This window comes from Tasmannia lanceolata, unplaced genomic scaffold (genome assembly GCF_043159265.1).
Source record: "Tasmannia lanceolata isolate RefF3 unplaced genomic scaffold, GAP_Taslan_0.1 ptg000016l, whole genome shotgun sequence".
NCBI lineage: Eukaryota > Viridiplantae > Streptophyta > Magnoliopsida > Canellales > Winteraceae > Tasmannia > Tasmannia lanceolata.
The window spans coordinates 7,684,592-7,826,616 of record NW_027518693.1 but is presented as its reverse complement, the minus strand read 5'-3'; the positions used below and the strand labels follow the sequence as shown (position 1 = coordinate 7,826,616).

Below are 142,025 nucleotides of genomic sequence, written 5' to 3'. Positions count from 1 at the left end.
GAAAAGAGAAAAAGGGGGGACAATGATGATGGGTTTTTATTTTATATTATATATATATATATATATATATATATATATATATATATAAAGAAACCGACGATTCGCTTCTCTCTCTCTCTAAAAAAAACGGATTTTTTATTTTTTTTATTTTATAAAAACAGGGTGGTGATATTGGCACTACCAATATTGATGGGCGCACTATTGGCGGAAAAATTGATGGGCGCACCATCCAATCGTGTCTTATTCGAAATCTGCTCTGCACCGTTCCAGGATAATTCACCCCCCTTTTCTGGTTTACACTACGGTCCTTTCTCTGCTCGTTCGCTAGGCGAACGTACTCGGATTTTGACGAAATTTTGCGGGGACCTAGCTGGGACCCAAAGCTAGCCTAGGGTTAAGTTTGGGACCCTAGATCATTGATCTGATGGGGTTTTGCACAAAATTGGAAGGTTTAGGGCACGGTCAAAATGGGGTGTCTACAGATGCCCCTCTTTGGCAGAGCGTGCTTGTCGCGCGAATGTCAAAGCTGAACAGACAACACATTTTGACTGGCCCAAAATCAGAGGTTTTTTTTTTTTTTTTTGATTTTTGAAAATGATACTCACAAAGATAACATGGTGAAATAGCCTTTCACCGGACTCTGACTCTACAAACGCTGGTGAGATAGCCTCTCTTGAACTCGTAACTCAATAATGGATGTATGGATGAGATAGCCTCTCTTGCAGAACCTTAAAAGATTGATTTGGCTGCGAGAGAGCCGGGAAAGATATTGGCATGGTTGCGATTGAACCAGAAGCCTAGAATTGACTTGATTGCGAATGAGTCGGAAGGTCAAAAATTTGCTTGGTTGCGAGCGAACCGAGAAGCGAAGGGTTGACTTGACTGCAAAGGAGCAAAAATCAGGGATACTGGCCGAGTTGCGAATGAACTATGAGACCGAATAATTGACTTGGTTGCGAATGAACCAGAAAGTCAGGGATTGACTCGACTGCGAATGAGTCAGAGTTAGGGAGATTAGCTTGATTGCGAATGAGTCAAAGGAACGGGAACTGGCTTGGTTGCGAACGAACTGAAGCGAACGAACCGAAAAGCAAAGGGTTTGACTTGACTGCGAGGGAGCCAGAGTCAAGGATACTGGCCGAGTTGCGAATGAACTAGAAAGTGAGGGATTGACTCGACTGCGAACGAGTCAGAGTCAGGGAGATTAGCTTGATTGCGAATGAATCAAGAAATCAGCAAGAAACTTGGCAGCGAATGAGCCGAAGAGTCTAAGATTTTAGCTTGGTTGCGAATGAACCAAAAGGATGGAATTTGATTTGAGCTGTGAATGAGTTAAGAATTGAAAGATTGACTCGACTGCGAAGGAGTCGAAGTCAGGGAGATTATCTTGATTGCGCATGAATCAAGAAATCAGCGAGAACTTGGCAGCGAATGTGCCGAAGAGTCCGAGATTTTGACCCGGTTGCGAATGAACCAAAAGGCCGGAATGATGACTTGGTTGCGAACGAACTGAAGTCAAAGAGATTAATTTGACTGCGAACGAGTCAAGAGTTTAGAAAACAGGCCTGACTGCGAATGAGTCGGAAACCTAAGATTTTGACCCTGTTGCGAATGAACCAAAAGGTCGAGGATACGAGCTAGACTGCGAATGAGCCAAAACTCAAAGGATTGACCTGGTTGCGAATGAACCGAAAGGTCGAAGATATGCAAACCTGAATTGGGATCTGAGAAGATAGCATCTTGGCAGATGAACAGGGCGGAATGATTAGACAGTTATCATGATCAAACCTATGACCTGGTTGCGAATGAACCGAAAGGTCGAGGATATGAGCGAGACTGCGAATGAGTCAAAACTCAAAGGATTGACCTGGTTGGGAATGAACCGAAAGGTCGAAGATATGCAAGCCTGAATTTGGATCTGAGAAGATAGCATCTTGGCAGATGATCAGGGCGGAATGATTAGACAGTTATCATGATCAAACCTATGACCTGGTTGCGAATGAACCGAAAGGCCGAGGATATGAGCGAGACTGCGAATGAGTCAAAACTCAAGGATTGACCTGGTTGCGAATGAACCGAAAGGTCGAAGATATGCAAACCTGAATTTGGATCTGAGAAGATAGCATCTTGGCAGATGATCAGGGCGGAATGATTAGACAGTTGTCATGATCAAACCTATGACCTGGTTGCGAATGAACCGAAAGGTCGAGAATATGAGCGAGACTGCGAATGAGTCAAAACTCAAGGATTGACCTGGTTGCGAATGAACCGAAAGGTCGAAGATATGCAAACCTGAATTTGGATCTGAGAAGATAGCATCTTGGCAGATGATCAGGGCGGAATGATTAGACAGCTATCATGATCAAACCTAAATTGGGATCTGGGAAGATAGCATCTTGACAGATCAACATGGTGGAATGATTAGACAGCTATCATGATCAAACCTAAATTGGGATCTGGGAAGATAGCATCTTGACAGATCACCATGGCGGAATGATTAGACAGCTATCATGATCAAACCTAAATTGGGATCTGGGAAGATAGCATCTTGACAGATCAACACGGCGGAATGATTAGACAGCTATCATGATCAAACCTAAATTGGGATCTGAGAAGATAGCATCTTGACAGATCAACATGGTGGAATGATTAGACAGCTATCATGATCAAACCTAAATTGGGATCTGGGAAGATAGCATCTTGACAGATCAACACGGCGGAATGATTAGACAGCTATCATGATCAAACCTAAATTGGGATCTGGGAAGATAGCATCTTGACAGATCAATACGGCGGAATGATTAGACAGCTATCATGATCAAACCGAAATTGGGATCTGGGAAGATAGCATCTTGACAGATCACCATGGCGGAATGATTAGACAGCTATCATGATCAAACCTAAATTGGGATCTGGGAAGATAGCATCTTGACAGATCAACATGGCGGAATGATTAGACAGCTATCATGATCAAACCTAAATTGGGATCTGGGAAGATAGCATCTTGACAGATCAACATGGCGGAATGATTAGACAGCTATCATGATCAAACCACTCTAAGAATCAAGAACACGAAACTCAAGGAGGAACAATTTTGATTCAAGAAATCGAGATTTCGATCGATTCCATTACATGATTGATTGTCTCTTGCCGAGAACGTTAGGAGTGTGCGATCTCTGCTGAGAACCAGACACAGGTAACTTGCTGAGGTTTTGAGTATTGACCATTTTTCTAATTTTGCCAGGGATTGAAGGCTGCGCGAGCAAATTCTAGACTCTGCTTGGGAAACTGATTTTCTGGGGAAGTTGACCTTTCAGAGAGTGCACTCGTCTGAGAAGTTTGAAGTTTGGCTCGAGATATACTCGTACATCTCTTATCTCAACTTACTGAAAACATTGGCACTGATTGCCTTTTGTGCTTGATATCTTTTATGACGCAAGTCATAAAAGATGCCCCTAGTATATTGTGTTTCCATGACAGGAGTTTTAAGGAGGCAGGGCAATGATGGTTGAAGAAAATATGCTTCGTTTCATGAAGGCTCGAGGATGCAAAGTTCTTTTGTATGGAGAGAATAGGACAATAACCATGATGGCTGAGTCTGGAAATCTCTTCTTTCGCATGGCTCACTTTTGGAGGCTTAAGGTCTCGGGTAGGTTTGAACAAGATGTCTCCCGCCCCTTCTGATACCTAAACCAGGATTTACTCTGAATTTTCTTCGCAATTTGGAGGACACGCTCCCATTCTTCTAGCACCCGACAGTTTGGACTTTGCAAGGAAAGGGAACACAAATATGAAGGAGGAATAGATTTCCAAGGACTCGGTCAAAGAAGATTCTTGTTGTTCGGAGGACTCGACTCGCTTTCGACTCACTCTTGGATCTGATGTGTTATTTTTCAAGGGTATGGCTTAGCCACTCTTAGAGTATTTCGAAGACCGTGTCAAGAGGCACTATTCTCCTTTTTCGGTGTTTATGTCATGATTATTATCCCTTTCGGATTGCTCGGTTTCAATGCCCCTAGTTTAGATGAATGTTAAAGTAAGCTTGCTGGCACTACTTGGACTCCAAGATTTTACCCTGGTTGAAGACTGTTTCTCCACCTCAATGATTCGCTTTTTCGTTGGAAGTCATTGCCATTGACCAGATTGCCTTGTCAGGTTTTCAATCTGGCGGACCGCTTGCCCTAACTTTTGCCTGGTTCGCCCTTTCGGGTTTTCAATCCAGCGGGCTCGATACCCTAACTTTTGCCTAAGCTGAATTTTCAGTTGTCAACTTAGCGGGTGAATGACCCTAAATTTTGCCTAGACCGCCCTCCTGGGTTTTTAGCCTAGCGGGTCTTCAGACTCCATTGTTTTTTTTTCTTGACTTTGAACCTCTGCTTGTTCACCAGAAGGACTTTCTAGGCGGGCTTGGGTTCAAAAGGGTTAGATATCGGAAGTTCAAACGATTTGGATCGAATCTGGTCTTGCCAGACTACCTACGTACCCCAAAAATGGAGGATCAGATCCGCGTAGTTCGCTTTGGGTTTAACAAAGAATGGTTTAGCTTTTTAGCTTCAAAAGTTTGAAAAGGGGATGATTTAGCTTTTATCCCCAAGGATTTGACCGAACCTGAATTGATCAAGTTGCCTACGTACCCCCGAAGAGTTGGGGATCAGGTCCGCGTAGTTCGGGTCGAAATGCCCCTGGTTTGCGGGTGTTTGAAAAGAATGTTTGATTTTGTTGAGGCTCGAAGGTGTTCGCAAAAGGATTTTTTTAAACTTGGGATTTGTGGCGTTTAAGGCTCTGGCGTCCAAGGATGGCCTTCTGATGTTTTGGCATACAAGCTTCTTGAATGGCTAAGGTTCAATGGCTTTGAACTTTTTTTCTTTCTCTTTTTTTTTGAGGAGTCTGGCGGCATTTCCTTGCAAGACTTCATCTGCACTGTGCAAGCTAGACTGATTGAATTCCCACTTTTTCTTTGGGATCTCGCACTGATATTCGGGATTCTACGGCTCTGGGTCTTCTATGAATGCTGAAGATGATTTTGAAATTTTCAATCCATTTATCGACTCTGCTTCCTGCGATTCTGACGTTCTTGAGGAGTTGACGTGGGGCATGCTCCCTTCTCCTTTCTTCTCTGGATTCTATCTTATTTTTCTTTGTTCATTCTGATTTTTATTTTTTTGCTTGGATGTGGGGAATGCCCCTACACCTGGAATGTTTTAACTGGAAATTCCATCACAATTTATAGCCCAAGCATTCTTCTTGGGGTTCATGTTTTATGCTCATGACTTTGTTGTCTGAAAGTCTTCTCTCAATTTTTCATTCACTTCACTTGATATCTGGTATTCTTCGTTTGAAATTTTTGCTTTTCCACCCGATGTCTGAAGCTGAGGGTGACTTACGTTGAACAGTGCCAAGGCACGCTTCTGATTTATCCTCATAGGACCAAGCAACACTTCCTTGAACCCTCTAAATAGGTTTATCGACTCTTTGCACTCTTCGGGAGATTTTGCCAATCCTTATTTCCCGAGTTTCGGATTTCGATACCACTATCCACGGTATCAATTTCATCTTCAAGTGGCTTTGCTCGACGCTCTTCCTCTCGTTTGATTATCTTTCAAATCTCGAGGAGAATTTCATCGGCATCCTCATTCGAGGAGGGTGTCTTAATTTGTTTATTAACATTAGATCCAAGAGTGAACATATACAAGAATATTGACGACACTGGAATCAAATGTTCTTTTCATTGAATGTTTGAAGTACATACAATGATTTTTGATGTGCCACGATAGGCTCTCCATCAAATTCAGCAAAAGATTGGACATTGGCTCACAATGAGAGAGACCGGTAAACACAACATACTTAGAATTGATACTGACATGGTTAGACTTACCAACTTTGACAGGAGGGTTGGTATACACACTTCAAAACAAATTTCAAAGATGAGACACTTTATCGGAGGCAACGGATTGGCGCTGAAAGTTCAAGGACAACTTGCCTTCATTAATGGCGATAATGATTGGAAAGAGTAATCCTAGAGTTAGAATCTCAGAAGGGAGGGCCTCTTCGGTTTCTGTTGACCCAGCTCAAATTGTTCTTTGGCACCTGACAATGGCAAGGCTTTCTCTGGTATGATGTTTTCAAGGAGTTCAAGCTCTGATATTTTTCTTTTCTCTTCCCAATCATTTTCCAGCCCAGAGGTGGTACAGGTAAAGGTGGTAAGATATATGAAGGGTTGAATGGGTGAAATGGTTCCCATGGTGGGTGTAGGAGGTGCAACACGGTTAGGTGCAGGGTTCTCAGAAGCATTTGAGTTCAAGAAGAATGAGGGGATCCCTGTCTATCAGGTCATGGATGTCATCACCATCTCTCTTATTTCTCTCAAGACGAGACTTTCAGCATACTTAGCCATCTGGGCAATGTGAGAGGAAAAAGGTATAGTGGGCTAGACCAAGCGAGTTTAGAGATGAAAGCTTTTTTGGGGTTGATGGTAGACGAGTGACTAAGACTCCTGTCATGGACACCATAAACACTAGGCTCAATGAGAATTAATCGCATGACAATGTAATGCGCAAGTTGAGACAAAAGGTAGCGCCAACACATCCTTCCCTTGGATCAAAATCCGACAGCTTAATGGTTGTACATGAAGATGTGGTACGACAAGTACATGGTTTGTCAACAAGCCTAAAAGGATGATGACCACACTCAAGGTATTTAGAGAAAATTCGGCAGCATAACGGCTATACCAGGAGATGTGGTAAGGTAAGCACATGGTTTGTCAATGAACCCAAAAGGATAATGATTACGCTCAAGGGTTCTAAAAAAAAATTGGCAGCATGACGGCTATACTAGGAGGGTCTCAGCAACTAAACATGAAGAGTATGCCGTCATGGTCAAGATAAAGCAGGGTTCTCAGCAAGAACACACACTCCGATAATGATAATGGCAAGATAGACTCACAATCGACATGTGGAACACGGTCTGATCAGGATCAATCAAAGGATCAGACTCATGGGAGATAGATCATGGCTAAGAGAGCCAAGCATCTGATGATAATCCACAGAATGGATAAAGAAGAATAATTGATTAGATTATGAAGGAAAACTTAACTAGGAAGTAAACCCTAATCTAATAACAAATATGTATACATATATATACATCCTAACCAGGGGCACCGGCCCTAACCTGATCTAGCGGAGCCAAAGAGGTCTCGACTCGTGACAGACTGATGAGTGTACTAGGACCGCGTTGTAGCCACACAAGGTGAGCTACCCTAGTCTACAAATCGGACAAGGCTCCTAACTCTAGGCTTCACATGTGTAAGCAACATATGTTCGTCCTATATGAGTACATATATATAGTGTCCTAGCAAGGGTTCCCTAATTTTGGTTCTAAAGGGAGCAACTAATATATATATATAATATAATGAAATAAAAGTAGGGCCCGGGCATTTCTGCAGGGTACTATGCTTATGACCATACCCTTGATGTATAACGCCAGCACACCCAGCATTATACAAAGTATGTTCATTGCTCATCGGCTGCTGTAGAACACCAGCACACCCAGTGTCTACGGCTGCAGCTCCGGCGCATAGCTCGGAAATAGATACAACGGTTCCCATCTGGTACGCGTCATATCTATTCCCTGAGGCCAATAATGAAAATGATGAAAGAAATAAAGAATATGACAATGTATGATGTGCGATGTGTGAATCCCTTGTTTTATTTACGCGTCTACTTGGTGCCCCTGGATTTCTAACGATAAAGTTCCCATTTAACTCGATTTTGGCCCAAATTTCCTCAAAATTAGTAACAATGGCATTTTTACAGAGTTAGGCAATGTTTCAAGAATTCCCCAGCAGAGTCGCCAGTCTGTGGAACCAGATCCGGGACGGGGCGGAGGGGACGGGCCCCCGCGCGAGTCTCTCTAGATCGTCCACGTGAAGGAGAGCCCCACCAAGGAACTCTCGAAAGAGTGCCCCTCACAGCATGAGCGGCGATGTAAAGTGAGATACCTCTCGATTCGGGGACTAGCCCAGATTCGAGGCGTACCTTAAACAAAGAAGAGTCGCCATCCAAGGAAGTGGGCCCTGGATCCCATGCTGTGCTCTGTTGCAACGGATAACCAGAGATATAAAATAGGGTTCGTGCCTGATGACGAATGGGGAAGGGATTAGGCGCCCCCAATTCGCCCAAGTGCTAGCACCTGGTCTCTTATGCCATTTATTATTAATTTTGAAGAGTTTTGGGCGAAAATCATGCGAAATGGGAACGAATATCTCCGAGATAACGTCTAGCTAATCATGCATGTCTCGGAGATGAATAAGAAGCACACACAAAAGAAATGAAAGATATGTCGCCTAAGAATAGCTAGGTTATGAGTGCCATGCCTAATTGGTGTCTAAGTTCTGGTGGACAAGCACATACATGTTACAGCTAAAGGTATAGGATCTGTACATAAAAATAAGAAAACACAGCATAACACACAACACAACACGACTCGACACACGACCCGACACGACAAACCCTAGACTCTAATGCAATACTTGACTCGGACCAGGATGGCCATTCATCCTAGCTGCACTACGTATCCCGGCCTCGGGAAGAATCAGAGCCAACGTAGTTCGGTGTCCTATGCTAAACCACAATGCCTAAACCTCTAGGACCGCTATCCTAGACTCGATCAACTAGACTCGACTAGTTTTTAAAGCTTTTTGTGCGATTGCTTAAATTCAAGTGGATTGTAATTTTTAGGACTCTCTATATGTCCTAACTAATGCAAGTTGATTAGCCTTAAGCTAATGCAGGTGGGCCCTACATCCTATGTGTATCTAGGCTGTGCATTCTAAGGAAAACCATGGGTTGACTATATGCTTCCTAGTCTAGCCATCAGTTCGACTAAATGTCTAACCGATCGACTTGAGGCCTCCTAACTCTAGGGACACTCACACGACAGGACACACCATATCAATACAAATCAGGACCGACTCCTAACTCTAAAACACCCTAAATATCTAGGACAGACTCCTAACTCTAGGGGAAGATCTTTTTTTGAAAAGATTTTGAAGTTTTTTGTATTTTTTTTTGGAATTTTTTTGAAGTTGTGAAAATTGTGAAAGTTGTGAGAAATATTTACAAAAAGGTGTCTAAAAATGGTGACTGAACTCAGGGTGCCAGCAGCACGCCTGAGCTGCCTACGTACCCCTCAGCTAGGGATCAAGCCATCCGTAGTTCGGACCGAATTCCTAACTACTCTGCACATGACTCAAGATTTTTTGAGATTTTTGATTTTGATTATGTTTTTGGATTTTGAATTGTTTTTGAGATGTTTTTGAATTTTCAAGTGTTTTTTGGAATGTTTTTGTTGTTTTCAAGTATTTTTGAAATGTTTTTATTGTTTTTTTGACACCAGAGAATAAAATCCTATCATCATACGGGTAGGGAGACTTCTGGAATCCCGCAAAGGTTGGATAGCATCCTATGCTTTGCGGGGGAACGAACAGGAAAATAACTCGGCAAGGGTTGGACAGCATCCTATACCTTGCAGGAGCGGGTAAAGATCACGACTTGATGAGAGGATGGACAGAATCCTAACCCCTATGATGATAGGAAAAACTCCTGGACTGACTGAAGGACTGACTCCTGTGCTGAAGACTGTTATAATTACTATTTATAATTACTATACAAGATTACTATTCAAAAATACTATTCATAATTACTATTTATAGGTACTATTCAAAACTACTATTCATAATTACTATTTATAAGTACTATTCAAAACTACTATTCATAATTACTATTTATAAGTACTATTCAAAACTACTATTCATAGTAGGACTCGTTGATGTGGGACCCGCTGTTGTGGGACCCGCTGTTGTGGGACCCGCTGCGGGACCCGTTGTGGGACCCGCTGTGGGACCCGCTGATGTGGGACCCGCGGATGTGGGACCCTCTGTGGGACCCGCTTTGGGACCCGTTGTGGGACCCGTTGTGGGACCCGCTGATGTGGGACCCGCTGTGGGACCCACGGATGTGGGACCCGCTGTGGGACCCGTTGATGTGGGACCCGCTGTGGGACCCACGGATGTGGGACCCTCTGTGGGACCCGCTTTGGGACCCGCTGTGGGACCCGTTGATGTGGGACCCGCTGTTGTGGGACCCGCTGTTGTGGGACCCGCTGCGGGACCCGCTGTTGTGGGACCCGCTGTTGTGGGACCCGTTGATGTGGGACCCGCTGATGTGGGACCCGCTAATGTGGGACCCACTGCTGTGGGACCCACTGTTGTGGGACCCGTTGTGGGACCCGCTGTTGTGGGACCCGCTGTGGGACCTACTGATGTGGGACCCGCTGTAGGACCCGTTGTGGGACCCACTGTGGGACCCATGTAGTGCAAAGAATGAATAATTAAAAAATAAAAAATAAAAAAAATGAACTTACGCCACAAGAGATCCAGGAAGGTGTTGACAGAGTCGTGCTTGTGTGGGGCCCGCTGATGTGGGACCCGCTGATGTGGGACCCGCTGGAGGTGGGGTGGAGGAGATGTGGATGCCGGTGGAGCTCCGGTGGTTGGTTGGGAGGATGTCGGAGAAGGTGGTGGTGATCGGTGGATGGCCGGTCGGAAATGGGTTTGGCCTCGCCGGATTCCGGCTGGGTTGCCGGAGGAGAAGACTCTCTCTCTCTCTCTCTCTACAGATCTCTCCTCTCTCTCTCCCCTCTGCAGATCTCCCTCTCTCTCCCTCTCCCCTCTGGTTTTTTCTTCTTTTTTTTTTTTTCTCTTCCCTCTGGTTTTTTTCTTCTCTCCCTCCTCTCTTTTCTCCCCTGGTTTTTTCTTCTTTTTTTTTTTTTTTCTCTTCCCTCTGGTTTTTTTTCTTCTCTCTCTCTTCCCCTCTCTCTACCCTGGTCTTTTGGTTTTTTCTCGCGAGAGAGAAAACAATCATGAGTCATCATGATTTTTTTTTTTCTTTTTTTTTTTTTTTCGTCAAATGGGAGGTGTGGGCCCAAGAAAAGAGAAAAAGGGGGGACAATGATGATGGGTTTTTATTTTATATTATATATATATATATATATATATATATATATATATATATATAAAAGAAACCGACGATTCGCTTCTCTCTCTCTCTAAAAAAAACGGATTTTTTATTTTTTTTATTTTATAAAAACAGGGTGGTGATATTGGCACTACCAATATTGATGGGCGCACTATTGGCGGAAAAATTGATGGGCGCACCATCCAATCGTGTCTTATTCGAAATCTGCTCTGCACCGTTCCAGGATAATTCACCCCCCTTTTCTGGTTTACACTACGGTCCTTTCTCTGCTCGTTCGCTAGGCGAACGTACTCGGATTTTGACGAAATTTTGCGGGGACCTAGCTGGGACCCAAAGCTAGCCTAGGGTTAAGTTTGGGACCCTAGATCATTGATCTGATGGGGTTTTGCACAAAATTGGAAGGTTTAGGGCACGGTCAAAATGGGGTGTCTACACCAGACTGCGAACCCTTCCCAGGTACTTGATCATCCGTTCTTCACGGGCTTCATATACCCCCTGGATCTGACAGACGACCAGCTGTGAATCGCAGTACGCCTTCAACCTCTGAGCACGGGTCTGCACAGCGAGATTCATTCCGGCTATGAGCGCTTCATATTCTGCTTCATTGTTGGACGCACGGAAACCAAACCTCAGGGCATAATTCAGGACGAAGTCCTCTGGTCCAGTGAGAACTAGTCCTGCACCACACCCTGTCTTGTTCGATGACCCGTCCACATACACTTCCCAGAGCGGCTCCTCCAAATCCGGATGCGCGCTGACGGACTCAGTCCCGGGGGGCGGTGCTGCTCTGGAAACGATTCGCGGCTCGGGTACAGCCAGCTCTGCTTCTGGAGAAGGAACTGCTACCAACCCGGGGTCTGGATCTGGAACTGTACACTCAGCTATGAAGTCTGCGAGAATCTGAGCTTTGATTGCCGGTCTGGGCAGATACTTGATATCAAACTCGCTGAGCTCCACGGCCCACTTGACAAGTCGGCCCGAAGTGTCTGGCCGGTGGAGGATCTGTCTGAGGGGCTGTCCTGTCAAGACCCTGATCGTGTGCGCCTGGAAGTACGGCCATAGCTTCCTGGCCGCCATAATGAGGGCGTACACGAGCTTCTCTACTCGCTGATATCTGGTCTCTGCATCGTGGAGGACCTTGCTGACATAGTAGATCGGCTTTTGCTGGTTAGACTCTTCTCTGATCAGTACTGCTGCAACTGCCAAGGGTCCCGCTGAGAGATACAGAATCAGCTCTTCTCCTGGCTCTGGCATGGACAACAAAGGGGGAGAGGATAAGTACTGCTTCAGCTCCTCGAACGCTGCTTGACATTCCGGAGTCCAGGGCGCGATTTTTATACCTTTGACCGCGTTGAAGAACGGGAGGCATCTTTCGGCGGACTTGGAAATAAACCGCCCCAGGGCTGCCACCAGCCCGGTCAGCCGCTGCACTTATCTCATAGTATTGGGAGGAGTCAGCTCCATTACTGCCTTGATCTTCTCTGGATTTGCCTCTATTCCTCTCTGGCTTACCATGAAGCCCAGGAATTTGCCTGCCTCGACGCCAAACGTACACTTAGTCGGATTAAGCTTCATGTTGTGTTCCCTCAAGACTTGGAAGGCCTCTTTGAGGTCCGTGACGTGGTCGGAAGCACTTCTGCTCTTCACTAGCATATCATCAACGTAGACCTCCATATTCCGGCCGATCTGATTTCTGAACAGCTTGTTGACGAGCCGCTGGTAAGTGGCTCCTGCATTCTTCAGTCCGAAAGGCATCACCCGATAGCAATAGGTCCCCTGGTCAGTCACAAACGATGTCTTCGGGATGTCTGACTCGTACATTCTGATCTGATTGTATCCTGAGAAAGCATCCATGAAACTGAGCAGCTCGTGACCTGCAGTAGCGTCATTGAGCTGATCTATTTTTGGGAGTGGGTAGCTGTCCTTTGGGCAGGCCTTATTCAGGTCTGTGAAGTCTATACAGGTCCTCCACTTCCCATTGGACTTTTTTACCATCACCACATTCGCGAGCCAGTCCGGGTACTGGATCTCGCGGACGAAATCGGCCTTCAAAAGCCTCTCCACCTCTTCTCTGATGGCTCTCCGCCTCTCTGGTGCAAAGTGCCTCCGCTTCTGCTTCACGGGCTTGCAGGTCTGATCGACACCGAGCTCATGCGTGCTAATTGATGGGTCGATGCCGGGCATGTCTGAAGGAGTCCAGGCAAAGACATCTGCATTGGCTCTGAGGAACTGAGCAAGATCCTGCTGCGCGGCCTCTGGCAGGGCAGAGCCGATCTGGACAACCCTCTGTTCGTCATCGGTGTTCAATTGGATAGAAATGAGGTCCTCGGCCGGCTCTTTGACTGTGATCTGCGCTTCATCTCTCAGATCATACAGCTCGATTGGCAAAGACTCAGACGCATTCTTCCCTCTCAGTGCCGCCGCATAGCACCGTCTTGATTGGGGCTGATCCCCTCTGACTTCACCTACGCCTCCTGGCGTAATGAACTTCATCTTCTGATGATGAGCGGAGGGAATAGCTCGGAGGAGGTTCTGGCCAGGGCGTCCTAGAATGGCATTATAGGCCGACTTGGCCTTCACCACCAGGAAGGTCACCATGGCGAAGGACTGGCAGGGCGGCTCCCCGATAAGAACTGGAAGCTCAATCTGCCCTTCAACCTTGACAACTTCTCCTGAGAACCCGAACAGATCAGAGTTGGCCGGCTTCAGACGGTCAGTTCCGATCAGCATCTGCTCGAAGGCGTGGTAGTAGAGGATGTCTGCGGAGCTCCCGTTGTCGACCAAGATCTTCTTCATTTCCCAGTTCGCCACTAGCATGGTGACGACCAGGGCATCATCATGCGGGAGGATCAGGCCGTCAAGATCTGCTTCTGAAAAGGATATCTCGTTCTCTGGCTTGGCCTTCTTGCTGCAGGCATGGACGGCGTTGACCTGCCGGGCATAAGTCCTGCGGGCCGATGAAGAGGTCCCTCCCGCGGTCGGCCCTCCTGAAATGGTACCAATAACACCATGAGGTTGAGGTTGAGGTTGAGGTACCTGAGGAGGGGGGATGGCCGGGGCAGGAGCTTGGATGCGGTCGCCCAGAGGTTGGGCGTCTCGGGGGCTTCTATCTCTGGGCCTCGGGTTGTCCTGGCGCTCCCTTCTGTTGTCATTATTTTTTAAGTACCTTCCGAGGTACCCTCTGCTTATCAGCTGCTCGATCTCCTCCTTCAGATGGATGCATGCATTGGTGTCATGGCCGTGACTCTTATGGAACCGGCAATACCTGGACATATCTCGCGTGCCCTCATCTGATGTCTGCTTCTTCGGCCATCGGATAAAGTCTTCCTTCCGAATGGCTGCCAAGATTTGGGCCCTGGATGCTGTGAGCGGGGTGTAGCGCTCCCTCGGCGGGGGGCTCCTCTCCTTCCGAAGCCGGGGGGAGCTCCTCTCCTTCCGGGACGGGCTGCTCTCCTTCCTCTGAGGTCTGTCGTCCCTACGTTGCTTGGCAGGGTTCTTCTCCTCGGGTCTTCTCTTGCTGACAGAGTCCAGGGCGGCGAGAGTTTCCTCGACGGAGATGTACTCTTCCGCCCCGGTCATCAGATCTGCCAGGGACTGCGGATTGCGCTGGGCAACTGCTCGTCTGAAGTCAGTGGAACGGGCTCCGGCCAGAAGGGCATTCGTTGCCGCGGAGGGATCCAGGTTGGGTACCTGCAGAGCCTCCCTGTTGAACCGGCCAACGAACGCTTTCAAGGCCTCACCGTCTTCCTGTCTCAGGGCCATCAGTGAAGCTGTTGTCTTTCGAGGTCTTCTGCTGCTCATGAAATGTCGGGCCAGGTCATCCCCGAAGTCGTCGAAATTGTCCACAGACTTGGGCTTCAGCCGCGAGTACCAGTCTCTCGCGGCTCCAGTTAATGTGGTGGGGAGTGCCCTGCAAAGGAATCCATCCGACGCCCCGTGGAGAAGCATTGTAGTTCTGAAAGTCTGCAGATGATCCACGGGGTCGGTGGTCCCATCGTATTGCGGGATCTGCGGCATCTTGAAGCTCACGGGGACTGCCGCACCGAGCAGAAGGAGAGTAAAAGATGAAAAGTGAATAATGAAGAGTAAACTTCGGTATATATAGAGAGGCTGGGAAGAGCGGGAAAAATCCCGCCCTTTTCCCGCCAGCCGGGGTGCGCCACGTCACCTGCCGCATTAAATGCGCTGTTCGCATTAAATGCGCCGACCGCATTAAATACGAGGCACAGGTTCCAAAGCGCTAGAAGACAAAAGACCTGCCCGGCTGGCCGTCCACAGCCTTAGCCGGACAGGATATGGCGCAATCGCTAGACGACAAAGCGCTAGAAGACAAAAGACCTGCCCGGCTGGCCGTCCACAGCCTTAGCCGGACAGGATATGGCGCAATCGCTAGACGACAAAGCGCTAGAAGACAAAAGACCTGCCCGGCTGGCCGTCCACAGCCTTAGCCGGACAGGATATGGCGCAAGCGCTAGAAGACAAAAGACCTGCCCGGCTGGCCGTCCACAGCCTTAGCCGGACAGGATATAGCGCAATCGCTAGACGACAAAGCGCTAGAAGACAAAAGACCTGCCCGGCTGGCCGTCCACAGCCTTAGCCGGACAGGATATAGCGCAATCGCTAGACGACAAAGCGCTAGAAGACAAAAGACCTGCCCGGCTGGCCGTCCACAGCCTTAGCCGGACAGGATATGGCGCAATCGCCACACGACAAAAGACCTGCCCGGCTGGCCGTCCACAGCCTTAGCCGGACAGGATATGGCGCAATCGCCACACGACAAAAGACCTGCCCGGCTGGCCGTCCACAGCCTTAGCCGGACAGGATATGGCGCAATCGCTAGACGACAAAGCGCTAGAAAACAAAAGACCTGCCCGGCTGGCCGTCCATAGCCTTAGCCGGACAGGATATGGCGCAATCGCCACACGACAAAAGACCTGCCCGGCTGGCCGTCCACAGCCTTAGCCGGACAGGATATGGCGCAATCGCCACACGACAAAAGACCTGCCCGGCTGGCCGTCCACAGCCTTAGCCGGACAGGATATGGCGCAATCGCTAGACGACAAAGCGCTAGACGACAAAAGGTCTGTCCAGCGCCATTGCCGGACAGGATCGCATGAACCGCATGAACCAATTACGCCCGGCTATGACGCTCAGGAAGCCTGGCCGGCCAGACTTCTGGTCCAAAATTTGGCCGTACTGGATAACCGAGAGCCTTCTGCCCAGCCGTGCTCCTTCAGGCAAAACTTCAAGGCCAGACCAGGGCGCCCGGAGGCTCCTGTCCGGCCACGATTCCTTCTAGCTGAATCTGAGTCCGGCCTGAGCTGCCCAGAGGCCTTAAGGCCGGTCAGATGCTGTTTTTACCTTCTCTTTGCTTCTTCTAGCCACTCTCATGGCTCGAAGAACCAGGGGGCAACTGATGGGGTCCGGACTCAGCACTGATGGAATCCAGACTCAGCACTGATGGGTCCGAACTCAGCATCCAATTGGCTGCTGGCACGTGGCCCTCACAAGGACCGTTGGAAGGCCAACACCTGTCCCTACTAGGTATGACACCTGGACCAATCAGGGACTTCCACCTGCCCTCCTTAGGTATGAGACCTGGTCCATACAGAGGCCACCACCTGTCTTGGACAGGTGGCTCAGAACTACCACCTGTCCTAGACAGGTGGCTCAGAATCACTATAAATAGCCTTCACTTGTGCTAAGGTGAGGGATCTGAGAATCAAAACTCTAAGCTTTTGCTCTGACATTGCTCTGCACTCCTGCTCATACTGACTTGAGTGTTGAAGCGCCCGTCCGGAGTATCACTCCGGGTTGGTCCTCTGACCTTTTTCTTTCTTGTCTGTACCCTTGTGCAGTGCAGGACTCCACCAGCCCTTCAGTCGTGACTTGTTAGCTCGGACCATCCAGCCCTACCATAACCTGTTACCAATTTTAGACCTAACAGATTTGGCGCCATCCGGGCTAACAAGTCACGACTGAAGGGCTGGTGGAGTCCTGCGCTGCACAAGGGTACAGACAAGAAATAAAAAGGTCAGAGGACCAACCCGGAGTGATACTCCGGACGGGCGCTTCGACACTCAAGTCAGTATGAACAGGAGTGCAGAGCAATGTCAGAGCAAAAGCTTAGAGTTTTGATTCTCAGATCCCTCACCTTAGCACAAGTGAAGGCTATTTATAGTGATTCTGAGCCACCTGTCTAGGACAGGTGGTAGTTCTGAGCCACCTGTCCAAGACAGGTGGTGGCCTCTGTATGGACCAGGTCTCATACCTAAGGAGGGCAGGTGGAAGTCCCTGATTGGTCCAGGTGTCATACCTAGTAGGGACAGGTGTTGGCCTTCCAACGGTCCTTGTGAGGGCCACGTGCCAGCAGCCAATTGGATGCTGAGTTCGGACCCATCAGTGCTGAGTCCGGATTCCATCAGTGCTGAGTCCGGACCCCATCACCATGCTTATTCAGTCCATGTTTGTCAACCATGAAAATTTATTCCATGGAATATTCGTGGTCCAACTGTGTCAGAAGGGCTGAGAAGGAAGGAGATGGAGAGAATTGAGCAGGCAGGAGTAGATATGGTATCAAAAAATCCCTAAAAACTTGTGAAAAGAAAATGCCTATTTAAGAATGATTTTTTTTCTCCTGGTTTTAGGAGCTTTCCAGTATCATATTTTGTTATTGACACATTTGGTTTTATGCTTTTTAATGGCTTTTCATGGCTGTTGATGCTGTCAACAGTTAATAAGAAAAGAGAAACAATGTGACTATTGCATTATCAAAATATCTTACAGATCACTTCCTGGGATCTGTTTGGATTGGAGGAATTTCCTGGAAAAAGTTCGGAAAAGAATAAAATTTTCAGAGTTTCCTTTTTTTTAAGGAAAATAGTGTGAAAAAAAAACTTGACCAACCTTGGGCCTGTTTGTATTGCGAGAAAAAATTCTAATGGAATTTTCTTAGAATTTTTTTTTCTTGGAACAATTTAGAGAGAGATTATGAGATGATATTATTATGGTTAATTTAGAGAGCCTGTTTCACCAACTTCACTAAATGGGTTGCTGAGAAACCAGCCTTTCACATTATTGTGAACCACATGTTTCTTAATCTCTTAGCGCATCACAAGAAATTGAAAGGCTGATTTCTGGGCTATATGTTAGGTATCTTACGAATACTTCGAAAGCTCCAGAGCGGATGGAACACGTTAGGCAAGGCCCTTTAAACCTGCCCCCATACTAGGTTGGGTCCCCCCCATACTAGGTTGGGTCTCACCCAATCCCATACCTAGGCGGGCCCCCACTCAGGACCATAACATACCACCACGCTTTCCAATCCGCCGTGCTCGACGGCTCACTCTATGATGGCTTTCTCACTAGCTTTTTTTCTGGGTGCCCTTTCCACAGGATGCCCCTTCTGTGATTTGAACACGGGACGTAGTGGCTGCTCTGATACCAAATGTTAGGTACCTTACCAATACGCCAAAAGCTCCAGAGCTGATGGAACGGCTTTAAGTAAAGGCCCTTTAAACCTGTATCATACCAGGCTGGGTCCCACCCAGTCTCATACCTAGGCGGGCCCCACTCAGGACCGTAACATGATACTGCACTTAGCCATGGCGGAGTGAAACAACCTCTAATTTAGGTTGATAAATTGACGGTCTCTCTAAATAAAAATTGAATAGGTTTGTGTGCATTTGTAGGGATTAGTCCTGCCCTAAATGGCGTGGGGTCCATTAAGAGGGTGGGTTAAAGTTATGTTTTTTTCATGTGTAAAAAAAGTAGGAAATTTTACTGAGTATTTTTCCTTTCCAATCTTTTCCCGAATTATCCTGCAATCCAAACAAGTCTAAATGAAGTCGTAAATTTTAGAAATATTTTTCCTTCTAAAAATTCTTGCAATCCAAACATGGTCATTTAGTACAAATTTTATGTACAGGGACCCTCGATTTATAAATATATTCCTCTAAATAAGCCATAACATGTCATTTGTATGTAAATTGTGAGAACAAAAGCTTGTCTGGTGAGAAAAACATTCCTTGTTTTCCACAAGGAAAGTTTTCCGTGCAGATGCAATGGTTAATCTAACGATATAAGCTGTGTTTATCACTTACCCACTATCCAAAGAAAGGAACAAAAAATAAAAATAAAAAACGAGATTCTAGTTGGACTATAAAAGTGGGTTGATGATAAATTCGCACCCACTGTGGGATAATTCACACCACTTTAAACGTCAAAAAAGCGTTAAAGTCCGCTACATAATTCACGTCCAAGTGGTGCGAATTATCCTACAGGTGGTGCGAATTTATCATTGCCCTACAAGTGAAGGGAAAAGGGGTGCCTCTCGCAAAGAAGAGGGCGTAGGAAAGATGCATTCTGCCACATGTCTACTTCTGAACCGGTACGCGTGTAAAATTGTATACATTTTGAACTTTTGTTTTCTTCGCTCGTGTCGAAATAGACGCCTCCTCGCGTGGGACAAGGAGTTGAAAGTTTAAAGATGGGGTTATGATTATTTCGCCCCACTGTAGGATTATGCGCCCCTTTTTCACGTAATTTGACGTAAAAAAGCTTGAAAAATAGGGCGCATAATCCTACTGGTGGGGGAGCGAAAAATCATCTCCCAAGATCTTTTGTCTTTATTTCCACTTCTTAGTATCATACATAATTCCTCACGAAAATACCTTCCTGTTTACGTCTCCCCTCACCGACTCATGTGTTCTACAAAATTTCATCTGGTTCGTCTAGGGTTTCATCAAACCCTAATAAAAAGATCCCCTCGTTCAAGACCGTTACCTTCCTCAACCTCATTTTCGCCTTATGGATTCTCTTCTACTCTCAAGGTACGATTATTTGTCGATCCTAAATCATGTTTTAAACGATTTTCTATTACCTATGGGTTTGTAAGAGCTCTCATTTCTTTAGTAAATCCATTATTTTCCCTCCTCAGTACCTGTCTCTAGATCCTGTAATTAATTTTTCGTTTCATTTTAGTCTTCTGGTTCTGAAATCCGAGCACGAGGATGCAATTTTCGGTGTAGTTTGGTTCAGATCTCAGCTATGGATGAGGTATTTTGCGCTTCAAGAGAAAACAAATATCATTTTATTTAGGCCCTGTTTGTTTTCGATTATGAGCCTATGACAACTGATTGTGGAGTCCCCAACCGATTATTGGACCGAAAATTGCACTAAATTCGAGTCTAATAATCGGTTGGGGATTCCACAATCGGTTGTCATAATCTTAAACAAACAGGCCCTTAGTAGCTTGAGCTTAGGGCCTATTTGGATCGGTAGAATCTTCTCCAAAAGCTTGGAAAATATTTTTTTTTTTTTCAAAATTTCTCGCTTTTACCTTGTTGATTACTGTTGGTATTTTAATACAAAAATAGCCCTTGTTGGTATTTTACAAAGTTATTTTGTTTACAAAAAGAAGCCACTTTGGTTTGTAAAATGAGTTTGCTCACTTCCTTCACAAAAGCGAATAGACTCGTATTGGAAAGTGGAGAAAAGCTTAATATATAGCTTTTCACTTTCTTAGCTTTGTGAATGAGAAGAGGAGAAAGGGGGCCTACGCGGATGAGCCACCAAATGGACCCGGTAGGCTTTTGGCTATACCACACGCGCGCGCCGCCCGGCCCGGCTTTGCTTGGCTCTGTCGGTCGCGCTTGTGAGTCAAGGTTTTTCCTTCTCCTATATTTTAATTTTTGTTACTGTCCGTATAACTTCCTTTTACCTTCGCCGTTATTGTTTAGATAAGACGGCATACCTGGGTCTGTCCGTATAACTTCCTTTTACCTTCGCCGTTATTGTTTAGATAAGACGGCATACCTGGGTCTGTCCGTATAACTTCCTTTTACCTTCGCCGTTATTGTTTAGATAAGACGGCATACCTGGGTAAGCCGGCTTACTTGAACGTCAATTAACTGGGTAAATAACGCCACCGTTATTTTTTACAAATAAATGCGCCGTTCCCATACGTTGTGGTTGTTGGAATGTGACCGTTCTTATCTGTAACTGTCTTTTGAACGGCTCTTTTCTTAAAGGGCGTCTTTACACCATTAAATGGTGTATTAAACGGATATGTTTTGGTTTATAAAAGAGGATGTTCTGTGTGGTTTTTACATACAATAACAGAACGAAAAACTATAGTTTTCTTCTTGTTTTTCCTATCTTCTGTAAACAGAGATTCCTTCCTTCTTTTATTTTACGTATTTTGTTAGGCTACTGAAGTGTTTGGGTGGTTCGAATCTCCTTGATCGTGCAGTTCTTGGAGATCGACGGTGTGTCGGGCTATTGTATCCTGGGGGTGATTGCGGCCAATAATCTGCTGCATCGGAATTAGTTTCCGCAGAGGCGCAAATTCACCTTACAGAGAGCGACATAGTGCATGCCTCATCTCGCTGCATTGGAAAAGGTTTCACTAACATCGTTTATTTGTTGTTTCTAACAGAAGTCTGGTAAGCCGTATTATTCCCTAAATCCACAACAATTACATATGAAAAAAAAGTGAATTGAACCACTTGCATTTCAAGTGTTATTTGCAGGAACTATTAATTTACAATGATATCCTTGAAATAGTGAAATTAATCATTTGCCACTGAATTGTTGAAATAAAAAATTCCCTAGGAAATTTTTTTATCAATAAATGATTTTCCTACAATCCAAACAGGGCCTTAATGAAGATTTTAGTATAAAATTTTGTTGCGTTTTTTTAAAAATTAGAGATAATCTTGATAGCTTATTGAAGATATATTTCGTGCTTATATCTTGTTATAGGATTTTGTGGGTATTTCTTCATTTGATGACTGGGATGATGGTGTGGAGATTTCTGGAGGGGATTCTAACGTATTATTTTCGAGTGGTGGTGAAGAGAGTGATACAAAGTTTGTAGTAATTCCTTCCACCGATGTTGATTTGCCTCGCAACATTGATGATTTTGACTGATCCGCTGTTGATTTGGGGGCGACTACTCATCGTCTTAGAATCTTTTAAAAAAGACGCAGGAAATTCAGGTAAGGAGGGCCTCTTTTGCGATTTAAACAATACAGGTACGTAGAACTGTTATGATTTAGACTTTTAACTCCACATAATTCCCAAAGTTCTTCTAGAAGCTTTGATGATTGGAGTCACTTTAAGTTCTTTCAACTGCATTAAAAAATAAGTTCATTTCTTTTTTTGTATACCTATCAGCCTATTACTATTTCTTACATACATTTTTGAAAACATTGTTGTTGTCTGAATGGGTTCTCACGTTCTAGATTTTTTTTCTTTAATATTATCTTAAAACTCTGGTACAACTCTAAGTTTCCATTTTGTTTTAACTGCATTTTGTCCATCTGCCTAGTTTTCGGATGAATTGGGTTTTAGAGAGAGAATCAAATTTCAAGGCTTGGCTTTATTATCCAACCTGATTTACAAATGCTAAAAGACATTGAAACTGGAGTTGGGTTGTCCACCAATGCTAAACAGCATATCAACGAATATGGAGGTGATCTTGCTTTCCAAAGTGTTGCATGGTCTATAGATCCTTTTTTTTTTTTTGAAAAGAGATACCATTTATTAAAAGAGAGGATTGCAAGTGCCCATCAAGGGCTAAAGAATGCCCCAAAAGAAAGAATTGCTTGTGGTTCCGTATTTGGTTAGACGATCAGCCTAATCCTTGGCACTTCTAAGAATAAGCGCGAAAGAAATAACCCTGCTCACATATGTCTCTAATCTCATCAATGAAGTTAGAAAGTCTCCACAGGCCATCGCTAATCCCTTTAGTCCACAACAAGGTGCTAGACGAGTCACTTTCCATTTCCAAACTGCACTCCATCTAACTAAGGAACTGCTCAAATCCTGATGGAGAGCCTGGATTTCAGCTTCAGTGGTGGACCGCACTCAACTCAACTCAACAAAGCTTTTGTCCCAAACTAGTTGGGGTCAACTAAAATGAATCCTTTAGAAAAATTTCATGAAGAAGTTGAAAGGAATCTACCTAGCACTAATCCCGGCTCTCGTTGGGTTCTTCTACGTGGATCATTTTCTTTCATTCTATCCTATCCAAGGTCATGTTCTCTGTTATGTTCCTAGCTATCAAGTCTTTCCTCATTGTTTCTACCCGAGTTGTTAATAGCTCCAGTGGTGGACTAGCGAAGGAGAAAATGATGTCATCCAAAGAATTGTTAATAGCTCCACCAATACCTGCCATGCCTATGTTGCCAAGGGAGCAGCCGTCAACATTGAGTTTGATGATGTTCCTAGGAGGGAGTTTCCACCTTGCTACTATTTTTGCTTTAGAAGCTTTACCTGACATGATCGTGTCCCAATTTCTAATAATACTATCCTCCGAGTAGTCCAAGGACTTGTGTAGAAACACCTAGATACCACTGTGAATCTAATTTTCCGCACCAACCAAATTGGGGCGGATCCTCTATCATTGAAAATATTTGAGTTTCTGTCCAACCAAATAATCCAGTAGATAATGAAAGGAGTATGATGCCAAAGACTTAGGCCAAGACCTGTTACTCTTCAGCTCCCAATGCATTCTTGTAGTGGATTAGGGAAAACCCAACTGAACCCATACCAATTGTGAACTTGGTCCCATATAAAGGAAGCCTCTCTACAATATATGAAAAGTATGGGAAATGGAGTCCTGTTCCGATGTGTAAATGAAACATATGTTTGCCATTTGAAAGTGTCCGTCTTTGAGCCTGTCCTGGGTGCTGATGCTTCTAAGGGTTGTTATGCAACATAAGGCTTGGACTCCCTATGGGGTTAGGGATCTGCACGCCTTCTGTCATGGGAAAGAAGTTGTCTTGGGGTGGCCCAAGAACCTAAATAGCGATTTAATTGAAAATGCCTCATTCGATTTCGGGGTACAAACCATATGATCCGGTAGATCCACATGAGCGTAAAGCTCCAATCTGCAAAGGAGGTTATTTTTGCAAAGAGATTCAGAGTTTGATATTTTCCTATACAAGTCTACCCCACAAATCACGCTTCCCCACCCTTTGGTGGCACTAAAAAACTCTTGCTTTTTTTTATTCCTCACTATCCTATAGAGGCTTGGGAATTCGTGGGATTACGAGATAATACGTAACCACCACTCAACCATTCCAAAAAAAACGTAACCACCTCTCACTCCAAAAGCCCACTCTCTTCCCATCCCTCACCCTAAATCTAATCCCCTACGGTCCATTTGGATCTTTGGATGCACCAAAAAAAGTGAACAGACACATTTTCCATTTCCTATCTTTATTTGGTTGCCATTTACTATTCACATGTTAGTCATTGTTGACTGTAAATTTTCCAATTACAAGCTGATTTGCACTGTTTGACTTTCCTCTCAAATCAAGAGAAAAAGGTAAGTAAAGAAATGGGAATTCCATATTCCTTTTCTTGTACTTCTATATTATGTGCATCGTAACGGACCCTTGGTTAAAAATTTTAGAAAGTGGAAAAATAGACTTCCACTCTTCCAAGACTTGACGGCCTCTCTATCTAGCCTACCCCCTTCCACGCTTCCCCATACTTTCCTAATAACTTCCCTCCTACTTCTTAGCAATTAATATCAGAATCTTGAAAAGGACATGTAGTATACAGGAAGATTGGTATTCCGATTATCACAGTAAAAAACATCTGTCTATACTTGATATGGGTGAACTCACGTGATACGTCCTAGGAGTGGTGATTGAGGTGAAGTTTGAATTTTTTTTATGGCGAACATTGGGATCCCTGGGAGAATGCTTCCAACTGGTGAAGCAAGAGGTCAAGCAGGTGGTAACAAACCAGGACGGGGTAGGTGCGAGGTATGTCAATGTAGAAGAGGAAAAAGGTTAGAAGCTGCTCTGAGGATGAGATAGGAGAGGCATCTGGGAGATTGGAAGTGCTTCCGATACAATTTTATCAATTTCTAAGTGTTGGCGCTGCCACACCATCTAGTTTGCAAATGATTCAAACCTATAAAATCGTACCGATGAGACCAATAGACACTCTGGAGTTGGATAGATTCGTAATGAAGAAGGTGCTCAGGTTTTGTCTTAGAAGAGGAAGCTCCAAGGATGGACGGGGTGAAGACTAGTGGACATGAAAGGGCCTTGTAGCCGAAAATAGAAATTTTATAAGAATTTTTTTGTCTGTGTGCTAGTACATGCTAGTCATTAACACCTTCAGCACAAGGGCATAAATGCACTTATTGATTCGTGGGGCAATATAGGAAATAAATACAGTACAAGAGCATAAATGTATTTTTGATTCATGGGACAAGATAGGAAATAAATCCAAGTTAAGGGTATTCTAGGGTTTTGGTCAAAAGGGGAATTGATTGGTATTTTCAAATTAATAAATGATTTAGAAGGGCATCATGGCTATTAGAATTTTTATGGGTTGGAATTGGGATATGTTGCTCCACACCTTGCTCAAAGCATACACATGGCCATCTCTTGTATATACATGCCCTACCATCCAAATGCATTGTATATCTTACATACACTTGTCTTTCCCATCCAAACACACATTTCTCTCTTGCTTACACTTGTCCCACCATCCAACCACATGACATCTCTTGCACACATATGTACTATCCATCCAAGCACATGGCATCCCTTGCATACAAATATTCTCTCCATGCACACACATGGCATACCAAGTACACACTTGTCCCTCAATGCAAAATGAGGGCTGCTAGAAGAAGGGGAATTTTCCTGGATTTTCTCAAGATTTTCTCCCCCTTTTGCCTTTAAAAATCTTAATAGGAGAAGTTAAGAGAGAACTATTTGTATGGAGGGACAAGTGTATGATTGGTATGCCATGCGTATAGATGGAGAGAATATGTGTGTGCAAGAGATGCCATGCGTTTGGATGAAGAGAACATGTGTGCAAGAGAGACATGTCTATGTATGGAGAGCAAGAGATGCCATGCATTTGGCTGTTGGGACAAGTGTAAAGCAAGATGTGTGTTTGGATGGTGGGACTAGTGTATGTAAGAGATGCCATGTGTTTGGCTGGTGAGACATGTGTGTATAAGAGATGGTCATGTGTATGCTTTGAGTAAGGTGTGGGACAACTTATTCCAATTCCAAACCATAAAAAATTTAATGACCATGATGCCTTTCTAAAATCATTTACTAACTTAGAAATGCCTATCAAGTTCTCTTTTGATCAAAACCCTATAATACCCTTAACGTGAATTTGTTTCCTATCTTGTTTCATGAATCAAATGTACATTTATGCCATTGGCTTGTATTTATTACCTATCTTGTCCCATAAATCACATAGTACATTTATGCTATTGTATTGTATTTATTTCCTACCCTTGTGTTATAGGTGCTAATGACTAGCATGTCCTAGCGCACAAAAAAAATTCTTATAAAATTTCTGATTTTTTACTATTGGTTGAGAATTTACTCTGAGATTCTACCCCACCAGTTCTACTATGAGAAAGAGGCATCTCTCACGACCTGTAACCCTCTCCTGATCGTCCACAAGACCGCGCGAACACAATCAATCGAAAGAAGGGACAAGCAGGATGATGATTCATCGATGGAAGTGACTTTTCTATGTAGAAGCTGTTATCTTGGGTTGTTAGGCCAGTATTAAATTATCTTAGATTGATAAGTGACATTGATTCTCTGATCATTTGGACTTATGAGTCATTCTTACAGTTTTTGGGCTTTGAAAAAATTGCAATATTTTATTTTTAATGGCATGTTCTCCTTGTAATGTTTGGATTAGTTGGTAATGGGCGAGGTATGCACAAAAAGAATCTTTTGGAGTATTTGTTGGATTTGTAATTTTGCTAGTGGGAAACAGAATGACTTGAATTTGTTACTTTGTTACTCTGTTGTTAATGATAACTGGTAATTGACTTGAATTTGTTGCTCTCAGGATACAACCTGGAGTTGTAATTAATATGGGATTGATAGCCTTCTTAGCCATGCTACTTTTGTTTGTCGACTGGTGTTCATGGCGGATTGTCAGACTACCTTTGCCACCCTTTTACTTGACACGCCCTTTTTCTATATCAGCAGTTTTAGTATCATGCGCAGGATATTTATATGTCCCACTAGCTGATAGTTTGAAGATTCATCAAATCCTCGGAAAGAAGGGCCTACTATGCACTCCTCTAAGAAGGGGACCCGTACGATGGGTGGATTATTTTTTGTTCCGATTGGTATTTATGTAGCAAGAGTTGTAGCTGGTTCTGGTTCCACTAGAATTTATGGAACAGCGGCTGCTACTCTTTCCTTTCCGGCAATTGGGCTACTAGATGACATTCTAAGTCTCATCAAGAATCACAACTATGGATTACCAGCGTGGATTAAGTTTTTGTTACACGTAAAGGCTTCTTTATATTGCTTCTCGCCTTCTTACAGTCTTTAATATGCTTTTCCATTGGACTTTTTAAACACTTGATTCCTTCAAACTTTGCCAACCCTTTTTGCGGTTCTATTTAACAGGTAGCAGTTGGAACAGGGTTTTCTTTCTGGTTGGGCTCTGCCAATATAACGTCACCATACTGCATGTATACCTTCTCATTACTGTTTCTAATCTTCTGTGCAGATTATCATTCGGTTCACCTCACTTCATTAAACGGTGTGAAACAACCAATTACTCCATAAGCTTAAGCTACTGGAGAAGGCGTTATTTAATCTTTTCTACTTTTAACACTCCCCCTCAGAGAAGGCGCTATTTAATCTTTTCTAATTCAACACTCCCCCTCATGTGTGACCCCTCTTTGGCCTACACGTGGCACATGTGGCCCCTCTTTTGGGTTGGCCATTACATGTGGATTTAAATATCAAGGAGTTTTGAACACAGGGGAATAGCTCCGATACCATGTGAAACAACCAATTACTACTAAAGCTTAAGCTGTTGGAGAAGGTGTTACTTAATTTTTTCTACTTTAACAAACGCAAGGCATGTATGTCTCCGGCATGCATTGTTGATAGTCATCACCGACTACACGGTGTCGGAGGGGCCAGTGCCGGGGCCGGTGCGAACAGACGTGTTGAATCCTAGTGAACTAGGAGTCCTAGTTTGGTTAGAAATTTGTACCTATTTTAGGTATTTGCTTTGCTTCAGAGTTAATTTTTGAGGAGGAAAGTGGACGGTTGGCACTTGTGTTTTAGAATTCTAGTCTGACATAGAATAGGACTTAAAGTATTCGTTTTAATAAAAAGAGACAAGTGCAGAACGTAGAGAGAAAAGAGAAAATGGGAAGGTGGTGTAAATATTTTTAATTAAAATATTCACAAAAGAGAAACATTTTTCTCTCCTTGCTTTGTGTTCTTTGGTTTTTTGCTTTGATCTCATCGTTAATAAGAATGCTTTGATCTCATATTTGAACAAGTGGTATGTGCTTTGATCTCATTTTTTAACAAGTGGTATCAGAGCCACTGGTCAGGGATTGGTGAACGGTCGTCGAAGCCATCGGTTAGGAGCTTGTGAAAGATCGTTGAAGGAAGCCACTAGTCAGGGACTAGTGGATGAAAGCCAAAGGAAAAAAAAAGATTAGACAACCAGTCAGGGACTGGTGTTCTTGTCAAATCAAAGCCGTGCAAGGACTAGTGTTCGTGTCAGATCGAAGCGGGTCAGAGACTGTTGTACTCAGCCGATCGAAGGAAGATCAAGCCTCTAGGGACGAGGTCCAAAATGTTTGCGCGTAGGGATCATATGTCAAAGTTGTAGATCCAAGATCCGACTTCAAGTTTGCCACTTGTCCAAAGATCGATCATGGAGATGGATTTCGCATATTCGATCAACGGGAATGAGAAGTTGAGTAGCACAAATTATCCATATTAGAAGTCTTGCATAGAATCGTATATCCAGGGGCAAGATTTATGGGAGATACTTAATGGTTCGGAAACCACTTTCTCCTAATGGAGGCGCCGAAACTGCAGAGGTTTTGAGGAAATGGAAGATCAAAGTCGGTAAAGTCATGTTCGTGTTGAAGGCTACCATTCAGAGGGATTTTCTCGATTATGTTTCGAATGCCAAAACTCCGAAGCAAGCCTGAAATGTCTTTGCTACTTTGTTTTAAAAAACAAACGACGTAAGACTTTATATACTCGAAAACGAGATAGGCTCCATAATTCAAGGGAATATGACGATTCTCGAGTATTTCAAAGACACGAATGTGAAGAATTATAATCAAAGAATTGAAACCCGAATATAGTGGTTTCATCGTAGCAATCCATATATGACATACTCAACCAACGTTGGTTGAATTAGAGAGTCTCTTGGAAAATCAAGAAAGTATAACCAAGCAGATGAATGGATCTACGAAAAAAGAGAATGAGGAGGTTCTCCTCATTGGTCAAGGAAAGAAGTTTTGGAATTTTAATTAAAGAAAGAATCAGAAAAGTAAGCTGAAGGCTGGACCAGATCAAAGTCAAGAAAGTTCTGATCAAGGGGGATCTTCAAGCGATCTTGGTTCTAAGAAATAAACTCGGAATTCGATACAAATATGGGTGTGCTACAATTGTGGTAAGCCAGGCTACTTGGCTAAAGATTGTTGTGTACCAAAAAAAAAGAACGAAGAAGGTACATTTCAACATCTAAAAATCTTCAAAAGGAAGATAATGATGAGGAGTCGAGTGCTTTTCCCTCCATCAAAGAAAAACATGATGATCCGCGTGAAGTATCTCTTATGATTACAGAGGTTGTGGATGTAGCTAGTTCGGTGGACACAAACATTTGTGACTGAACAGTTGATTCGAGATGTTCGAATCATGTGACAGATGTTCCGTTCAATAGTGACTCTAGTGGAGGTGGTGTTGAATTAATAAAATCTTGTGATGAGATGATGCCCAGAGAATAAAGCTCAGAAGGTCCAAAGTCTACAGAATGTATTATTGGACCTGCGTCTTTTGAAGAAGCCTAGGGTGTTCCTGAATGGAAGGAAGCAACGGAAGAGATCCTAACCTTGAAGCAAAATGAAATATGGGTTCTAGTTCCACTACCTGCTGTAGTGTCACCTATATCGTGTAAGTGGGTGTACAAGGTAAATAGCAAAGCGGATGGATCGGTAGAGAGGTTCAAGGTGAGATTTGTTGCTCTGAGATTCTCATAGAAATATGGGCAAGACTATGACTAGACATTCAGTACAATAGGCAAAGTTCTGAAGGTTCGTGTGTTCATAGCCCTTGCCGCTTTCGAATGGCTGAACTACAAGAAGTTTGCGAAGTTTAGAGAGGAGCCTGACATGACCAGTAAAGAGTCAACGTTGGGGGATTGTTAGAGTCACCGTCGACTCTACACGGCGACGAAGGGGCCGAGCTGACGCGAATGGATGTGTTGAATCCTAGTGAAACTACAAGTCCTAGTTTGATTAGAAGTTTGTAATTGTTTTAGGTAACTGGTTTGCTTTAGAGTTCATTTTTGAGGAGGAAAGTGGACGGTTGGCACTTGTTTCTTAGGATTCTAGTTTGACGTGGAATAAGACTTTAAGTATTTCTTTTTATAAAAAGAGACAAATTGCCCACATGTTTGTTAGGATTCTAGTTTGACTTGGAATAGGACTTCTAGTGTTGCTTTTTATAAAAAGAGGCAATTGCAAAACGTAAAAAGAGAAGAGAGCATTAAGGGGGGTGTAAATATTTTTTTATTAAAATATTCACAAAGGAGAAATGTTTTTCTCTCCCTACTTGTGTTCTTTGGTTTTTTGCTTCTTTTGCTTTGATCTCTTCTTTAATAAGTGGTATCAAAGCTTTGATGCTTTGATTTCGTTTTACAACAAGTGGGATCAGAGCTCTGGATGGTACAATGTTGAGCAGACAATCGATAGAAATAATCCCAGGATAAAAATAGTGCCAATGAACAAAAGTTAAAATGGATACAGGACAACCTACTGGCAACGGTGTACCCGGGACAAGGTGTTATTCAATGGAAACCTATCTTGCAATCAACCAGGCCCATATATGACAAGGTGAGTTCGGAAATATTCAAGTTTTCAAGGAAAATTGTAAGCCTATGACCCTACATTATCTTTTCTATGGAATATTATTTGATTGATCTTTTTAATAATTGTTTTCCTAGATAAAAAAATCCTTAAAAATCACTAAAACCAGGAAGAAAAAAAGAAGGTAAGAATTAGAAAAAAGAGTATTATATCCACAACTTAGTGACTTAATAGTTTCTTTTAATGAGTGGTAGTTTCTTTTAAAGCAAGGCAACTTGGTAGTTTGGCCAAAGTTGCTTACTAACTTTGGTAGCTTTTATAACACAACAAGTATAATTTTGTCATTTCCTAATACAACAGTTAACTTTTAAAGGGAAGTCATTTCCTTTTTAAAATTCAGAAAAAAACAGAAAGTGCACCACTTTTGACACTTCCAGAAGGGAACGCCATTGCCTATCTCTTTTCGCCACCCCACTCATCATTATATACACAACCTTTTCTCTCATATTTTTAATTCTCCTTCAAGCCCATGAATCTAATCCATTCCTGCACCCTTCCTCTGCCTTCTCTCTAAGCTTTCAGTCTCATCCCATAGTGAGTTTTCTCTTTCAAGGGAGTTAGGTGTGTCCTGATCCTCTCAGACATCTTCAGCCGTCATGATCTTAGGAGAGCAGGTCATCACAGCATCCGCGACCGTCAAGAAGATCTTGTCTTGGCCAATCATGTCTGTGAATTTGGACGCGTAGAGCTTGTCGATCACCACCTGCCCGGGATTGGCTAGAACAAGCTGTTGAAACATAATGAGAATTTTGAGGTACTTTTCAATCTAATAATCGTAGAAGTTAGTACATGGTTTGATTCATTAAGCTTTCTCATCCTCAGTGGAAATCGCGTAATTTATAGAAATGGTGGGCATTTTCATAATTCATGGAAAGAAAATGTATAAAATTCTGTTCCTGTTTTCATTTTTTCTTTATGGGATTATGGTGTGGTTGCTCACCTGAACGTCTCGCTTTTGGAGACTCCTGTGCAACTCTTCTAAGACGTGGATGCCGCTGGTGTCGATGTCGATAACAGCTGCAACATAAAAAAGTCGTAAAAATAAGTCTAGGCTCAACTGAATTCAACATGTTTACAAATGAAAAAGTTAAAAAAAGGAAACATAAGACTACTCAGATTTGCTTACGTGACATTTCCACAATCAAATACTCAATATGTGGTTCGTCGTTTGCTTTCAGTTCATCTTCATCACCCAACCATCTCAGGATCCTGCAAGAAAACATGTTTAAATGTTGTTAGTATGTTCTTGTGGGATTTGTAATTGCCCATGTGGGGTTAAACCTACTTAACAGCATAAGACTGATACAGAGTAGGTAGAATTGACAGTAAAATTTCCCACTTAGGTTTTGATCATATCAATCAAAAACATCAAATAGAATGATGGAATTATAGAAGGACATAGTTTTAGTAAGTCAAATAGAATGATGGAAGTATAAAAGAACATAGTTTTAGTAAGCCAAACACTGTAATTTGTTAGCTGCATCTGTTAAGATGTCACTGTTACAGAATTATCTACTGCGAGTGTGATATTCTGCTTGCTGTTTAAATTTTGGGTTCTCTGTTGAAGTCTGCTAAAAAAATGAACCACTTGAAGACCCAATTCTGTCTGATTAGATATAAATACGTAAATCATGACACCATTCCTAGCAATATATTCTTTGAACTGAAAAATCTGGAGGCACAATCAAGTCCATCAATACCTCTCCTTAACATAGTTTGAGTTGGAAAAGTAGATAGCTGAATCAACTCTCACAATCAGAATACCGGGAACTTTCTTTGCATTAGGATACTGTTCAATGTTCCTATAGATGGTTGTTCTGGGAAGGTTCCCAAGTATAGCTGTCCTTGGTCGTGTCACTTGTAGAAGGATTTTTGCAAATGATATCGCAACCTGTTTGTAAGAGATCATGAAAACATATTTTAGTAGTTAGTATCCAGCAGATCATGGTGGGCAAATGAAAGTTAGTTGAAAGGATAATCCACTTCTTACCGCAATCAAAAGGCCAATCTCAACAGATGCAAAAATTACACCAAAGAAGGCTCCCATGCAGGCAACAAAATCCAATTTATCGATTTTCCAAATCAGATGTGCTGCCTCATAGTCTATTAGGCCGATCACAGCTGAAATAATGATAGATGAAACACTGGCATTCGGAGTGTACTTGAAGAGGGGTGTGATAAATTCTAGGGTTAGGAATACTACAGCCGACATCACGATATTAGAAACAGCTGTTTTGCATCCAGCCATGTAGTTCACCGCAGAGCGAGAAAAGGAACCTGAAAAATGGAAACCAATCAATCCAAGAGTAGAAAGAAAGAAAACAGGAGCTTTGAAATAACAGATTGTTGTGGCAAACTTGTCGAAGTTTACGTACATACATACATACATATGCTCTAACTTAGCTTTTTCACCTGTTGCCACATAGCAAGAAGTCATTGAACCAGCAACATTCATCACTCCAAGGGCCACCATTTCTTTGTTTCCATCCAATTGATAGTCCTTCACGGATGCAAATGTTCTTCCAATCGCTACAGCCTCCTGATAAATCCATAGCATTTGGTTTTAGAATATAGAAATGTAATTTTAATATCTGTATGCATAGTCTTGAACTCTGGAATTGACTTACCGTTAAGGCCACCATACCAGCCACAACACCAATTCGGAAACCTTTCCCAACATATCCACCGGTGAAATAAATTTGATTCAAAGATGAGGGATTTATACCCTTCTTTATGTGGTTCACCTTTTAGACATCAGAAGCAATATTAGTACTGTACTGGTTTTATTGCGACGCAATAATTCAAGAAAACACTTCCATTAAGTTTTCAAGAAGAGTTGTGAGTTTTCATTCAATTCAAAGTTGATTACTTACAATTTGAACACCATGCCTTTCGGCATGGGTGATATATACAAAAAAGGTGGATAGAACAACAGAGATCAAAGGCGCAATCGCAGCCACCCAGAAAAGGTTCTTTCTCTTCTTCCCCTGTTACATCAAATTATGTAAGAATTAGGGAAAAACACCTTAGACGAGCATAAAGTTCAAGCTATATGGCGCAAAGAGTAACTCTTACGAGATATTTGGCTAGTAGAAGGAAAGCCAAGAATACCGTTGCTATTAGTATTGTCTGCCAGTTCCACTGTAGATGTAGTAAAGGTTAATGGTTAATAAATGCAACTGACTGCACCTATTTTATTCAACTTTCAAGAGTGATAATTCCTCACCCCATGGTGTACTGAACCCCATACCGAACGCATAACAGAAACAATATCAGTCTTCTTGGTAAATTTCTTGATGCCAAGAAAACCTTTGAGCTGCTGTAGGGCAATTGTAATGGCTGCCCCACCCATAAACCCAATAATGGCAGCATGAGATAGGAAGTCTATCAAAAATCCTAACCTGAAAATGTAACCAAAGTTTTTGATATTATAACATAGAATAGTGATAGTGGTGAACGATCGGACACAGGAGAACAGCTATCAACAATTAGGCTAAATCGCATCCCCATGGAGTGAGAAAAGCATGCAGACATTGGCTCCATAAATAATCAGAAGTTTGTGGTTATAAACAAAGCAATGTGGTACTAAGTACTAACAACACAGTGCAGAATATAATCACAAAAATGGCTTAGTATAGTATCATTTAATTTTGAGTCCAATAATGAGTTTTGGACTCACAATCAGTTCTCAAAATCCAAAACAAACAGGGCCTTAATTTTGTGGGGAGTTCTGGTTTTGTAATTTCAAAAGGAATGGGTGGTTGAAATTTATATTAGTTACCTGAGCAACCCAAGTGCGGCTTGTGTAATACCAGCAAAAAAAGTCGCGGTGAATGCAAGCCGGCGGTACTCAACTGGATTGGAGATAGGGTCAATCTCATTCTGGAGCAGAGTTCCAAGCAACAGAGACACAACCGCTACCGGACCAATGGCAATGTCTCTCGAATTCCCCATAAAGGCATAAATCAGCGGTGGAACAAAACTAGAGTCTGTTACATTCAATAAAAGACAAAATTTTCCATGAAATCAATTGGTAATAAGTCAGTATGTTATTGTTAAATAAAAATAATAAACTTAAATGGGAATGAGTAACTTACATAGCCCATATTGGGGAGCCAAATTCGCAAGCTTTGAATTTCCAATGTCCTATTTCATAGAACAAATCTCACATTAAAGAATTTATTAAGCTGGTTAGGAAATGGAGGCAACTTGGTTCTTAAAATTATCTACCTGTGGTATACTGAGACTGGCAATGGTTAGTCCCGCAATAAGATCTCCTTTGAATTTCTGTAAATTATAGTGTCTCCCCCATTCGAGGATGGGAAATATGGCCTGAAGGCCTAGGATAAACTTTTTTGACCTTGGTTGGTCTTTGAAAGGGCGGAAAGGGTCATCGGGGAATAACGTTTCCTTCATTGTAGAAGTGAATTCCGTAATGAGCTTTTGACGAGGGGGCAATCTCATCTTGTGAACAGATGGAAATTCATCCCCATTATGTGTGGAATTCAGGGTGGTGATGTCCAATTCTTTTGTTTCATGATCATTAGAGACAGAGTGACCCATCTGAGACTAAAATTAGAGGTGAATACAAGAACAAAGTATTCACCTGTACGACGTCACAAAATTCTATCAGTAAAGTCCCAAACAGTCCTTAATATGTGTTAGCAAGTGAAAGTAACAAACACTACAGCGTTACATATATACAAAGATATCTAAATCAGAAGACATCACAAATAAATTTAATAGAAATATGCTATGTCACAAATGTCGTTCTCGGGAATTTCTCGGCAAGAGAAAATCTAGGGATAGATTAATTTTTATTATTTTTTCCGGGTTTATATAGGGAAATAAACGGTAGAATTAACATTATTTAAAAAATATATAAAAATATTAAATTTAATAAAAATATATAAAATAAAATATCGTAAAAATATCAGGATAATATCGCGATATTATCGGGATATTTTATGATAAGAACAAAAATATTGCCATATTTAAGAAATCTCGGGATTAGTCCGGAATTTTTTTGTTTTATCAAACTCTCGCGATAAAAATGCTATATTTTGAAAGTATCGGAGATATTTGTGACATAGAAAATATGAAACCAAACATTCAACCAAATCTCAAATATATAACAGAATGCAGATAAATTAGAACAAGCAATCTAGTAAGTGGGACTTAGTTAAGTCAATAGAGATAATTACCCAATTAAATCAGCAGGGGTGTACTGAATCTGAGATCTTGCTAACCTATGAGAGAATGGTCATGAATAAAGGCTCTCTTGTGCTTGATTTAAGAAGGGAAGTTGGAGAATTGCATACAATATAATAAAACAGAGGGACCATAATGAAGGAATTGACAACAAGTACTCCAACACAGAGCCTTATGCCCCTCTAAAATAGAAATAGAGAAGGTCCTTATATAATCTTTAACAGAATTGCAGGTCAAACTTGTTCCCTGAGTGATAAGGCACCATAACTATGAACCTAGATCTTATAGATACCCAATACAAGATTGCTAACGCGGGTGCTTAAGAGGGAAGAAGAAGAAGAGAAATTAGAACACAAGATCACATCCAAGAGAAGAAGAGGAATATGGGAGCAATGCTCAACCCAATTGATATTCCATCAATTTAATAAGTTTATCAACATCCAAAATCCCCCTTAAAGATGGTTTCTAACCCCTTAAATAAAAGAAAACCAAAGAAAATTCGTTCAACCTTCTCCACTAGCTAACTTAGGGACTTAAATAACATTAATTGCACTGGAACTCACTAACTTTGACTGTTTTGGGAATCCACTGACACAGTCCACTAAAATTGCTATAATTTTCTAACAATTGGGCTAATTTTCGAGCACAAATACTTGTTGGAAAGATCTCAAAGAGACCTACAACTTTGTGGTTTATCATTTCCATGATTCTGCCATTTAATAGCCCAAAACATTGGTTGAAAATCGGTCAAAAGCTTTAATGCGGGAATGAACATTGAAACTCCACCAAATACACCTAGGCATGACATGGTTGCCATGTTGGCATTGCATCAATTGCTAAGTATAAAGTAATTATTATTTTTAATTATAACCTAACTGACATATTTCTTGCATATTATTGTAGTCATGAACTTAAACAGATGGTTAAGAAAGGTGTTGACTTGGCTGTTCTGATTACATCTGTGTTTTTTTTTTTTGTTTGATCGGCAAGCTGGGGTTAGGCGGACCCCTACCAGAATATTAATTTAAGAAAGATCTGATTTTCCATGGAAAGTTCAGAAAGAGAATCATGTTTGAGGAATTTTTCTGTCGTGGCTGTTAAACAATTGGTCATGAAAAGCCAAAGCCAAGTACGACTTCTACTCCCCGCCTGAGGGCATGACAACATTCATACTGCATTTTGTGTCCATTTCAATAAAATGGAAAAAGGGTCCCTGTATTTTTCATAGACAACATTCATACTGTATTTAACTGTCTTGGCTTTCTATTGTGCATAATTGTAGCTTCTCAACTGAAAATACTTAATTTGCATGTAGATAAAAAAGGAAAATTAACAAAATCCATTAAATGAAGTTCTAATGGCCATTCCAACAGATAAAGTTACAAAGTTGGACAACCCCTTAAAAAATCAGCATACACTCTTATAAATTAAAAAGACTCACAGAGAAGTAGCCAAAAGAACAAAAAGAGAAACCCATATTTCAAGGAAACCCAGTACTAGTAACATTTCTTATGCACCACCAACATGTGAGAGAGAGAGAGAGAGAGAGAGAGAGAGAGAGAGAGAGAGAGAGAGAGAGAGAGAGAGAGAGATGATTCATAAAATGATGAATTTTTTTAAAACACACAAAAAGTTCAATATCAAATTGTATTGGAAATTCAAAACAATCAGAGACCCAATTCTGGTTTTACCTAAAAAGACCACAGGAAAAAAAAATACCCATAAATTCTAATCATGCAAGTAAATCATACCTGATGGTAAAATTCAAAAGCCAGCTGAACAGATTCAAATTATTCAATCAAGCCATTAAACCAGACTCTTGGTTCTTCAGATTATTAAAAATATTCATTAAATTAATAAAACCCAATACAATTCTATGAAAAGGGTTATTTTTACATTATATATCCAAAAAGGCAAAAAAGGCTATTGACCTCTCACCTTTCCTAGGAGGGAAAAGCTTTACATGGAAACCATCGATAGTGCACCAAGAGGATGATTTCTAGAGAGAAAAAGGGTCCATAAAGAAAAAGCCAAATTGTTTCAGATTCCTCTAAACAACACCTCAAAAATTTAGAACAAAGGGAGAAAAATTGATTTATGTTCAATTGATTTAATACGTGATTGGGACCGTTGATCTAATTGATCTAATGGGTCATTAGAGACCCATTAGGCCAAGGTCTGAAGCCAAACTGAGGTCTCATTCAGAAGATGCAGAAATGTAAAAATTTATAACTTACATATTTAGGATGTCTTTTCCTCATAGTTGATGAAAGGTCGAGGTCAGACTTGGGATGACCAACAATATTCATAGACTAAACGTACCAGTGGGTCTATGTCCTGCATGGTCATTTTCTCCTTCTCTTTGAAAATAAGATGGGAGTAAAACAAAAGAAGAAGAGGGCTATATCTTAGGAGATATGTCCAAATGTTGAAGATGGCAACTAAAGAAGAAGAGGGCTTCTAGTCTAGAAAATAAAGAGGAAACCCTTGCGACAAGGAATTGAGCTCCAATCCCCAAATTGTTGGTGACTTTCACTTTCATCATTATTTTCCAAACGAAATCCCGGAGAATTTTTGGCCTCACAACTAGGGCTGCAACTCGAGCCGGGTAAAACCCGACCCGCATCGACCCGACCCGAAAATAGCCTGGGTCGGGTTCAGGTTTCATGGGTTTCGGGTCGAGCCGGGTTCAGCATTCAAAAGCCCGCATGAATCTCGGGTCGAGCCGGGTTTGAAGGGGCCCGACCCGAGTTACATAAGTTATAGTATGTACATTTTTTTCTATTGTTAGTTAAAAGTTAAAGGGATAATTACATTTACACCCCCTCTAGTTTCTGACACATCAACTTCCACCCCTATAGTTTAAAACGTGACAAATACACCCTTGTAGTTTCAATTTGTTTAAGGTAGGCCCCCTCAGCTGAAGGTTCGTCCATAGATTGAAGGGTTAGGATGATCTGATAGAGCTGATTTTTTTGGCACACCCTAACTATGTCAGGACCCATCAAATGAACGCTTTGGATCATCCAAACAATGTGGGCCCACATTATTTGGATGATTTTTTGGTAGTGTTTGGATTCGGGTAAGGGCCCACATTATTTGGATGATCCAAAGCGTTCATTTGATGGGTCCTGACATAGATATGGTGTGCCCAAAAAATCAGCTCCATCGGATCATCCTAACCCTTCAATCTATGGACGAACCTTCAGCTGAGGGGGCAAACCTTAAACAAATTGAAACTACAAGGGTGTATTTGTCACGTTTTAAACTATAGGGGTGGAAGTGGATGTGTCAGAAACTAGAGGGGGTGTAAATGTAATTATCCCAAAGTTAAAAGTGAAAACCCACACACCCACTGTTACTGTATGTGAGTGTAATTTCTGCTTCTATGAGTTGAGTTGATTCAAGTGTTTGATTCAGCATTGTTTGATTGTAATTACAACATTGTTTGATTACAGCATTGTTTGATTCAAGTGTGATGTGAGTGTAATTACATCATTGTTTGATTCAAGTGTAATGTGAGTGTAATTTCTGCTTCTATGAGTTGAGTTGCCTTGCCAAACAAGAATTTTCCTTAAAAATTTGCGTCAACGTGAAAAAACCCGACCCGAGATTTATCATGGGTAGGGCCGGGTTTGGGAATCGTGGGTTTTCCGAAAAAAAACCCGACCCGACCCGACCCGAGATATTTCTCGGGTAGGGTTGGGTTCTCCAAAACCCGACCCGCCCGACCCGAGTTGCAGCCCTACCCAAAAAACAAGCAAAACATTAATGAAGGTGATTGATAACCTTGTATGTCACATTTACATGATCGAATCGTTAACTAACCCATTGGGGAGGGTCCCACCATAGTTAGGTGATCCTGTGACTTCGATCAAATAATCCGTGTATATGAGCTTGTCAACAACGGTTAACCCATCTAGTTTCGTAAAGCCAGTCCATCTATTTTTGTCCACGTTGATCAATGGTCTTGATCACATGTATGCCATTTGGGACCCAAGGTTGATCATTAAGATTATATCTTAGCAATAAAAGCATAAATAAGTTACAAATTTTTTTAAGTTTATTTTTTTAGCGAAGTGACATATCCGCCCCTTTTAATCACTTGGGACACCCAACAGCTGTGTATCAATGACTGCAGAGGAGCTGATGGACATCACGTCAGAAGAATTCAATGTGGCTGATTGCCACGTATACTGCTCCTGGTGTTCCAAGTAACACAAAGGGGCGGATTTATCACTTCCCTATTTTAAATGGGATTTGCTAGCGTCCATAATAGAAGGCATTTCACGGATGGTCTATTGCATGTGAGAACTGCCACACATGCTCACTTTTCAGCAGATTTTGTCTTCATTCACGATGTGGCTGCTCTCACATGCAACAGACCATCCGTGAAATGCCTTCTGCGATGGACACTAGCAAATCCCATCTTTTATTGTAGTTATTTTTAGAGCTGATGGACATCTCTAGTTACAATGTCCAAAAGATGTGGTGGAATGATTGGGGGGCATATCCTCTCCCTTATATACACAAATCCTTTTTGAGAGATAATTCGCTGCACAATTTGCCCCACTTCATGTATGAGTAATACTCCGAGAGTTGAATGCCTGTAGGTTTTCATTGATAACCTCTAACAAAGGTCTCTTCTTCCAAGGGCATTTATAAGTAGATCCCTTACCGATACGCCAAAAGCTCCAGATGGAACGCGTTAGATGAGGCCCTGTAAACCTGTCCCACCCAGTCCCATACCTAGGCGGGCCCCCACTCAGGACCGTAACATGCTACCCTTTCATGCCAAAACAAGCTGAGCAGAACACATGCAGCTGGAAGAAGCCAGAGAGAGGATGTTTCAAGCTAAATACAGATGCATCCCTAGTCATGGGAGGAGCAGCAATAGGAGGCATAATAAGAGACTCTGGCGGCTATGTTCGCAACATGTTTTCCCTAAATATTGATTATACGCTCTAGAATCCGCGCCATCCACCAAGGATTATCTCTAGCGAAACAGAGAGGAGTTGAAGAAATATGGATCAAGTCTGCGTAATGAATGGAAAATACAGCTGCTCAAGGCGACTAAGGCCACTAATTGCAGCCATTAGACATGCCCTCCACTATTTCAAAACATGAAGAGTAACTCACACTTGGCAAGAACCTAATGCAGTGGTAAATTATTTGTCAAAATTGATTGTCCCTGTAAAGGAGACGATATTCCCCTGCCCATTATCCCCCTCCCCTACTTGATATTGTATTCCTAGACAGTTGAGAGGGCATCTACACTCCATTGTAAATTCATATCTTATTAATGATCTCGTAGGGGTCCGTCAAACCCCAGCTTATCTACCAAAACAAACATTGAGAGATGGATGACAAAATACTGAAAATAGGAATCGTTCGAAAAAATTGCATACTGTACTTGCCTATTTTAGTCATTTTCAATGAGATAAGGGTATTTTAATTATTTTCTATGAGACAAGGGGACTTGTGTCATTTTATCTAATAAGGCTATTTTGGTCATTTTCAATAAGATAGGGTATTTTTATCATTTCCCAAAAGGTAAGGGAATTTTTGGTTACTTCCTTTGACATAGGATGGTTAAGGATTTATTTATGCTTAAGATTTTTAAATTTTCTCTCATTTTCCACAAGATAAAGGGTATTTTGATCATTTTTATGAGATACGAACCTTTTTGTCAGTTTGCATGACATGATTTTTTTTTCTTTTTACGATCTTTTCTATTTCTTCTATTTTCTTATTTTCTACATTTGCTTGGCCAAGAGTATTTTGATCACTTTCCATGACATAGGAGTATTTTAATTTTTTTTCCTATTTCAGGAATTTTTTTTGTCAGTTTTTCTACTTTTTCCCTTTTCACATTTTTCCATATGGTATTTTGGGAATTTTGCATGAGATAAGGGCATTTTGGTAATTTTGATAAGTGGATTTTAGGATTTTTATTTTTTTATTTTTTCTTATTTTCCATGAGATAATTAAGGGTATTGTGGTTATTATGAGATGTGATCATTGTGGTCATTTTCCATGGCATATGGGTATTTTATGACTTTTATTCAATTTTTTAAAATTTTCTAATTTTTTCTAATTCTCTATGAGATAGGGTATTTTGCTCATTTCTCATGACATAAGGGTATTTTGGCCATTTTCTATGGCATAAGAGTATTTTAGAATTGTTTCTTTTGTTAGGATTTTTTCCTAATTTTTTCATGTCTTATCATTTTTCATGAGACAAGGGTATTCTGGTCATTTTTCGTGATGGGTATTTTATGTTTTATTTCCTATTTAGATTTTATGTATTTTTTCTTATTTATCTACGAGTTAAGGGTATATTAGTAATTTTTCATGAGGGCGGGGAGGGGGGAGAGTTGCCTATTAGAATTTTGAAGTTCTACCCATTTAGGAAGGATTCTCAGGTGAGCGTTTTCACAAGATCGAGAATGGGATTTTGTTGGAGCCTCTTGACTAAATCCCAAAACACCCAACTAACTCGGGTTTTCAGAGTGGAAGCTTAAAGTATGGTGGGACTAATGCGTTGCTCCTCAAGTCCCCCATAGTTCCCCATTTGGGCTACTTGGTTGCCATGTAGAATAGTTGTGAATTAGAATATTGAAGTAGTCAACATGTGTAATCACAGTGGAGTAGTCTACTCGTAGAGTAATGGAAGTAGTGTTTGGTTGTCAATTAATGTAGTTTCCTCTGAGGAGTGTTATTACCCATATAGAGAGGAGAGAGAGAGAGAGAGGGAATCAAAACCCAAGACCACTTGGCGAAAACTAGGGCTGCAACTCGGGTTGGGGGGGTCAGGTCGGGTTTTTTTCGGGAAACCCACGAGTCCCAAACCCGGCCCTACCCATGATAAATCTCGGGTCGGGTCGGGTTTTTTCACGTTGGCGCAATTTTTTAAGGAAAACTCTTGTTTGGCAAGGCAACTTCATTTCTAGAATGGGCAAGCAATCATTTTCACTGTAAGAAATTAAAAATTAAACATGAATATTTCTTATACAGGCTCACATTGAGGAAAAATCAGCAATGAGTTATGGAAAGTTGGGCAAAGATAAGAGATTAATAATGAATCTGATTCTTCAATGACACAAAGAAGATGACCACAAAAAACAAAAAAAGAACGAAATTGCAGGCCATGCAATGAAATTAAACATACTGGATGTCTTTAGTAGGCCATGTAAGGAAAGTAAACTTACTGGACGTCTTATCCAGAGGAAAACAACTCGTCACAAAACTTTTTTGTAGTAAAGGTTGCTCTACCACAACAGGTTCCAAGCTATGAAGCCCACGTTCTAGCTGTTTGATGGAAAATTAATAATATTCAGCATCTGAATTACAAGTGCTCCAAGTGAATCAAAAGGAAAGAATACACAGTTAAAAGACATTCTTTCATCATCTACATAGTTTCAGAAGAGAGCTGAGCATGCATATACAACACTATCACTGCAGTGCCACTGAAGCAAAAATTAAATAACAAAGATTTCTAACAATTCTAACAAGAAACAGTCAATTAAAATCATATAAAACTACAACAGTGATACATTTTGAGCACATTGTAATTAAACTAAAAACAAGTTTAGCACAAGGATTCCAAGGGTTTCCAATATGACAATATCATTACAAAGAATATGGATTTGATAATTAGATTCAACTAACCACTTTGCCTCACATGTCTGCTAGTATCTTTCTTGTCATGAAGGTGATTTCTGATATAAGGTCAATGAGATATTGAATGCCATATTACGAAACTTATCAAAATATAATTATCATATTAAGCACAGAGTTGCTCAAAACCACTATAATGTATTGTTCCAGCCCACTGCAAACCAAGCTGTCCCAAGAAACTAAAGAAATGTAAAACATTGAAAAAACAAAGTTACTCAAAATTAAGTGCAAAAAGACAAAATATGCCTAATAGACTTAAAAGCTAATGTAGTTGATTCCATTGTTAATGCTTCCCCAGAGGGCTTTCTGCACCAAAAAGAATTCCAATAGGTTTCTGCATAAAAAAGAAACACACGAAGTATGAGTGAATTTTTGCATTACAAAGTTGAGTATTATCCAAAGAAATTTATAGTCAGTCATTATCTAAAAGAATTTATGTATGAAGTTTACCTCATCTATGGCATAGCTCAAGATTGTTATCATATTATGGAATTGGTCGAGAATCAATAAGACCTTCAAAAAGAAAAGAAAATACATTAGAATTTTTAAAACATATTTATAATTATCTAAGCAAATGTGTAGTTACATTACCTGATTCAATGATTTCAATATCATTATCATGTTGATAAACTTCGATTTCTTCATCATTATCACCATCACATCTAACGTCTCGTAGCCAATCTTGAGTGCAAACCAATGCTTGCACAACCCCAGGACTCATTGAACTTATGTATTTGTCAAGAACTCTACCACTGGTACTGAAAGCCGACTCTGAAGCAACTGTAGATACCGGAATCGGCAAGATATCACGAGCCATTTGAGAAAGTATAGGATACTTTGAGCTGTTAATTTTCCACCAGCTCAAAATGTTGAATTTAGGATCATCTAGATGATTCTCTTCTTCCAAATATCGTTCCAGCTCTGATGTCGGCCCAACATCATTCTTCTCAGCACTCATCTTGAAAAATTATTTTTGTAAACTAGAAATCCTCCTCTCACCAAAAGGAGAAGTTCTACTGTCAACCTCTGAGAATCTTTCCACCGACTGTAAAACTCGCCTTCGCCTTGAACTATAGGCAGATACATACTCATCATAAATCTTAAAGGCCTCATACTTAACAAGTGAAACTTGTGATTCGGCTTCATCCGTATCATAGATAAGATGGTACATAAAACTCAAATATTTAAGCTTATACCTAGGATAAAGGACAACTGTAATAGCAAGCATCACATTGTACTCCCTCCAATATTTATCAAACTTACTTTGCGTCTTAGTAGCCATTTGGTTAATAGATACATCTTCGTGTATAGCCATCCCAAGCAAGTGTTCTTGAATTGTAAAAACCTCATGAAAATACAAATTTGCAGTTGTATATTTATGCCCAGAGAAAAACTTTGTAGCATCATAAAAGACTTTTAATAATCGGCAAATAACTCCAGCATTCTTCCAATCAACAACAGTAGGGGCTTCTCTTGCAAAGATGGCATCTCGTGTCTGTAAGCGAGTGAAGGTACTCTCAAACTGTAATGCAGACTCTAGCATAAGAAAGGTGGAGTTCCATCTTGTAGCCACATCTATGCATAAGCCTCTCTTACTTGAAAGCCTCTTTTGTAAAATACATTCTTCAAACAACTATTTTCTTGCTTGTGAACTCGGAACATATTTAACACTTTCTCAAATAACATCAACCGATTCTTTAATCTTATTTAGCCCATCTTGCACTATGAGATTGATGACATGTGCATCACAACGAACGTGAAAAAATCGACCTTCTTGTAGTAACATGCCTTTCCTTGAAAGAACCGGAACAAGTTTCCTAATAGCAACGGTGTTATTTGAGGCATTATCTAGGGTAATGTTACTTAACTTCCTTATATTCCAATCAATCAAGCACAATTCAATTGCATTCGCAATAACATCTCCCCCATGTGGAGCTGGAACCATACAAAAATTTAGAATCTTCTTATGTAACTTCCAATTATCATCAATGAAATGTGCTGTAAGGCATAAATAACCTAAAGTCTGATTAGATGTCCACATGTCGGCAGTTAAAGAAACCCGATGACATACACCAATTAATCTTTTCAGTTTAAGTTTCTCCTCTCCATACATATTCAACAACTCTTTCCTTATAGTCGTGCGTGATATAACTTTGAGCCGATGTTGGTTAGCCATAATAAAATCTCTAAAGGCATCCTTGTCAACTAGGTTAAATGGAAGTTCGAGCTTAATTATAAAAATAGCCAACTCTCTTCGAGCTCGATCTTGGTCAAACATCCAAGGCATAAGACCCGCCCCTTCCTCCACATCATCACCATCTCTAACGAGTTTAAAATAGCCAACTCCCTTCTGGCTCTTATCTCGTGAGGTATAAGGGATGCATGCATTATCCAAATGTAGTTTAAGACTAGTAGTGCCACTGTTACTTGGGCATGCAAATAATTACACTTAGCCCTCACATCTATCTGTGGACCCCGATCCTAGGATGATGAGGAAACGAGTCCCTCACACCCTCTAGATCTCCACAACGTGAAGGAGAGCTCTACCAATGAACTCTCGAAACTGTTGCCACCCTCACAGCATAGCATGAGTGGAGATATAAAAAGAAAGAGATACATCCTGATCCGGAGCCAGGCCTCGAAACCAAGATATATCTGAAAATAACTTAGAGTCGCCATCCATGGATACGCCATGGAACAAAAAACAAATGCTCTCTTTGCAACAGATAACAAGAGATACAGAAGGTCCATGCCTGATGACGAATGGAGAAGGTCCGAAGAGCACCCCTAATTCGCCCGAGTGCGAACACTTGGTCTCTTATGCCATTTATTATTAACCTTGAAGAGTTTTAGGCAAAAATCATGTGAAATGGGAACACGCATCTCCGAGAAAACATCTATCTAATCATGCATGTCTCGGAGATGAAAATAAGCACACACAAAAGAACCAAAATAAATGTCACCTAAGCACAGCTAGGTTATGAGTGACATGCCTAATAGGTGTCTAAGTTCTGGTGGACGAACACATGCATGCTACCGCTAAAGTATAGGATCAGTACAAGAAAGTAAGAAAACACAACGAAATATACAATAACAACACTACAAATCCTAAAACTCTAAACGATTTAGCCCGAGTCCTCGGATGGTCTGATGTTCATCTAAAGAAGCCTACGTATCCCCGCCTCCAGGAGAATCAAGGCAACGTAGCCTATTCTGAGCTATGATGCCTAAGACACCTAGACCTCTATCGTAGACTCGATCTAAAAGACCGAACTAGTTATTAAAGCTTCTTGAACGATTATTTAAATTCCAGTGAATTGTAGATTTTAGGACACCCTATATGCCCTAACTAAATGCAGATTAGCCCTAAGCTAATGCAGGTGGTTCCTACAACCTATGTATAACTAAGCTGTATTTCCTAAGGAAAACAAAGGGTTGACTAACGCATCCTATTCTAGTCATCAGTCGGCGATGTGAATCGCCCACTGACCGGACGGAGGCGCTCATATAACTCTAGGGCAAACTCCTAACTCTAAAACAAGCACACAACAAACAGACAACAAATCAAAACAAAACCTTAACTCTAAAACTCTCTATCTAAGACAAAGTCCTAACTCTAGAGGAAGATTTTTTCGAAAAAACAATGCTTTGGAAGATTTTTGGTATTTTTAAAATGGTTAAATGATTTATTTACAAAGTTTGGCTGGACCTGAGATAAGAATCTCAAGCTGCACTACGTACCTCTTAGAAGAGGATCAAGCCAACGTAGTTCGAAACGAACTCTCCTAATACGCTATAAAACTCAACACTTTAGATTTTTTTTAAAGGTTTTTTATGTTTTCAAATGTTTTTGAAGTGCTTTTATATTTTTGGCTTTTAAAAAGTGTGTTAGCACCCTTCAGCTAAAGGGGATCCGAGAGAAGAGTCTCCTTACCCACCATATCGCGGTAGAGTAATTTAGAGGAAAACGGGATCCCTAAAGCCTAAGGGGAAAGAAATCAAAATATGGGGGACTAAAATCCCAAAGAAAAGAACAATTTCAAAGAGACGAAAACAAAACTAATGAGCCCTAATCAATCTCCAAAGGAGACGATATCTAATCTGCGAGGAAAAAAACCTAAACAAACGAGAGATGAAAAGCTTCTAACCCTAAGGGTAGACTTCTAAACAAAGGGGACAGACAAAAACCCTATAAGAAGAATTACTAAACAAGTCACTTAGGAACGGTCCTAACTGACTGAACACTCTAAGATGAGAGAATCCCTTAACCTGCGAAAACTCTAAGGCAGGAAGGGAAGAGGCTGGCTCAAGAAATATTCCATCATCGCCGGAACCCAAGAGGAAAATTCCCAAAAATTGATGGAAATGCCAAATACTTGTGAAAAACTTAAGCTCTAATGAAAAATCAAGATGACAAGGGTTTGGTCAAGAAATCCCAAATAAACCCGAATATTGATACCAAAACCCGAAAGGGAAAAGATAAAAAGGAGGGGCTCCGAGTAGCCCCATCACAGTCCTCAAACCGTCAGTTAGTTGAAATCCCGTGCTTTTTATCTTATTACCTTGATAAGAACACAAAATTATGGGAGCCAAAAAACTACAGGATCAAACCCAAAAGTACGTGTAATTCAGATATTCGCATTAAGGAACCCAAACCATGATGAAAAGTTATATCAAGAAGCCGCATCTAAATTCCCTCTACACCCCTCTTTCTGACACAAACCACCGCAGTAGAACGCTCTTGGGATTAAGAAAGAATAAGGTCATTCTCTACTTTCCTATCAATCATAAAAAGCAAATGATGTGGATCATAACAAGACAGAGATGATAAATCCTGCAATTCCACTGAAAAGAAGCCGATTGCTTAAGATCTAAGAGGGGGAAAAGGTACTCGGAATGAGCTCTCAAAGGCGACCCGAGAGCTCAGTTTTGGGAAAATAAATCCAAAGGGTGAGACCTACACATCATGACCCCTCTTCACGCCACTCCAACATACAAACCCAGTCAAGACAAAATGTGAGGTTCAACACCAGGAACAAAAGCCCGAATCCAACTGTATCCAACCATTTCGATCAACATCGGCAAATAACTTCAGAATTGACAGGGCTCAAGAAAAGAATCAAACTTTTGAGGTAGCATTCCTAACAAGACAGTTGCTTAAAGATTTATTGATTTCACATTCAAAGCTTCAAATGCTCATAACCCAAAACTAACAAGAAAACGAGAGTCCTACATTTAATATCAACTAAGCCAACTCAGACACATGAAAACACGTTAAAAGCTCATGAGAACTTAAGGTTCCACTGACATGAAGGGCAAACATTCACCTCTAAATTGTTTGGAAACGTACACCAAAAATTTCAAAAACAGATCATGGAGGGATAAAACTGAGTGCTAGACTCTTAGACCATGCTACCCAATTTAAAAGGCACTCTGCACCAAGGAAGATATGACACAGAATACGATAAGCATCATTTTTTTGTTTGATTATGATATCACCATCATGAAGAACAGATACCCAACAAAACATTAGGAATGCTTTTAACACATATGCCAAAGATTCAAAATCCATTGGATATACAACAACAACAAAATGTGAAGCCTGCATGAAGGGGAGCTATATCATCCCAAAAGTGTATTTAGGCACTGCCATTCTATCAAAGAAACAAGTATTATCTTGAGTTGGCTGCTGGTTCAAACAATGATAAATCGGGAAAATCAAAATCAAATATGGACCTAGAGAACCTTTGAGAACCTAGACTATGGAGTGCTTCAAATCCCTTTAAATTTCCACAAAATCTCAACAAACAATCTGATATAGCAAACCAATTTCATCAAGTTCAGATCAGATATTAGCATTAATCACAGAACCCAAATAGTCATGGCAAGCATGATTTTCCCATTAATCATAGATAAAAGGGATAAGAAAATTACCAGAGTGGCTGAGAAAGAAGGAGATGGTGTTAACAAGAGATGGACGGATGTCTTCGAAATTTGGCCCCCAAGATGGCGGAGGAGCTTGCCGGAGTCGATCGCAGAAACCGATGGAGGCTCTTAGTCTCCTTCTTTCCAAGCTTTTTGCAGAGGACCCTAACCGACCCTCTTTTCTTTGCTCTTTTCACAACCCCAAGTAATCCCAAAGGAGAGATCTGAGATGGGATTGGGTTTCTCAATGAAAATGGAGATCGGTTGGAGATGAACGGCACATCTAAGCCGACATGGTTGAAATGGGTAGAGAAGAAGGTAGCGTGGGGCAGATCTAGAGGTGGCTGGAGAAATGGGGTTTGCCGAAAATGGTGGCTGATTTGTGGGGATTAATTGTGGGATGGGGGCTGTGAGGTCGATAAAAATGGGTTTTGTATGGAAGAGGGTTTGAATGGATAAAAATGAAGGTGGGTTTAAGAGGTTAGGATTGTGGCTGAGATATATAAGAAGAAGAAGAAGGTGGTCGGTGGAGGTGGGATGGGGAGAAGAAAATGGATTTGCAGAGATCAGAAATGGAGGTTGATGATGGTGGGTTTTGGAGGTTGATCGGAGCACGGCCAGAGTTAATGGTTGAAATGGGTTAATGGAAATGGAAAAAAGGGGGAGTGGTGGTTGATTTGGGTGGGGAGGTCGGATTCCGGCAAGCTTGTCGGAATCGATGGAGATGGCGGTGGTGTTGGCTGACGAAGATGGAGGAGAAGGTGAAGGTGGAAGGTGGAAGGAGAAGATGGGATTGAAGTAGAAGATGGTGGTGGTAGGAGAAGATTAAGAAGAAGAAGAAAATCCCCAAACCCTCTCTCTCTCTCTCTCTGTTTCTCTTCTCTGATCTCTCTTTGTTTCTAACAAAATGGGTTTCGAAATGGGTTTGATGGTATGCCGAGAGAGGGGGTTTGATAGTACGGCCGGCCGGAGTTAAAGGAGATGGAGCCAGAGAAGAGGGTTTATAGGGAAATGGGAATGGGGGTTGCAGATGGTGGGAGATGATGGTGGCTCCAATGGCTTTGCCGGATTCCGGCAAGCCCACCGGAGAAGATGGGTGGTGGCTGGGAGAGGAACGAAGAAGAAAATGGGGTTTTGATAAGGGAGGTGGCTGTTATGGTGGTGGAATTGGGTTTGGGTGCTGCAGGTAGTGGGATAGAGGTGGAGGTGGTGCGGCTGAGATGGAGCCGGAGGGGAGAAGATGGTGGGGCCGGAGGAGATGGCCGGAGTTCTCTTCCTCTCTGTTTTTTTCCAGAAAATGGGTCTCCCCTTAAAAACCTTAATTCGTTTGGGTTTTAAAGAAAAATGGGGAATGATATATGCAGACTCCCCCTTTCTTTACTTAGACAGCCCTCTCTAGGGTAATCTTTGACAACTTTTAACCTGCAGGGGTGGTCCAAGTAGAAAACAGGGGGAAGAAAATTTGTGCAAAATATCTTCTCCTCCTTTTATCTTAGCCTTTCAAACCGCCTTTATCAATGAAGGGCTGAGATTAAAAGCTCTCTAACCACCTAGGAAGCTTCCCAGGAAGCTTCCTAAGATTCTCCCCTAACTAATTTTGTTACACACTAATCCGTATACCCCCGTATCTCCCTGGACAACCCATTATGGCAAATTTGAACTGGCTTTTTAGGTTCCAACGCACCCCCTTTTTTGGCTAAATCGCTACCCTTATAAACTTGCAACACGACACTTACCTCGGCTCATTTAATAGGCAACGCGCTCGGATCTTGACGAAATTTTACAGGGACCTTGGTGGGACCCTAGCTAGCCTAAAGTGTAATTTAGGGTCCTAACACACTGATTTGAAAAAGTTAAGCACAAAACATGGAGGTGCAGGGCACGGTCAAAATGGGGTGTCTACACTATCCCATCGGGTCCTTTCTCCTTGGTAAAATGATTCCATACAATAGATTTAGTTGGATATGCCCTTTTTTTAGATGTTTGTGTCGAGGAGTCCCCAGGAGTGCTAACAGTATTAGTAGCATTTTCAAAAGAATCCAAGACCTAAACAAATATCCACAAATTACCATTTCTTAAGTTTGGTGGAAATAAAATAAAAAGTAAATCTTACAGGAAAGAAAAAATAAATCGTTATAATAAACAAATAAGAAGCAATTCTCACCGAAATATCGTAGTTCTCGTTAATATCATCCTCCATCATCATTCAATAAGGGGACTCACTTCAAAAGAGGTGTGATCACTAATCCAATGAGATTTCTTTAGGCTTTTGAACAAACCTGCAGGGGAGAATTGAAAAAAAAGCAATGAGAAATGAGGAGATTGAGAACAACAAACACTACTGAGATTGCATGTAAAAACAACAAACACTACCATTCTAACCAAAATACAAACACCTAGCTTGTCTCCAGTTGGCATTTTGGTGACAGAAATGATTAAAACCCAAGCCAAAACGTTCAGCCTTTATCCTGTTCTAACCAAAATACGAACACCTAGACTGCATGCTATGGTTTGAACAATTGCTTTTGGATTCTTCCTAATAGGGCACTAGTTTTTGTTCATATGAGGTGAGATCAAAGAGATAAATTCCAATACAACACATGAACTTCATTAATTCGGTTTTAAGGCTGAGAGTTATGAACAAATCTCAGACATTTCAATTGGCACAGGTTCAAAGTATAAACAGAACAAAAATGCAATTTCGAAAGGCTTATGAAAGATGAACACTTACCATTCACATAGGATTCCAAATTAGGCTTCAAACTAGAAGCTTATTGACCACAGTCAATCGACCCTTGTTTTGGGGGTTTTCTAAATTTTTAGGGTTTTAAGAAAATCAGAGGGAGATTAGATGAAATGGATCTAAAAAATTAAGGTTTTCAGAGAGAGTGAGAGAGAATTAGGGCTTTCACTTTTCAGCCTATGGCATATACAAACAAGCTCCTTTTTTTTCCTCCCACATTGTCACTCACATCTCAATCCACAAAACAGAAAATAGAGATATTCAATACTATTCATCAAAGAGATAAGGAAGGGGAAACCACAACCCAGATTTCTTGTATTGAAACTATTTATGTAGGAATAGAGCCCTAAAAAAATGGAGTGAGAAGAAGATAGATTTACCTATGTTAACAATGTTTTTTCCAGCCTTTTCCTCTTCTGTGAGCAAGCGTAGGAAGAAGGGAAGAGAGAGATTCAGATTTGAGAATATATCAAAGGAGAGAGGAATATAATGAAACCCTAGGCTAAAAGGGAAACGAACAGAAGAGGGGAGAGAGGACTTTACGAGAGACGCGTGCGTGCATGAGTTTTCTCAAAGCATATATATGAGTTTTAAGTTTTAAGAAAAAAAAGCTAAAGTAACTCGGGTCAGGTCGGGCCCCTTCAAAACCGGCTTGACCCGAGATTCACCCGGGTTTTTGGATCTTAAACCCGACCTGACCCGAAACCCGAGAAATCTAAACCCAACCCAAGGTATTTACAGGTCGGGTCGATGTGGGTTGGGTTTTACCCGGCTCGAGTTGCAGCCCTAGCGAAAACCAACGTTTTTTTCAAATTAGTCTCCAAGCTGAAATAAAAAATGTGCGACCTAACACCACTCTTAGATGACATGACACCCCAAAACCAGTCAAAAGGCAAAGTAAACCCTAGAAATTGTGCAACCAACCAAACTAACCCAAAAGGGGCATTTTTTAGGCTTTCTTTTCATATTTCTCATCAACAGGGTGTATGTATCGGAGTCATGTATTTTTTGTGGAAATACAGGTGGCACATGTATTCGAATGGTCATTGATCTTGGAAACCATTCTGACTGGCATTGTCTTGGTCCCATGCTATACAAACATCCCATAAGCAAGCTAAAAGGCCTATAAAAATCAACGCGCGATTAAAGCTTCTTTTTAACTGCCCATTTGATTCTATTTCTATAGAATACGGAGTTCTAGTTCCACTACGTGCTGGAGTGTCATCTATATCCTGTAAGTGGGTGTACAAGGTAAATAGCAAAGCGGATGGATAGGTTAAGAGATTCAAGGTGAGACTTGTAGTTTGGAGATTCTATTAGAAATACGGGCAAGACAATGACGAGACATTCAATCCAATAGGCAAAGTTCTGAAGGTTCATGTGTTCGTAGCCCTTGCTTATTTCGCTGAGTTACAGAAATCTGCGAAGTTTAGAAAGGAGCCTGGCATGACCAGTAAAGAGTCAACGCTAGGGGGAGTGTTTGAGTCATCGTCGACTCTACACGGCGTCGGAGGGGTTGAGCCGATGCGAATGGACATGTTGAATCCTAATGAAATTATGAGTCCTAGTTTGGTAAAAAGTTTGTAGTTGTTTTATGTATTTGGTTTGCTTTAGAGTTCATTTGTGAGGAGAAAAATGGACGGTTGGTACTTGTTTTTGTTAGGATTCTAGTTTGACTTGGAACAGGACTTCAAGTATTTCTTTTTATAAAAAGAGACAATTGCCCATTCATTTGTTAGGATTCTAGTTTGACTTGGAATAGTACTTCGAGGGTTTCTTTTTATAAAAAGAGGCAACTGCAAAACGTAAAGAGAGGAGTAAACATGAAGGGTGGTGTAAATATTTTTTTATGAAAATATTCACAAAAGGGAAATGTTTCTCTCCCTACTTCATGTTCTTATGTTTTTTGCTTCTTTTGATTTTATCTCTTCTTTAATAAGTGGTATCAAATGCTTTGATTTCTTTTTTCAACAAGTGGGATCAGAGCTTTGTGATTTGATCTCTTTTTTTAACATGCATATGCTAGTATAGACCAGTATAGTAAATTGTTAACCAAACAATGGACAAAACTAATTCCTGGATAGTACAATGTCGAGCAAACAATGGACAGAAATAATCTCAGGATAAAAATAGTGCCAATGAACAAAAGTTAAAATGGATACAGGACAACCTACTGGCAACGGTGTATCCGGGACAAGGTGTTATTCAACGGAAACCTATCTTGAAATCAACCAGGCCCATATATGACAAGGTGAGTTAGAAAATATTCAAGTTTTCAAGGAAAATTGTAAGCCTATGACCCTACTTTATCTTTTCTATGGAATATTATTTGATTTATCTTTTTAATAATGGTTTTCCTAGATAAAAAATCCTTAAAAATCACTAAAACTAAGAAGAAAAAAAGAAGGTAAGAATTAGAAAAAAGAGTACTATATCCACAACTTAGTGACTTAATAGTTTCTTTTAATGAGTTGTAGTTTCTTTTAAAGCATGGCAACTTGGTAGTTTGGCCAAAGTTGCTTACTAACTTTGGTAGCTTTTATAACACAACAAGTATAATTTAGTCATTTCCTAATACAACAGTTAACTTTTAAAGGGAAGTCATTTCCCTTTTTAAATTCATAAAAAAACAGAAAGTGCACCACTTTTGACACTTACAGAAGGGAACGTTACATAACCATAATAAACCTCCCAAAATCCAGTCCACCCACCAACTTTTTGCACGCCATTGCCTATATCTTTTTGCCACCCCACTCATCATTATATACACAACTTTTTATCTCAAATTTTTAATTCTCCTTCAAGCCCATGAATCTAATCCATTCCTGCACCTTTCCTCTGCCCTCTTTCTAAGCTTTCAGTCTCCTCCCATGGTGAGTTTTCTCTTTCAAGGGAGTTAGGTGTGTGCTGATCCTCAGAGGTCTTCAGCCGTCATCATCTTAGGAGAGCAGGTCATCACAGCATCCGCGACCGTCAAGAAGATCTTGTCTTGGCCAATCATCTCTGGGAATTTGGACGCGTAGAGCTTGTCGATCACCACCTGCCCGGGATTGGCTAGAACAAGCTGTTGAAACATTATGAGAATTTTGAGGTACTTTTCAATCTAATAATAGTAGAAGTTAGTACATGGTTTGATTCATTAAGCATTCTCATCCTCAGTGGAATTCGCGTAATTTATAGAAATGGTGGGCATTTTCATAATTCATGGAAAGAAAATGTATAAAATCCTGTTCCTGTTTTCATTTTTTCTATATGGGATTATGGTGTGGTTGCTCACCTGAACGTCTCGCTTTTGGAGACTCCTGTGCAACTCTTCTAAGGCGTGGATGCCGCTGGTGTCGATGTCGATAACAGCTGCAACATAAAAAAAGTCGTAAAAATAAGTCTAGGCTCAACTGAATTCAACATGTTTACAAATGAAAAAGTTAAAAAAAGGAAACATAAGACTGATTCAGATTTGCTTACGTGACATTTCCACAATCAAATACTCAATACGTGGTTCGTCGTTTGCTTTCAGTTGTTCATCTTCATCACCCAACCATCTCAGGATCCTGCAAGAAAACATGTTTAAATGTTGTTAGTATGTTCTTGTGGGATTTGTAATTGCCCATGTGGGGTTAAACCTACTTAACAGCATAAGACTGATACAGAGTAAGTAGAATTGCCAGTAAAAATTCCCACTTGGGTTTTGAACATATCAATCAAAAACATCAAATAGAATGATGAAAGTATAAAAGGACATAGTTTTAGTAAGTCAAATAGAATGATGGAAGTATAAAAGGACACAGGACATCGTTTTAGTATGCCAAACACTGTAATTGTTAGCTGCATCTGTTAAGATGTCACTGTTACAGATTTTTCTATTTGCTGTTTTATCTACTGTGATTGTGGTATGCTGCATGCTGTTTAAATTTTGGGTTCTCTGTTGAAGTTTGCTAAAAAAAATGAACCCAATTCTGTCTAATTAGATATAAAAACTTAAATCATGACACCATTCCTAACAGTATATTCTTTGAACTGAAAAATATGGAGACACAATCAAGTCCATCAATACCTCTCCTTAACATAGTTGGAGTTGGAAAAGTAGATAGCTGAATCAATTCTCACAATCAGAATACCGGGAACTTTCTTTGCATTAGGATACTGTTCAATGTTCCTATAGATGGTTGTTCTGGGAAGGTTCCCAAGTATAGCTGTCCTTGGTCTTGTCACTTGCAGAAGGATTTTTGCGAATGATATCGCAACCTGTTTGAAAGAGATCATGAAAACATATTTTAGTAATTAGTATCCAGCAGATCATCGTGGGCAAATAAAAGTTAGTTGAAAGGACAATCCGCTTCTTACCGCAATCAAAAGGCCAATCTCAACAGATGCAAAAATTACACCAAAGAAGGCTCCCATGCAGGCGACAAAATCCAATTTATCGATTTTCCAAATCAGATGTGCTGCCTCATAGTCTATTAGGCTGATCACAGCTGAAATAATGATAGATGAAAGAATGGCATTTGGAGTGTACTTGAAGAGGGGTGTGATAAATTCTAGGGTTAGGAATACTACGGCCGACATCACGATATTAGAAACAGCTGTTTGGCATCCAGCCATGTAGTTCACCGCAGAGCGAGAAAAGGAACCTGAAAAATGGAAACCCATCAATCCAAGAGTAGACACAAAGAAAACAGGAGCTTTGAAATAGAAGATTGTTGTGGCAAACTTGTCCAAGTTTACATACATACATATGCTCTAAATTAGCTGTTTCACCTGTTGCCACATAGCAAGAAGTCATTGACCCCGCAACATTCATCACTCCAAGGGCCACCATTTCTTTGTTTCCATCCAATTGATAGTCCTTCATAGCTGCAAATGTTCTTCCAATCGCTACAGCCTCCTGATAAATCCATAGCATTTGGTTTTAGAATATAGAAATGTAATTTTAATATCTGTACACATAGTCTTGAACTCTGGAACTGACTTACCGTTAAGGCCACCATACCAGCCACGACACCAATTCGGAAACCTTTCCCAACATATCCACCGGTGAAATAAATTTGATTCAAAGATGAGGGATTTATACCCTTCTTTATGTGGTTCACCTTTTAGACATCAGAAGCAATATTAGTACTGTACTGGTTTTATTGCGACGCAATAATTCAAGAAAACACTTCCATTAAGTTTTCAAGAAGAAGAGTTGTGAGTTTTCATTCAATTCAAAGTTGATTACTTACAATTTGAACACCATGCCTTTCGGCATGGGTGATATATACAAAAAAGGTGGATAGAACAACAGAGATCAAAGGGGCAATCGCAGCCACCCAGAAAAGGTTCTTTCTCTTCTTCCCCTGTTACATCAAATTATGTAAGAATTAGGGAAAAAACCTCAGACGAGCATAAAGTTCAAGCTATATGGCGCAAAGAGAAACTCTTACGATATATTTGGCAAGTAGAAGGAAAGCCAAGAACACTGTTGCTAATAGTATTGTCTGCCAATTCCACTGTAGATGCAGTAAACGTTAATGGTTAATAAATGCAACTGACTGCACCTATTTTACTCAATTTTCAAGAGTGATTATTCCTCACCCCATGGTGTACTGAACCCCATACCGAACGCATAACAGAAACAATATCGGTCTTCTTGCTAAATTTCTTGATGCCAAGGAAACCTTTGAGCTGCTGTAGGGCAATTGTAATGGCTGCCCCACCCATAAACCCAATAATGGCAGCATGAGATAGGAAGTCTATCAAAAATCCTAACCTGAAAATGTAACCAAAGTTATTGATATTATAACATAGAATAGTGATATTGGTGAACGATCGGACACAGGAGAATAGCTATCAACAATTAAAATGGCTAAATCGCATCCTCATGGAGTGAGAGAAAAGCATGCAGACATTGGCTCCATAAATAATCAGAAGTTTGTTGTTATAAACAAAGCAATGTAGTACTAAGTACTAACAACACACTGCAGAATATAATCACAAAAATGATGCTTCGTATAGTATCATTTAATTTTGAGTCCAATAATGAGTTTTGGACTCACAATCAGTTCTCAAAATCCAAAACAAACAGGGCCTTAATTTTGTGGGGAGTTCTGGTTTTGTAATTTCAAAAGGAATGCGTGGTTGCAATTTATGTTAGTTACCTGAGCAACCCAAGTGCGGCTTGTGTAATACCAGCAAAAAAAGTCGCGGTGAATGCAAGCCGGCGGTACTCAACTGGATTGGAGATAGGGTCAATCTCATTCTGGAGCAGAGTTCCAAGCAACAGAGACACAACCGCTACCGGACCAATGGCAATGTCTCTCGAACTCCCCATAAAGGCATAAATCAGCGGTGGAACAAAACTAGAGTCTGTTACATTCAATAAAAGAAAATTTTTTCCATGAAATCAATTGGTAATAACTAATAAGTCATTATGTTATTGTTAAATAAAAATAATAAACTTAAATGGGAATGTGTAACTTACATAGCCCATATTGGGGAGCCAAATTCGCAAGCTTTGAATACCCAATGTCCTATTTCATAGAACAAATCTCACATTAGAGAATTTATTAGGCTGGTTACCAAATGGAGGCAACTAGTTTCTTTAAATTATCTACCTGTGGTATACAGAGACTGGCAATGGTTAGTCCCGCAATAAGATCTCCTTTGAATTTCTGTAAATTATAGTGTCTCCCCCATTCGAGGATGGGAAATATGGCCTGAAGGCCTAGGAAAAACTTTTTTGACCTTGGTTGGTCCTTGAAAGGGCGGAAAGGGTCATCGGCGAATAACGTTTCCTTCACTGTAGAAGTGAATTCCGTAATGAGCTTTTGTCGAGGGGGCAATCTCACCTTGTGAACAAATGGAAATTCATCCCCATTATGTGTGGAATTCAGGGTGGTGATGTCCAATTCTTTTGTTTCATGATCATCAGAAACAGAGTGACCCATCTGAGACTAAAATTAGAGGTGAATACAAGAACAAAGTATTCACCTGTACGACGTCACAAAATTCTATCAGTAAAGTCTCAAACAGTCCTTAATATGTGTTAGCAAGTGAAAGTAACAAACGCTACAGCATTACATATATACAAAGATATCTAAATCAGAAGACATCACACATAAATTTAATAGAAATATGCTATGTCACAAATGTCGTTCTCGGGAATTTCTCGGCAAGGGAAAATCTTGGGATAGATTAATTTTTATTAATTTTCCGGGTTCATATTGAGAAATAAACGGTAAAATTAACATTATTTAAAAAAATATATTAAATTTAATAAAAATATATAAAATAAAATATCGTAAAAATATCAGGATAATATCACGATATTATTGGGATATTTTATGATAAAAACGAAAATATTGCTATATTTTAAAAATCTCGGGATTAGTCCGGAATTTTCTCGTTTTATCAAACTCTCACGATAAAAATGCTATATTTTGAAAATATCGGTGACATTTGTGACATAGGAAATATGAAACCAAACATTCAACCAAATCTCAAATATATAACAGAATGCAGATAAATTAGAACAAGCTATCTAGTAAGTGGGACTTAGTTAAGTCAATAGAGATAATTACCCAATTAAATCAACAGGGGTGTACTGAATCTGAGATCTTGCTAACCTATGAGAGAATGATCATGAATAAAGGCTCTCTTGTGCTTGATTTAAGAAGGGAAGTTGGAGAATTGCATACAATATAATAAAACAGAGGGACTATAATGAAGGAATTGACAACAAGTACTCCAACACAGAGCCTTCTGCCCCTCTAAAATAGAAATAGAGAAGGTGCTTATATAATCTTTAACAGAATTGCATGTCAAACTTGTTCCCTGAGGGATAAGGCACCATTATTATGAACCTAGATCTTACAGATACCCAATACAAGATTGCTAATGCGGGTGCTTAAGAGGGAAGAAGAAGAAGAGAAATTAGAACACAAGATCACATCCAAGAGAAGAAGAGGAATATGGGAGCAATGCTCAACCCAATTGATATTCCATCAATTACATAAGTTTATCAACATCCAAAATCCCCCCAAAAGATGGTTTCTAACCCCTTAAATAAAAGAAAACCAAAGAAAATTCGTTCAACCTTCTCCACTAGCTAACTTAGGGACTTAAATAACATTAATTGCACTGTAACTCATTAACTTTGACTGTTTTGGGAATCCATTGACACAGTCCACTAAAATTGCCATAATTTTCTAACAACTGGGCTAATTTTCGAGCACAAATACTTGTTGGAAAGATCTCAAAGAGACCTACAACTTTGTAGTTTATCATTTCCATGATTCTGCCATTTAATAGCCCAAAACATTGGTTGAAAATCGGTCAGAAGCTTTAATGCGGGAATGAACATTGAAACTCCACCAAATACACCTAGGCATGACATGGCTGCCATGTTGGCATTGCATCAATTGCTAAGTATAAACTAATTATTATTTTTAATTATAACCTAACTGACATATTTCTTGCATATTATTGTACTCATGAACTTAAACAGATGGTTAAGAAAGGTGTTGACTTGGCTGCTCTGATTACATCTGTTTTTTTTTTTTTTTTGATCGGCAAGCTGGGTTTAGGCTGACCCCTACCAGAATATTAATTTAAGAAAGATCTGATTTTCCATGGAAAGTTCAGAAAGAGAATCATGTCGGAGGAATTTTTCTGTCGTGGCTGTTAAACAATTGGTCATGTAAAGCCAAAGCCAAGTACGACTTCTACTCCCCGCATGAGGCCATGACAACATTCATACTGCTTTTTGTCTCCATTTCAATGAAATGGAAAAAGGGTCCCTGTATTTTTCATAGACATTATAAATAAAAAAGACTAGCAGAGAAGTAGCCAAAAGAACAAAAAAAGAAAACCCATATTTCAAAATATAAGAAAAGTATTCACTTGTTCAATCCTTGTATTTTATTAATTTTCTCCATCTATAATTTTTTTTTTGTTTCTCAGGAAAATCAAACTATAGAATATATATAAAGAACAATATCTTGAATGTTCAAGGAAACCCAGTACTAGTAATATTTCTTATGCAATACCAATATGATGCAAGTAAATCATACCTGATGGTAAAATTCAAAAGCCAGCTGAACAGATTCAAATTATTCAATCAAGCCATTAAACCAGACTCTTGGTTCTTCAGATTATTAAAAATATTCATTAAATTAATAAAACCCAATACAATTCTATGAAAAGGGTTATTTTTATATTATATATCCAAAAAGGCAAAAAAGGCTATTGACCTCTCACCTTTCCTAGGAGAGAAAAGCTTTACATGGAAACCATCGATAGTGCACCAAGAGGATGATTTCTAGAGAGAAAAAGGGTCCATAAAGAAAAAGCCAAATTGTTTCAGAGACCTCTAAACAACACCTCAAAAATTTAGAACAAAGAAAACTTGATTTATGTTCAATTGACTGTTATGTGGATAATACGCTGAATAACGAAACGACGACTTTGGAGTCTTTTTTCACGTTGTCTTTGTCCTTTGTGTCAAAATTGTCAAAAAAAGAAAAGGGATTTTTCTTTCATGATAAATTGTCTCTCCATGTGGTGAGAGGGATGGAGCGAGTGCTAGAAGGAGTGAGAATTGAGGGGCATGGTTGAGATGAGGGTGAGAAGTGGCTAGATTAAATTAGTAATTAGTGTAATCTTAGTAGGAAGGATTTCTAGATTTATCTGTTGCTTGGTTATATTTATCTCTTTCTATGTTTAACTCTTTGAGTGTTCTATATAATCACTCATTAGGGCTTGATGGGGTCCGGACTCAGCACTGAGGGAATCCGGACTCAGCACTGAGGGAATCCGGACTCAGCACTGAGGGGTCTGAACTCAGCATCCAATTAGCTGCTGGCACGTGGCCCTCACAAGGACCGTTGGAAGGCCAACACCTGTCCCCACTAGGTGTGGCACCTGGACCAATCAGGGACCTCCACCTGCCCTTCTTAGGTATGAGACCTGGTCCATACAGAGCTCACCACCTGTCTTGGACAGGTGGCTCAGAATTACCACCTGTCCTAGACAGGTGGCTCAGAATCACTATAAATAGCCTTCACTTGTACTAAGGTGAGGGTCCTGAAAATCTGAGAACCAAAACTCTAAGCTTTTGCTCTGACATTGCTCTGCACTCCTGCTCATAGTGACTTGAGTGTCGAAGCGCCTGTCCGGAGTATCACTCCGGGTTGGTCCTCTGACCCTTTTCTTTCTTGTCTGTACCCTTGTGCAGCGCAGGACTCAACCAGCCCCTCAGTCGCGGCTTGTTAGCTCGGACCATCCAGCCCTACCATAACCTGTTACCGATTTTAGGCCTAACAGATTTGGCGCCATCCGTGGGACCACGCAACAAAAAGCTGTTCAAAATCTCACTCAGATAAAAATGGTAGGACAGACCGGCAAGCGAGCACCTCCGACTTCTCGGGCTACTCGGGCTACGGCCCCCCGTGAAGGACGAAGTGAGCGGCTGGCCTCGCAGGTAGAGGTCGGGGCGGCCGTGGAGCGGACTTCGCCCCACTCGGACCGTTCAGACCCTACCCCGACCCCAAGGGAGATGCGGGCCCTTTTTCAAGAAATGACTGCTGTAGTTGCGCAGTTCAGGAATGCGGCCCCCGCACTCCAGCAACACCCAGTCGAGGTTCCTCGACCCGTTCAGAGGGGAGAAAGCTCCCGCAGAGAACGCGCGTCTCCACCCCGGGACCAAACTCGTCACTCCACAAGAAGAGACCACCGCTCGCGGGACAGGAACGTGCGCCCTGAGCCTCGTCAGCATCACCGGTCACGATCTCCCTCCGTGCAGAAACGTGGCAGCAAGAGAGACCCCATGCACGGAGAGGGATCGCGGCACCGGCGAAGGAGTCCCCTCAGCCAATCCGGATCCGCAAGGAGCCCATCAGCCGTGAGGAGTAGACCTGCCCGTCTGGCCGAGCAGAGGGATGATCCGATGTTACTGAGGATCCAGAAGATCGATAATAGAATCGAAGAGCTGGCTAGAGATCATGGCCGCCCTGCTTCGAGGATCTTCAGTAGCAATCCCCCTTTCACAGACAGGGTACTCGGTGCGGCAGTCCCCATGGGCTTCAAGATGCCGCAGATCCCGCAGTACGATGGGACCACCGATCCCGTGGATCATCTGCAGACCTTCAGGACCACGATGCTTCTCCACGGGGCGTCGGACGGGTTCCTTTGCAGGGCACTCCCCACCACATTAACTGGAGCCGCGAGAGACTGGTACTCGCGGCTGAAGCCCAAGTCTGTGGACAATTTCGACGACTTCGGGGACGACCTGGCCCGACATTTCATGAGCAGCAGAAGACCTCGAAAGACAACAGCTTCACTGATGGCCCTGAGACAGGAGGACGGTGAGGCCCTAAAAGCGTTCGTTGGCCGGTTCAACAGGGAGGCCCTACAGGTACCCAACCTGGATCCTTCCGCGGCAACGAATGCTCTTCTGGCTGGAGCCCGGTCCACTGACTTCAGAAGAGCAGTTGCCCGGCGCAATCCGCAGTCCCTGGCAGATCTGATGACCGGGGCGGAAGAGTACATTTCCGTCGAGGAAACTCTCGCTGCCCTGGATTCCGTCAGCAAGAGAAGACCAGAGGAGAAGAACCCCGCCAAGCAACGTAGGGACGATAGACCTCAGAGGAAGGAGAGCAGCCCGTCCCGGAAGGAAAGGAGCTCCCCCCGGCCTCGAAAGGAGAGGAGCCCCCCGACGAGGGAGCGCTACACGCCGCTCACCGCATTCAGGGCTCAAATTTTGGCAGCCATTCGGAAAGAAGACTTTATCCGATGGCCGAAGAAGCAGACACCAGAGGCGGGCACGCAAGATATGTCCAGGTATTGCCGGTTCCATAAGAGTCACGGCCACGACACCAATGCCTGCATTCATCTCAAGGAGGAGATCGAGCAGCTGATAAGCAGAGGGTACCTCGGAAGGTACTTAAAAAATAATGACAACAGAAGGGAGCGCCAGGACAACCCGAGGCCCAGAGACAGAAGCCCTCGAGACGCCCAACCTCTGGGCGACCGCATCCAAGCTCCTGCCCCGGCCGTTCTCCCTCCTCAGGTACCTCAACCTCAACCTCAACCTCATGGTGTTATTGGTACCATTTCAGGAGGGCCGACCGCGGGAGGGACCTCTTCATCGGCCCGCAGGACCTATGCCCGGCAGGTCAACGCCGTCCATGCCTGCAGCAAGAAGGCCGAGCCGGAAAATGAGATATCCTTTTCGGAGGCAGATCTTGACGGTCTGATCCTCCCGCACGATGATGCCCTGGTCGTCACCATGCTAGTGGCGAACTGGGAAATGAAGAAGATCCTGGTCGACAACGGGAGCTCCGCCGACATCCTCTACTATCACGCCTTCGAACAGATGATGATCGGAGCTGACCGTCTGAAGCCGGCCAACTCAGATCTGTTCGGGTTCTCAGGAGAAGTTGTCAAGGTCGAATGGCAGATTGAGCTTCCAGTTCTCATCGGGGAGCCGCCCCGCCAGTCCTTCGCTATGGTGACCTTCCTGGTGGTTAAGGCCAAGTCAGCCTATAATGCCATTCTAGGACGCCCTGGCCAGAACCTCCTCCGAGCTATTCCCTCCGCTTATCATCAGAAGATGAAGTTCATTACGCCAGGAGGCATAGGTGAAGTCAGAGGGGATCAGCCTCAATCAAGACGATGCTATGCGGCAGCGCTGAGAGGGAAGAATGCGTCTGAGTCTCTTCCAATCGAGCTGTACGATCTGAGAGACGAAGCGCAGGTCACAGTCAACGAGCCCGCAGAGGACCTCATCTCTATTCAATTGAACAACGATGACGAACAGAGGGTTGTCCAGATCGGCTCTGCCCTGCCAGAGGCCGCGCAGCAGGATCTCGCTTAGTTCCTCAGAGCCAATGCAGACGTCTTTGCCTGGACTCCTTCAGACATGCCCGGCATTGACCCGTCGATTAGCACCCACGAGCTCGGTGTCGATCAGACCTGCAAGCCCGTGAAGCAGAAGCGGAGACACTTTGCACCAGAAAGGCGGAGAGCCATCAGAGAAGAGGTGGAGAGGCTTTTGAAGGCCGATTTCATCCGTGAGATCCAGTATCCGGACTGGCTCGCGAATGTGGTGATGGTGAAAAAGTCCAACGGGAAGTGGAGGACCTGTATAGACTTCACAGACCTGAATAAGGCCTGCCCAAAGGACAGCTACCCACTCCCAAAAATAGACCAGCTCATTGACGCTACAGCAGGCCACGAGCTGCTCAGTTTCATGGATGCATTCTCAGGATACAATCAAATCAGAATGTACGAGTCAGACATCCCGAAGACATCATTCGTTACCGACCAGGGGACTTATTGCTATCGGGTGATGCCTTTCGGACTGAAGAATGCAGGAGCCACTTACCAGCGGCTCGTCAACAAGCTGTTCAGAAATCAGATCGGTCGGAACATGGAGGTCTACGTCGATGATATGCTAGTGAAGAGCAGAAGTGCTTCCAACCACGTCTCCGACCTCGAAGAGGCCTTCCAAGTCTTGAGGGAGCACAACATGAAGCTTAATCCGACCAAATGTACGTTTGGCGTCGGAGCAGGCAAATTCCTGGGCTTCATGGTAAGCCAGAGAGGAATAGAGGCGAATCCAGAGAAGATCAAGGCAGTAATGGAGCTGACTCCTCCCAACACTATCAGAGAAGTGCAGCAGCTGACCGGGCTAGTGGCAGCTCTGGGGCGGTTTATTTCTAAATCCGCCGAGAGATGCCTCCCGTTCTTCAATGCGATCAAAGGTATAAAAACCGCGCCCTGGACTCCGGAATGTCAAGCAACGTTCGAGGAGCTGAAGCAGTACTTATCCTCCCCCCCTTGTTGTCCACGCCAGAGCCAGGAGAAGAGCTGATTCTGTACCTCTCAGCGGGACCCTTGGCAGTTGCAGCAGTACTGATCAGAGAAGAGTCTAACCAGCAAAAGCCGATCTACTATGTCAGCAAGGTCCTCCACGATGCAGAGACCAGATATCAGCGAGTAGAGAAGCTCGTGTGCGCCCTCATTATGGCGGCCAGGAAGCTAAGGCCGTACTTCCAGGCGCACACGATCAAGGTCTTGACAGGGCAGCCTCTCAGGCAGATCCTCCACCGACCAGACACTTCGGGCCGACTTGTCAAGTGGGCCGTGGAGCTCAGCGAGTTTGATATCAAGTATCTACCTAGGCCGGCGATCAAAGCTCAGATTCTCGCTGATTTCATAGCTGAGTGCACAGTTCCGGACCCAGACCCCGGGCTGATAGCAGTTCCGTCTCCAGAAGCAGAGCTGGCTGTACCGGAGCCACGAGTCGTTTCCAGAGCATCACCGCCCCTCGGGACTGAGTCCGTCATCGCGCATCCAGTTTTGGAAGAGCCGCTCTGGGAAGTTTATGTGGACGGGTCATCGAACAAGACAGGGTGTGGTGCAGGGCTAGTTCTCACTGGACCAGAGGACTTCGTCCTGAACTATGCCATGAGGTTTGGTTTCCGTGCGTCCAACAATGAAACAGAATATGAAGCGCTCATAGCCGGGATGAATCTCGCTGTGCAGACCCGTGCTCAGAGGTTGAAGGCGTACTGCGACTCACAGCTGGTCGTCTGTCAGATCCAGGGGGTATATGAAGCCCGTGAAGAGCGGATGATCAAGTACTTGGGAAGGGTCCGCAGTCTGGCCGATTATTTCAAGAGCTTTGAAGTCGTCAGAATCCCCCGAGCAAAGAATGTGAAGGCAGATGTGCTATCAAAGCTTGCAGCATCAAGTTACACCGCCCTCAGAGAAATTCGCATGGAGTTTCTGAAGAGGTCCAGTATCGATGCCCAGTCCGTCGTGGTGATGCAGATTGACGATGAGCCGTGCTGGATGGATGAGATAATCAGGTATCTGCGCAGCGGAGAGCTCCCGGGAGAGAGAAAGGAGGCCTGCAAGGTCACGCAGAGGGCAGCGAGGTTTTCACTGGATGGCGGGACTCTATACAAGAGGTCGTATACCCTCCCTTATCTAAAGTGTCTTCGCCCCAGTGATGCCTTGTTAGCCCTGCAGGAAACCCATGAAGGAATCTGCGGAGAGCACCTCGGGGGCAAGGCCCTCGCCATTAAAGTCCTCCTGAGAGGTCTGTACTGGCCTACATTGAGGAAGGACGCGCTGAGCCTTGTGAAAAAGTGTGAGAAGTGCCAGAAGTTCTCTCCGACCGTCCACCAGCCACCCGTTCCAATGGCCCCGATCATCAGTCCTCTTCCCTTCGCAGTATGGGGAATGGATATTCTGGGCCCCTTCCCGCCGGCCTCGGGAGGCCGTGAGTTCGTCGTTGTCACCATTGATTATTTCACCAAATGGGTAGAAGCAGAGCCTCTGGCCAAGATCACAGAGCAGAATGTACAGAACTTCTTCTGGAAATCAGTGGTGTGCAGGTTCGGAATCCCCCGGGTCCTCATAACGGACAATGGCAAGCAGTTCGACTCGAGGAACTTCCGAAAGTTTTGTTCTGACCTGCAGATAGAGCAGAGATTCACATCTGTGGCACATCCTCAGACGAATGGGCAAACAGAGGTGACGAACAGGACCCTCTTGCAGGGGATAAAGAAGAGACTGGATGGCAAGGCCGGGCGTTGGGCAGACGAACTGTATCATGTGCTCTGGGCGTATCGGACTACTCCGCGTACGGCCACAGGCGAGTCACCCTTCAATCTCTCCTTCGGAACAGAAGCAGTGATCCCGGTTGACATCGGCGTCCCCTCCCCAAGGATCGTCCATTTCAGTGAGCAGCTCAACGGGGACGGACTCCGTGCCAACCTTGACTTGCTTGAAGAAGTCCGTGAGGAATCTCAGATCAGGGCTGCGGCCTATAAGCAGAAAGTATCCAGATATCATGACGTCAAGATCCGACCAAGAGAATTCCGTGCCGGCCACCTAGTCCTGAGGAAGGCCTCCGTTTCCCAGCCAAGAAGCGTGGGCAAGCTCTCTCCGACCTGGGAAGGGCCGTACCGAATCAAAGAAGTCATCCGCCCAGGAAGCTATCGGTTAGAGTCCCTTGACAAACAGATGCTACCACACGCCTGGAATTCTAGAAATCTTCGGATCTACTATCAGTAATTTTGTTTGCCTTCATAGGCTTGTAAAGAACTGCTGTAATCATCTAAGTTTTGGAATGAATAAAATAAGTTTCCCGAACAAGTGTCCCTCTTTGAGTCACTTATATAAACATCAACATACAGTAGTGGTGCACTCCGGCTCATCCTAGTGGCTTGGAGATCAGTTCCAGCCAGGACGCCCGCAGTGGAAACCACCTTCAAATATTTTCTAAGTGTTTGAGTACCAAGCTTCCAGCTCGGTTCTCGCAGACTTAGGACGAGCAGTAGTGGTGCACTCCGGTTCATCCTAGTGGCTTGGAGATCAGTTCCAGCCAGGACGCCCGCAGTGGAAACCACCTTCAAATATTTTCTAAGTGTTTGAGTACCAAGCTTCCAGCTCGGTTCTCGCAGACTTAGGACGAGCAGTAGTGGTGCACTCCGGTTCATCCTAGTGGCTTGGAGATCAGTTCCAGCCTGGAGATCAGTTCCAGCCAGGACGCCCGCAGTGGAAACGACCTTCAAATATTTTCTAAGTGTTTGAGTACCAAGCTTCCAGCTCGGTTCTCGCAGACTTAGGACGAGCAGTAGTGGTGCACTCCGGCTCATCCTAGTGGCTTGGAGATCAGTTCCAGCCGAGGACGCCCGCAGTGGAAACCACCTTCAAATATTTCCTAAGTGTTTGAGTACCAAGCTTCCAGCTCGGTTCTCGCAGACTTAGGACGAGCAGTAGTGGTGCACTCCGGCTCATCCTAGTGGCTTGGAGATCAGTTCCAGCCGAGGACGCCCGCAGTGGAAACCACCTTCAAATATTTCCTAAGTGTTTGAGTACCAAGCTTCCAGCTCGGTTCTCGCAGACTTAGGACGAGCAGTAGTGGTGCACTCCGGTTCATCCTAGTGGCTTGGAGATCAGTTCCAGCCTGGAGATCAGTTCCAGCCAGGACGCCCGCAGTGGAAACCACCTTTAAATATTTTCTAAGTGTTTGAGTACCAAGCTTCCAGCTCGGTTCTCGCAGACTTAGGACGAGCAGTAGTGGTGCACTCCGGTTCATCCTAGTGGCTTGGAGATCAGAAACCAGCCGAGGACGCCCGCAGTGGAAACCACCTTCAAATATTTCCTAAGTGTTTGAGTACCAAGCTTCCAGCTCGGTTCTCGCAGACTTAAGACGAGCAGTAGTGGTGCACTCCGGCTCATCCTAGTGGCTTGGAGATCAGTTCCAGCCGAGGACGCCCGCAGTGGAAACCACCTTCAAATATTTCCTAAGTGTTTGAGTACCAAGCTTCCAGCTCGGTTCTCGCAGACTTAGGACGAGCAGTAGTGGTGCACTCCGGTTCATCCTAGTGGCTTGGAGATCAGTTCCAGCCAGGATGCCCGCAGTGGAAACCACCTTCAAATATTTTCTAAGTGTTTGAGTACCAAGCTTCCAGCTCGGTTCTCGCAGACTTAGGACGAACAGTAGTGGTGCGTTCCCAGCTCGGTCAACGACGCAGCGCGGAAATAATGCGTACAAAAAATAAGAATGCCGTACAAACAGTTGAACAAAAGTGTATTTGTATTCAGTATTCATATTACAAAATTGCTCTCTTCGCCGAGCTGGCTTACAAAGAATGGGCCTTACAAACTGTGCAAAACAAACATATCACCAAAAAGAAAGGGGGCTGCTACTCAGGCCTCCTCGTCGGCCACCCCCTCGGTGACAACCTCTGTGGGAGTGAGGGTTGCAAGCTCGCCGCCCTCAGCAGAGGAGACGGCGGCCACAGTCACCTCCGCATCTGCCTCAATAGGCCGGGAGGAGTCCGGTTCGTCTTCCTCCTCATCTTCCTCCTCCTCCGGAGGTGCATACGGAACGGTTAGCCCGTCCAAGGAGATGCCGGGGTGAAGCCTCTTCACCTGCTCGGAGCAGAGAAGGAAACCCGCCCTGTAAGCCTGGAGGCCTAAGTCGAAGTGCTGAGCCTCCTTCCTCTCCTCGGTTTCCTTCACGGCCTTCTCCACGGCCGCTTTCTCCTTCTTTCCGGCCCTCTCCGCCGAACTTAGGAGATCCTGCACGGCCTGGTTTTTGACCCTCTGCAGTTCGTCCTGTAAGCTGTTAAGTTCGGCTTCTTTGATCTGGACGGCTTCGATGAGCTCGCCGTTCTCCTTCTGGAGTTGGGCCTTCTCAGACTCGATCCTTGTGATCGTCTCAGAGAAGAGATATCGCTTCTTGGCCATATCTCTCGAGTAGACCTGGAGTTGATAGAGGGCGGAGCTGATTGCCGCTTCGCAGGTCTCCGGCACCTCTTTTTCGACTTCTAACCGGTCGCGTGGGAGGACGCCCTTGTACATCAACTCTGTGGCCACCCGGGTATCCCCCAGACCGGTGTCCGTTTTCTGCACGGCCCAGTTCGGGCGGAAGACGTTGTCGCCTCCAACCGATGCGGCCGCCGCAATACCCAGTACTGCCCCGCCGTGTTTTGGCCCTGTTGCCGCTCCGGACTTGGAGCTCTGACCCGGGGTATCTGCCCGGCTCGATAGGGCAAGCTTATGCGTCGCCCGGCTGCTTTTCAGAGGCTTAGCCAGTGCGACCATCGGCGGAGTCGACTCCGGCACCTTCCTCTTCTTGCCCTTTGTTTGGGGCTGCTCCTGCGCTGGAGACGCGCCAGAGGTCTGCTTGATTCTGTCCAAAAGGGACATCTGCTTCACCATTTCTGCAAGAGAGAACGGAACGCAGTCAGAACTATGACAATTGAAGAACAGTTCAGAAAAACAAAATGTTGGCCTAAAAGGTCTACGTACGTGCCGGCGTCGCACGACTGACCCCGAGTGCGACCAGCTCGGCCTCCTCTTCGAACTCTGAGCAGTGTATTTGACCTCGCTTGAGCTCTTCTTTGATCAGAGCGAAGGTCATATGGTCATAGTCCTCGAGGGCTGGTTTCTTACTAAGGCGGCGAGTGTCCGGCGTTCTCCATTGTAATGAGAACGGCCAGTGTGAGCCCGGCACGGTGTCCTTCACATAGAAAAACCCGTTCTTCCATGTGTGAATGGAAGTAGGTATCCCGGTGATCATTCTCATTTCAGGCCTCTGGCTAATGTAGATCCAGCCGCCGTCCTTATGCCTCTTCAGGTGCGCACACATCCTGAAGACGGGCACGGTGGGGTTCCTACGGAGCCGGACTTCAAGAAGGTACAAGAAGCCGACCAGCGTTCTCCAAGAGTTTGGGACGACCTGTGTAACTGCCAGCCCGTAATAATTCAGTACGTCCGCAAAAAAGGGGTGGAAGGGGAGCCTAAGCCCGGCCCGTAAGGCCTCTTCATATACACAGAGGTCTGCACTATCGTTGCTGGCCCGATCCCCTTCAACAGCCGCCCTCAGAATGTACCGGCTAGGAATACAGTATTTGTCCCTGACGGTCTGAAGCCTGCTCGGCCACAGATGGTTCACCTCGTATAGGGCCCCGATGTTATACTGTGGGTTGGCTTCCATCTGCGCCTCCGCTATCACCTCGACTGGCATACGCGACAATCGAGGAACTGCCGCTTCGACGTCCTCTTCATCGTCGCTGGTTTCTACCCGGTCCGGTCCGTCCCCACAGGCCGAGATTGTGTCTAAGTCCACACTCATTTTCTCACCGCTCTCCTCGTCTATTACGATTACTAGCTCTTCGCCCTCAATACCGGCCTCCACTATAGGTGAGGCCGGCACCGCCCTCTCCGACGCCCCGGACCCCGTGGTGGTACTGGTCGAACCGGACTCCTTTGAGCTGGAGTCCGTCTCCGAACTAGTGCTAGACATAAAAAAGGGAAGAAAAGAAAAGCTAAAAGAGATTACCGAACTGAAGTGTTGGACGAGGATCTCCGGGCTCACTGATCCGAAGCGGGCAGAAAACTTGAATAGCCGAACAGAAGAGGAGGAGAGTAAAAGATGAAAAGTAAGAAATGAAGAGTAAACTTCAGTATTTATAGAGAGGCTGGGAAGAGCGGGAAAAATCCCGCCCCTTTCTCGCCAGCCGGAGTGCGCCACGTCGCCTGCCGCATTAAATGCGTCGTTCGCATTAAATGCGCCGTCCGCATTAAATGCGCCGTTTGCATTAAATACAAGGCACAGGTCCCAAAGCGCTAGAAGACAAAAGACCTGTCCGGCTGTCCGGACAGGATATGGCGCGTTCGCTAGACGACAAAAGCGCTAGAAGACAAAAGACCTGTCCGGCTGTCCGGACAGGATATGGCGCGTTCGCTAGACGACAAAAGCGCTAGAAGACAAAAGACCTGTCCGGCTGTCCGGACAGGATATGGCGCATTCGCTAAAGAAGACAAAAGACCTGTCGGGCTGTCCGGACAGGATATGGCGCGTTCGCTAGACGACAAAAGCGCTAGAAGACAAAAGACCTGTCCGGCTGTCCGGACAGGATATGGCGCGTTCGCTAGACGACAAAAGCGCTAGAAGACAAAAGACCTGTCCGGCTGTCCGGACAGGATATGGCGCGTTCGCTAGATGACAAAAGCGCTAGAAGACAAAAGACCTGTCCGGCTGTCCGGACAGGATATGGCGCGTTCGCTAGGCGACAAAAGCGCTAGCAGACAAAAGCGCTAGACGATGAAAAGCGCTACAAGCAAAGACCTGCCCGGCTGGCCGTTCACAGCCTTAGCCGAACAGGACCGCATAACCTCCTGAACCAAGGACGTCCAGGAAGCCTGGCCGCCCAGACCTCTGGTCAAAAATTTAGCCGTACTGGATAGCCGAAAGTCTTCTGCCCGGCCTTGCTCCTTCAGGCCAAAACTCCAAGGCCAGGCCAGGGCGCCCGGAGTCTCCTGTCCGGCCACGATTTCTCCTAGCTGAATCTGAGCCCGGCCTAAGCTGCCCGGAGGCCTTAAGGCCGGCCCAACGCTGTCTTTACCTTCTCTTTGCTTCTTCTAGCCACTCTCATGGCTTAGAACCAGGGGGCAACTGATGGGGTCCGGACTCAGCACTGAGGGAATCCGGACTCAGCACTGAGGGGTCTGAACTCAGCATCCAATTAGCTGCTGGCACGTGGCCCTCACAAGGACCGTTGGAAGGCCAACACCTGTCCCCACTAGGTGTGGCACCTGGACCAATCAGGGACCTCCACCTGCCCTTCTTAGGTATGAGACCTGGTCCATACAGAGCTCACCACCTGTCTTGGACAGGTGGCTCAGAATTACCACCTGTCCTAGACAGGTGGCTCAGAATCACTATAAATAGCCTTCACTTGTACTAAGGTGAGGGTCCTGAAAATCTGAGAACCAAAACTCTAAGCTTTTGCTCTGACATTGCTCTGCACTCCTGCTCATACTGACTTGAGTGTCGAAGCGCCCGTCCGGAGTATCACTCCGGGTTGGTCCTCTGACCCTTTTCTTTCTTGTCTGTACCCTTGTGCAGCGCAGGACTCAACCAGCCCCTCACTCGCGGCTTGTTAGCTCGGACCATCCAGCCCTACCATAACCTGTTACCGATTTTAGGCCTAACAGGGCTAATTGAATTGTAACCAAAACTAATAATCTCTCCATTATTTGTCAGAGACACTTGTTTCTTGGTTTTTGTTTCCTGTTTTTTAGTCTCACAACTGGGGGACAATAGTTTATCTTGAAAAAAAAATATAAAAAAATCCCTAAATGTTTCTTTTACTGTAAAATAAAAAACACTACATATGCAAATATTCAGAGATCAACTAGGATGAATATCTGGTTTTGATGAACAAAAACAGTCGTGATCTAATACGTGATTGGGACCGTTGATCTAATTGATCTAATGGGTCATTAGAGACCCAGTAGGCCAAGGTCTGAAGCCAAACTGAGGTCTCATTCAGAAGATGCAGAAATGTAAAAATTTATAACTTACATATTTAGGATGTCTTTTCCTCATAGTTGATGAAAGGTCGAGGTCAGACTTGAGATGGCCAACAATATTCATAGACTAAACGTACCAGTGGGTCTATGTCCTGCATGGTCATTTTCTCCTTCTCTTTGAAAATAAGATGGGAGTAAAACAAAAGAAGAAGAGGGCTATATCTTAGGAGATATGTCCAAATGTTGAAGATGGCAACTAAAGAAGAAGAGGGCTTCTAGTCTAGAAAATAAAGAGGAAACCCTTGCGACAGGGAATTGAGCTCCAATCCCCAAATTGATGGTGACTTTCACTTTCATCATTATTTTCCAAACGAAATCCCGGAGAATTTTTGGCCTCACAACCCAAAAAACAAGCAAAACATTAATGAAGGTGATTGATACCCTTGTATGTCACATTTACATGATCGAATCGTTAACTAACCCATTGGGGATGGTCCCACCATAGTTAGGTGATCCTGTGACTTCGATCAAATAATCCGTCTATATGAGCTTGTCAACAGCTGTTAACCCATCTAGTTTCGTAAAGCCAGTCCATCTATTTTTGTCCACGTTGATCAATGGTCTTGATCACATGTATGCCATTTGGGACCCAAGGTTGATCATTAAGATTATATCTTAGCAATAAAAGCATAAATAAGTTACAAATTTTTTTAAGTTTATTTTTTTAGCGAAGTGACATATCCGCCCCTTTTAATCACTTGGGACACCCAACAGCTGTGTATCAATGACTGCAGAGGAGCTGATGGACATCACGTCAGAAGAATTCAATGTGGCTGATTGCCACGTATACTGCTCCTGGTGTTCCAAGTAACACAAAGGGGCGGATTTATCACTTCCCTATTTTAAATGGGATTTGCTAACGTCCATAACATAAGGCATTTCACGGATGGTCTATTGCATGTGAGAGCTGCCACACATGCACACTTTTCAGCAGATTTTGTCTTCATTCACGATGTGGCAGACTCACATGCAACAGACCATCCGCGAAATGCCTTCTGCGATGGACACTAGCAAATCCCATCTTTTATTGTAGTTATTTTTAGAGCTGATGGACATCTCTAGTTACAATGTCCAAAAGATGTGGTGGAATGATTGGGGGGCATATCCTCTCCCTTATATACACAAATCCTTTTTGAGAGATAATTCCTTGCACAATTTGCCTCACTTTATGTATGAGTAATACTCCGAGAGTTGAATGTCGGTAGGTTTTCATTGATAACCTCTAACAAAGGTCTCTTCTTCCAAGGGCATTTATAGGCACCTTTAAGTAGATCCCTTACCGATATGCCAAAAGCTCCAGATGGAACGCGTTAGACGAGGCCCTGTAAACCTGTCCCATACCAGGCTAGGTCCCACCCAGTCCCATACCAGGCTAGGTCCCACCCAGTCCCATACCTAGGTGGGCCCCCACTCAGGACCGTAACATGCTACCATTTCATGCCAAAACAAGCTGAGCAGAACACATGCAGCTGGAAGAAGCCAGAGAGAGGATGTTTCAAGCTAAATACAGATGCAACCCTAGTCATGGGAGGAACAGCAATAGGAGGCATAATAAGAGACTCTGGCGGCTATGTTCGCAACATGTTTTCCCTAAATATTGATTATACGCTCTAGAATCCGCGCCATCTACCAAGGATTATCTCTAACGAAACAGAGAGGAGTTGAAGAAATATGGATCAAGTCTGCGTAATCAATGGAAAATACAGCTGCCCATGGCGACTAAGGCCACTAATTGCAACCATTAGACATGCCCTCCACTATTTCAAAACATGAAGAGTAACTCACACTTGGCAAGAACCTAATGCAGTGGTAAATTATTTGTCAAAATTGATTGTCCCTGTAAAGGAGACGATATTCCCCTGTCCATTATCCCCCTCCGCTACTTGGTATTGTATTCCTATACAGTTGAGAGGGCATCTACACTATATTGTAAATTCATATCTTATTAATGATCTAGTAGGGGTCCGCCAAACCCCAGCTTATCTACCAAAAAAAAAAAAAAAACATTGAGAGATGGATGACAAAATACTGAAAATAGGAATCGTTCGAAAAAATTGCAAAAATAATACTTAATGTTACAGAAATTGGAGGTATTTTTTAAGAATAGTATAATTAATTCATATCTAGGAATGTCCCACGGGCTTTTGTTAGCTGTCTGGATCCATTATAGGAACGTGAAATGTGTCCATGGACCCAAGTAATGCATTTAGATCTTATCCGTTTAAGTTCGAATACGGATGGTCCATCGGAATGTTTGGATCCATTGACACCATAGGCGATGCCACTTGAAAGGAAAGGAGGACAATTGCCCCCCTTAATTTTTTGGAAATTATTTATACTTACCCCCTTCTTTAAAAAATATGCCCCCCTTTCCAATCATTCCTAAGATAGAAAATAAGTTTAAAATTTTAATTTTTCCATCTTTATCTCCCTTCTTTGTGCAAAATTTACTATAATTTTTGCCCCCCTTTGCAAAATTTCATATAGAATTTTTTTCTATCTTAATTTTAAGATAGATAAAAAATTACTATAATTTCTGCCCTCCTTGTGCAAAATTTCTGGCATCCCCCCTGATTGACACCCTTAATATTGTTATAGATGGGCCGAGAGGGAGTGACTTGGGAGTTGGGAGTGAGGGGAGCATGAAAACTCCCTGAAAATCAGGAAAAAAAAACAATTTGTGTAGTGTATTTTTTCACTAATTTTTGGGGATTTCTCATGCTCTCAAGGCTTCCTCCACTAGTGCCTTCTCAACTCACTCCCTTCCCTCCTTCTCAGTACCTCCTTCACAAATGGGCCAACATATATTCCACAGAATAATTACTCATGGCTGCCAAAAATGGCTGCCCTAAATAACTTATTACATTGGAAACTTTTGGATAACACGAGCAGGGCAAGCAGCAAGAAGCCGCTTGGCTAAGAACGTATATTTGTGGTTTGGAAATTGTTTGAAACTTGAAGAGGAAGCCTATTAGGGTCTTGACTTTTGTCTATGAACAAATATGTAGAGCTGTCTATGGTTCATGCACCAACATACTTTGCAGACTATGGGTCACTCTGGGGAAGTCCGGCATATTCTGTGATTCTTGGAAATGTTTGGGACTCTTTAACAGAGACCTAGAGAGAATTGACCTTTGAAGTTCTTCGTTAATCGTAAAGAAATAGGAAGACTCCGGAGTGAACTGGCCTTTGAAGTTGTGTGTTAATCGTAAAGAAATAGGAGACTATAAAGTACTAAAAGGCTTTACATTCCATTTCTTACTATTATCCCAAGAAGTTTGTGGGCTCAGTTATTGAAAAAACTAAACAAATATTGTAGGCCTATCTATTGAGGGATTAATAAATGAATGGATTCGATAATACAAATCGGTGGGCCATACTGTACTTGCCTATTTTAGTCATTTTCAATGAGATAAGGTTATTTTAATTATTTTCTATGAGACAAAGGGGATTTGTGTCATTTTATCTAATAAGGCTATTTTGGTCATTTTCAATAAGATAGGGTATTTTTATCATTTCCCAAAAGGTAAGGGAATTTTTGGTTACTTCCTATGACATAGGATGGTTAAGAATTTATTTATGCTTAAGATTTTTAAATTTTTTCTCATTTTCCACAAGCTAAAGGGTATTTTGATCATTTTTATGAGATACGAACATTTTTGTCAGTTTGCATGACATGATTTTTTTTTGTTTTTACGATCTTTTCTATTTCTTCTATTTTCCACATTTGCTTGGCCAGGAGTATTTTAATTTTTTTTCCTATTTCAGGATTTTTTTTTCTTCAGTTTTTCTACTTTTTCCCTTTTCACATTTTTTCATATGGTATTTTGGGAATTTTTCATGAGATAAGGGCATTTTGGTAATTTTGATAAGAGTATTTTAGGATTTTTATTTTTTCTTATTTTCCATGAGATAATTAAGGGTATTGTGGTTATTATGAGATGTGATCATTCTTGTCATTTTCCATGGCATATGGGTATTTTATGACTTTTATTCAATTTTTAAAAATTTTCTAATTTTTTCTAATTCTCTATGAGATAGGGTATTTTGCTCAATTCTCATGACATAAGGGTATTTTGGCCATTTTCTATGGCATAAGAGTATTTTAGAATTGTCTCTTTTGTTAGGATTTTTTCCTAATTTTTTCATGTCTTATCATTTTTCATGAGACAAGGGTATTCTGGTCAATTTTCGTGATGGGTATTTTATGTTTTATTTCCTTTTTAGATTTTATGTATTTTTTCTTATTTATCTACGAGTTAAGGGTATAATAGTAATTTTTCATGAGGCGGGGGGGGGGGTGCGTGGGGGAAGAGTTGCCTATTAGAATTTTGAAGTAGGAAGGATTCTCAGGTGAGCGTTTTCACAAGAGAATGGGATTTTGCTGGAGCCTCTTCACTAAATCCCAAAACACCCAACTAACTCGGGTTTTCAGAGTGGAAGCTTAAAGTATGGTGGGACTAATGCGTTGCTCCTCAAGTCCCCTATAGTTCCCCATTTGGGCTACTTAGTTGCCATGTAGAATAGTTGTGAATTAGAATATTGAAGTAGTCAACATGTGTAATCACAGTGGAGTAGTCTACTCGTAGAGTAATGGAAGTAGTGTTTGGTTGTCAATTAAATTAGTTTCCTCTGAGGAGTGTTCTTACCCATATAGAGAGGAGAGAGAGAGGGGGAGAAAATCAAAACCCAAGACCACTTGGCGAAAACCAACCTTTTTTTCAAATTAGTCTCCAAGCTGAAATCAAAATGTGCGACCCTTAGATAACATGACACCCCAAAACCAGTCAAAAGGCAAAGTAAACCCTAGAAATTGTGCAACCAAACTAACCCTTTAAGGGGCATTTTTTAGGCTTTCTTTTTATATTTCTCATCGACAGGGTGTATGTATCGGAGTCATGTATTTTTTGTGGAAATACAGGTGGCACATGTATTCGAATGGTCATTGATCTTGTAAACCATTCTGACTGGCATTGTCTTGGTCCCATGCTATACAAACATCCCATAAGCAAGCTAAAAGGCCTATAAAAATCAACGCGCAATTTAACCTTCTTTTTAACTGCCCATTTGATTCTATTTCTATAGAATACGGAGTTCTAGTTCCACTACGTGCTGGAGTGTCATCTATATCTTGTAAGTGGGTGTACAAGGTAAATAGCATAGCGGATGGATCGGTTAAGAGGTTCAAGGTGAGACTTGTTGTTTGAAGATTCTCTTAGAAATACGGGCAAGACAATGACGAGACATTCAATCCAATAGGCAAAGTTTTGAAGGTTCGTGTGTTCGTAGCCCTTGCTTATTTCAAAGGCTGAGTTACAAGAAATCTGCGAAGTTTAGAAAGGAGCCTGGCATGACAAGTAAAGAGTCAACGCTACGGGGAGTGTTCGAGTCATCGTCGACTCTACACGGCGTCGGAGGGGTTGAGCCGATGCTAATGGACATGTTGAATCCTAATGAAACTATGAGTCCTAGTTTGGTTAAAAGTGTGTCGTTGTTTTATGTATTTGGTTTGCTTTAGAGTTCATTTGTGAGGAGAAAAATGGACGGTTGGTACTTGTTTTTGTTAGGATTCTAGTTTGACTGGAATAGGACTTCAAGTATTTCTTTTTATAAAAAGAGACAATTGCCCACTCATTTGTTAGGATTCTAGTTTGACTTGGAATAGTACTTGGAGGGTTTCTTTTTAAAAAAAGAGGCAACTGCAAAACGTGAAGAGAGAAGAGTAAACATGAAGCGTGGTGTAAATATTTTTTATTAAAATATTCACAAAAGGGAAATGTTTCTCTCCCTGCTTTGTGTTCTTATGTTTTTTGCTTCTTTTGATTTTATCTCTTCTTTAATAAGTGGTATCAAAGCTTTGATGCTTTGATTTCGTTTTTCAACAAGTGGGATCAGAACTGTGTGATTTGAACTCTTTTTTTAAGATGCATATGCTCGTATAGACCAGTATAGTAAATTGTTAATCAAACAATAGACAAAACTAATTCCTAGATAGTACAATGTCGAGCAAACAATGGACAGAAATAATCCCAGGAAAAAAACAGTACCAATGAACAAAATTTAAAATGGATACAGGACAACCTACTGGCAACGGTGTATCCGGGACAAGGTGTTATTCAATGGAAACCTATCTTGCAATCAAATCACAAAAACCAAGGTGAGTGATCTGACAAGGTGAGTTCGGAAATATTCAAGTTTTCAAGGAAAATTGTAAGCCTATGACCCTACATTATCTTTTCTATGGAATATTATTCGATTGATCATTTTAATAATTGTTTTCCTAGATAAAAAATTCCTTAAAAATCACTAAAACCAAGAAGAAGAAAAGAAGGTAAGAATTAGAAAAAAGAGTATTATATCCACAACTTAGTGACTTAATATTTTCTTTTAATGAGTTGTAGTTTCTTTTAAAGCATGGCAACTTGGTAGTTTGGCCAAAGTTGCTTACAAACTTTGGTAGCTTTTATAACACAACAAGTATAATTTAGTCATTTCCTAATACAACAGTTAACTTTTAAAGGGAAGTCATTTCCCTTTTAAAATTCATAAAAAAAACAGAAAGTGCACCACTTTTGACACTTACAGAAGGGAACGTTACATAACCATAATAAACCTGCCAAAATCCAGACCACCCACCAACTTTTTGCACGCCATTGCCTATCTCTTTTTGCCACCCCACTCATCATTATATACACAACTTTTTCTCCCAAATTTTTAATTCTCCTTCAAGCCCATGAATCTAATCCCTTCCTCTGCCTTCTCTCTAAGCTTTCAGTCTCCTCCCATGGTGAGTTTTCTCTTTCAAGGGAATTAGGTGTGTCCTGATCCTCTCAGACGTCTTCGGCCGTCATCATCTTAGGAGAGTAGGTCATCACAGCATCCGCGACAGTCAAGAAGATCTTGTCTTGGCCAATCATGTCTGTGAATTTGGACGCGTAGAGCTTGTCGATCACCACCTGCCCGGGATTGGCTAGAACAAGCTGTTGAAACATTATGAGAATTTTGAGGTACTTTTCAATCTAATAATACTAGAAGTTAGTACATGGTTTGATTCATTAAGCATTCTCATCCTCAGTGGAATTCGCGTAATTTATAGAAATGGTGGGCATTTTCATAATTCATGGAAAGAAAATGTATAAAATCATGTTCCTGTTTTCATTTTTTCTCTATGGGATTATGGTGTGGTTGCTCACCTGAACGTCTCGCTTTTGGAGACTCCTGTGCAACTCTTCTAAGGCGTGGATGCCGCTGGTGTCGATGTCGATAACAGCTGCAACAGAAAAAATTCGTAAAAATAAGTCTAGGCTCAACTGAATTCAACACGTTTACAAATGAAAAAGTTTAAAAAAGGAAACATAAGACTGATTCAGATTTGCTTACGTGACATTTCCACAATCAAATACTCAATACGTGGTTCGTCGTTTGCTTTCAGTTGTTCATCTTCATCACCCAACCATCTCAGGATCCTGCAAGAAAACATGTTTAAATGTTGTTAGTATGTTCTTGTGGGATTTGTAACTGCCCATGTGGGGTGACACCTACTTAACAGCATAAGACTGATACAGAGTAGGTAGAATTGCCAGTAAAATTTCCCACTTGGGTTTTGAACATATCAATCAAAAACATCAAATAGAATGATGAAAGTATAAAAGGACATAGTTTTAGTAAGTCAAATAGAATGATGGAAGTATAAAAGGACACAGGACATCGTTTTAGTATGCCAAACACTGTAATTGTTAGCTGCATCTGTTAAGATGTCACTGTTACAGATTTTTCTATTTGCTGTTTTATCTACTGTGATTGTGATATGCTGCATGCTGTTTAAATTTTTGGGTTCTCTGTTGAAGTTTGCTAAAAAAAATGAATCCCTTGAAGACCCAATTCTGTCTAATTAGATATAAAAACTTAAATCATGACACCATTCCTAACAGTATATTCTTTGAACTGAAAAATATGGAGACCAATCAAGTCCATCAATACCTCTCCTTAACATAGTTGGAGTTGGAAAAGTAGATAGCTGAATCAACTCTCACAATCAGAATACCGGGAACTTTCTTTGCATTAGGATACTGTTCAATGTTCCTATAGATGGTTGTTCTGGGAAGGTTCCCAAGTATAGCTGTCCTTGGTCTTGTCACTTGCAGAAGGATTTTTGCGAATGATATCGCAACCTGTTTGAAAGAGATGATGAAAACATATTTTAGTAATTAGTATCCAGCAGATCATCGTGGGCAAATGAAAGTTAGTTGAAAGGACAATCCGCTTCTTACCGCAATCAAAAGGCCAATCTCAACAGATGCAAAAATTACACCAAAGAAGGCTCCCATGCAGGCGACAAAATCCAATTTATCGATTTTCCAAATCAGATGTGCTGCCTCATAGTCTATTAGGCTGATCACAGCTGAAATAATGATAGATGAAAGAATGGCATTTGGAGTGTACTTGAAGAGGGGTGTGATAAATTCTAGGGTTAGGAATACCACGGCCGACATCACGATATTAGAAACAGCTGTTTGGCATCCAGCCATGTAGTTCACCGCAGAGCGAGAAAAGGAACCTGAAAAATGGAAACCCATCAATCCAAGAGTAGAAAGAAAGAAAACAGGAGCTTTGAAATAGCAGATTGTTGTGGCAAACTTGTCCAAGTTTACATACATACATATGCTCTAAATTAGCTGTTTCACCTGTTGCCACATAGCAAGAAGTCATTGAACCCGCAACATTCATCACTCCAAGGGCCACCATTTCTTTGTTTCCATCCAATTGATAGTCCTTCATAGCTGCAAATGTTCTTCCAATCGCTACAGCCTCCTGATAAGTCCATAGCATTTGGTTTTAGAATATAGAAATGTAATTTTAATATCTGTACACATAGTCTTGAACTCTGGAATTGACTTACCGTTAAGGCCACCATACCAGCCACGACACCAATTCGGAAACCTTTCCCAACATATCCACCGGTGAAATAAATTTGATTCAAAGATGAGGGATTTATACCCTTCTTTATGTGGTTCACCTTTTAGACATCAGAAGCAATATTAGTACTGTACTGGTTTTATTGCGATGCAATAATTCAAGAAAACACTTCCATTAAGTTTTCAAGAAGAGTTGTGAGTTTTCATTCAATTCAAAGTTGATTACTTACAATTTGAACACCATGCCTTTCGGCATGGGTGATATATACAAAAAAGGTGGATAGAACAACAGAGATCAAAGGCGCAATCGCAGCCACCCAGAAAAGGTTCTTTCTCTTCTTCCCCTGTTACATCAAATTATGTAAGAATTAGGGGAAAAACCTTAGACTAGCATAAAGTTCAAGTTATATGAAGCAAAGAGTAACTCTTACGAGATATTTGGCAAGTAGAAGGAAAGCCAAGAATACCGTTGCTATTAGTATTGTCTGCCAGTTCCACTGTAGATGTAGTAAAGGTTAATGGTTAATAAATGCAACTGACTGCACCTATTTTATTCAACTTTTTCAAGAGTGATAATTCCTCACCCCATGGTGTACTGAACCCCATACCGAATGCATAACTGAAACAATATCAGTCTTCTTGGTAAATTTCTTGATGCCAAGAAAACCTTTGAGCTGCTGTAGGGCAATTGTAATGGCTGCCCCACCCATAAACCCAATAATGGCAGCATGAGATAGGAAGTCTATCAAAAATCCTAACCTGAAAATGTAACCAAAGTTTTTGATATTATAACATAGAATAGTGATAGTGGTGAACGATCGGACACAGGAGAACAACTATCAACAATTAGGCTAAATCGCATCCCCATGGAGTGAGAGAAAAGCATGCAGACATTGGCTCCATAAATAATCAGAAGTTTGTGGTTATAAACAAAGCAATGATGTAGTAAGTACTAACAACACAGTGCAGAATATAATCACAAAAATGATGCTTAGTATAGTATCATTTAATTTTGAGTCCAATAATGAGTTTTGGACTCACAATCAGTTCTCAAAATCCAAAACAAACAGGGCCTTAATTTTGTGGGGAGTTCTGGTTTTGTAATTTCAAAAGGAATGGGTGGTTGAAATTTATGTTAGTTACCTGAGCAACCCAAGGGTGGCTTGTGTAATACCAGCAAAAAAAGTCGCAGTGAATGCAAGCCGGCGGTACTCAACTGGATTGGAGATAGGGTCAATCTCATTCTGGAGCAGAGTTCCAAGCAACAGAGACACAACCGCTACCGGACCAATGGCAATGTCTCTCGAACTCCCCATAAAGGCGTAAATCAGCGGTGGAACAAAACTAGAGTCTGTTACGTTCAATAAAAGACAAAATTTTCCATGAAATCAATTGGTAATAACTAATAAGTCATTATGTTATTGTTAAACAAAAATAATAAATTAAATGGGAATATGTAACTTACATAGCCCATTTTGGGGAGCCAAATTCGCAAGCTTTGAATACCCAATGTCCTATTTCATAGAACAAATCACACATTAGAGAATTTATTAAGCTGGTTACCAAATGGAGGCAACTAGTTTCTTTAAATCATCTACCTGTGGTATACAGAGACTGGCAATGGTTAGTCCCGCAATAAGATCTCCTTTGAATTTCTGTAAATTATAGTGTCTCCCCCATTCGAGGATGGGAAATATGGCCTGAAGGCCTAGGATAAACTTTTTTGACGTTGGTTGGTCCTTGAAAGGGCGGAAAGGGTCATCGGCAAATAACGTTTCCTTCACCGTAGAAGTGAATTCCGTAATGAGCTTTTGTCGAGGGGGCAATCTCACCTTATGAACAGATAGAAATTCATCCCCATTATGAGTGGAATTCAGGGTGGTGATGTCCAATTCTTTTGTTTCATGATCATCATAAACAGAGTGGCCCATCTGAGATTAAATTAGAGGTGAATACAAGAACAAAGTATTCACCTGTACGAAGTCACAAAATTCTATCAGTAAAGTCTCAAACAGTCCTTAATATGTGCTAGCAAGTGAAAGTAACAAACACTACAACATTACATATATACAAAGATATCTAAATCAGAAGACATCACACATAAATTTAATAGAAATATGAAACCAAACATTCAACCAAATGTCAAATATATCACAGAATGCAGATAAATTAGAACAAGCCAATCTAGTAAGTGGGACTTAGTTAAGTCAATAGAGATAATTACCCAATTAAATCAACAGGGGTGTACTGAATCTGAGATCTTGCTAACCTATGAGAGAATGATCATGACTAAAGGCTCTCTTGTGCTTGATTTAAGAAGGGAAGTTGGAGAATTGCATACAATATAATAAAACAGAGGGACTATAATGAAGGAATAGACAACAAGTACTCCAACTCAGAGCCTTGTGCTCCTCTAAAATAGAAATGGAGAAGGTCCTTATATAATCTTTAACAGAAATGCAGGTCAAACTTGTTCCCTGAGTGATAAGGCACCATAGCTATGAACCTAGATCTTATAGATACCCAATACAAGATTGCTAAGTATAAACTCATTATTATTTTTAATTATAACCTAACTGACATATTTCTTTCATATTCTTGTACTCATGAACTTAAACAGATGGTTAAGAAAGGTGTTGACTTGGCTGTTCTGATTACAACTGTTTTTTTTTTTTTTGATTGGTAAGCTGGGGTTAGGCGGACCCCTACCAGGATATTAATTTAAGAAATATCTGATTTTCCATGGAAAGTTCTGAAAGAGAATCATGTCAGAGGAATTTTTCTGTGGTGGCTGTCAAACAATTAGTCATGAAAAGCAAAAGGCAAGTACGACTTCTACTCCGCGGATGAGGCCATGACAACATTCATATTGCTTTTTGTGTCCATTTCAATGAAATGGAAAAAAGGGTCCCTGTATTTTTCATAGACCGCTTTAACTGTCTTGGCTTTCTACTGTGCATAATTGTAGCTTCTCAACTGAAAATACTTAATTTGCATGTAGATAAAAATGAAAATTAACAAAATCCATTAAATGAAGTTCTAATGGCCATTCCAACAGATAAAGTAACAAAGTTGGACAACCCCGTAAAAAATCAGCATACACTCTTATAAATTAAAAAGACTAGCAGTGAAGTAGCCAAAAGAACAAAAAAAGAAAACCCAAATCTAAAAATATATCCACTTGCTCAATCCTTTTATTCTATTTTCTCCATCTAAATTTTTTGTTTTCTGTTTTTCAGGAAAATCAAACTATAGAATATATAAAGAACAATATCTTGAATGTTCAAGGAGACCCAGCACTACTAACATTTCTTATGCACCACCAACATGAGAGACAAAGAGAGAGGGGATGATTCATAAAATGATGAAAATTTTCAAAACACAAAAAAAGTTCAATATAAAATTGTATTGGAAATTCAAAATAATCAGAGACCCAATTCTGGTTTTACCTAACAATACCCCAGGTAAAAAAAATACAAATAACCCATAAATTCTAATCATGCAAGTAAATCATACCTGATGGTAAAATTCAAAAGCCAGCTGAACAGACTCAAATTATTCAATCAACCCATTAAACCAGCCTCTTGGTTCTTCAGATTATTAAAAATATTCATTAAATTAATAAAACCCAATACAATTCTATGAAAAGGGTTCTTTTTATATTATATATCCAAAAAGGCTATGAGAGAAAAGCTTTACATGGAAACCATCGATAGTGCACCAGGAGGATGATTTCTAGAGAGAAAAAGGGTCCATAAAGAAAAAGCCAAATTGTTTCAGATTCCTCTAAACAACACCTCAAAAATTTAGAACAAAGGGCAAAAGTAAGAAAAATAAAGAAATCTCTTGTATCTTCCTCCCCCACCCTTTCCTTTTTTTCTCTTCTCCCATGTTCAATGGTTCTCAACGTTTTAAATTTTGGAATGCAATCTTTCAAAGCAAGAGAAAAAACATCACGAAAAGGCAGACCCAAATTGGGTCCACATTCAATGAATCTAAGATGTGTTTTTTTTTTTTTTAATCTTTCAAAAGTCTTTTTTAATAATTTAGGAAAGAAAGAGAACGATTTTCTTTGACTTTTCTACGTTGGCGCAACAAGAACAGCTCAAAATCAAGTTCGAGAAAAGGCTTTTTGGCTTATAAAATGGTAACATATTTTACTATATTTACGATAACGCCACAGGGTGTAGTAAGACGGAAACATAACAAGTGTGGGGTCGATTTGTGTTCAATTGATTGTTACGTGGATAATACGCTGAAAGATGAACGACGACTTTGGAGTCTTTTTCGCTCTGTCTTTGTCCAACTTGTCGGATTGAAAGGGATAGGGAAATCTGTCTATATATCTCATCTTTGGAAAACACTTCTAAAACGGGTTCCCGTTTTGGAAATAAAGACTGATGAAATTGACCTAAGATTTTCTCAATTTCTTTGTCTTATGGTCTCACCTGTCACGAGATAGGGTTGTGTTTTTTCTTTTCTTTGTTTTTCAATTGGGATTCTTTTGTGTTATGATAAAATGTATAAAATGATATCTGAAACCGGTTGGTTATTTAGGATCAAGACTTTTCTAAGTAAGGCCACATCTGGTGGCTAGGGATTTTTTTTTTCATGATAAATTGTCTCTCCAAGTGGTGAGAAGGGTGGAGTGGGTGGGAGAAGGAGACAGAATTGACGGGCACGGACCGTTAGGACTGTCAATCGGGCCGAGCTTGGGCGGGCCTGAGGTGCTCAAGCTCAGCCCATGTCTATACAACGGGCTTCGGGCCGAGTTCGGGCCTGACTAAATTAGAAATTTGCTTGCTCAAACTCAGCCCAAACTCCACAACAGGCTTCGGGCCGAATTCAGGCTTGCCCATCACTTCTTATTTTCTGCACGAGAAAAGACTAAGTCAAGCACAGAAAAACCAATTTCATAGAAAGCCATTAAACTTATTGGCTTTGGCATGTGAGAAAAGCCACACGGATTGATTTTTTGCTAGATTTTGTCTTATTCATTTAATAAATCTGAGGTCGAACTATAGCCTATAGGATATGATGATCCAAACCGTTCATATGGAGTGCGCAGAAGAGGGGCAAAATAAAAAAAGAAAGAAACCTATTTAATGTCAAACTATACCCTATAGGATATTAATGTTTAAGTAACCTATTTAATTAATATCTATTGATTTTTAAGGGCATAAAAAATCATGAAAAATTATATAGTGAATATATTATCGGGCCCGGGCCTATAACGGGCTGGACGACCCTTGATCAAGCTCAGCCCAAATTAGAGTTCGGGCTTCAACTTTTGACCAAGCTTGGTTTAGCTTGTTCTCATTTTAATTATGGGCGGGCTTTTAGCGGGCCGAACAAGCGGGCTTCAAGCTTGCCCATCCCGATTGACAGTCCTAGGCACGGTTGAGAAGTGGCTAGAATCAAGAAAAAGTCAATCCTATTTTGAGTAGAGTTTTTTTTTGTTTCGTGATATTTAGCCACTTCTCACCACTTGGAGACTGTTAGAATATGTGAGATCTCATCGGTGAATTGTGTTGAGATCTTACTATTGGATCATCTTATTATATTAGGCAAGTTGGCTAGTAGAGGTAACCTAGCTATATTAGGTAGCTAGATTAAATTGGCGATTAGGCTAATCTTAGTAGGAATGATTTCTAGATTTATCTCTTGCTTGGTTATGTTTATCTCTTTCTTTCTATGTTTAACCCTTTGAGCGTTCTATATAATCACTCATTAGGGCTAATTGAATTGTAACCAAAATTAATAAAAATCTCCATTATTTGTCAGAGACACTTGTTTCTTGGTTTTTGTTTCCTGATTTTTAGTCTCACAACTTGGAGACAATAGTTTATCTTGTCATGGTAGACAAACATGCCCTAAATGTCTCTTAAAAAAAAAAAAAAAAAGACACTCTATATTGATCTATATTGTAATACAAGGAAACTAATATTTCAAGAAAAGACAAGCAAAATTAACGACGTAGAAATGCATAGACAGAGGTGAAAATATGATTTTCCATAGTAGAGATTAAATGTATACAAATATTCAGAGATCAAGTAGGATGAATATCTGGTTTGATGAACGAAGACAATCATGATTTAATACGTGATAGGGACCGTTGATCTAATGGGTCATTGGAGACCCAGTAGGCCAAGGTCTGATACCAAACTGAGGTCTATGTCCTGCATACAGAGTCATTTTCTCCTTCTCTTTGGAAATAAGATGGGCGTAAAACAAATTTCAACCTATTTTCCACTTAAAAATAGGCATTAAATTTGTTTTACGCCTATTTTATGCCAAAAGAAGCATTAGCCTGAAGGCCCTGAAGAGAAGATGGTCATCTCAGGAGATATGTCCAAATATTGAAGATGGCAACTAAAGAAGAAGAGGCCTGCCAGAAAATAAAGACGAAACCCTTGCGACATATTGGCAAGAAGACAAGGAATTGAGCTCGAATCCCCACCAAATGCAAAAGACAATGTGCAAATAACCAAATTGTTGGTCAATTTCACCTTCGTCATTATTTTCCAAACGAAATCCCGGAGAATTTTTGCCCTTGCAACAAAAAAACAAGCAAGCAAAACAATAAAGGTGATTAATACCCTTGCATGTCACATTTACATAATCAAATCGTTGACTAACCCATTGGGGATGGTCCCACCCTAATTAGGTTATCCTGTCAAATAATCCGTCTATATGAGCTTCTCAACAACTGTTAACCCATCTATTATTGTCCACGTTGATCAATGGTCTTGATCACACATGTATGCCATGTGGGACCCAAGGTTGATCATTAATTGATCATTAAGATTATATCTTAGCAATAAATGCATAAATAAGTTACAAATTTTTTTACATTTATTTTTTATGGGATTTGCTAGCAAAGGTATTTCACGGATGGTCTGTTGCGTATGAGAGCCGCCACACAGGCTCACTTTTCAGCAGATTTTGTCTTCATTCATGATGTGGCTGCTCTCACATGCAACAGACCATCCACGAAATGCCTTCTGTGATGGACACTAGCAAATCTCATTTTTTATTGTATCTATTTTTAGAGGAATGATAGATGCAAGGGCACTCTTTATGCAAGGGCAGGAGAAGGGCCCTTGAATAGATCCACGTCATCAAGTGCAACCGCAACCGAATTAAATATCTCAACCGACTTTAAAAATGACGTGAATCTATTCAATTGCCCTTCTCTTGCCCTTGCATAAAGAGGGCCCTTGCATCTATCATTCCTCCTATTTTTAACCTCATTAAACAGTTTTTTCCGTTTCTTTTGTTTTTTTACATTACTCATGTTCTCCCGTAGCTCGTGCTGTTTTCTTGTAAAATGCAGGATAAAAGCACAGTGTCTAAAGCACATCCTACTGCACCACACGTGCTACAAATCTAGCACAAAAGGGTTTCTATGAAACCTAGAAACCCGGCTATTTGCAAGATTACATTTAGTAATAGGGAAGTGATATATCCCCCTTTTATTACATGGGACACCCAGCAGCAGTATACGTGGCAATCAGCCCCATTGATTTTTTCTGACGTGAAGTACATCAGCCCCTCTTCAGTCAATGATACACTGCTGCTAGGTGTCCCAAGTAATCAAAAGAGGTGGATTTATCACTTCCCTAGTAATATTACTGGGGAAATGATATCAACATTCCCACGTTTTAGTAAGATGGGTGAAAGTGTCTTATCGTTTTGCATTTAAAAGGCTATAAGAAAGATATTACAGCTCTCATAATTCTCTTTCAAGCCCTTTAAATACTAAACGACAACATACTTCGAGCATGTTATTATAACATTGCAGTGTTGGTATCATTTCCCTTTAACTAATGCAACCGAAGGATGAGAAATCTGCAATCCGACCACAAGCTCCCCAAAGGAACATATTCAAGAAGAAGCTCAAAGCTCCTAGCACCAAAAATGTTAGACATTTCTTTATTTCATCCAAAAAGTCCCTCCCAAAGTGGCACTAGGGCTGGCAACGGGGCGGAGCGGGATGTTACATTCCCCGTCCCCACCTCAGGGAAAATTCCCCATCCCTGCCTTGTCCCCACTTAGGGGATGGCATGGAATCCCTGTCCGCGCCCCACAGGGAATATCTAATCCCTATCCCCATCTCGTCCCCGCCCCGCTAAAGGGCAAAGGGTAGATTTGGAATTTTAAAAATATAATTTATTTTGATAATGCTAATTATGCACTGTTAATAGCATAATGCAAGGTAGAGCGGGCCAAGAGCCATCCCCATCCTCACTCTGGGGAATTTTTAAAATCCCCATCCCCGTCCCCGCCCCAAATGGGGCACGGATCCCTGTTTTCAGGGGTGAAGTTGCCAACCATAAGTGACATATGTTCTTTAACAGCAAAAAAGGGTCCTAAAACTGCTCTTCCTAAAAATAGAAATATAAGAGAACTTCTGCTGGAATTCTAATAAAGTAAACTTTCCTCCCTTCTAAACTTCTAAATCCCTAAATAAAAGTGATCTACTTGCAAAAGGAAGCAAAGAAAATTACTAAGGGAAATGATATCTGCGCCGAAGTGTTTCGATAAACATGAGCTCCACTTGTTTGTCATGTAGTATTTAAAGGGATATTAGAGGATATTACGGTTCTCAAAAAGCTCTTTAAACCCTTTAAAAATATTGCACGACAAACAAGTGGAGCGCCTGTTTATCGAAACACTTGGCGCAGATATCATTTCCCAATTACTAAACGTAATCTTGCAAATAGTCGGGTTTCTTAGAAACCCTTTTGTGCTGGATTTTTGGCACTGACTCTAAGTGGATGCGTTTGCATCAATTTCTCCTAATTTTGGTTGATTACAATCAATCCCAAAGTATGCTTGAGTTGATTAGTAGTATGACTAACAATACTCATTTTGTTGAAGCATAAGCCCCAACTTAACAGCTTAAGCTTTTGGAGTAATTGGTCGTTCACATGTAGGGGTGTAAACGAGCCGAGCCGAGCCGAGCTTGGCCAGGCTCGGCTCGGCTCATTAAGCTCACAAGTGAGGCTCGGCTCGGGCTCGGGCTCGAACCAGGCTCGGCTCGGTCAGGCTCGGCCAGGCTCGCGAGCCTTACCGAGCTCGGGTTATATTATGTTCACACCCCTCATTTTCCCTGGACAGCCCTATTTAGCGTAATTTGACTATTGTTTTTACACTATGGGGGGTGGTCCAAGTAACAAATGGGGTTCCAAAAATGAAGTGACATATTTTGCCTCCCCTTTTCACTCCATGGACAACCCTTTTAGTGTATATATTAATATATAATATATATATTTAAATATATTAAATTCTTAACGAGCCGAGCTGAGCCGAGCCTGGCCTAACTCGGGCTCGGCTCGTTAAGCTTAACGAGCCGAGCTCGGCTCGGCTCGTTAAGGATTCGAGCCGAGCTCGAGCGAGCCTCCGAGCCCGAGCCAAAATTGACACCCTTATTCACATGGTAATTTCCTAAAGGATTCATTAGCGGGCCCCAACTAGTTTGGGACAAAGGCTTAGTTGAGTTAAGTTGAGTTGGTCGCTTCACATTGTAATGAGCCTTTGCCTCACAGCAGGTCTTGGGTTCAAAACTCAACTACTCCTCAATATTAAAAATCTACTTGACGGAGAGTGTTGAAGCATATGTGATTAAATAACGCCACCAGCTTAAACTTTTGGAGTAACTGGTCGTTTTACACAGTTCACTACTCACGACCCATTTACAAATCACTTCAAGAAAAGTGCAAAAAAGTGATCAAATAAGGGCAACAGGAAGAGGACTTCATCATATGCGGCGGCCTAGCAGAGCAAATTTAGTGAGATAAAGCCTTATATCAACCGTCACTTCTGTAAGAAATTAGGGTTAGGATGATAAACCGTGTTTTTACCCATACGGGGCCATATGCTCAAGGTTTTAAATTTCGGTTTCAGGGTAGTTTCATACCTCACTGAAACCGAAATTTTATCCGAAATCCCAAAATTTCAGCCGAAATTCCGTAGAAGCAGTTGAAATGTCGTTTTCTTGGGCTGAAATAATTTCGGCTGAAATTTTGTAAACGAATAAAAAATTAATATTTTATCAAGTATTTCGCTGAATTTTCTGAAATTTCAGCAATTTCGGTTTCGGAACGTTTCGGTTTAGGTCCTCACCGAAATTTAAGACCTTGCATGTGCTTACCATATCTCAAGCATCTAAAATGAACTTAAACATTTGGCCTTTAAATGGACTGGTTAGAAAATAAAACTGCACGACTCCACTTCCCTCGGGAAATTCTAGACGAACAGAGGGTTCTTATGCACGGAGAGATTTTTTGAATATGAACTACCATTGAGGGTCCTAGTAAACGAACTTTTTGGTTCATTGAATAGGTGGACCGACCTATACAGCTATACTTAATGCATGCCAATGCATTTTTCGGCAAAGCAACATGACAATATGAATATTTCAGATTGGACCCACATCTAGAAGGCTGGATTGGATAGATCTTTCTCCTCATTTCTCTGGTATCAATCTTTAGCCAGCCCAGAGTTGGCTAACTCACTTTAGATGTTGATGCTGACAGTTGCATCTTACCAACTAAAACAGGAAAAAAAAAGTGTTAGAATTTTTAAACAAAATAATAAAAAGATTTGAAAAGTCAAAGATGCTTTTTCTTTTTGTTTAAAAAAAAATTTGGAGGGAAGATTCAAATTATGTTTCCCTCTCTTGTTTTAAAGCAAAAGACTTTTGCATATGTGGGGACTTGAACCCAAGACCTTGGTGAGTGTGCTTGTGGTGTGTTTTCAAAACCAAAACCGTTTTTGTCTTTTAATGGTAATTAAGAGAGAAACGTTTATGTCTTTTAATGTTAATTAAGAGAGAAACGTTTATGTCTTTTAATGGTAATTAAGAGAGAAACGTTTTTGTCTTTTAATGGTGATTAAAAGAGAAACGTTTTTGGTCTTTTAATGGTAATTAAGAGAGAAACGTTTTTATTTTTTAATGGTGATTAAAAGAGAAACGTTTTTTGTCTTTTAATGGTGATTAAGAGAGAAACGTTTTTTGTCTTTTAATGGTGATTAAAAGAGAAACGTTTTGGTCTTTTAATGGTGATTAATTATCCTCCAACAGTCATATTCTCATCTATAAAAAGAAGAGAACAGCACCATTGGAGGAGATAGTTTTTTACAGAAAACATCAAAGTTTCTGCTTGTCTTCTTCCTTTCCTCCGTTCTGATCTGAGCACAGTTCTACGGTGATTCTGGGTGGACCAGTCAGCGAGTGCACGTGGACTGGAGCCAACTTTGGCTGTTTTATCTTGGAGCATCGGTTCGCGGATCCCGGTTTGCACCGGTAGGAGGCGGATACGATTCTTAAGGAGAGTGACCAGTGGCACGACTCAGCCTTCTTCTTCTCGATCTGTTTTACAGAAACGTTTTCTACAAAAGCTAAGTACTGATTTATTTACATTTCTAATTTCTGGATTCAATCAAGCCATATATCAGATCCTACTAGACAACATCTAATTTGTCCAACAATCTTAAGAATCGTATTTTTCAAATCTGATCATATGGCTTCTGATAATCCGAACCCAACTTCTGTTGATACCATCTCTGTTGAGAATTCCAATCCAACGGTTGTTCGCACCTCTGTTGTGAACAGAATTCTCAACACCATTCCAGATTTTTCCAAGATCGAACGCCTTACTGGATTGAACTATAAAAGATGGAAACAACAGATCTTGTTTGCTCTACAACAAATTGGTGCCGCTTTTGTTCTTACACAATCAAAACCATCTGAAGATTCTGCTGATTTTGAAAACTGGAATAATGCTGATTATATTTGCAAGAACCATCTCTTGAATGGTTTGTCAAATGACCTTTATAGATGATTACTCTAGATACACTAAAGTATATCTTCTTAGAACTAAAGATGAGGCTGAACAAGCCTTTATCAAATATAAAAATGAAGTGGAAAATCAGTTAGATAGAAGAATTAAAAGACTTAGAACAGATAGAGGTACAGAATCAAATGGTATTATCCATGAAACCACAGCCTCTATAACTAAGTTCTGTGATGATAATGGTATTATTCATGAAACCACAGCCCCGTACCAACCTGAATCAAATGGTATAGCAGAATGAATGAACAGAACATTAAAGGATATGTTTAATGCTATGTTGATAAGTTCTGGTTTACCCTTGAACTTGTGGGGGGAAGCACTTCTTTCAGCTTGTTATATATATAACAGGATACCTCCAAAGAAAAAGGGTCAAATACCATATGATCTGTGGCATAACAAAATGCCTAGTTTATCTCATTTGAGAGTTTGGGGTTGTTTGGCTAAGGTTGGAATACCAGAACCTAAGAAAAGAAAACTAGGACCTAAAACATGTGATTGTGTATTCATAGGATATGCTCAAAATAGTACAGCCTACAGATTTCTAGTTTTGAAATCAGTTGAAAATATCCTTGAATATAACACTATAATTGAATCTAGGGATGTTGAGTTCTTTGAACATCACTTCCCTATGAAGAAAGAAATTCCTAAAGAACCTAGTAATGATTCAAGAAATCAACCTGAAACTGAAAAGGAATTGGATTCTGAGTTTCAAGAACTCAGAAGAAGTAAAAGACAAAGAAAAGAAACAAATCTAGGAGATGGGATGTTCACCTATCTAATAGATAAAGATCCTGTAACTTACTCTGAAGCTGTAACATCTCCAGATGCTGTATTTTGGAAAGAAGCTATTAAAAGTGAATTAGATTCCATAATAGAAAATCACACTTGGGAACTAGTGGACCTTCCACCTGGAACAAAAGCACTAGATAGCAAGTGGATATTTAAAAAGAAGCTAAGACCTGATGGGACAATTGACAAGTTTAAAGCAAGACTAGTAGCTAAAGGCTTTAGACAGAAAAATGAGATAGATTATTTTGATACCTATTCTCCTGTTGCTAGGTTGTCCACCATTAGGATATTATTAGCTATAGCTTCTATTCATAAATTGGTAATACATCAAATGGATGTAAAAACAGCTTTCTTAAATGAAGATTTAGAAGAAGAAATTTACATTAAACAACCTGAAGGATTCATTGTGTCTGGTCATGAAAATAAAGTTTGTAAACTAATTAAGTCACTGTATGGTTTGAAACAAGCACCTAAACAGTGGAATGACAAATTTGATAGTGTCTTAATTACAAATGGGTATAAGATAAATGAATCCGACAAATGTGTTTATAGTAAGTTTAATGGGGATAAAGGTGTAATACTTTGTGTATATGTAGATGATATACTAATTATTGGTACTAATTTGGACATAGTAAAATCCACTAAGAGATTTTTAATGTCAAATTTTGAAACCAAAGATATGGGTGAAGCTGATGTAATCTTAGGGATGAAGATCATCAGAAAAGAAAATGAAATAATACTGTCTCAGTCTCATTATGTAGAGAGCATTCTAAGGAAATTTGGACAATATGATAGTTCACCTGCAAAGACACCTTTAGATTGTCAGGTACACCTAAAGAAAAACAAAGGTGAGATGGTATCCCAAAAGGAATACTCAAGGATTATAGGTTCAGTGTCATATTTGATTAACTGTACTAGACCTGACATTGCTCTAGCAGTTGGAAAACTTAGTCAACACACTCATAGACCAGGACATGAACACTGACAGGCTTTGACTAGGTTGTTAAGGTAGCTAAAGGGTACAATAAACTTTGGACTGCATTTTAAGGGGTATCCTGCTGTCTTAGAAGGCTATAGTGATGCGAATTGGATCTCTGATTCAAGAGATTCAATGTCTACCAGTGGATATGTATTCACCCTTGGTGGTGGTGCGATTTCTTGGAAATCGGTTAAACAAACTTGTAGTACAAGTTCCACTATGGAAGCGGAATTTATAGCCTTAGCACTAGCAGGAGCTGAAGCCGAATGGCTCAGGAATTTTATGGCAGATGTGCCTTTATGGCCAAGGCCGGTTCCCTCAGTGTCTTTACACTGTGATAGTCAAGCTACTTTAGCCAAGGCCAAAAGTAAGACCTATAATGGCAAAAGAAGGCATATACGCCTAAGGCATAATTTGGTAAAGCAATACTTGAGTGAGGGAACAATAGCAATCGACTTTGTAAGGTCGGAGAGGAATCTGGCAGATCCTCTGACAAAACCACAGATAAACAAGGTGGTTTATGAGACATCGCAAGGAATGGGGTTAAAGCTCGTGGCATGAACCATTAGTGATGGACACCCAACCAATGTGAAAGGAGATCCCTAGAATTTGGTTCAATGGGTACTAACAAGTCACCGGATGGTTTGTTAACACTATCACCCCTACTCCTAGATGCAAAATGATGAAAGATAGTGTTCACTGCAAATGAGAGAGGATGAGTTATAGACTCTTAATCAGATCATAACCTGTATTGGGTGGTATGTTACTTGCAGTGCATACTTGATGACTGACCTAAGTGAATGTGGAGGTAAGGCCGCTTCCTATGAGAATTTAACGAGTAATTCTCTAGAACATTCATGAGAACCAAGAGGGGAACAAGGCCAAAATGTTCCAAAACTGTGAATGAATCACTAAGGAATCGAATGTAGAGTGTGGATAACAGGTTAGTCAGTTACACCCACGAGGAAAGGTTGAAGGAGTCTAACTCTACCCGTACTCGGTAACGTAATCTGTTTATCCTAAATATCGGTTGAAGTCCAAAAGACACCGGTATGAATCCACTCTATTTTCTAATGTGCTCAGATACTTCCGTTTTCAATTTTCAACTATATTTTGAATCTTGTGGGGGATTGTTAGAATTTTTAAACAAAATAATAAAAAGATTTGAAAAGTCAAAGATGCTTTTTCTTTTTGTTTAAAAAAAATTTGGAGGGAAGATTCAAATTATGTTTCCCTCTCTTGTTTTAAAGCAAAAGACTTTTGCATATGTGGGGACTTGAACCCAAGACCTTGGTGAGTGTGCTTGTGGTGTGTTTTCAAAACCAAAACTGTTTTTGTCTTTTAATGGTAATTAAGAGAGAAACGTTTATGTCTTTTAATGGTAATTAAGAGAGAAACGTTTTTGTCTTTTAATGGTGATTAAAAGAGAAACGTTTTTGGTCTTTTAATGGTAATTAAGAGAGAAACGTTTTTGTCTTTTAATGGTGATTAAAAGAGAAACGTTTTTTGTCTTTTAATGGTGATTAAGAGAGAAACATTTTTTGTCTTTTAATGGTGATTAAAAGAGAAATGTTTTGGTCTTTTAATGGTGATTAATTATCCTCCAACAGTCATATTCTCATCTATAAAAAGAAGAGAACAGCACCATTGGAGGAGATAGTTTTTTACAGAAAACATCAAAGTTTCTGCTTGTCTTCTTCCTTTCCTCCGTTCTGATCTGAGCACAGTTCTACGGTGATTCTGGGTGGACCAGTCAGCGAGTGCACGTGGACTGGAGCCAACTTTGGCTGTTTTATCTTGGAGCATCGGTTCGCGGATCCCGGTTTGCACCGGTAGGGGGCGGATACGATTCTTAAGGAGAGTGACCAGTGGCACGACTCAGCCTTCTTCTTCTCGATCTGTTTTACAGAAACGTTTTCTACAAAAGCTAAGTACTGATTTATTTACATTTCTAATTTCTGGATTCAATCAAGCCATATATCAGATCCTACTGGACAACATCTAATTTGTCCAACAAAAAGAAAAAAAGAAAGAAATAAAAAGGAGAGAGAAAGAGATAAGACCTATATCACGTCATCATGATGTCTAACATAGCTTTCATGTTTTCTATCTTGAAACCAATGGGAGAAGGCAAATGGACCCAATGACTTTAGCCTTTCCAAGATAGTCCATTCCTATGGGCTAGCTTTTGGACCTTGCTTTTCTTCATTAATATTTTGATTACTGAAGAAATGGCAAACCCCCATCTAGCAGGTTCTTCTATGTATTTCCCATCAGGATTCCCATTTTCAAAGGCTTTTATAAAAGATTTTTTTTTTGGGTAGGTAAGCTGGAGTTTGGCAGGACCCCTACCAGTTTATTAATGAGAACAGATTTTACAATCGAGTATACAAATCTCCATTACTATATCTAGTTTCACTGTCCAAAAGATGTGGTGGAATGATTGGGGGGAATATCCTCTCCCTTCCATACACAATTCCTTTTTGAGAGAATCCAATTTGCCTCCCTTCATGTATGAGTAATACTCCAAGAGTTGAATGTATGTAGGTTTTCATTGATAACCTCTAAGAAAGGTCTCTTCTTCCATATAGACACCTCTCAAGTGGATCCCTTACCGATATGATACGCCAAAAGCTCCAGAGCTGATGGAACACGTTAGGCAAGGCCCTTCAAACCTGTCCCATACCAGGCTAGGTCCCACCCAATCCCATACCTAGGCGGGCCTAACATATGCTTGCTGCCCTTTCATGCCAAAACAAGTTGAGCAGAAGAAATGCAGCTGGAAGAAGCCAGAGAGAGGATGTTTCAAGCTAAATACAGATGCATCCCTAGTCAAGGGAGAAGCAAAGTAAACCCTAGAAATTGTGGAAATCAAAATATGCAACCAAACACCAATGTAAGATGACATGACACCCCAAAACCAGTCAAAATGCAAAGTAAACCCTAGAAATTGTGCAACCAAACTAAACCAAAGGGGCATTTTTGAGGCTTTCTTTTTATTTTTCTCATGGACAGGGTTTCGTATCGGAGTCTTGTATTTTTGTGGAAATACAGGTGGCACATTTATTCGAATGGTCATTGATTTTGTAAACCGTTCTGACTGGCATGGTCTTGGTCCCATGCTAAACAAACATCCCATAAGTAAGCTAAAAAGCCTATAAAAATCAACTGTTTAAGCTTCTTTTTAACTACTCTTTTAATTCTGTTTCTATAGAGTGGAACTGTGAAATCTCGAAATCATTCCAAAATAACGCAGAATTATGAAAGTGACTCCCTTTTGCCCCGAATTTTCCCTTTATTGTCCTTTTGGAACAAAACTACTGGGCACATTCTTCGTACAAAACACCATCTTCTTAACTCCCACACAATCAGAAAAACACTCCAGAAAATGATTATCAGGAGTGTCTTTAACTTTTCTCAGGCAACTCTAAACATGGCTTGATGGATCAAAGGCCGGAAATGTGGGTCCCCGGTTGATTCGGGTCCCCGGTTGATTCGATATACCCCATCACATACATGTACACGTGGCACATCAAAGCCCGAAAGTAAGTGTCTGGAAAGAGCCCATCGTATTGTATTATTAGCAATTTTCTATTAGTTAATGGCTTATTAGCAATTTTCTATTAGTTAATGGCTTCCAAAGTGATCTTTAAGTTAAACTAACTTTATTTGCAAATAAGGATCGAGTTTTGTGGTATCTAAATACGTCAGAAGGAGCCTATATGTGCCCAAGAGAACCACTGTCAGCCACCCATGATTAAAATATTAGAGAGGTGGGTATTACATAGGCTAGGATTGGAAGTGCCTTCATGTAAGCACTCATGGAATATTTAAAGAGAAGTAGGCCACACAGATATGCCATGCTTGTGTGAACTTTATAAAGAGCACTATGAGAAGCCCACAAGGACATGCAAACATTGCCATCAGAAAAAAGATTAAGGGAAAGTCATATCTTTACGAGATAGTGCCATAGAAAAGACAGTGCACATGTGAGTGGGCAATTAATTTGATGAGGCCTATGTTAGAGGATATTCAAGAGGGCCACTTATTACCTACCAATAGAATGTCAGGTGAAACACATGGAAAGTCAGGGCAGTGGCACACCCCCACCAGTAAAGGAATTGATCTAAGTGGCAGTCGTTTTCACTAATATGGGTTTTCATGCAATACACCTCATGCCTTCTTGATTATTATGCCGCAGGCTCTGTATAGTTGCTATAAATAGATCCATATACATTGATAAACATGAGTATATATATATATATATAATCATTTCATTCTAGCAAAGTTTACGGGCATTTTATGCTAATTTGAAAATAGTAAGGGCGATGATACCCCCCCCCCCCCCCCCTTAACGTGATTTGACGTCAAAAGGCGTTAAAGTTGCCCACCGTTCACGTTATAAGGGGGTGAAATTAGACAAATCAATATCAGGCTATGATTTAGCTGACACTTTGAATTTATTATTAACCGTTTGACAACTCGTAAACATACTGCTATAATTATTAGACTTAATGTAGGTGTTTTTGCTAGTTTTTTTTATGTACTGTGTCAAGTTTGAAATAATGTTTTATTATTGAATATTGTGCTTACATGCACTTTTATTATAATTCTTCTTTTATTATTAACTGATATCTCCCCCACCCCCTTCTCAAACCTCAACCTAAACAAACCCGCATTCCAATATTATAGTCACTGTATCCTATCAGTGTCTCTTTCCCGTTATGCAACGGAGACTAAGAGAACTAGATTTTATGGTGTTGGTTTTATATTTTTTAGCGTAAACTCATTAGTCATTTCATCCTTTTTGGAGCATTGCATTTTCTACTTTTCTTTCCTCTCGCCTATTTTCTAGATTAAAGGTGAAAATTGTGCCTTTCTTCTCTCAAAATTTTGCTATCGGTGCCTAGGAAAGTGGCGTCTATATCTCTTCTTCATAGCTTTAAGTCTATTTTTTTCCATTTTGGGTTGTTTACACATAGCACAGTCTCATAGCAAACTGATAAGAATCGAAGTACCTACTATTAAGGGTGGTAGTACAAGGATAAGTAAAGACGTATAATCACTGACTCTCAACTTGACTGGGAAAAATTATATGAAGACTGGCTGTATTGCCACATCTAGAGACATAGAAATAATTGAGCTGTTTCAGAATGGGGACAGCAAGCAGGGGTTTATTTTATCCTTGGATTGGCTTGCTATACTCTGTTCAAGCAGGGGTTTACATGGACAAAATTGATGAATAGAGGACAAGATAATTTCAAAATAACTTATCCAAGTAGGATAGCCAATCCCAAGAACAGCATATCCAAGGATTTCTGTCCTTGAGCTGAATTACCCCAATATGGCCAATACTTGCACTTTTAGTGATCCAATGGCCAAACTATTCATGTGCTGTCCATATATGAATGAGCTATGCTTCAAAATGTTGTCACGTGATGGTCCTAACCCTCCAATTTGTAGGGTTTTTACCTCTAATGGTGGATCATTAACTGCTTAAATGTAAAGGACTGTATACCATGTAAGTCTATGTTGCCTTAGAGTGTCATGCCAATTGGAAGGCACTGAGTGTTAGAAATAAATCTAGCTTTCCTATTAAGCTGAAAGTTTCCAAAAGAATCTAAAAGATCTTATAGATGTTCAGAGAAAGATAGAGGTTATAGAAGTATCTATAGCAAGCTTAAGTGATTCTAAAAGATCTTCGCTACGAAAATCCACAGAAAATAGGGAGAAGGGAGTATTGTAGGCAGAAGGCCTTTTATTAAGTCCAAAACTGGTTATTGGGCCTTAATGATTTCGATATCCTACTACAGGTTTTGCAGGAAACAAAATGTTGGTGCTGAGTGAAAAGCAAGCAAGCAATTTTCCATGTGATCTAAGAGAAACAATTTTTCCAAGTAGCCTTGTGTGGCTGGGTCGGTTAGTTGGCTCGACTCTTTTTGTTATGGTCTGAAGCTACTTTAGGCCCTCAACTATTTAGTTATTCTGCTTTATGTTGCCATCATCTCTGGCATATATTCAATGGAGTTGAGAATTTGACCCCACAAGAATCTAGTATTAGTTTGATAAAATCCCTCTTAAATGGTTCTATATATTAATATAATATTTATAAAATTATGTTTCAAAACCATTTTGTAAAAATGCAATCCTTTAAAATGTACAGAAAAATCAACCTAATGTTACCTTAATTAGGGAGGAGTCTCTGCCACAGGATCTTACTAGCAAAATATTGGCATAATGAGAGATTTGAAACTCATTTTTGAAAAATAAAATAAAAAAATCAGTGTTATACATAAGATGGAACCCAAATTTTCATGAGGTGAGATAGATCTCCTTGAAATCCATGTCCCTTTGGAGACAACCGGTTTAATTTAAACTAGAATATGACACCTGTTTTGTTTATCTTTATAAGTTTTATATCAAAGATATTCTTATTCCATTTAGAAAGCCCATGATTTAGTGGTATATAGATTGGGAACAGATCTCATTGATTCATTGTATTATATTTTTGTGATTCCCCTATGTGCTAGGATACACTATTTTAAAGTTACTACGCACTAGTAGGATAATGAAATATATGATATAGGTCTAAACTGGGAATTGAAAAATAAAAAGAAGAGAAAATAAAGGTAGGTAATCTGAATACCAATGACCAGCTTTATAACAAAGTTGAAAAGAAACTCAAATAAGAAATGTAAGGTGGGTCTGATGGAAATGGAAGTACCATTCAAATGCCTAACCAAATAAGTTTAAAAAATTCAATCATTGAGTTAATCCCATCTTTCTAGTCTAAACTGTTATCATCATTCTCATGCAACCATAGTTACCATTTGAATTATCAAAAAATCAGAAGGAAAACTGCCCATTTTTTACTTCTATAAATAAGCACCACAAGTGTCTGAAATCAAAAGACTTTAGAGTTCACAACTTCTCAATTCTCTTTCATGGACTTTGTATTCTGTGATACTTAATTTAGAGTCCTTACCAGGCTTTTGCTCAACTTCTTGGGTTCTGCAATGATCCCGGCAATGCGCAGGCCGCAGAGCCCTTTTCAACAACACTGGTTATTTTTATGAGATAACCATTCAGGGTTCCTCCAAACACTTCAAATGGGTTCATCAGAAAATGAACCTTGCTCTGTAGAAGAGCTCAACGTCAAAGGTAGTGCTCCGGCCAAGACGACTGCATGGGTACTTAGTGCTGCCGAACCACCGGGTCTATGGCGTGAGCTCATCAGTTCAACACGAGAGACTGTTTTTCCTAGTAAAAACAAGTCTTCTTTGTCAATTGAGAAACAACCCTCATGGAAACGTGTCATTATGATCTTGAAGGGTCTGTTTCCGATCCTTCGTTGGGGACAAGAGTACACAACACAACAGTTTAAGAGTGACTTGATGGCAGGTTTAACACTTGCGAGCCTCAGCATTCCACAGGTAAACAGAAGTATAGTTTTCTGAACATTCAATGAGAATTATTCTTTCTTCTCACTTTTTCTACTTCTTTAAAATTTTAAATTTCTTGCAGAGTATTGGATATGCTAGTTTGGCAAGGCTTGATCCTCAATATGGTCTCTGTAAGTTTTTTTTTTTTTTGGCTATTTAGTTACTATTTTTTCTTCATTTTCTTAGAAGACAGGTATTCTATTGTAAATTGAACTGTATTTTGTATCTTCCCTACTTCTATTCAATAAAAAATGTCTAATTGGATTTTTTTGTAGAGAGTTAATTGCTGTTACAGTTTACATTCTGCAAATCAATTGTCCTTTCTATGAAAACTTTTTCAAAAGATTAGTGGTGCAATAGAGGAATTTTATCTGGGTTTAAGATTGTCTAATTATGGGATATTCATTTGATTAAACCAGATACAAGTGTGGTTCCGCCTATGATTTATGCTGTGATGGGAAGTTCGAGAGAGATAGCTATTGGTCCGGTCGCTGTTGTTTCACTCCTTTTGTCCTCCATGATTCAGAAAACAGTAGACCCATTTGTCGATCCCATTGCCTACAGAAAGCTGGTTTTCACTGCAACCTTCTTTGCTGGGACCTTTCAAGCTGCATTTGGGATGTTCAGGTGCATATGTTGAAATTAATATCATATGTTATCGATTAAGGAGTACATAACATAAAAATATGTATTATTTTATTAACTATTATTCATGGGTTTTGCAGGCTGGGTTTTCTTGTAGATTTTCTTTCACATGCTGCCATTGTTGGGTTCATGGGAGGTGCAGCAATCGTAATAGGTCTTCAACAATTGAAGGGACTACTTGGGATTAGTTACTTCCCTACCAAAACAGATGTTATCTCTGTCCTGGAAGCTGTTTGGACCTCACTTCATCGTCCTGTAAGTTTTATTTTTGAGTGGCTCCTTTAAGTTTTAGTAAAAGCCAAAATATAGAAAAATTAAGGGAATTTCATATCTGATATAATATAGAAGAAAGTACTCCCCATGAGAAGATATATACCCTTCTCTTTCAAAGAAAATATGGTTAACTTCAATCTACAAATAGAAAAAAGGTTATTTTTTCCATCTAGTACTATATGAAGCCATGAGAATTCATAACTCTCTCAGCTCCTACTAGGCAAAATTCATGAATCATGCTATTCACTCATAAATGAATAGGCTGTTATTGTTATTACATGGTTTTAAGGTTACTTTTATATTTTACATTGGAGGACAATAAAAATGGGGCCACAAATAGCATATTAAGATGACCGTCTTTCAAATATTTTAAAGTTAACAGATAAAAATATAAAACAAGTATAATCAGATTTTGCATTTCAATTTAATTCATTCATCTTACAACATTGCAATCCAATTAAGCATTTGAAGAACGATGGTTATGATTTTGAGGAATATGCAAAATATATTACTCAAAATGAAAATGGAGAACCATAAATTCATTCTTTTATTCCTACATCAATAATCAGTAAAACATCCCTTTTTATCACTTTCGGATAAACTGATCCATAGTTGGTAGTTTATAGAAATGATGTTGTACTGATTTTTGTAGAATCATGCTCATTACCTGTGGGTTCATCATTTCTCACAAAATTCAACTGTCTCTTTTGTGTGTTCATCATACCAGTGGAACCCTTATAATTTTCTCCTTGGATGTTCATTCCTAATCTTTCTCCTAATTACCAGATTCTTAGTAAGTACTGTGAATCATGATATCTCATTTTCAGTTTAGGTTATCTATTTGATTTCTTAATTAACTTAACAATTGAATGGTTCTCAGGGAAGAAGAAACAAGAAACTCTTCTGGTTACCAGCCATTGCTCCTCTGGTATCTGTTATTTTGTCAACTCTCCTGGTTGTTGTGACAAAAGCAGATAAACATGGAGTCAAAATAGTGCAACATGTAAAAGGAGGCGTAAACCGAAGTTCAGTTCAGCAATTGCAATTCACAGGGCCTTTTGTAGGAGAAGCTGCAAAAATCGGTTTGATTTCTGCTATCATCGCTCTCACAGTATGTCTATATCTATTTTGCTTTCCCTTTTCTCCTTGAGTTTTGTTTGTCAAGATTGAAATAACTCAAAATTCCACACATCTCAATTATACTTTACTTATTCTTCTTCATTATTCTTGCTTATAATTTATCAATAGTAGTTCAGAGCCAAACAAATCTGACTTTCATAACAGCACGATAACCTAACATTATCAGGAAGCCATTGCTGTTGGCCAATCTTTTGCATCTGCAAAAGGTTACCATCTGGATGGAAACAAGGAAATGGTAGCTATGGGATTCATGAATATTGCAGGATCCATAAGTTCATGCTATATGGCAACAGGTAAGCTTCTTCGGTAAGTTTTCAACCGGCCAAACTCATGTACTTCCTGAATTTGAACTACGGCCTATGTGTAGAGGGTAGGTTGTCTCATAGTTACTAGGGTGGGAAACACAGATAAAAAATAGAGGGGAAACGAGAAACAAGAAAACGATAGAAAATTGCATGAAATCGCATTGAGAAACATCGTAGGAAATGCATTAGAAACATTTCAAAAACGATAAAGAAACGGAAATGAAAACACATGAAACACAAGGAAAATAAGAAATATATGGTTTTGTAAATTTCAAATTTGTTAATTTCAAATTTCTATTTGAATATTTCCTATTTTTTATTACAATATATGATATTGTTTTCCTTTTTAATATCTATTCCACAATATTTTGGTGTGTTTTTTCCAAAATGATTTCCATAAGTTTCATACCTGCTTCCACACGTTTCAAATACTTTTTGTACGAGTTTTTCATACGTTTTTCAAGGTTTCACACATGTTTCACATAAGTTTCTCATTTGTTTCCTATGTGTTTCTCGTGCGTTTCCGAAATGTTTTCCCAATGTTTTTTATCATGTTTCCGAAAGTTTCTGAAACGCATTTTGGGGGAAACAGGTTTCCCACCCTCTCAAGAAGTTTCCGGCTACTATGGGTTGTCTTACACATATACACGTACACACAAATTACCCACAATAAATATTAACCATTTTATCTGTTTGAAAAAAAAAATTGCAGGTTCATTCTCTCGCACAGCTGTAAATGTCAGTGCAGGTTGCCAAACAGCAGTCTCCAATATTGTCATGTCCATCACAGTTATTATAGCTTTGGAGCTGCTTACTAAGCTGTTGTATTTTACCCCTATCGCAATCCTGGCCTCGATTATTCTATCGTCTCTTCCAGGACTGATCGACATTAAGGAAGCTCACAGCATCTGGAAAGTTGACAAACTAGACTTCCTCACTTGTGTTGGAGCATTCTTTGGTGTGCTATTTGCATCAGTGGAGATCGGTCTTCTAGTTGCTGTAAGATTTGATAGTTGAATTCAGATCTCTTTCACGTTATTTCAGTCCGATCTTTTACTGCTATACATATGGTTGTCTATAACCATTGTTAAAAACACTGAGATAATGAAACTGATCAAACTACCAATGTACTTTCTTAATATTCAAAGCAATTAAAACAACCAACCACACTAGTATCAACTTAGTTTTCTGAATTAGTTTGCTATGTCACAGGTAGTAATCTCCTTTGCGAGGATCTTGTTGAACTCAATCAGGCCAAGAACAGAAGTTCTAGGAAGAATTCAAGGGACGGATAATTTCTGCAGCATTAGACAATATCCTATTGCAGTCAAAACTCCAGACCTCCTGATAACCCGAATCGATTCAGCATTCCTTTTTTTCATCAATGCTAATTTCATTAGAGAGAGGTAATAAAACAACAACATTACAAAGAAAATATGAACTTCTGTTATAATTCCAAGGGAAAGTTCTCAAATGGTTCAATCTCCAAATGGGTGGACCTCACTTTGTTTCAGGATTACAAGATGGGTGAAGCAAGAACAAGAGGAAACAAAGGAAGGCCCAGAACAGGGAATTCATTCAGTAATCATCGACATGTCAAGTAAATTTGTTCATCTAAATTTGATACCCATTTCATTAGCCAGTACCATTATGCTTTTTCTAAACTGGTTATCAATGTTATTCAGCTAGTTGATTTGATGGTATGAATTTTCTTTTTTCTGACTGATAGTTTCTGGCTGCAGATGTAAGGAATATAGACATTTCTGGGATCCTAGCATTAGAAGAACTACATAAGAATCTGGTTTCCCATGGATTACAGGTAAGATAAAAGATATAACCCATGTATGTATCAAGTAAAACTCCATAGGGTTATCTAAATTTGGCTGAGTTTGATCTAATATTCTTGTTAAAATTCTTCTGCAGCTAGCTATAGCCAACCCAGGGTGGCAAGTGATTCACAAGCTGAAGTTAGCCAAGTTTGTGAATAAAATTGGAGAAGGATTGTTTTTCCTTACTGTGGATGAAGCTGTGAATGCATGCCTGGGGTCTAAGAAGGATAGTATGATGTGCTAGTGTGTGAACATAGTGTTTGCCTGTGGGTTTTGTCACAGAAGTCTTGGTAAAAGGCTTTGTTGTTCTGTGCGTTTTATGTAATCTGTGTAAGAAAGAGTGCAAGTAGATGCAATAAGTTTGTGTGTAAGTTGCAATATATGTATTAAAAGAAGTGAGATCTGTGCAGTTAAAACGAGAATTTTACAATAAACTAGCAAAATAGTGTTCCTGCACAGGCCATCAATATTACTGGTAGGGGCCCACCACTCAACAGCCCAGATTGTTAATCTTGTGGGCCCACTGGGTGTGGGCCATATCTAAAAAAAACTCCTCCGACTGAAAGATTCCAGCCATCCAAATGAGGTGAGTAACAATTGGAAGGGTTTCATCACCCATAAAGCTGGTTCTCCTCCCTTCAAACTTCATAAGCAGATTACATACCTGCTTGGCTAGTGGCTAGCAACATTATAGGTGGGGCCCATTGTCCAGTTATCAAAAGATTCATCTAGTGGGACCCATTGTGAATATGACCACAAAAATCTTCTCCGTTGGACAATTCTAACCCTTCAATCGATGCTTTGCAAATGGGCGTTTAAGATACAACCAACTGTTCTTGTTCAAAGGGAAAAAGCTCACTTATCAGACGGTTAGGATTGTCCAATGAGGAGATATTCAACAGCTGGGTCAATCAAATGATCAAATCTTGATCACTGGTAGGCCCTCCTGTACGATTGCTGGGTCAAAAGTAAAATAGAAAACCACCTCCCAAAAAAAAAAAAACAGATGCTCTGGAGATTTTATATGGTGTAAGCCCTTATAATCTAGTATTTTTCAAAAATACTACACCGCCCCAAGTAGGGGTGTAAACGGATCGAATTCGGAGCGGATATGGCTATATTCAAATTCGATTACAGTATACACTATCCGAATTCGGATTCGACGGATATTTAATATCTATTACCGAATTCGTATCCGTCGGATATTGTTCGAATTCGGATATTATCCGTATCCGTTTATCCAGTAAATTCGAATATTTTATTGCAGCACTTTATCTTTTTTCTCCTACTTACTCGAATGAATTTTCCAAACCCTAAAACTAGACATCTACATTCTCTTCACAAAATTAACTCTCAAACCCTAAAATATATGAGATCCTCTTCTTCCTTTTAAATCGAAGGCAGAGAGAGAGAGAGAGGGAGGCGATGGGGATGGATGATAGTGTTGGTAGTGGTCTTTGGGTTTTTCCTTTTTTTTTTTGTATATGATGGAATGGATTTGGGTTATTTTGGTGAAATGAGTTTGGGCTATTTTTGTTTTTATTTTATTTTTTCTAAAAAGAATATTCACTTTTCTTATAGAAACAAAAGATAGTGTGCCATTACTAAAAATAAATATTAATGATATTATTAATAATGATTTACTTCTTGGATTCGGATGTTAAACGGATCGGATATACCATTTACCAGATTCGCATCCTCTAAGAGCCGGATATCTCATAAACGGATTCAGATAATATCCACTTGAAACGGATTCGGATAATATTCGCTTTAAATGAATTCGGATGCGGACGGTAATCGAATTTCCGAATATCCATTTACACCCCTAGCCCCAAGGTTGCCAGAGCAGGAATCGAAACGGGAATCGAAAGTGAGAATCGAAACGGGAATCGAAAGTGAGAATCCTACTAAAGGTTGCCAGAGCGGGAATCGAAAGTGAGAATCGAAGGCTCCCAATGAAAAATCCTACTAAAGGTTGCCAGAGCGGGAATCGATGGCTCCTAGGGAAGAATCCTGCTTCCTTGCACCGCCCACACCATAGGATGATCCAATCCGTCCATTTGATGGGCCACGATGTAGATAGGTTGTATCCCAAAAATCCTTTCCATAGGATGATCCCAACCCTGCGATCTATTGAGGTGTCTATGATATACAGTTCTGCTATAGATCAGAGGGCTAGGATCAACCTGTGGAAATGATTTTTTGGCCACAACCTATCTACATTGTGGCCATCATATGGCCGGTTTGGATCATCCTATGGTGTGGTCCGTAGAGTACTTTTTGAAAAATACTTACTATACGGGCTTACACCATATAAAAACGTGATGGCCTACATATGGTGTGTGGTCGTTTGGTGCAGTATTTTTCAAAAAGTATTGTACGGACCACTTCATAGGATGATCCAAACCGTTCATTTGTCGAGCCCCCAAAATCAATTCCATCGGATGATCCTAACCATCCAATCTATAGACATGAGGTTAGGATATACATACAATAATACGTATATACATACAATAATAAGAGGAAGAAGAAGGCTATCTTTTTAAGAATAGATCGGAGGTTAGGATCATCTGATGGAAATGATTTTTGGGGCACAACCCTTTTATGCTGTGGCCGGACAAATGAACGGTTTGGATCATCCTAGGAAGTGGGCCGTACGATATTTTTTGAAAAATACGGGATCATACGGCCACCCACCATAAAAATCTTATAAAAGGAAGAGAAGCATTCTGTTTTTCTTATTTTTCTCTTCAATTCAATGGACGCCGAAGGAGAGCAAAAGGAGGAGCAGGTAACAAGGCCCAAGCCCATTACAGAGGCCCAGTTCCTCTCATGGAAGCGCCAGAAGGTTTGCGTTTCTTTTCTTCTTCTTTATTTTCTGTATATTCATGGAAAATGAAAATATTTGGATGAAGTTTTGTAAGATTCAGATACTAGAAATTTGAATACAAAAAGGGTTAGATAACGAAAGCAAGTCTTTGTGTTTTCTATTTATGTTTAGGGATTTTTATGTTATGTATTCTTTCTAGATAGTTTGAGCATGTGGGTGTTGTACTCTATAGAAATTTTTAGGGTTTTTTTTTTTTTCCCTCCTTATACATGTTTAATTCTTCTTGATTGAATTCCAATTTACTTGTGTTCTCGGTTCTTCCAATTGGTTTTACTAGCCAATTATTCTTTTTTTTTTTTTTTTTTTGAAATGGTCCACAAGAATAATTGCAAATTATTATTATTTTAAATGGTCCAAAAAAAATTGCCAATTACTCTAATCATAAAGAATCCATGTCTGTTTCATGCCCATTCTACCATATTCACAAGAAGAAAAAAAAATAAAAAATCATGTCTGTTTCATTTGACCGTTTGGGCGTTGTCGTTGTTGTACAAAAGTTTGGGTTTTTGTCAATCTCCTTATCGCAGTTCGAGTTGGCAGTTCCTCTTGATTGAAGTCCAGTTTAAATCCATTAATTGAACTTTTGGAAAACAAATGAATGTATTGCATTTTGAAGTTTTTTCTTTTAATTTTTTCTTGAAGTGTGCAATTGTTGTGAATATTGTTTCCATATGCATGAATTTGGCCTACTTCTATTGCACCCATATTAACATGATATGATACAAAGTATCCTAGAATACTTTGGATACGAATAGTAGCTCTTAACTGCAGAAGTGGGAGCAAGAGCCAATAATTGTTTAAAAGTCAGTGGTATGAACATTTTTTAGGCAACTGTTAGTATTTTCAAAATAATGTATACTGATTTTCGGCAATGTCCAATTCCAAAGTTTACAATTAGACTGGAAGGTAGAGATAAAGGTTGACTTGATGAGACCATTATAATGGTGCAAGTCGTTAAAAGAAAGGTGGCCTTGAAGTGGGAAACTAGATCTAGAACAAGTTGTAAATGGTTAGAACCTGTGTTATTGGATTACTTGGATTGGATCTGTACTTCCATATGGGATTAGTATGTCATACCCGTTTTGTATGCACTTATTCAGAGACTCCATTTAAATATTATCATGGCTAAGCAATTGGCACTTGAGAGAACTCAAACATCTTGGTGGCCTGTTCTTGTCAGGGTAGATATACAAAATCCTGTTTTTAATGGCAAATTAATTTATTAAAGCAAAGGGGAATAACATCACTATCGAGGTGGTCAGATACAAACACAACGCGCTAAACAAAACTAACAGAGAAATAGCACAGGGAAAACTACGAATACAAAGAGATCAATATGGAAGACGATCAAATAGCTCTACTCTGGTCCTGACAATGCCACCTCTAGCTAGATGATCAGCCTTAGCATTGCCAGATCTCCTAACATGCTGAAAACAAATAGGGTGGGCCTCTAACCTCTTATGACTTTCTTTAACCATCTGCATGTTAAGGGAGTCCACTTCCACAATGAGTCGGTTTAAGTGTCCAACACACTATAGTTAGAAAACCGAATGCAATACAACAACACCAATACTTCCGCCTCATTAAACCCCAATCGGGCCAGCAAAAGCCCACTTAGTCAAGACGGTCTCATCTCTTAGGAAACACCTGACTCCCAACGGCCGGGGATTGCACATATTAGATCCATCAAAACTCAACTTTCGCCAACCAAGGGCCCAGGGAAGACCAATGTGGTGACGGAGAATCGCTATTTTCCACACTAGTGTATACATTCTTCCAGAAAAATCTGAGGGCATAGCTGGAGACGAATCCTCCTGATGGTAAGCGCAATCACCTTCAAGAAGATGAGGTGAGGGTCTTTCACTTTGCCCTTACATACAAGGTTAATTCGTTCTTAACAAATGGTCCAAAGGGTAGCAAGAAAAATCAGGCTCCATAACATTTTCCTTCTTGGCCATGAGGCAAGCGCCCAACTGTCAACTAGTTCTTCCAACCTGAGCTGAAATACTTGTAGAATACCAAAACGAGTTATGTCAACAGTCTCGCCTCGCCTACTTGTAAATGCATCGCAAAGGGGTCCATGATAGGAAATCTTCGACTTCTTAGAGATCTACTATCAAAATCTTCTCTAAACCCTGAAACATCTGCATCGCCTTGCAAACTTCAGCCTCACCTCACCGGAAACCCAAAACCCTCATTTTCTCCTCACCGAAAGCCCTGAACCTCACCGCAACCTCATCAGAAATCCTAAACTGCAGCCTCTCATTGCAAACCTCAACCTCTCCTCATCGGAAGCCCTAAACCTCAGCCTCTCCTTATCGGAAACCCTAAACCTCTGCATCTCCTTGCAACATCAGCCTCTCCTCACCAGAAACCCAAAACAGTAAGCTTTGATTTAACATCAAAGCATACGATGGCTGAAAAACCCATGGCCCTGTGTCAATTACAAAATATTGCTTAAATCTAAGGAATGAAGTTGGTGATGGAGCTAGGGTAAAACCAAAAGGAAAATACACCAGCGGATCTGCCAGAAGAAGGAGAAATCTTGGGGGAAACTGATTCTGTCTCCACCGATGATGGGAGGGAAAGTCACCTATTCTACTGTTAAAAGAATCATGGTCTTCTTGTTTGGTTGCCCTTCACATATTCAAGGAGGACAATGCATCAATAAGAATAGCGGACTGGTTTGGGAACAAAGGTGTTTCAAGCATTGTTTCAAAATGTGGATGTGGGTCAAAACGCGGCCAAAGCAAATCCTAGTTGAATCGTTATGAGGCCGCCGAGTACTCGGTTGACGTGGTCATACACGGAAAATCCCAAGGAGTTTTGATTGACTTCGTAGGGAAAACGCGGATGCGGACAAGAATGCGGCCAAGATAAAAGGAAGTCAACTTGGGGGAGTCCACGATGACGCAGGGGAGTTCTGAAACTATGGTTTCAAGTAGTGAAATGTTCTTAGCTTCTCCTACTGCCATTGGAAACATGCTTCATGAAGATGCTTCGGGATACTGCTAATTCAGAGTTCAGATCACTAATCCTTGAATTCCCTGTTTCTATTGTATGGGTTGGTCTCTTCCACTGTGTGCCTTTATTTTTCTTTTCTTTTCTCTATCGGGCTGATGCCCCGTTGTTGGAATTCATTCCTCGTTTTGTATTATTAAACTTACGCTTATCCAGCAAAAAAAAAATAAAATAAGAACCCAAATTTGGAAGGTGAATTGATCTTCTAAGAGAACTGTTGAGACTATGCATGCAAGTACATATAACCACTTGTGGAAGGAAAGTCACCTATTCATCCCAGATATTAAGGGTCAGACACTTTTGAGTTTTGGTTGGGTGTTCTAGCACATGCTTACTCACCACTTGCTTTACATACATGCTATATTTTAGCGAGGAAAGCTTATTTACGGAGGTTAATTGATTTTTTGAGAATATTTTGCTGAAAATGTGTTTTTTTTTTTGGAAATTTTTTTGCTGAAAATGACTTCATGTTTTACCCACCACACAGAAGTTAAACATCTGCATAAACATTTATGACACTAACTACAACTGTATCTTACCATTCTTCAGAAGAGAAAAAAAAAACACTACAACGGTATCTCTGTCCATAATTTCAAGTTGCCTAAAGTATATCAACTGGACTCACCTACTACGTGCCCATACCCATTCTCATTCAACATTGCTCATAGATGTTTTCAATAATCTAGACCACACAAGCAATTGTTTTGCATGCTTATCCTCACTTGTATGGATAATCCAAACAATGAACAAGATTCAATGATTGCTTGTGCCTCAGCAAGCTTTTGAGATAGAAAAAGGTTAACAACTGAGAAGTTTGCATTTCGAGTTTTAGCAACTTTAAGGATTGAACTTGTACAGCGTAGCACACAACTCGTACCTATTTATTTTCTGTTTTGAGGTTTTGACATCTAATCTGATTCATTCTTTTCGTGAAAATGTTTGCGACCATAATTAGTTCCTATTTGCCATTCGAAAAATAATTAAAAATAATTATTATTTCCAATTTATGTAGAATGATAATTACTTTTTTGGGACTAATTGAGATCAGTTCATCTGCTTATGCAGGATGCTGATACCTCGGCTAAACAAGCAGAAGCAGCTCGAAGACGTGAAGAAGATGTAATAGCAGGGACAGTACAAATGAACGGCCGTGAACTTTTCCTGCATGATCCTAGTGTATTCGATAATACCCTTTACTGAGCTTCTTGAGGTTAGTTCCCCTGATTGAATGCATCGTTCTAGCACTTCCCTTTATCTGGTCTACTGGTTCATTTCTAGTATGTATAATGTACAGTTCCACTGATTGAATGTATCAAATGGGTATAAATTAGAAGTTCATTGAAAATTAGAGTTTTTCCTTGCATTGCTACCCAATCTTCCATTTTTTAGTACTAAGCAAATTGCTTTTTTTTTTTCACTCCAATGAATTGTAGATTATCTGTATTTCTTGAAATTTAAAGACTTGCCTCCTATTATTTAACATTTGGTTCTGTCCTGAAAATTCATGCTTGCTATTCTTGTATTTTTCTTTTAGCAGGTGAACCTAAAATACAGCATTTGAGAAGAGAGAAAATCATTTGTAGAACTCAAACTTATGCGAGGAGAGGTACCTTTAGAAGCGATGGACTGAAAAAAAAATTCAATGTAGTATTTGTTGGAGTAGTTTTTCCTTCTGCTGTTATTTATTGTACTTGCTATTCACAGGGGAGTGCAGCTGTTTAACCTTTTACTTAATTTGATTGTAATGAGAAGAAGCATGTGTTTTCTGCATTAGTTAATCAAGAGATTTTTTTTATGGGTTTAATAAGGGAATCATACTGTGAGATGTCATCATCTGCAAACCTACAGTTTGGTTTCGTCGTATGCATGCAACTTGGGTCGGGTTGGGTTGAGCTTTGGCGTAAAAATGAATTGGAATCAACCCAAACCTGACCCGATTTTATGGTAAAAGCTCAAACCGAATTCCCAAAAATCAACCCCAGTTGCACCCAAAAAAATTGCATCCCTGTGTTTTTGGCGCTCATTTGGGGCAAATCATCCAACTTACGACTAGATTAGAAGATGTGATTTTTCGATTAAAATGACAGGTTTGCAGTTGTTCGTAGATCGGCCAATGATGTCGCCGACCATCACGCTAGAGAGGGGGTTTCCAAGGATGCCCTCACACTTTATGACGCTCTTCCTCCGTGATCTCTTTGTTTTTTGTTTTCTCTCTCTGTTTACTGGTGTTGGATCCTTCTTGCTGCGTTTTCTCTTTTCTTATTTTCTGTAAATCGTGCTGCATTTTCTCTTTTCTTATTTTCTGTAAATCGCTCTTGTTTTTGTTTTTGATTTTGATAAAATCAGCTGCCATTCAAAAAAGACAAGCATGCAGTTTTTTTTTAAAAGTTAGGCCCTGTTCAATTTGGATTTTGAGAAATTGATTTTTAGTTTGAAATATTCATTATTAGATTCAATATTTACTGAAAACAGATTATCAAAATCCAAATCGGGCATGGCCTAAGTATGCTGTAAGTGATGTATCCTCATTTATACATTTGACAATTAAACATTACAGTAACTTAATACTGCATGGATTTATTCGCTAATCATAGTTTGAAGCATGGTAAATGATGGGAAGAGATTGAGGTGGAGTTATCTGAGCTTGTGAATGGGCTGATTTCGGGTGACGCTACAGTCGTCGGTGGAGGTGAAATAGCCTCTTTCTTGAGCATTCCTCCAAGTTTCGTACTAAAACCTAAATGTAGTTGAACAAGATACTGTTATGAATCAGTATAACAAATTCATCCGACAACATCTGAATCTTTAAATGAATATAGAAGTTTCTTTGCTGCAGCCAGTGTCAATTACTCAGACAAACAACTGCCCAAATGATAGTTGCGAAAATCTACTACTTACAGTTTAACTTCTGCTTCAGTCTCACAGTTCCTCTCACCTGTCGTTGAAGTACCCCAAAAGTTGCTATCTGGGAGAAAAATTTATGTTGATTAACTTGAGACAATTTGTTTGTTTGCATTTTTATTGAGTCTAATGCGCAATGAAGATAACATGAATCACATGTAAAGTGACCTTTCTAGAACTTTCACCATCATAAATGTATAAATACAAGGTTTTACGTTTCGGTTTTTGTCATGAGCAAAACCGAAACATTCAGTTTCGGTATGAAATTTTGGCTGAAATCTTGTAAAATCACGAACATTCCGGTGCAAAAGCATGACCGAAATTCAGGTTAGATTCTTCACCATTGATTTTTGTTTTGTTGTTTTTAAAAATATCTTAAAGGAATCTCGTTGTTCTTCTCTTTTCTATGATTGAAGTTGATTTTTGTCAGGGTTTCCGTGGGAACTTTATTTACTCATATGAAAAGTCGTATGTTTTGCATATTTCGATTGAAACATTGATGAAACCTCTAAATTTTGGGCAAATCTAATATTTTTCCGAATTCAAGTGGATTTTATTCCGGTACCAGCCGAAATTTAAAACCATGCTTAAATAGAAAGAACCTAACTTGACTGAACTGAAACTGACATGCTAATTTTTCCCATTTCTGGAAGAACATTAGAGGCATGTTTTCAGCTTGTGAGATACTAATGAGATGCTTCAAGATCATTCTTTTTCTAGAAACCAGTCCTCGTTTCTTTCCTTGGTGTCGAGGATTAGTACTCGGATTCATTGTACTCTGAAGAAATTCGTACTCTTTTCCATTTTGTTGCTTGATAAAATTTCATCATTCAAAAAAATGCCCTAAACTCTCCATTTCTCACTATACCCACATAGGTGCTCCTGAGATTTATATTTATCAGCCTTCGTCTAAACTCATGTTTTAGGCCCTGTACGTTTAAGATTATGACAACCTTGATGGCTTTGGACTCACAGTCATAATCTTAAATGAACAGGGCCTAAGCATTTTTCAGAACTTAAAAAGGGAAGGATTCGAGAAAAATGAGTAGGAAAAAGTTAAAAGAGGATTGGAAAGTAGGAAAATGATAGGGGATTTTAGGAGAAGAAAAATAGAGGAAATATGTTTTAGTTCAATGAGACAGGAGGACTGATTTTGGGATAGATTAGGTTGGATTTAATGGTTTGTGGAGAGGCCATGCTAGCCAAAGGTTCAACTTTCAGGCTTAAGAATTTGAAGAATGATCTTCCCTAGGATTTACTTACTATTAGCTTGCCGATTGAAATGTTACATATCCAAAAGTTACTTTCTATTACAGTAGCTTGAGAGATTCGTTCTTTCGCTTCGCTTTGTCTGGACATTCTAGTTAGGTTTTTCCTGGGGGTGCAGGAGTTTGTAAGTGTTGAGTTCAAAGGGGGCAATATCATTTGTTTCCCCAGTCTTGCAAGATGATGTTTCTAAGGTCTTAGGTTGTTGGCCAGTAGCGAGTGGTGACCGTATCACGCATAGGTAGGGCTGGCAAAATTGGCCGAACCGAACTGGAACCGAGCCGAAACCGAACCGAAAATTCGGTTTCGGTTTGGTTAAACCAAACCGATTCAAATTTCGGTTTGGTTCGGTTTGGGTATCAAACCGAACCGAAACCGAATATTTGCAATTACTATGAGTAAAGGGTGGCAAAATTGGCGGAACCGAACCGAAAATTCAGTTTTGGTTCGGTTTTGGGTGGCAAAATTGGCGGAACCGAACCGAAAATTCAGTTTTGGTTCGGTTTTGGTTTGGTAAAACCAAACCGATTCAAATTTCGGTTTGGTTCAGTTTGGGGGTCAAACCGAACCGAAACCGAACCATTGCCACCCCTACGCATAGGTCGTATATACTTTGTGGTTGAAAGATGACGTAAATGATACAGTCTTTTGTGTAGTACAGAGATGAATATAAACCAATGTCAATGCTTTGTTTATCTCTTTTGGACTGGTGCCGGCATGTCGGTCCAGTCCACCTTAATATTATGTAATGCAGGATGGGACTACTGGTCCCGATATTAATGAAATATGTTGATTTTCAAAAAAAAAAAAAAAATGTAGGTAACAAAGGTCAGATAGGTTGACTAACAAGACGATCTCATCTTGGTGAACCCAAACTATCATGTTGTCGAATGCAAGATACTATGATCCAATGACCTCTTGGCAGAAGTACTTTGTGACCACGACCGTTGATCTGATGGACCATCACAAGGCTTCTTAGCAGTCCGGATCTGATGCCAAACACAGATCTCTTTTGTAAGATTGAGTCATTTAAAAATTAATGCCATAAAAACATCTTTAGGATGAATGCTTGATCACGATGAAGGTGTGAAATCAATGGATGTTTTTTTTGTTTTTTTTGGGAAATCACATATTTCATTTTTGACACTCAAATCTCCATAGGGTGATCCTAACAGTCCGATCTACAGAAGTTTCTATAATGTGCAGCCCTACACATCGGAGGTTTAGGATCATCCTAAAGAAATAATATATAGGGTACAACCTATTTACATCGTGGCCCAACAAATGAACGGTTTGGATCATCCGATGAAGTGGGCATCATTGCACTTTTTTGAAAAATAGTGGACTTCACGGGCACTCTACCATATAAAATCTCTGAAGTAAAATACTCAACATACTGAGGAATATTTAGTACTTAAATACAAAAGATGAGAAGCTAACAACTTGCACCAGTATAAGAAAAACCCAATATACCAACCAGTATTTAAATACAAAAATGAGAAGTTAACATATCAAGGAACTTACTAACCACTTGCACTAGTATAAGAAAAACCCAATATACCTCCAAAAATAGTCTCTATTTCAGTCCATTTCTTCCTTCCCATGAGATCTCATAGTAATTACTGAGCTAACAAGAACATTCAAGTAAGAATTGGGCTCTAGTTTATCTATCTTCGTAGATCCCAACCCCAAGATATAAGTCTTTGATATCATTCAGTGCAATCACAACATCTCTCATATCCATTCTTTCTGCTGGTGATTCTATAGAACATGACACACCAATTCTAACCAAAGAAACCAAGCACTCTACTTATGTAGCTGTTATTTCTTTGATCGCCAATTTCTCCTAAGAGCAGTTGTGGGTCTATAATATCCATCACCCGTTCAGGTATTGCCATCTTAGCAAATTGGTGAAGGCTTAGATTGTTATGAAACATGTCATCAGTTGGTCTCTTTCCTATGAACAACTCCAATAGAAGTATTCCTTAACTTTACACGTCTCCAGGAATACCAGCCTTGCCACCCATTCCATACTCTGCCATATATAAACTCACAATTTTGACAAATATAGTGAAATAAGTAACCATTGTTATATAAAGAGAAATAAGAGATTCTACTATGATGGACAAACAATAATCTTATTTTCATATGAGACATTCAGGCCAATTTTGAAGCATTACTTTGACACAAAACTATTAGAACTATTTGTTTGAATGTAAGATACTATATGTAATGAAAATTATATGTATATAATTTTGAAACTGTATCAAAAGAGTTCCATTCTCTATATAAAAAGAAAGAACTGATATCTCATCCAAGGAAAAAGGCAATTAAATTTATTTAGAAAAATTAGAAACAAAATCGATCGGTTGTCTGTAAAACATATTCATGAATCGTATTTGCAACGTAGCGAATGTGTTTATAGATTATAGAGATTTGTGATGATAAATGTCATGATTTACATGCAATTTGGATCCAATTAAAACCCTACAAGATACATTTAAATGATAAAAGAATAGAAAGCTATTACCTGGAGCAAGATACCCGATAGACCCCTTTATCTCGATTGAGCTATTTGGATTTCCGGATAAATTAGAGGATGCTTCATTAAGGAACACTGCTAACCCAAAATCAGCCACGCGGGCATTCATTTCGTCATCAAGTAGAACATTGTTTGGCTTTAGATCCCGATGAACTATTGGTGGTTGAAAATGGTGGTGAAGATAATCCAATGCCGAGGCTACATCAATGGCTATGTCTAACCTTTGAATGAGTGTCAAATCCTTCGATTGACGTTCCCCTCCTTTTGGATGCAACCACATTTCAAGACTCCCATTAGGCATGAACTCCAAAACTAGAGCTTTAAAATCATTACCTTTAAAGTCAATGCTTAAGCAGGAAGTGATAATCTTAACGAGATTCCGATGTCTGATATTTCTCATGGTTTTGCATTCGGCCATAAAACTCTTAGAGGCTCCTCGTTGTTGAATGTCGAGTACTTTTACTGCAACAATTGTTTTATTGTGGTCTATAATTCCCTTATATACAGACCCAAAGCTTCCCGAGCCGATCAAATTGATCGAAGAGAAACCATTAGTTGCATTAAAAAGTTCAGCATAAGTTTAAATGACGATCCGCATTGAAAGAAGTAGGAACTTGTTTCTTTCTTGACTTTCTTTTCAAATATAGAACCACAAAGAAACATGAGATCAAAATTAAACATACAAGTGCACCAGTTACCAGGAGTATAACTCTAAGGGCAAGAGAGTTTCTCCCTTTCTTAGTCTCATGGTTGGGGCATGCGGGCAACATAAAGTTTTGGATGCCTCCACAAAGTTTGTTGTTTCCGAGCACTGAAATTGCAATCTTCAAAAATATGTTCAGTATAATTCAACTGTGATAATTTCTTGTGAAGTGCTTTTTGAGTTCAACATATATAAGATTGATGCTCCCAAAGAAGGTTATAGGTCCCTTGCCGTGCGAATTCAGGGAATGCTCCGTCATAATTGGGAATTCTAATGTGATCCTAATCCAGAGATGGATGTGTACTGTATAATGACTGCAGTTTCAAGAAAAACTGATCATTTGACCATTAGACTCTTGCTAGTTGCCAGTACTGATATGCTTGCAACTGTTAGAAAGTCCCTCTGCCGGGCATCCATTTTGAATCCATAGTTTATCAGTTTCCATCATAGCATCAAGATTTCTCCTGCAGTTTACTAGGCACTTTCCTATGGGCTCTTTCAAGTCATTCTTTTCTTTCTTCCTCGCCCGACTCATATTTACATCAGTCACGAGTATTTATGCAGGTAAACCTTCTCATTTCACTAAACTGGGTTGCATGCGTAATGCCCCGATGCATAGGATACAAGTGTTGGCCATGGGTCAGAAGCCTCACTGAATTTCACATTAGCCGTGTTTTAACTGTTATCTCTACCTTCTAAATTCCAAAGTTAGAAATATGCTCGTATTTGCACTGTGACATCTTGATTTTAAGTTCATCTTGCATTCATAGCAACTACATCACCCCACGAATCATTTTGGTTTGAGTACAACTTCATTCATAAATGATTTCAACTCAGAAAGCACGCATAGATTTCAGAAGTAGAAAATGTGGGGACTAATAGAACAAATATATCTTATTCTTTACTGAAACTAAGTATAATGGATTCATTCAGTAATACAAAAACTCTTCAACTACTCATTGGCTATGCATACTCCTGTTGTAATGTACTAAATCTGCATTGACTATTCATAATGTTTTTAACATAATATTATCTCATGACCTTGATATGCAAGCTCTCATCTTATTAACAGAATGTCCAGACTGATAGTCAACCTCATCAGACAGCTACTCTTTATCTTATTAACAGAATATTGTCTCCAAATCCTTACAATATTGAAGTTTTCATGCAAGGACAACTTTTCCCAAGTTTATTGTCTTAAAAGGTGTAAATTTGCAGTATCCGTTCACCCAACAATTTAGTCATTCGCTGCCAAATCAAATCACTGCGGAAAACAAATTCGAAAGGGTACTCTCCAAATAGATGCCAAATGAAAAGCATCCATCACTAAGTTTGAAAGAAACATGAATGCAAACTCAATCACCAAGCTTATAAAAAGAATGACAAAGTTTGAAGAGTGTGTATTTCTCCGGAGAATTCGGTGTACAAAAAAGGAGTGATGAGTAGAGCTATAGCTGCGTGATTTTAAGACAAAGTATGTGCCCAAGCAGCTTGGGTGTAAGGCCTGGACAGCAATAAGATGACAAGCCCATGTTGGCAAATTACCTATCTCATGTCAGCTATGGTAATAGTATGGGGATATTCTAAATTGACTGGAAAAACCAAACATGCTTTTCATGGTTTTTTATAATGGACAATAAGCACCCAATAGTCTGACCCAACACCTATCCTGAAGTACCCGGGTATCATAAGTTACACTCTCAAATTCAAATGAAGCAAACAACAAAACCCAAAACACTTAAAACACACCAATGCAGGAAAAAAGCACCAAGATGAATAGATGATTGAAGAACCACGATGGACAAAACAGAGATAAAATGAGCATGATCTCAAATGCACCAGCTCCAAGCATACAATCCACACTTGAAGTAAAATTAAAGATTTTCAAGACAAGTCTCCAATGCAGCTAATGGTATCAATCAAAATTCAATACCAATGTGTAATTACAATCAAAAGACAAGAGGAGAATTATATCAGCAAAATACCTTAAATACGAGTACAAGACGAATCAAAATCATCAGGGGCAACTTGAGCAATCCAGTTACTGAGCGTTTTCTTAACCTCAGAATGGTTAACATATGCCAATTCATACATGCTACACAAATTCACCACAAGGGTCTCATTCAAGGCAACAGTAGGTGCCCGTTCCAATGCACTCTCCAACATTTTGATCGAATCCGAAAGATCCCTCAAATACATCAGACACAAAGCCTTGTTATTGATTGCCACAACGTCCAACGAATCTCTCTCTATACACTCCTCGTACTCCCTCACCGCCGACACATAATCCTTCGAAACCAGATGAACCAAAGCCTCATTCCTATTAACCAGATTCTTGAATTCAACAAATTCCCCCTTCCTATCACCAATCCCCAATCCTTCTACGCAAGCGAATGTTGCCCTAGCCCCTTCCAAATCACCAATCTGCAATTGAATGTGCCCTAGCTTGGACAAAAGCACTGGATCCGATGGGCTTAGGGTTAGTAGATCTTGTATCAATTCTAAACAAACACTGAATTCTTTGTAGCCCAAATGGTTGCTAATGATTGAATTTATCACAAAGATCTCCCTTTTCTTCCATAAATCGACCGAAACACTCGAAAAATAGCATCTTTCTCCTTCTAGGGTCAGGGTTTCCGGTTCACGCCTTTCTCCTTCTAGGGTTAGGGTTTCCGGATGGCGCATTCCTCCTTCTAGGGTTAGGGTTTCCGAATCGCGCATTCCTCCTTCTAGGGTTAGGGTTTCCGATTCGGGCATTCCTCCTTTTAGGGTTAGGGTTTCGCGCATTCCTCCTTTTAGGGTTAGGGTTTCGGATTCGGATCCGGGTACCCTCTTCTTCAATTTCAGTTTGTTTCGTACAAAAACGAGCAATGTATAGAGGCGATCTAGGGTTTCTTGCCTCTTCCCCAATCTCTGAGGGAGATCAGCGTGGATCCACCGGAGCGAGAACGGGACCATGGATCCGAAACGATTCGGGTACAGATCCGGATACGATTCGTATCGGTATCGAGAACTGTCAAAATCTTCGAGGGATTCGAGCTCTACTTCAGCATCAGAGAACTTTCGGAGCTTGATTAGGGCTAGGGTTTTGTAGGACAGGTAGATGAGGTGTTCGTGGGGTTTTTTGAGAAGGGAGAGATTGTGAGCACGTGCGACCTTGTCGAGAATAGATCGCCATGAGCCACGAAAAGCGAGATCTTGAAGAGAATCGATCTCGAAGCAGAGGTCCGAGAAGGATCCGAAATGGCCGGGAGAGAGAGGGTCTGAGATCGAGAGGGTTTGGAGATTTGAGGTTAGGGTTTTGGTTTTCTGGTTATCGTTTTCTGCATGATCCATCGTTGTAGAGAGAGAGAGAATGATAGAAGAGGAATGGGAAGGCCTACTTGAATTTAGACCTCGCAAACGGGTGGGTCGGGCCGGGTCAACCCGCGGGTGATGCTGGTGCGGGTCACACGGGTCGGGTCAGGAGATGACCCACATTTTTGCGGGTCATAATTTTGGTGACCCGGGCGGCCCGCGGGTGAGCCGGGTCAACCCGCGGGTCACCCGCAAATTCAAACAGTAATTTATTTTGGAAAACATTATCACTGGATTTTGATGAGGGGGGTATGGCCGGCACCGTGGGATGATCCAAACCGTCCATTAGATGGCCCACAGCCTAAATAGGTTGTGCCCCAAAAATCATTTCAATAGGTTGATCCTAACCCTCCGATCTCCCTCTGGAGATCGGAGGGTTAGGATCAAGTGATCAACCCTCTAACATTCAAATTGGAGGGTTAAGATCAACCTATGGTGCTAGCCACAACCTATTTATATTCTATGGTGCCAGCCATAACCTATTTAGGCATCAACCCCTTAAAAAATATATTAGCATGACAAAATCTAACTAGATTAGCATAACAAAATCACCACCCTTTTAAAAGCCAAGTGACTTGCGGGTGCCCGCGGGTTGACCCGACCCGACCCGTGTTTTTGCGGGTTGGGTCACCAGCGGGTTAGTTTTGACGGGTCACTAAAACTCAGACCCGTGCCCGCAAATTTGCGGGTGGGTCGGGTCGACCTGCAGGCTCGGGTCGCTTTTGCCAGGTCTACTTGAATTTACAAAGACCTTTGCGGGAGGGGGGAGGGGGGGCCATACACTTTATCCGAACCGTTTATTTTTTGGCGGGCTTAATCCCGGGGCTGGTATGGATTTAGAATCCTGTTCATCTGATAATCTTAGCCGTCGGATTCGAGGACTCAAATCTGGGCTATAGCTCAATTTTTCTTACTTTCCTCTCTCTTATCCTGCACTTATTTTTCAAAGAGTAGGGTAGGGAACACCCTCTTCAAAGATCCAAACCATTCATTTGGTTTTGTGCCGCAAAGAATAATCCAAACCCTTTGATCTGTAGAGGGAAGGTAAATTATAAAATATGTAGAGATGGGAGGCTTAGGATTATCCTTGGAAGATCAAATTAGTGGCAAAGTCTATTTAGATTGGGGCTATCTAATTGGATCTTTAATTCTCAATTGAGAATTAAGCAGTGTATCCTTCATATCGGGTCGGAATTCGCCAGTTTTACCTATTTTAGTGAATTGTATTACGAAGTATCTGTTTACAAGAGATTATATATGTTGTGGCTGTATAGTCAATATTTTTAGAAAAAGCGGAAATGATGTATGTGTAGCTGCACAGATAAGCTATATGTGCATGGCTGCACAAATCATAGTGAGGGGCACATTTTTTGGGGTATCCAAAGCATTCATTTGGAAGGCCCTTCCATGGATAGGGTGTGTACCAAAAATCAGCACTATAGGATCATCCTAACCCTGCCATTTGTAGAAGGAAAAAATGGGCAGAAACAGTGTCTGTCCATTTTGCCCTCCAACTTTGATTGGGTTAGGATGATCCTATAGTGCTGATTTTTTGTACACACCCTATCCATGGAAGGGCCTTCCAAATGAATGCTTTGGATGCTCCAAAAAATGTGGCCCCCACTATGGTTTGTGCAGCCATGCACAAATAGCTTATCTGTGCAGCTACACATACTTCATTTCCTCTTTTTCTAAAAATATTGACTATACAGCCACAACATATATAATCTCTTGTAAACAGATACTTCGTAATACAATTCACTAAAATAGGTAAGACTGGCGAAAAATATATTGTATGGCCAACTTCTTAGGACGATCCAAACTGACCATTGATTGGGTCACAATGTAAATAGGTTGTGCCCCAAAAATCATTTCCATGGGATGATCATAACCCTTTGATCTATAGAAAGACAATACTTCTTGAAAAAACACTGGACTATACAGCCACACACCATATAAAAACTCCGTAACTACATGATATTGCGTAGAGAATACTCGGAAACACAGGTTAGGTGCATGCAATGTGTGTGATTTTTGCACTATGATATCTCCAAGGTTGAGCCTACTGTATCAATGGTGTAGATATTGTTTGGAACAAGTGGCCTCGACCACAAATTTCTCCTGCTGGTCACATCTCACTATATCATTCCTCCGCAACTGTATATGGTTATTATTTTTTGTCTAATTTGAGCTCGGGAATGAGAAAGGAATCTACATCAACGATTGGGATCGATCCAAGTTTGATATAGAAAGAATCGACGGTGGATTTCCCATCTTGTGCGTCCCACCAAACGTGGGCTGAGGTAACGACCATCAAGGAGATAAACGTCATTTTGCCCAACAGCCCCAATTGGATTGCAGGAATTTTTTGGAAAAGTTTTGAAAAGGAAAAGTTTTCTAAAATTTCCTACTTGTTTTAGAGACAATAAAATAACTTGAACCAGCCTTATTCAATTTTTATTTAGAGAGACCTTCAATTTATGATGATATCCTTCTGAATCAACCATAATCATATCTTTTCCTTTGAAATCCTGGGAAGGACCAAACAGGGATAAGGCAAAAAAAAGTTATGAAACATCAATGTTTGGTGAGAATTTATCTTCTTATCTTAATCTCAAATAAAAAAAAAGTTAGCAAACATGGGAATATACCTTCTTATCTTTTCTATTGAATGCATTGATATGCATTCTGTAATCTGTATCTTTCCAATTGAAATATAAGTTATAACCTTTTGTGTGGGTGACTTTTGATTGTATCCATTTCAATTTCCTTCTATGAAATGAGTAGGCATGGGTCTATTCTCACATGTACTTTTCAACATTAAAGATAGGGCCCTAAGACATAAATCAATCACCCAAATAAAATCCCAAATCTAACCTAAGTGCATGTTTGGCAACCATGATTTTTTTTTCACTGAATATTAGTTTACCAAGTGGTTAGAGAGGGCGGGAGAGGGAGAGAAATGAGGGGGCATGAATGCAGGAGATGGTCTAAACTGGTTGAAAAAATAGGAAAAACAGTAAACACTATTTTGAATAGGGTTTTTTTTTTCCATGTTTTTCAGCAACTTCTCCCCTCTCCTCACTCACGTCCTCTCAATTCTTTCCCTCTCACACCCTCTTGTCTCTCTTCCTCCATTGGATAAACTAATTTTCAATGAAAAAATATTTCATGGTTGCCAAACATGGACTTAGTGAGGGGCTGAAAGGCATGAGAAAAAAAAGAGAGATTTGAGGGGGTGGTGGGTGGAGGAGAGCATGGGATGTGGCTGGAAAACAGGGAAAACAACAAACCTACTTTAAAACCTCCCTCACCACTCACCAGCCCGTCTCCAACTCTCTTACCTTGGGAAAACAAATATTCCATGAATTTCTTTTCATGGTTGCCATACGTTTTCAATAAATGGCACGCCTCGTGTGTCGGTCTGGAGTGGAAAAGACAAATGGGAAAAAACCAGGTCATAAAATTTAAAGGCTATGGGGATCGAGAGGGCGTTTTTGTATCCATATGATCTTTTGATAGGATAGCCATAAGTTTCACCACTAGCAAACTTTCTGGCAGGTGTAGTTGCAAAATTTTCAAAAAATCTTAGAAAAAAAAATCCAAATTTAATGCCTAATTTGAAAATTAAAATAAAAATCTTGAATAATTAAAAAAAAATCTTAAAATTTTCAAATTAATATAATTTTTTCTAAATTAAACCCGGATTTAACGAATAATTCAGAGGTTCTCATATGTTTCAGAAATTGATTGAAAAAAAAAAAATTGTAGTAGAAACTAAAATGATATCCTAATCTGGCAAACACATGCCCTTCTATGCATTTTGTTGTCTTATTTAGAAAAGGAAGTATATAGCAGAAATATGTAGCCAAAATTGAAAAACAATTGTGTTTTTCTTCCAAAAATTTCCCAAACTTGACATAACTTGATTTACCTTAAAATACAGTGGAGGGCATATTGTTTGGGTGATCCAAACCATTCATTTGATTGACCCTCACATAGATAGGTTTTCCATAAAAAAGCAGCTCCATAGGATCATCCCAACCCTACGATTTGTGGAGGTAAAATGGACGTGTATAATCCTTGACAAATCTGTCCATTTTTTGCCTCCACGGTTCGAAGGGTTAGAATGATCCTATGGAGCTGATTTTTTGTGGACACCCTTTCTATGTGAGAGCCAATCAAATGAATGGTTTGGATCACCCAAACAATGTGGGCCTCCACTGTATTTTAAGGTAGTGTGTAGATAACTTATCTACAAATGTGTGTAGAAATCGTTTTCTCATTTATTAAAGTATTCCTTTATTTTGATACGCACATGCAAAGTATAAAAGATTGTATGAGGGAAGAAATTTTTATACTATTATTATGAAGGCGAGAAATAATATGTCATATTTTAAACATGCAACAAAAAATATCAAATAATAGAAGCACTCCCCTTTTTTATAATGGCACTCCATACTTTGTTAAACATTTTTATAATGGGATGTTGGTAGCTCTTGGGTAACACTAACATCCTTTAATAGGTAATTATAAAAAGGATAAAACTGAATAGGGAAGTGCCAACTATTAAATATGGGAGTGTGAATATCAATTCTCTAGAAACAAATATGTAAATATGTAATCCTAATGCTTCCAAACGGGTATTATAAACTTACCCAACCAAAAAACTGTTACTGATTTTGGATTTTCAAAATCTTATATTTTGTCATGATTTAGTGTTTTTAGAAAATGTTTTCTAAATAGCATTTGGGAAAAAGAAAAGGTTTTCATAGAAAGATTTGCTTTTTACAAAAGGATGTAGAAGTGTAGTTGAAAAGATAGTCCCGTACCGAATGAGAGAAAGGAAAGAGAATGGCTTATTCTACTTGTTTGTTTGCACATTGGGTTGAACCCATGGTTGGACCCGTGGGACAGTGCCACTCACCGTTCACACCCGCGCACATGCGGCGTGGGCAATGGGCTATAGGGCGCATAGTGGCGCTTTATTGGAGCTTTTTTAGGCGCACTTTGCACTTCCATTGTGCAATTCTGACAAACTTTAAACACTCTTCTACATTCTTTCAAAATCCCCAAGGATTTCTTCATTCTGTTTTTTTTTTTGTTTACTGTTCTAGATACTGTTCTTCTGCAGAAACAGTATCTGAAAATTTCTCTAAGGCTTGAAATTCCTGAAGGGTATTTCGGGTTTGATTCCGCTAGTGTGAGGCGTCATCAAACATTAGTAAGGCTTCCCTACTGGGCTTCATTGTATCTTTGAGGCAATTCGCGGATCCCCTTTGCACACTACTGGTTGGGGCGAATCTTGTCTTAAGGAAAGTGATAATACGCCTTGAAGCAACAAGTTCCTGCTTTCTATCACCAACAGTACCCTTAATTCTCCAACAAAAACTATCACGGGCAGGATATTTCCCCCCCTCGATGGCTATTTCCCCCCACTTAACAGTTTTCGTTGACTTTTATGCTTTTGGAGTTATGGGGGGGGGGGGGGGATATCACTCCCCAACTATCACAAGTTTATAATACCCAATTTTTAATAGTTGCAATAAAAAATTGGATGATTATTGCAACTATTTGAATGGGAAAAAAAAAAAAAAAACAACATCATGGCAACATGCCACATTGAGGTTTCCTTATCCAATGGTCAAAGATGCTCAATTTGGATGACCCCCACACTACATCCTCTACAAGGTGGGGCCTGCCAATTGAAGGGTCGAGATCATGCTTACATCATCTGGGTGGGACCCAAGTAAGGCTGTTCATGTGAGTAAGTTTCCACTTGTGATTGAGACTATTTAATGCACCTTAGCATCTTATAGCCCCATGTTACCATGTACAATAAGTGCATGTGGTAGTGGAAAAGTGGTCCTCCTCAAAGTGTTAAAAAGTGGGTTTACTTGGCGGGTCCCACATTTATCTACCATTTCCGTATATGATTGGGATGAGTCGATGATGTGGATTAATCTTTTACTGACATGGGTGGGTGGCAGTACTAAAAGGTAGGGTTAATAACTTTCTAAAAAGCCAAAGTTTATGAAGAGATGGTAATTAGAAATACGTACGAGGACAACTACCATGTGACTCCTTGATTTCCCTAAGTAGATGATGGGGAAAGGTCATAAAATCGTATTTACTTGCGGGAAATTCAAGGGTAGTTTTGTCAATTACTTGACTTGTCTTTTAATATGGACCGGCTAAAATTTGGGAAATTAAATTCCTCGGCACACCCCCTTTTAAGTTGTTGTTTGCTTGCGTGACGTGTATTCCCTCTTTTATCTTTCCAGTTTTCACTTTTCAGATAGAGACGAGAGAGCTTTCGTGGGCCCCACTTCTTATCTTCGGCTTGTTTCCAGCTTAGTCGGCTCGCTACTGCACCCGTTAATTGTGGAAAATATTCTATTCCGCTTTTTCACGTTACAGTGGCGCGAATTATCCCACAGTGGGTGCGAATTCATCACCGCCCTTTATTTTCTGGACTCACAGCTGTTTGATCTGTAAACTGAACGGTCAGGAGGCAGGATCTGTCACTCGCGTGAATCTCCACCGTACAGAACGTGGTGTTTACAACCTGTAGGGATGTGGGTCCCGCATTCAGTGGGCCATGGGATATAAGATCGGATCATCATGCTCAACATTGCCGTTGTTGGAATTTTTACTGTTTTGGCATTTTTGTGATAGTATAATATGTGGGCCGTTGATTAGAGGGGGGTTAGGATTGTTCCGATCGATATGCTTTTTGCCCATGGGCCCCACCTCTTGATCAGTTCTAAACTTCTAATCCTAGTGTAGATTGGAGTGAACCACACCAAATTGGTATTATGTAAAGGAAAATGATATATTTCTATTTGGATGATCTAAACCCTTCAATTGGTGGTCCAGCTTTAGATCTGTCGTGCCCGTTAAATCTTCTTCATAGGATGAGCAGGAGAAGGGTCGGGGTCATCCTATGGAGAAGATTTTGGGGGCACAACCTAAAATCAACGGGTTAGATCATCTACATAAGTGGGTCCCACTTTACTTTTTGAAAGCTAAGTTTACATTGAAATACACACTGAGGTCATCTAAAACCTAATTGATCAGATGGGTGTGATATTTTTATAGAGGGCCATGACCATTTTTTTGGGTAACATGATCTGGGCCACATGAATGCAATAAAGTTCCATTGATCTAATGGGTAATAATGGCCGATTGGATTGATACCAAAACAAAGGGTGTTTAGAAGAAGCATTTCCTCTGCCAAATCCTCCCATCCTATGCAATTTGAACTACAGAGTACAGACTACAGAGGATGTCATGAGTTCGAAACTGAGGCTAGTCAGGGTTTCAGTTCTGCCGTTATCGAATCTTACCACATACCAAACTATTTACTGCCACTGGCTTCTAACTGTATCTTTGCCACAAAAGTCTTTTGACCATCTTTTTTCACTTTTTATTAATTTTTACCTTTTGACCTTCAAGAAGAATCTTATAGACTAGTTTGAGTGTTAATATTTTCGTTCATCTTGCTACTATGCCCCTTTCACTACTTATTATTCCCAATGAGACTTTTATGCCCCCATGTAGAAAGTTGAATATTATGAACCCTCAATCAAAATGATGATTTTTAGGGGTTTTCTTGTTGAAATTCACTCCTGATCTTCATTGCAAATCACGATTGAGCGGCTTGGATCTGTTTGCCCCAGCAACGGCTGTGATCACAACTCATGATTGATGGTTTGGATCGTTCCGTCCTCCTTAAGTAACAAACACAATTGAAAGCTCGCATGCTTGTAACATATTTGCGGAGAAATTCCGACCGTTGATCAAGTGGGTCCAAGTTTCTGGCCGATAGGATCTCATTTGCACGATACTCAACTACTTGAAGACATCTTAAAAGAATTTTTTTTCATCAGCGTTGATCAAGCAGCTAGAGTCATATCGGAGTTATGATGGACGCACAAGATTCAAAAACCCGATCGCTCTTCATGTTTCCCTTTTTTGACATTAAATGGGCATAAAACAAATTTTATGCCCATTTTTTTAACTTAAAAAAGAGTAAAATTTGTTTTAGGCACATTTTACATTGAAAGAAGCAGTGCCAGGAAATTAAAATTTTGATCTTTGCAAAGACAAAAAAAAAAAAACAAAATAGGAAAAAAAAAAGCGCTCTTAGGGTATTTTGGTCATCTCACTTTCTAATTCCTTGAAGCCAACCCAAAAAACAAGCCACAGCTCTAGCGAGTTTGTAATAGCTAGGTACATACAATCGGCCACCGTGTTAGCTCGCTCATTAAGAATGCCTGTTTTAACAGTTTTCTCGTTCGCATATCTTATCTACCCTCCTCTTTGAATACCCATCTCTTATATATCTACCCTCCTCTTTGAATACCCATCTCTCTCTCTCTCTCTCTCTCTCTCTCTCTCTCTCTCTGAAGACTATGAAGACTACGAAGATGGCCGGATTCTCATGCCATTCCCCGGCATCGACGGCAGTGTGCATGACCGGCGATCCCCGGTCAGTGATTGTGCCGAGAAGGCCAAATAGGACATCAATGGATCATGCCATGTTGATCGACCGGAAGTACTCGCGGCTAATGGAGTCCCAAAGGTTGGCACTAGGAGAGAAGAGACCAATCACAATGCCCCCGAAAAGAGAACGAAACCCAACAAAATCTAGCAATGTGTCTTCCATTTCTTCATCTAACCATGTCTTCCAGGTATGATCTTAACCCTATGAGGAGAGAGAGAGAGAGATGCAATAACCTCTAACCCTTGTGGCTACTACTTAAATGTTGCAACATTGAGGTCACGGGGCTAGATTGGAATCAAATAAATTAAAAAGTTAAATAGTCACATTTTTATATCATACTTTGAATATGGCAATATTTTTGGAATGCTATGGTGAAATTTTGAACTATGAATAATTAAAAATTTAGATTGTTACAAATGTGTATGGACTAATGTAAGATTCATGTACCTCTTCTTATTTGAAAAATATATTTTTAAAATTTTTGAATGATTAAATAGGAAAACATATTCTGTGTCCTTCAATGCTTCTGATTCTCCCCCGGCAATAGTGTTATTTTTTAAATTTAAGGTGCCGCCCCGGTTCTTAGATAAATTCCAGGTTTAAAAAAAAAATTGAGTGTGCGAAATTGGCGGAACATAAATGCTTGCAGCGACTCTGCTTCGCTCCGATAATTTGGCATTAATCAAATCCATTTTTGGCTCGAGATAGTGAAAAATTCGAGAGAAAGAGGTGGAATGGGTTGGATTAACCAAAAGCCATTATCCTTTTTAATTTTCTTTGTCCCAATGGAAAAGGCACAAAAATGCTGCCAAGAAGGTTTACAGATGCGGCTTTAAACACCTAAAAATTATTTTCCATCTTTTTGGAAAGTGATAAAAATTTAAGAAAATAAACATCTTGCATGTTGTGGAACTTCTAAGTATGTGTAGTTTTTATTTTTGGTAGGTAAGTATGCATAGTTAACACACAACTTTTTGTATGTGATGCAACAATGAAAAAAGAGAGGTCCACTTCCAGACTTTTCTTAAGATAAGAGATACCATAGCAGACATTCTTAGGAAAAGAGAACAGTAAGAGAGTGGAAATATCATTCCCCTTTTAAACTTTTGCTTTTGTTTTAATCTGTAAATTTCTCCTTTTTATTTTTATCATTTTCCTTCTTTTTTTGTGGGTCAGGTAGTGGTGATGAGAGTTTCTCTTCATTGTCAAGGTTGTGCCGGAAAAGTGAAGAAACATTTATCAAAGATGGAAGGTAATTTACTAAGCAGCTTTCTTTATTTTCAAAGATGGTACACCCTTATCGGCAAATGATACGGCGGATGCGCTAGCTAAGCGTGGTGTTTCCGGTAGTTCTATTATGTGGTCCGACCACCTTCCTCCCTGAGGAACGGTTTTCTCTGTATTTTATTTTTTCTTCGTTCCTGTTTCTTTCTTGCTTCCTATTGCTATGATAAATAATTATTGCCATTTCAAAAAAAAAGAAAAAAAATCTTTCTTTATTTTCATTAAGACTACACTCCTTTTGTTCCTTAGCCAAATGATACTCCCACCATTCTTATTTTGATATTGGGAAATGTTATCCGCACTACCGTATTTTGATGAGGGCACTCCTCACTTTATTAAAAGTACGGTATGGCCCGCACCATAGGATGATCCAAACCGTCCATTAGATGGGCCAAAGCCTAAATAGGTTGTGCCCCAAAAAGCATTTCCATATGTTAATCCTAACCCTCCGATATGAATGTTAGAGGGTGGATCCTAACCTTCTATAGATCGGAGGGTTAGGATCAACCTATGGAAATGATTTTTGGGGCACAACCTATTTAGGTTGTGGCCCATCTAATGGACGGTTTGGATCATGCTATGGTGCGGGCCATACCGTACTTTTAATAAAGTGAGGAGTGCCTTCAGCAAAATACAGTAGTGTGGATAACATTTCCCTTTATATTAATCTCTTCTCGTCTCTTTACTGTCCTACTATTGCAGGGGTGACATCATTCAGCATAGATCTAGAGTCGAAAAGGGTAACTGTGATGGGCCACGTGTCGCCTGTGGGTGTTCTTGAAAGCATTTCAAAGGTGAAGAAAGCTGAGTTCTGGCCCTGCTGAATGAATTTTCCATGGATGGTTATAAATCCCTAATAACATGGATTAGGGTTTTCATGATAGGTTTCTTTCAAACATTTCAAAGAAAATTAGTGTTGCTGTAGATGGTTGTTTTGGAGTGACAGTGTCTTCTTGCATTTGTTGCCTATTTATGGAATTGGGTTTAATAGATGACAAAGACATGCCACTTGTATTCCCTTCTTTTTCTGGGTTTTCTTTCATTTGATCTCTTTTTTACACCCAACTACATAGCTTAGAAAGTATTTTGGTGCACCTGCACTCTCTTCATTTAATAACGACACTCCTTTCTTCACTTACAATTTTATAATTAGCTGTTTAAGGCTGTTAAAATTTTTGAATAAAAGCTATAAATAGTCAATTAGAAAAGTATTTAATGAAGAAGTAACATCACTAAAACAAGGGAGTGTAGATATTATTTCTCAGTAGCCAAAACAAGAGTGTAGATGTTATTTTTCTTTGGTGTTTCTTACTACTCAATAACAAAATGCTAAGAGAATGCTTTTGAGATATTTAAATTTGGAATCTGAAAATAAATTGAGAAAGACCAGAGGATTTGATATTTTGGGAAATGATAAATGCACCCCTTTTCATCACTTGGGACACCCACCAGCAGTTTATCAGTGACTGCAGAGGGGCTGATGTACTTCACATCATAAGGATTCAATGGAGCTGATTGCCACGTACTTTGCTGCTGGGTGTCCCAAGTAATGAAAAGGGGCGCCTTTGTCATTTCCTGATATTTTTCATAGTTTTTTTTTTTTTATTTTTTTTTATTTTTTTTTTATTTTTATTTTTATGGGGATTGAGCTCCTAAATCAACCCCCCCCCCCCCCCCGCGCCCCCTTTTTTTTTTTTTTTTAAGCTGTCTCTATAGAGGATTATGTCTTCGTACAAAATGAATTTCCTAGGAAATTTCGCAAGGCATTTTGTTTTTTTTGATGGGTATAAACGCATTTTGTTGCGGACTTTTCACGAGAGACCAGCCATTCGAGCTCACTTTACAGATGATTTTGTCTTATTCATTTAATTCATCTGAGGTGGCTATTCTCTTATGTCAGCCCCGAGATGCCTGGCAAATCCCAAAGGCTATTACAGTAACCAGCTATCAACAGCTAATCAGACAAGTGTAAAACAAAGTGATGCAGGTGAATCTCGCCGGATCACGAAAATCAACGGTCAAGATTTTCCGATCCTTTATTGGACTACCTAAGTCCCTCGGATCAACAATCAGGCAGTTCAGATTGTCGATCAATCTCAAGATTATGGTGGAGGAGTTCCATCCAAGGGTTGGTCATCAAAAGACCAAGCGATGTCTAGATCAATGGCTCACATTAATAACAATGGTTAAGATTCTTTGATTTATTAGAGTTTCTTTTTTATTAACTCTCAAAAGTCCTAATAACTTCTGTAAATCTTAAAATTTCTCCTAAAAAAATCGTCCAACTCAATATTTTAAATCCTAAATAAATTGAAAAAAATGCTTATTTTAAGCCAATAAGAAATTTTCAAATAAAATAAAAACTAAAGGAAAGTAAGTTGGATCCTTTCTTTCTCTTTTTCCTTTTACCCCTAAGACTTTGTCCTTAACCTTTAAGCTACGCCTACCCTACATTAATTAGTATTAGAGCTTCTGCTGTGCATATCCTTTAAAGTGAGTCATCCCATTGTCGTCCCTGTATCAGTAGCCTTTTTTTAATTTTGTTTTGGACTAGCTGAAAGTTCTATTTTTCACAGTTGAAAACAAGTGAAAACAAAAAATGTTTATTGTTTTCTAACATTCAAACGTGAAGCGTAGGATGACAGACTAAAGGTCTTTGACGCAACATGAAGCTGGGATAAGTTGTACCATGTTCTATGGATTCCTCCTAATCGTCCAACGAGTATTAGGTCCTTTGGATTTGGATTTTGACAATTGCTTTTGTCTCTGAAACTCATTATTGGACTCAAAATTAACGTAATTTTGAATTCTATAATCAGTTATGCACTCGAAATCAATTCTCAAAATTCAAAACAACACATGGCTTAATGTAGTGTCAAAATTGGTTTAAATCCTATTCCAGACACACACATGTGCATAAAAGGTGTTGGGAAAGTTGTCTTGTTCCCCACGGTAGAGTGTCAAGGTGGCAAACGTGCCGTGCCGGGCCGGCACGGCCTGACCAAATGAGGCCCGGATAGGCCCGCAGGCCTGGCACGGCACGGAAGGGTTCATGGGCCGGGCCGTGCCGTGCTGGGCCGTGTTTTATTTTATTTTTGAAAATATATGTTTTGGACGAAAATACCCCCCAAACTAGCCGTTTGAAACAACTTTTGGGGGGTATTTTTGGGTTTTTAAAAAAAATACATTTTACAAAGAGAGAATGGGGCTCGCGGGCCGTGCCGTGCCGGGCCACCCAACCAAGCCTGGCACGGCCCGCGTCACTGTAGCTATCCGTGGCGTGCCTGCGGCACGGCCCGTTTGCCCAGCCCTTGCCAGGCTTGGTTGGGTGGCCCGGCCCGTTTGCCACCTTGAGTAGAGTGGGAAGGCAAAATAGAAAGTGTGTTTTATAGGTTTTAGGAAAACCTAAGAATATAAGGTCCTTAAGCACATGACTATATGTGGCGCTAGGGCTTTTGGGCGCGCGCACGAGAGAGAGAGAGAGAGAGAGAGAGAGAGAGAGAGAGAGAGAGAGAGAGAGAGAGAGAGAGAGAGAGAGAGAGAGAGAGAGAGAGAGAGAGAGAGGTTTATCTTGTGGTTTTTTCTTAGATTTACTCTTAGTTTTTCTCCCAAAGTTCTTTTGGGTACAGTCTTGGTTGAGAAGCAAGGAAATGGTTGCAGGTTTGTAGATTTGGGTTAGGCCATTGTAATCCTTGTATATTGTTTTTCTCATAATGGAAGATCCTATTCTCGCCTGTGGACGTAGGCATCTGGCTGAACCACGTAAAATCTACATGTTCATCTTGTGGCTTGTGTTTATCTTTACTTTTCCATTTATTTGTGCATGATGCAATTGAATTTTTCCGGCGGATTTTCTCAACAAAAGAAAAGAGGATCACTAGTTTCCATGTTTTGGAAACACAAAGGGCAAATAGGCATGGTTTTAATTCCTCTGCGACTGAGGAGGGCTCTTGTTGACATAGAATTTTTAACTAATTTCTACAAATATGAACCATTTAAGTTTGGTTGGGCTCATCGAATGGATTAATGGTTAATTGGGGGATCAAAGGGATTTTCAGGCATAACAGATTGCCCGGGAGGAACTAATAACAAAATTTTCGATCCTTTTATCCGTTTCCCATGAATTAAGAGTAATTTTGAATATAGCCAGGGATTTAGCCTCTAGCTCGATGGTGAAGGCTTTCACCCTCAACCTTGAGGTTGGAGGTTCGATCCCAACTTACCGACCATTTTTTTTGTTTGTTTGTTTGCATATAGTTAGTTTGCGGCCCCTCTCTTTCAAGGGAGAAGAGTCACCTTGTACTGAATTTGTCTGATTGGGATTTTCGACTTAAGCCTAAGTTAATAGCTTTTATTATTATTTATCCATCCATAAAGGATAATAAGGTGTGGTCGGCAGTCTTGTCGCCCTCAATGTTTTTAATTATTAATAAAAGAAAATATATTTATAATGCAGATGCATGATGAACATATCTAAGGTCCTTTGAATGAATATTTTTATCATTGAGAGAATGCCTCCTCAAAAAAATAAGCATATTAGAGTGCCTAGGTTAATTGAGGTCGTCTAAATGATATTATACTTAAATTTTATTTTGTTGTTAATAATCTGTTAGGAATTCAACCAATCCCAACTTATCTACCATAAAAAAAGGACTTGATTACATGACCCGGAGGAGACGACTCCTAATAAAATAAAGGCGTTGATATTTTCACCCCCCCTCTGCAGTACGCATTCGCCCCCCTTATAACGTTAACAGGGGCAACTTTAACGCTTTTTGACGTCAAATCATGTTAAAGGTGGGCAAATGCGTACTGCAGGGGGTGAAAATGTCGTCCCCTAAAATAAACAGTGATGTAAATTATTATAATAAGATAACACCAACGGGGGGAGTTTTAGTACCTAATATAGATTAAATTATCTTAACTCTCCAACAGTATTAGTCAAAAGCACATGGAGAATGGTTTAAAAACAAAACATCTATTAATTTATAATAAAAAGAATCACTTGTCTATGTATTAAATTTATTTGAAAGTTGAACTATTCAATAATATCTTCTAGAAAGAACCACAACAATGTTTGGAGCCAAAATTTTTAGTAACATGGGAATTGATTATTTTCTTTCCATTTTGACTCCGTGGATGAATATTGTTGGCATTGGATCCGTTTTCTTTTGATTTTGGCTATGTGGATGATTATCTTTGGCAATTAATCCTAACATTGGAACCTACATAGAAATATGTGTAATAGTCTAATAGAGATCATATCCGTAAGATAATGCCTACAAAATGTAATTGTTTACTTTTTTTCTTAGAAAAAACCTAATCAAGGTTTATAGATCAAGAGTTTAGGTTAATCTGATGAAGGTGAGCCCAGTGATAGCTTGTTAATCTCGTGTTTCCGGGCTAGCTTAATGGACCCAATCACATCCACATATGGGGCTCATTAGTGATTTTTTAAAAATACACTAGCAACAACTCCTCTCTCTCTCTCTCTCTCTCTCTCATTTTCCCTAGTTATGTGTGTTTCTCAACTCAACTCAGCCTTTATCCCTGACTAGTTGGGGTCGGCCTAGTTATGTGTGTTTGTGTTTGTGTTTGAAAAATAATATGGAAGCAATAGACGGAACAGGCAGCTGACAACTACTTGGCTTTAAAATGTGTTTAATATGTTTTAGCCCCCATGATTTTCTCTCAAAATCCAATTAGATTTTAGAAGAGGGTGAGACTTCAGAGTGATAAATGACAAAATACTGAAAATAGGAATTGTTCGAAAAATAATGTGTATGACTTATTCTTACTAAAATGTCCCTAGAATAATACTATAACTTATAAAAAATTATTAGACATTTTTCTAAAATAGTATAATAAAACCATATTGAGGGCTATCCCATGGGTTTTTGTTAGTTGTATGGATCTGATAGGACATAATTTCGGATACTGTGATAGGTATCCGAAATGTGTCTGATCCTGGTAATGTGTCTAGATTCTATCCATTTAAGTTTGGATTCGGATCCGACCTCCTTGTCCACCTCCTTGGATCCATTTAAACCCTACTTTTGAGAGATGTAATCGGAAAACTTTGATTCTCTATAATCCAATTAGATGTGTATAATGTTAGGTAAATGTTTTCCCATCATTAGGAAAAACAAAAACATATTGGAAAACACTTCTAAAACGGAATCCCTTCCTGAAAATAAAGACGGGTAAGTATGGCCAATCGATTTGGAAATCTTAATGTGTAGTCGAGATGTGCATGCTACTTTTTTTGTTTTATGCGCAGGTGTCATGATAAAAGATCATGTGTTATTTTCAGCAGGGGGTCCCGTTTTGCTAGCTACTCTCAAATGTATGAGAGAGAGAGAGAGAGAGAGTATTTTCCGGAATAATGGCTGAAAATACGATGACCAAACGTTTGGAATAAAATAATACGGTCAAAACTCTTCAAAAAATATTATTCAACATCCGTTTGCATCTGAATTGTCGGGAAAGCAACCGACCGACTACATCAACTTTAGAATTGAATTGAGGAACATAGAACAGGGCAAAATACAATAGGGATAATTACATTTACACCCCCTCTAGTTTCTGACACATCCACTTCCACCCATATAGTTTAAAACGTGACAAATACACCCCCGGTAGTTTCGATTTGTTTAAGGTTTGCCCCCTCAGCTGAAGGTTCGTCTATAGATTGAAGAATCAGGATGATCCGATGGAGCTGATTTTTTGGGCACACCCTATCTATGTCAGGACCCATCAAATGAACGCTTTGGATCATCCAAATAATGTGGGCCCATACCCGAATCCAAACACTACAAAAAAATCATCCAAATAATGTGGGCACACATTGTTTGGATGATCCAAAGCGTTCATTTGATGGGTCCTGACATAGATAGGGTGTGCCCAAAAAATCAGCTCCATCGGATCATCCTAACCCTTCAATCTATGTACGAACCTTCAGCTGAGG

The 142,025-nt window shown here is 40.5% G+C and overlaps 8 protein-coding genes and 1 pseudogene across 23 annotated transcripts; 4 read left to right on the top strand and 5 right to left on the bottom strand.

The window, feature by feature from the left end:
• The first annotated feature begins 19,722 nt into the window (after nucleotides 1–19,722).
• On the top strand, nucleotides 19,723–27,490 carry LOC143849142 (phospho-N-acetylmuramoyl-pentapeptide-transferase homolog; annotated as a pseudogene). Its single transcript, XR_013235568.1, has 4 exons — nucleotides 19,723–19,864; nucleotides 20,016–20,090; nucleotides 21,798–22,033; nucleotides 26,892–27,490. The product of XR_013235568.1 is annotated as a phospho-N-acetylmuramoyl-pentapeptide-transferase homolog (transcript).
• A 3,709-nt stretch (nucleotides 27,491–31,199) lies between these two features.
• LOC143847787 (sulfate transporter 1.2-like) lies at nucleotides 31,200–38,632 on the bottom strand. 5 transcript variants are annotated; one of them, XM_077356550.1, is made up of 14 exons: nucleotides 38,415–38,632; nucleotides 35,197–35,572; nucleotides 35,064–35,112; nucleotides 34,748–34,955; nucleotides 34,193–34,367; nucleotides 34,042–34,107; nucleotides 33,840–33,953; nucleotides 33,594–33,710; nucleotides 33,379–33,505; nucleotides 32,957–33,243; nucleotides 32,667–32,857; nucleotides 32,093–32,175; nucleotides 31,907–31,983; nucleotides 31,200–31,693 (listed from the first exon to the last, which is right to left on the bottom strand). In XM_077356550.1, the coding sequence occupies exons 2-14, from the start codon at nucleotides 35,527–35,529 to the stop codon at nucleotides 31,544–31,546; spliced, it is 1,977 nt and encodes a 658-aa protein (XP_077212665.1). In that variant the 5' UTR covers nucleotides 35,530–35,572; nucleotides 38,415–38,632; the 3' UTR covers nucleotides 31,200–31,543. The 5 variants fall into 5 exon arrangements, with proteins under 5 accessions (XP_077212665.1, XP_077212668.1, XP_077212664.1 ...); XM_077356553.1 differs by lacking the exon at nucleotides 38,415–38,632 and adding an exon at nucleotides 38,116–38,307 and having other exon boundaries at nucleotides 35,197–35,529; XM_077356549.1 differs by lacking the exon at nucleotides 38,415–38,632 and adding an exon at nucleotides 38,116–38,305.
• Nucleotides 38,633–55,041: 16,409 nt separating this feature from the next.
• Nucleotides 55,042–61,917, bottom strand: LOC143848045 (sulfate transporter 1.3-like). 3 transcript variants are annotated; one of them, XM_077356825.1, is made up of 14 exons: nucleotides 61,763–61,917; nucleotides 59,119–59,494; nucleotides 58,986–59,034; nucleotides 58,663–58,870; nucleotides 58,100–58,274; nucleotides 57,949–58,014; nucleotides 57,748–57,861; nucleotides 57,499–57,615; nucleotides 57,284–57,410; nucleotides 56,870–57,156; nucleotides 56,580–56,770; nucleotides 55,991–56,076; nucleotides 55,803–55,879; nucleotides 55,042–55,589 (listed from the first exon to the last, which is right to left on the bottom strand). In XM_077356825.1, exons 2-14 carry the CDS (start codon nucleotides 59,449–59,451, stop codon nucleotides 55,440–55,442), a joined length of 1,980 nt encoding a protein of 659 aa, XP_077212940.1. In that variant the 5' UTR covers nucleotides 59,452–59,494; nucleotides 61,763–61,917; the 3' UTR covers nucleotides 55,042–55,439. The 3 variants fall into 3 exon arrangements, with proteins under 3 accessions (XP_077212940.1, XP_077212942.1, XP_077212941.1); XM_077356827.1 differs by having other exon boundaries at nucleotides 59,119–59,457; XM_077356826.1 differs by having other exon boundaries at nucleotides 59,119–59,451; nucleotides 61,763–61,916.
• An 18,934-nt stretch (nucleotides 61,918–80,851) lies between these two features.
• On the bottom strand, nucleotides 80,852–87,269 carry LOC143847795 (sulfate transporter 1.2-like). 6 transcript variants are annotated; one of them, XM_077356567.1, is made up of 14 exons: nucleotides 87,022–87,269; nucleotides 84,921–85,253; nucleotides 84,788–84,836; nucleotides 84,466–84,673; nucleotides 83,907–84,081; nucleotides 83,754–83,819; nucleotides 83,553–83,666; nucleotides 83,307–83,423; nucleotides 83,092–83,218; nucleotides 82,678–82,964; nucleotides 82,388–82,578; nucleotides 81,788–81,873; nucleotides 81,601–81,677; nucleotides 80,852–81,387 (listed from the first exon to the last, which is right to left on the bottom strand). In XM_077356567.1, exons 2-14 carry the CDS (start codon nucleotides 85,251–85,253, stop codon nucleotides 81,238–81,240), a joined length of 1,980 nt encoding a protein of 659 aa, XP_077212682.1. In that variant the 5' UTR covers nucleotides 87,022–87,269; the 3' UTR covers nucleotides 80,852–81,237. The 6 variants fall into 6 exon arrangements, with proteins under 6 accessions (XP_077212682.1, XP_077212678.1, XP_077212679.1 ...); XM_077356563.1 differs by having other exon boundaries at nucleotides 84,921–85,295; nucleotides 87,022–87,268; XM_077356564.1 differs by lacking the exon at nucleotides 87,022–87,269 and adding an exon at nucleotides 86,839–87,003 and having other exon boundaries at nucleotides 84,921–85,295.
• Nucleotides 87,270–103,667: 16,398 nt separating this feature from the next.
• LOC143848739 (low affinity sulfate transporter 3-like) lies at nucleotides 103,668–109,001 on the top strand. 2 transcript variants are annotated; one of them, XM_077357760.1, is made up of 12 exons: nucleotides 103,671–104,384; nucleotides 104,476–104,524; nucleotides 104,813–105,020; nucleotides 105,119–105,293; nucleotides 106,039–106,104; nucleotides 106,192–106,422; nucleotides 106,618–106,744; nucleotides 107,469–107,755; nucleotides 107,969–108,162; nucleotides 108,271–108,356; nucleotides 108,499–108,575; nucleotides 108,680–109,001. In XM_077357760.1, exons 1-12 carry the CDS (start codon nucleotides 104,061–104,063, stop codon nucleotides 108,827–108,829), a joined length of 1,974 nt encoding a protein of 657 aa, XP_077213875.1. In that variant the 5' UTR covers nucleotides 103,671–104,060; the 3' UTR covers nucleotides 108,830–109,001. The 2 variants fall into 2 exon arrangements, with proteins under 2 accessions (XP_077213876.1, XP_077213875.1); XM_077357761.1 differs by lacking the exon at nucleotides 106,618–106,744 and having other exon boundaries at nucleotides 103,668–104,384; nucleotides 106,192–106,393.
• Nucleotides 109,002–111,281: 2,280 nt separating this feature from the next.
• On the top strand, nucleotides 111,282–116,274 carry LOC143848463 (zinc finger CCCH domain protein). 2 transcript variants are annotated; one of them, XM_077357416.1, is made up of 3 exons: nucleotides 111,282–111,433; nucleotides 115,562–115,706; nucleotides 116,034–116,274. In XM_077357416.1, the coding sequence occupies exons 1-2, from the start codon at nucleotides 111,344–111,346 to the stop codon at nucleotides 115,694–115,696; spliced, it is 225 nt and encodes a 74-aa protein (XP_077213531.1). In that variant the 5' UTR covers nucleotides 111,282–111,343; the 3' UTR covers nucleotides 115,697–115,706; nucleotides 116,034–116,274. The 2 variants fall into 2 exon arrangements, with proteins under 2 accessions (XP_077213531.1, XP_077213530.1); XM_077357415.1 differs by having other exon boundaries at nucleotides 116,031–116,274.
• Nucleotides 116,275–119,636: 3,362 nt separating this feature from the next.
• Nucleotides 119,637–125,250, bottom strand: LOC143848089 (Tetratricopeptide repeat (TPR)-like superfamily protein). Of its 2 annotated transcripts, none has more exons than XM_077356893.1 (2): nucleotides 123,894–125,250; nucleotides 119,637–119,652 (listed from the first exon to the last, which is right to left on the bottom strand). In XM_077356893.1, the coding sequence occupies exon 1, from the start codon at nucleotides 125,242–125,244 to the stop codon at nucleotides 123,895–123,897; it is 1,350 nt and encodes a 449-aa protein (XP_077213008.1). In that variant the 5' UTR covers nucleotides 125,245–125,250; the 3' UTR covers nucleotides 119,637–119,652; nucleotide 123,894. The 2 variants fall into 2 exon arrangements, with proteins under 2 accessions (XP_077213008.1, XP_077213007.1); XM_077356892.1 differs by lacking the exon at nucleotides 119,637–119,652 and adding an exon at nucleotides 120,118–120,712.
• On the bottom strand, nucleotides 120,118–121,667 carry LOC143848090 (putative LRR receptor-like serine/threonine-protein kinase At3g47570). Its single transcript, XM_077356894.1, has 2 exons — nucleotides 121,194–121,667; nucleotides 120,118–120,698 (listed from the first exon to the last, which is right to left on the bottom strand). The coding sequence occupies exons 1-2, from the start codon at nucleotides 121,621–121,623 to the stop codon at nucleotides 120,655–120,657; spliced, it is 474 nt and encodes a 157-aa protein (XP_077213009.1). The 5' UTR covers nucleotides 121,624–121,667; the 3' UTR covers nucleotides 120,118–120,654.
• An 8,239-nt stretch (nucleotides 125,251–133,489) lies between the features above and the next one.
• Nucleotides 133,490–136,116, top strand: LOC143848652 (protein SODIUM POTASSIUM ROOT DEFECTIVE 3-like). The gene is made up of 3 exons (XM_077357646.1): nucleotides 133,490–133,961; nucleotides 134,951–135,026; nucleotides 135,761–136,116. The coding sequence occupies exons 1-3, from the start codon at nucleotides 133,683–133,685 to the stop codon at nucleotides 135,880–135,882; spliced, it is 477 nt and encodes a 158-aa protein (XP_077213761.1). The 5' UTR covers nucleotides 133,490–133,682; the 3' UTR covers nucleotides 135,883–136,116.
• The last annotated feature ends 5,909 nt before the right edge of the window (nucleotides 136,117–142,025 follow it).

Coding starts and splice junctions, on each gene's coding strand:
- LOC143847787 (XM_077356550.1), bottom strand. CDS start 35,529: ATGGGTCACTCTGTCTCTAATGATCATGAAACAAAAGAATTGGACATC. Junction 32,858..32,956: donor AGATTGGCCTTTTGATTGCG/GTAAGAAGTGGA, acceptor TCTTACAAACAG/GTTGCGATATCATTTGCAAA. Junction 31,694..31,906: donor TCCAAAAGCGAGACGTTCAG/GTGAGCAACCAC, acceptor ATGTTTCAACAG/CTTGTTCTAGCCAATCCCGG.
- LOC143848045 (XM_077356825.1), bottom strand. CDS start 59,451: ATGGGTCACTCTGTTTCTGATGATCATGAAACAAAAGAATTGGACATC. Junction 58,871..58,985: donor GGCTCCCCAATATGGGCTAT/GTAAGTTACACA, acceptor TGAATGTAACAG/ACTCTAGTTTTGTTCCACCG. Junction 58,015..58,099: donor GGGGTTCAGTACACCATGGG/GTGAGGAATAAT, acceptor CTGCATCTACAG/TGGAATTGGCAGACAATACT.
- LOC143847795 (XM_077356567.1), bottom strand. CDS start 85,253: ATGGGCCACTCTGTTTATGATGATCATGAAACAAAAGAATTGGACATC. Junction 82,965..83,091: donor TTCTTGCTATGTGGCAACAG/GTGAAACAGCTA, acceptor TCCATTTTTCAG/GTTCCTTTTCTCGCTCTGCG. Junction 81,388..81,600: donor TCCAAAAGCGAGACGTTCAG/GTGAGCAACCAC, acceptor ATGTTTCAACAG/CTTGTTCTAGCCAATCCCGG.
- LOC143848739 (XM_077357760.1), top strand. CDS start 104,061: ATGGGTTCATCAGAAAATGAACCTTGCTCTGTAGAAGAGCTCAACGTC. Junction 106,423..106,617: donor CTGCTATCATCGCTCTCACA/GTATGTCTATAT, acceptor TAACATTATCAG/GAAGCCATTGCTGTTGGCCA. Junction 108,576..108,679: donor TGGTTTCCCATGGATTACAG/GTAAGATAAAAG, acceptor ATTCTTCTGCAG/CTAGCTATAGCCAACCCAGG.
- LOC143848463 (XM_077357416.1), top strand. CDS start 111,344: ATGGACGCCGAAGGAGAGCAAAAGGAGGAGCAGGTAACAAGGCCCAAG. Junction 111,434..115,561: donor TCTCATGGAAGCGCCAGAAG/GTTTGCGTTTCT, acceptor CTGCTTATGCAG/GATGCTGATACCTCGGCTAA.
- LOC143848090 (XM_077356894.1), bottom strand. CDS start 121,623: ATGGCCGAATGCAAAACCATGAGAAATATCAGACATCGGAATCTCGTT. Junction 120,699..121,193: donor TATCGGGTATCTTGCTCCAG/GTAATAGCTTTC, acceptor TATATATGGCAG/AGTATGGAATGGGTGGCAAG.
- LOC143848089 (XM_077356893.1), bottom strand. CDS start 125,244: ATGGATCATGCAGAAAACGATAACCAGAAAACCAAAACCCTAACCTCA.
- LOC143848652 (XM_077357646.1), top strand. CDS start 133,683: ATGAAGACTACGAAGATGGCCGGATTCTCATGCCATTCCCCGGCATCG. Junction 133,962..134,950: donor CATCTAACCATGTCTTCCAG/GTATGATCTTAA, acceptor TTTGTGGGTCAG/GTAGTGGTGATGAGAGTTTC. Junction 135,027..135,760: donor ACATTTATCAAAGATGGAAG/GTAATTTACTAA, acceptor CTACTATTGCAG/GGGTGACATCATTCAGCATA.